We start from the raw sequence: 144,179 nt of genomic DNA on the forward strand, positions 1-144,179 counted from the left end.
CAATAAAAAGGGGGAAAGGGATAATATTAAAAGGAAGCTTCACATTTCAATCTTGCTTGTTCTCATTCCAAGTGCTTAATATTATTGCAATTACTGAAAGACCTGGTTTTTTTTTTGTATGTCTGTGTGCTTTTACTATGGTGATCTTTAAGGAAAAGCATCTCTTTGAGCCCCAGGTTGATTGTTTTAGTCGTTTGGACAGTGAGAGATACAGAGTTGGGGTTTATGAGATCACAGTGACCTCTTTATGGCAGCATCCTGGCTCATGAAATGATTCACAGCTGTTTTTTTTCCTGCTGTATTTGCAATTCACATAGAAGTGCTGCATGTCCTTAATGTGAACCAGCTGTAGCTACTACACAGAGTCCTGCTATGGGTCATGGGAAAACAATGTTCTTATTATGTAACCCAGTGAGTCTACACTGTGTACTGAGAACAGAGCAGATACAACAAGGTAGAAAACGAACATGTTGCATTTCCACACGCTTTCTCTGCTGTGTAGAGCAAGGATAGGAACTTGATGGCATCTAGATCCTGTATAATTGTTCTTGGTTGTTTTTAGTGTCATTCTCCCAATACTGAAGTGATTTTACCTTTTTTATGATGCAGCGTTCTTGAAGTTGCTCACGTTTACCTTTTTATATTTTCTGTGTTTGTTTTGACCAGTCTGCCAGTGACACATGCAAGCCAGGACAGATACACCACTCACAGTGTCTTTATAGGAAGAGCCAATGCTGTCTCATAGTGCACATGTATTCAGGATCAGGGTTCTTGTTATTGTAATAGACACACAGTTCCTTTATAGGAAGAGCCAGTGCTGTCTCATAGTGCACATGTATTCAGGATCAGCGTTCTTGTTATTGTAATAGACACACAGTTCCTTTATAGGAAGAGCCAGTGCTGTCTCATAGTGCACATGTATTCAGGATCAGGGTTCTTGTTATTGTAATACTCACACACAGTAGTGCACCTTTATAGGAAGAGCCAGTGCTGTCTCATAGTGCACATGTATTCAGGATCAGGGTTCTTGTTATTGTAATAGACACACAGTTCCTTTATAGGAAGAGCCAGTGCTGTCTCATAGTGCACATGTATTCAGGATCAGGGTTCTTGTTATTGTAATAGACACACAGTTCCTTTATAGGACGAGCCAGTGCTGTCTCATAGTGCACATGTATTCAGGATCAGGGTTCTTGTTATTGTAATAGATAGCTGTGCAGTAGACAGCCGATTCCTACTTCTTCAAAGATGCTTTGGCAGATCCAGGCAGGATATATTCCCCCTGAGCATATGGCAAAGTCCTACACTATGTGCAGCAAAGGAAGTTTAATCTTTCACTTGGGTTCTTAATACCTGTCGCACAGGAACGGAATATAAAGTGAGGTGGCAGGTTAAATTAACTTCACAGTCAAAATGAAAGTACAATGTGGATAAGCAATTTACCGACAAACAATAAAGAAGGGCTAGAAATTCACACCAGCCCCGCTGCATCCTGTTCTGGGTTTCAGAACCCCAGTCAGTGAAGTCTGTTTGTATTCAAATGATCAGGAGCCAGGAGTCTGAACAGGGTTACAAATTCAAACTAGCCCTGCTGCAACCTGTCCTGGGTTTCAGAACCATCCTCAATAAAATCTGTTATTATTGAAATGATCAGGGGCCAGGAGTTTGAGCAGGTTCTTGTTATTGTAATAACTCACACTAGCCAGTGCTGCTGCATGTATTCAGGATCAAGTCTTGTTATTGTAATAGACTCACAGTGTCCTTTCAGAAGAGCCAGTGCTGTCTCCTCACATGTATTCAGGATCAGGGTTCTTGTTATTGTAATAGACACACAGTGTATTGAAATGATCAGGAGCCAGGAGTTTGAGCAGGGTTCTTGTTATTGAAATTCACACTAGTTCCTTGCTAGGCAGCCCTGTCCATGGGTTTCAGGAACAATCTTCAATAAAATCTGTTCCTTTATTGAGAATGATCAGGAGCCAGGAGTTTGATTGTAATAGATAGCTGTGCAGTAGACAGCCGATTCCTACTTCTTCAAAGATGCTTTGGCAGATCCAGGCAGGATATATTCCCCCTGAGCATATGGCAAAGTCCTACACTATGTGCAGCAAAGGAAGTTTAATCTTTCACTTGGGTTCTTAATACCTGTCGCACAGGAACGGAATATAGTTAGGTGAAATGATCAGGAGCCAGGAGTTTGAGCAGGGTTAGAAATTCACACTAGCCCTGCTGCACCCAGTCCTGGGTTTCAGAACCATCCTCAGTGAAGTCTGTTATTATTGAAATGATCAGGAGCCAGGAGTTTGAGCAGGGTTACAAATTCACACTAGCCCTGCTGCACCCAGTCCTGGGTTTCAGAACCATCCTCAATAAAATCTGTTATTATTGAAATGATCAGGAACCAGGAGTTTGAGCAGGGTTAGAAACACACACTAGCCCTGCTGCTGCTGCACCCAGTCCTGGGTTTCGGAACAATCTTCAATAAACAATAAAAAATGATCAGCCAGGAGTTTTGAGCAGAGTTAGAAATTTCACACTAGCCTTGCTGTGCACCCAGTTCCTGGGTTTCCGGAACATCTTCAGTAATCCTGTTATTATTGAAATGATCAGGAGCCTGGAGTTTGAGCAGGGTTAGAAATTCACACTAGCCTTGCTGCACCCAGTCCTGGGTTTCGGAACAATCTTCAATAAAATCTGTTATTACTGAAATGATCAGGAGCCAGGAGTTTGAGCAGGGTTAGAAATTCACACTAGCCTTGCTGCACCCAGTCCTGGGTTTCGGAACAATCTTCAATAAAATCTGTTATTACTGAAATGATCAGGAGCCAGGAGTTTGAGCAGGGTTAGAAAGCCTCAGAACTGCAGCCTCAGAACCATCCTCAATAAAGTATCAGGAGGCTGCAGTTTGTGCAATCAGACCCCTGTTCAATAAAGTATATATTTTCAGTGATCAGGAGGCTGCAGTTTGTGCAATCAAACCCCTGTTCAATAAAGTATATATTTTCAGTGATCAGAAGGCTGCAGTTTGTGCAATCAGACCCCTGTTCAATAAAGTATATATTTTCAGTGATCAGAAGGCTTCAGTTTGTGCAATCAGACCCCTGTTCAATAAAGTATATATTTTCAGTGATCAGTAGGCTGCAGTTTGTGCAATCAGACCCCTGTTCAATAAAGTATATATTTTCAGTGATCAGTAGGCTGCAGTTTGTGCAATCAGACCCCTGTTCAATAAAGTATATATTTTCAGTGATCAGGAGGCTGCAGTAGATTTAGCAGGGGCTTGATTGCTAGCACCTATTCATTTCAATAATATACTTAAACAAGGGAATTCTGCTGGACTCGAGTGAGCTTCTAATCCTTCAATAAAGGACTTGCAAAAAAGCTGTTTGAAGCTTCAAGCCTGGGTTATTACTCCCAAAATGACATCCCACCTTTCACTGGTTAATTGAAAAAAAACTCAAACAAGTAAAACAAAATGTGATTCATTCATATTTATATAACACTTGTCAAACAGTTGTAATTGTCAGTCGTAATTACGTGCTCTATCACTAAACTTCAAGCAGAAAAACAAAGTAAAGCAATTCCCAGCTTGCTGGAAAGTATCTCTAACATTAACAGCCTGTAAAATGTTTGGGCACAGCAATATAGCTTCTGATATTAATAGAATCACTTTCTCAGGCCTGCTCTGTGCATGTGGTAAGATGTAGAAATATTCAGCAGTGCACAAGTAGAATATTATTTGCTGCAGCATAACAAAAACCAGACGCACTGCAAGGTACTCAATCATATAACATTCTCAGTGTTGCGTTACAGATTACAACAGTTATACAAGTAATTTCCATACTGCTCACGACTCTCAGATAGGTATAATGGCAGTTTGTTTTGTGCAATGCCGTACCCTTTTGCTGTTTCCCCTCTTACACTTCCTTTGTTTGCTGACTGCATGGTAGATTTGGGTGCAGATGGTTAGGAGGCATTTGATTCCTGTTCGATGATTATATGTATACTAAAAAGAAGCTTAGTAAAACGAAGGTACTCATTGAAAAATGATTTATCTTTAGTACTACTATATATGCAAAGTAATGAGTGATAAGTATATGAGAAGAATGCACATTACATACAAATGGGAACTGGTAAACGTCAGATTCCAAAATACAAGATACAGTACATCAGACACATATATAGAACACAAATATTAAGCACAAGAATTGCTTCAGATCCTAGACAATAAATACTGTTGTTTAATGGTAAGAGCATATCTCGTGATATAGGGCCCTATTCACTAAACCTTTGTTCCAGCTTTATTGAAAGGCATTTTATTAATGAAAGAATCATAAAACTATTCCCCAGTTTCTAAAGCGTGTTCTTTCAAAGTACTCTCTAAACTCTGAGGATGTTTAAAAGCCTCTTTTAATCACTGCCCGCTTCATTCACACAGCCTTAACTCAGGAGCTATTTGAAGATTTAGGACTTGATTCTCAAAGCTCTTTACTCCAAATCAGCATTCGCTTGCTTTATTCAGAAAGACAAAAAAAACACCTAACAAAGTCACCAAACCAGAAATAAACACCTCAGTCATTTAAATGATGGGTTTGTTAACAGGTTCGGGGGTGTTTTCTTTCAGAAAAAAATAAGCTACTAATGATTTGGAATAAAATACAGTTTCCATTTTGAAAAAAAAAAAGCTGTGCTAATGATGATTTGAAGTACATAGCTTTGGAACCCAGCCTCTTGAGTTAAAGCTTTGTGAAGAGGATCTGACTGTTCAATTGAGTGGGAGCTGAAGATCTGTGAAGAGGGCCCACAGCATGAAAACATCCAACATGCTGGCAAAGACACAGAAATCCTCGAAGTACCGGAACCATTAAGAAGATTGAAGTTCTGAGGTATCCCAAAGTCACGACACATGCCAGCAAACAGGATGTCACAATGTATCATGTTTCGGGCACGTTCTGGCTGCCGTTGGGGGTTAAGAACTGCACCTTGGGCACCATCAAAGAGGAGTTGTTCCTCCTCATGGAGTTGTTCTGTCTCATGGAGTTGTTCCGTCTCATGGAGTTGTTCCTTTTCCTCAACGAGTTCTGGTGGGAGAGCTCGCTCTTCTGCAGGGCCTGGATGAGAATGGATGGCTTCTCGTCCAGCTCTCTGGCACTGCAGCGGGGCGCCGCCACTTTGGCGGTGTTCCCAAATTTGGAGTAGTCCACGGAGTAGACGCCATCCTCCTCGGTGACGATGGGCACGAAGCGATGGCCCCACTGGATCTCTTCGGGCATGTAGGAGGTCCTGGCCTGGGTTGTGATGCCCGTGGTCTCCACCACTCCTTCGAGGATGACGATGATCTCCAGATCGTTGTCCAGCAGGTCATTGAAGGATAGGTCATAGAGGGGGCTGGTCTTGTCGATGGTGTGGGAGATGATCAGCGGAGCCACTAAGAAGATGTTGCTGCACTCGATGGGGTTCTCGGTGTGGACGTCAATTTGGTGGATGGGGATGACCTCCCCCTCCGGCGTGGTGGTCTTCTTCACCACCTGCATGCGCACGGCTGCCCCGATGATCATGCTCTTGCGTAGGTCGCCCACGCGGAACATGAAGCACAGCTTGTTGTTCCTCACGGCGATGACGGCGTGCCGGCTGAAGATCAGGGTCTCGGCCCTCCTATGCGCCTGGGCCGTCTTCATGAAGATGCAGCCCAGCATGACGGCATTGATGATGAGCCCCGCGATGTTCTGCACGATCAGGACTGTGATTGCCGTGGGGCACTGCTCTGTCATCATCCGGCCCCCGAAGCCGATAGTCACCTGCACCTCAATGGAGAAGAGGAAAGCTGATGTGAAGGACCTGTGGAGCATTACAGAGATGAGAGAGCAGGTTAGCGGTCTACACCATTCGGATGACATTTTCCATTATCAATCATCACTTAAAAACGCTTTCACTGCCATTAATTATGATTCTCACAGATAGTGATTTTTTCACACATTCTTCTTGTCAACATGTTACTTATCAAGTATTTATACAGTAGCTTCAATTAGAAAGAAACACCTAAATAATATAACCTTTTCATATCAAATTATGGAGAGTCTCAAACAGGCTGGGAAGTGCAATCATTTTTGCATCAACTGTACATATATACTGCTGTGCGAAAGTCTCAGACATGTTGCATTTATCTACTCTCATGCATTATGAGCATCAAATATTTACTCAAAGCCTCCACCAGTGTTTTCTACTATTATAACAACCTTGACTTGCATAAAAAGAAACGTTCTATTATCACGTAAGGAGACACATTTTGTAGTACTGGCTTTTATCTCATTCACGAGGTACATCCCCTTATAAAAATAAAGTCTGGAGAAACTTCACTTGGAAATACATATCAAACTGCACCTACTTGACATTGGTTACGCATGGTTCAATCCCCACCCGATTGGGGTTCAGATCTCCGTGCCCAAAAGCGACCAGCCACCAGACCATTGCGAAGAGGAGCCAGCTGCAGAGGAAGGACATGGTGAAGACGACCAGCGTGTACCGCCACTTCAAGTCCACCAGCGTGGTGAACACGTCCTGGAGGAACCTGCCCTGCTCGCGGATGTTTTTGTGCGCCAGGTTGCAGGCTCCGCTCTTGGTGAGGAAGCGAGCTTTCTGCGGCCGGTCTCTGAAGCGGGGTTTGCGGAACAACCCCGGGGTGATCACCGGCAGCACAAACTCCTCCGGAATGATACTCTTTCTAGGAAGCATTCTTCAAGCATAGTACAAAACAAAACAAAATCCGCCGCGAGTCTGCTGGTTATATAACAATTTTGAAAACTATTTAATTCAACATAATATTTTGCCCACACATTTGGAAAATAAATTTATTTTTAAAATAGACATATCTGTGTCTCCAACACGTTTCATAACGTGATCTCACATGAAAAAGATCTGAAGGAGCATGATTTCAATAGTTCGAGCAGGCGCGCACTGTCTTTCTTCTAGATACACAAATGGAAACCCTGACTGAAGCCTCCAAATCCAATAACAAGACTCACTTGTCATACACTAGTATAAGACGTCTATTCTCTCCCCAAACGCAACTTTTAAAATTAGCAAACTTCCCCAAACAAGAAGCGCCGCTGTCTAAGCAGGACCCGAGCCTCTGTGTCACGCGTATTTACAAAACAAATAAAAACGAGCACACCCTTTGCTTGGAGGGTGCAAGTCCAAATCAACCCTATAGCAAACTCTCCGAGTAAAAGCTGCGTCTTGCTGAATTTACAGGGCATTCCCCAGTGCAGTCCAGCGTTCCTGATGTAATTAGAGGAGGAAGAGAAGGAGGATCTTGCTTTCAAGCACGACTATTGTGGAGCTGTTCAGCTGTAGTCCCACACAGCAGTGAACATTACAATATACAGATGAACTAGAGAATAAATAATAATACATCACAATTACCCAGTAAGAAGCCATCAGGGAAATTATCACCTTCAAAATAGGCACACAATGCACTTCGATCTCAAATGAAGGCTTCATGTGTAGATTTCAGAAAGCTGGCGAAAACATTAGCAATTATATAGTTGTGTCAACACACTATCTGCGTGTTAATAGAATGCCAACCCTTTCTATTAATGAACACAATACCATTATTAGATGGTGCCCTTATGGCTATATGCCAGCAATTGATTGCCCCCAAAACATTAGGTATGTCTGCAATATGGTAGAATCCCTGCTTTATAGAACTGTGTCCCCTTGCATTAACTGGGAAGGAGATATAAGTAGATATTCTAGATAGTAATACATTGGTAACTTGTTTTACGATCCTACTCATTGTGGACTGACTGAATCCAAATGCATCACTGTTGTTTCTTTGGAATGATCCTGAACTGTAAACATTAACGCAGCTAGCAATCTATTAATCGGAGCAATGGATAGACTCCTTGTTTTACAATGAAGAACAATGGATTGACTCCTTGTTTTCAGTGAAGAGCAATGGATAAACTCCCTGTTTTACAGTGAAGAGCAATGGATTGACTCCTTGTTTTACAGTGAAGAGCAATGGACTGACTCCTTGTTTTACAGTGAAGAGCAATGGATTGACTCCTTGTTTTACAGTGAAGAGCAATGGATTGACTCCTTGTTTTACAGTGAAGAACAATGGATTGACTCCTTGTTTTACAATGAAGAGCAATGCATTGACTCCTTGTTTTACAGTGAAGAGCAATGGCTTCCTCCTTGTTTTACAATGAAGAGCAATGGATTCCTCCTTATTTTACAGTGAAAAGCAATGGATTGACTCATCCTTGTTTTACAGTGAGGAGCAATGGATTGAGTCCTTGTTTTAGAGTGAAGAGCAATGAATTGACTCATCCTTGTTTTACAGTAAAGAGCAATGGATTGAGTCCTTGTTTTACAGTGAAGAGCAATGGATTGAGTCCTTGTTTTACAGTGAAGAGCAATGGATTGACTCCTTGTTTTACAGTGAAGAGCAATGGATTGACTCCTTGTTTTACAGTGAAGAGCAATGGATTGACTCCTTGTTTTACAGTGAAGAGCAATGGATTGACTCCTTGTTTTACAGTGAAGAGCAATGGATTGGACTGGGGAAGAGAGCGTTGGGGGGGGTCCGGCTTAACAGCGCGCTGGGGTACCTGACACTCCTTGTTTTACAGTGACCAGTCATAATAGTGGCGATGTACTGTCCCTATGAAACAAATTGACACTCGGAAAAAGATGTGTAGTGGCAAATATGTGGTGGACTTCATAGAAGTTATTTATCGGTCATGTGACAGTAGTTAATTAGCGCAAGTTTAATTAATGAATCGCTCAGCAGCTGTCGGCAGTGGGCATGTCAATTAATTATAACAGGTACATGTTAAGAATGCGTGGATGAGTTTGCGATAATTAAGGAGCCATGTTGGTACACTAGCAGGTTCGAAATTAGCCAACAATTAATCATTTTCAGTTGTTAATTTTCTAATGCATATTGTGACGCTAGCGTTATCTGTGAAAATGTAATAATGAATAGGGCCCAACATCTGGAGAAGAAGAGCAGCCTACTGGACAAAGGGCACATGATTTCATTCTGTGAGAATCTTAAGATATGGCTGGTTAATGACGTTGCATTTGAAGCTAATAATACTGTGCAGCGTGTTGGAAATTACAGCTGTGATCAGTACTGGTTTTACCTGGTCGGTACTGGTGATTGTGATGGTTTTCAACTAGTTATATTGGTTCACAAGGCTGTAATGCTGGTTGAAGAGTAGGATATGTCAATATGATTTTATTTATTTAGAGTTGACCAAGGAATTCAGGCCATATGGCTAGCCAGTAAGGAAACCTACATATAGATTAAACACAAGAAAAATGTCAATTTCAGTTCCATTAACGTTAAACCACCGTATTCAAAACACAGAACAAACAGGCATGTTTAAATTAGGTACAAACTGTATAAGGCTTGTTAAACTTAGGGGAGTACATCCAAATCATTTGTTTGACATTTCATTACACTGAGAAAAAACAGATGCTAAAAGTTTATAAAACAGACTGGAACACTCTGTCTCTCTCAAACACACACACACACATACAAACACACACACAAACATACATATATATACACACACACATACACACACACACTACACATGCACACACATACACACACACACTACACATGCACACACTACACACACACACACACATGCACACACACACACACACACACACACACACACACACACACACACACACACACACAGTGAATTCCTAATTGCAATGTGTAGTGCTTTATTTCTTGTTATTTTAATAGCTGGTATATTTTTAATTGAGCTTTATTGGAAAAGTTAATTCTTCATGTGCAGTACAATCAGTTAAGTTGTTGCACGGAGCATCACAGCTGCACAGCTTATTTTAGCTGGCTAAGGCTCAACTTTAAAACAAACTGCACAAAAAAAAAAAGATAAATTGCTGTCCTGACTATCAGTATTCAAGTGCAGTGTGTCTTGCAGCCTGAGCTGGTGGTTTTTTTATTATTATTATTTTTTATTCTTGTAAATGTTCCAGGAACACCCAGGAGATTTCTTAATGGACCAGGAAGTTACCAAGAATTCAAACAACCAGCCCCCCTGCATCACACCACGACCAGTACCGTATTCACATCTACTAAATAATACACAATAACATTGAAACCATGAGCGAGGTGAATGGGGGTGAGCATTGATCACACATTCATGAGGCAGTGTGGATCACGTCTCTTAGCTGAGTCAATAAGTTTACTATTACTATCTTCTTGCAGGGATAGTGGAGAACACATTTCAGAACGTTAGCTAATTACACTGGCTACTTTCCCAGAGACACACCAGATTTTTGACACAGTGTAATTTGTCTTTGTTAACCCTGATGTTACCATTCATCCTACATGACACAGTGGAGTGATTATTTCTTTTTCTCTGACTATTCACAGAAGCATGGTTCTTGGTTCACTCATACCCATATCTGATAGTGTGTGCTGCATGCTGTCTTAAGAGTTGGACCGTAGTTTTTTTAAACATTAAAAAAAAAAAAAACAGGACCCAAACTGAAATTGTTTATTTCTGGTTTGGTCATTTTGCTGGCCGTTTTTCCTTTTTGATGAAACTGTGCTCACAGTGATTAGCAATAAATAGCTTTGGGATTCCAGTCCATTGACGGTAAGGTAGTGCTCACCTGATATCAGATCATATATTGAACCATTTTTTCTTCATATAAAACGTTACATTTTCATACAGAAAACATAATTACATTGAATTAAGAATGGCAGTAAATCTGTTCAAACAGCCACAATAAATAAAATCGCACACTAAACTTCACGCAAAACACATGACATTTTCTTTATTGTTCAAGTGTAAAAAAGTAGGCACGTGGTTTTTTCTAAATGTCTTTAAAACCGAACATGTCAAAAACAGTAACTACATATGTACATTTAAGACACAATAAGTATTTTAAAAGTATCAGAAAATTGGCAAAATGACAAGTCTATAGCTGTCATTACAGCTAAACCACTCCCTTGGTAACATTGTAACAACTTTGATTTGGTTCTGAAGTGCCTCTTTGCATAGTGGTGTGCTGATACTCACTGATACATGCACATCTTTACATTGTCATCGTAGTCCTTGGTACGGCACTGAAAACGCCAGCCCCCGAATGAGAGTGCAGCGTGCTTCCAATCGACATTTACAACACTCAATATCTGAGCTGATTGCCATTGACAGGTACTCGACTGTAAAGGTGAGGGAAGGACAGCTTTTCTTATTCTGAAATCAACACATTAATGAATGTGTTTATTTAATACCTGCTGATTTAAATACTTCTTAATACTTGCACAGCTGCAGCCACTAAACCACTGTCAACATTAAGCACTCTGTTTTCAACAGCATTGAATGTCATGTAGTCTAGTAAAATAACAACACACTGTGTGGCACTATTGTTGCTTCCACTCATGGTGTTATGGCACAGTTGCTGTGTCCATAATTCTGACAACAATGTGGTGTCTGTATATTGTGTCTGTGTCTGACGATGTTGAAGATATCAATACAATAGGCATTTCAATTTCTATTGTCTAAACGTGTTAGAGGTCTAAAAACTGAGAACAAAATTCCCTGATTCATTTTTATGGAAACTAAAGAAGTGACTGTGGACCAATATTTGTTTTTATTCAGATCCATCACTGCCCCAGATATCCAGGCCATACAGTAATCTCGAGCCGATGGTCACGTTCCTTGGCTATTGCAGGTCAGGATGACCCGATGCAATGCAATATACAGTGAGCAGACAAGACATTTCTATAAAATTACATGTCAGCACACAACAAAAATGCCAGATTAACCCATGTAAAAAAAAGCCATACTAACGCTGACAAAAATGTCAGACTTGTATCAACCTTTTTGTTAGTCAGATAAACAGAATATACAAAATGTGCTTGTGGGACAGCATTTGATATTTCAGTTATATGTACATGTACAGATTATTACATGAGTATCGTCAATACAAAGAAAAACACATTTGTAATTATAACTGGCAAACGTGTTGTTATATTTATTACTTGTGAATTATAAAACTATACACTGTATTAAATGTATTAGTTTTTGTATTATAAAAAAAACAAATAAAAAAAAAAAAACAAAGCTATCTAAAGATTTTGGACTGGATTCTTAAAGTGACTTACTCCAAAGCATCATTTCTTTCTGAAAAGAAAACGGGACCAAATAAAATGACTAAACCAAAAATAAACAACTTTAATGTCTTTCTTATTCACTTTGGGTTTTTTTTTCAGGACACACATATAACTTTTTTTTCTTTCAGGAAAAAAACAAAACGGCATGCCTGACGATTTGCAGTAAATACAGTAGCTTTTGAGAATCTGCCCCTTTGTGTGGTAACTGTCACCCAGAACAGCCATGCTCTTTAAAAGGCGAGGCTCGCTTCATGCACTGTGTGGGAGGCCAGTGAAGAGTTACATATCAGCCCTGACAAAAGAGGCGAAGACGCTGTCCTCGTGTGCCAGGAGAGTCTGGGGCTTATCGTACTCCAGGATATTGCCTCGCTTCATCACAATGACCTGGTCTGCCGTCAGGATAGTGTGCACGCGGTGCTGTGAAACACAGAAGAGGAAATGGATTGTCATTTTCATTCAAGGATTGATTTCCTCCCTTTAGAGAGCCCAGTTATTATAGCCCCTGATTTTCATTCCAATTTAGAATGTCCAATTCTGTAATCGCATTGCTGCAAATAACACACACACACACACACACGCACACACACACACACACACACACGCACGCACGCACACACAGACACACACACACATACACACACACACGCACACACACACACACACACACACACACACACACACACACACACACACGCACGCACGCACGCACGCACACACACACACACACACACGCACGCACGCACACACACACACACACACACACACACACACACACACACACACACACACACACACACACACACACACACACACACACACACACACACACACACACACACACACACACACACACACACACACACACACACACACACACACGCACGCACGCACGCACGCACACACACACGCACACACACACACACACACACACACACACACACACACACACACACACACACACATACCTACAGCTAGTTAGATAAACAAATAGCATTAAAAAGCTTAACACAACACATCTAACCCTTCTGAGGTCTACGGGGGCTGTTTTGAAACAAAATCTCACCGAAAACACCCACTGTGCTAAATACACCATTCAAGTGGGAGGTGTGGTATATACAATTATTAAATATGCTTTCAGGTTATATTTTGGACTGGATCGCTTAGGTTGAAATTGATTGATTGAAATTTATGTAGTTGTTTTAAAGAGAGTTTCAAAATTCTAAAGTCACACTTCAGTTGAAGGGCATCTGATTGGTAGAGACAATTCCACGATCCATAAGGGTTTTAATTCCAATACACACACTCTTTCCATGTCCCCAGAGCTGTTTGGATAAAACTAATCACATAACTGTATGAATTCTAAAGAGGACACTTCACACCGAGAGTGGTGAGGGTATGGAACGAGTTACCTAGCTTTGTTATTGATACTGAATTAATGCGATCCTTCAATCTCCGACTTGAAAACATTTTCAGATCAAATTCTGTAGCTTCCAGACACGGGCATACATTGATGGGCTGAATAAACTCCATGTCATTCTTACAATTTCTTATGTTCTCGTCACACACAGCACACCTGTAGTCCTCAAAGGGCCAAACACACCACAGCTTTCATAAGTGCTGCACTGAACAGGTAGTACACAACAAAGCAGAGATCTAACAAGCCTGCAACGCATTCAGAGCTGTTAGATTGGACAAGGGGGGTGGGGCCACCAAGTCTACCAACCAGAGAGCAGGAAGTGCTCCGGGAGGCACAGGGGCTCATCTACTTGTGCGTCTTCACCAGAAGGGTGAAGAGGCTATCGTCCTGGGACAGCAGGCCGGAAGCTGAGTCACACTCCACTAAAATACCCTCGCAAAACACTAAAACCTGCTCAGCTTCCAGGATGGAGGACACCCGGTGCTGGAAGGAAGAGAGAATGACAAGAGCAGAGAAGAGGGGGGGGGGGGGGGGGGGGTGGGGGGGGGGTTCGATAATTGGGTTTACATTTTACTGTAAATAATCTTTATAGACTTGGTCTACATGTACAGGTACATGCTCATTTAAAATTCTAATGCTCGGGACAGAAACTACAAATTAAATTTAGGGTCTAGTTTAAGCAAACATTTATAAAACATCTAAATATGTGTTATTATGCCCTTCTTGTGCTCTAACACTGATAGCCTGTTTTTATTATTAACACTTGTTTACAACATCTGTTGTAACACATTTATACAAGCCTTATTAGGCATATGCAAGATCTGGTTTGCAGATTTCATTATTTTGTACAATCTGTAGATCAACAGATCAGTTCAAGGCCTGGCACAAGATTTTTTATTAAAACGCCAATGATCTAACCCAGTATATAAAAAACAAAGAAGCATAATTCTTAAGTTCAGAAAATTCACAGAAGGAAGAAAAGAAAGAGCATTATATTTGACTTCCTCACATCCTATCTGACAGAGTTCATAGCAATGAAATAGTCCAGGCTGATCTAGAGAGATAAACTACAGCGAGGGACAGTAACACTTTAATTCAGGGATCTTTCAAAATCTGATTTTACAACAAGCTGACCCTGCTCTCCTGCTGCTTTCTATGGAGGTCAGCCATTCTGTTATCACTCAATAACAGAACGGCAAATAAAGCAAGGCTCACATATGACACTAATTACTGCCACCTGTTCTAAAACCACTGCTTAACGAAACACTTCACAGGGACGCTCAAGCGCTGCTCTCAAAGGGTTAACTCTTTCGGTGGACTACTCATTCATTATTACCTTGTAAAACACCACGACAATGCCACCATCCCTTCTTACTTCTATACAATCCATAAACATGTTACTAATTATATTAACAGTACTATATTTTAATTAGAAATAATACAGAACTCCAATGCATTATGTATGACTACAGGAGTTCTATATATTATTGATAAGCTTTTATAACAGTTCCCTGCACTAAAGGGTTGAAACTCACATCTGAGGATGGTTTCAAGAATGATTCAGAAAGCAGAAAGCTAGCTGATAAAACAAGCATAGAGACAGCTGGACAGTGTCTTCCCTGATACAGCAATGGTAAGTGCTCAGAGAGACAGCTGGACAGTGTCTTCCCTGATACAGCAATGGTAAGTGCTCAGAGAGACAGATGGACAGTGTCTTCCTTGATACAGCAATGGTAAGTACTCAGAGAGACAGGTGGACAGTGTCTTCCTTGATACAGCAATGGTAAGTGCTCAGAGAGACAGATGGACAGTGTCTTCCTTGATACAGCAATGGTAAGTGCTCAGAGAGACAGATGGACAGTGTCTTCCTTGATACAGCAATGGTAAGTACTCAGAGAGACAGGTGGACAGTGTCTTCCTTGATACAGCAATGGTAAGTGCTCAGAGAGACAGATGGACAGTGTCTTCCTTGATACAGCAATGGTAAATGCTCAGAGAGACAGCTGGACAGTGTCTTCCCTGATACAGCAATGGTAAGTGCTCAGAGAGACAGGTGGGCAGTGTCTTCCTTGATACAGCAATGGTAAATGCTCAGAGAGACAGCTGGACAGTGTCTTCCCTGATACAGCAATGGTAAATGCTCAGAGAGACAGCTGGACAGTGTCTTACTTGATACAGCAATGGTAAATGCTCAGAGAGACAGGTGGGCAGTGTCTTCCTTGATACAGCAATGGTAAATGCTCAGAGAGACAGTTGGACAGTGTCTTCCTTGATACAGCAATGGTAAATGCTCAGAGAGACAGCTGGACAGTGTCTTCCTTGATACAGCAATGGTAAATGCTCAGAGAGACAGCTGGACAGTGTCTTCCTTGATACAGCAATGGTAAATGCTCAGAGAGACAGCTGGACAATACTTACAACAATGGTAAGTGCTCAGAGAGACAGCTGGACAGTGCCTTCCTTGATACTTACAGCAATGGTAACAACTGTGCGATCTGCAAAGGCTGTCATCACTACCTTCTGCAAAATGTTCTCCTGTAAAAAACAAACAGACACATGCATTCAGATTTTTTGTGTAAAAATCAGCCTAGCATAAAATGAATGCAACGTTTTTTCAAGAAATAGGATTTATTAAAGTTATTATTATTTTTTTATTGAAAGTGCATTCCAAAAAGATGTGACAGTTAAGCAAAATATGCTTAATGGACAGCACTGCTTTAATGATGCTAGAATATATTATTATATTATATTAATTTGATTGAAGAAAAATAACTCAGAGAAGATAAAGAACTCACAAAGAATGCAGGGTGTGGGTGCAGAGAGACTCACCGTGGCCATGTCTATGGAAGCCGTGGCCTCATCCATGATGAGGATGCTGCTCTTGCGCACGAAGGCCCTGGCCAGACAGAAGAGTTGCCTCTGCCCCACGCTGAAGTTCTCCCCTCCCTCCGTCACCACCGCGTCTACCAAGGAGGAAACACAAGGTGTATCGGAAAAATCAACAGCAGCATTCAAACTACTACCAACTGTCTTTCCATGAAATCAACAGCAGCATTTAAACTACTACCAACTGCACCAGCTTCATTACATCTCCTGTTCCTTTCTTCTTTCTCTGTGTTATTGCATCATAATTGGAACCGTCGGTTCTTTAAATGTGTCTTTGTTCACTGTCGAAAATGTATTAAAAAAAATCGAAGTAAATCAATACAGAACCATAATATGTACAGTTCCCTCTAAACACAGCAGAGCTGTAGGTGATGCACTGTACTGCAGTCATTGTAAATGAATGAGCTATGACATGCCAGTAATACCTAGCCCGCCCGGCAGTGACTTGACCATGTTCTTCAGCTGGGCAATCTCCAGGGCCTCCCAGAGTCTGTCATCCGTGCATGTGCGCTCCGGGTCCAAGTTAAACCTGCAGGAGGAAGAGGAATATCCATGAGGACTCACAGAATCTCTCCTCAGCTCGGCTGTGCTGAGTACTCAGGACTTGTTGCTTTCAGCATGGTGAAGAAAAGAAGCCTTTACATATTCTAGTTATCTGTTTTACCACCAGAACTCATATCAGGACTAATACTGTTACGAGGCTGCTTGCTGTCAGCCTCATTCGTATGATTGTTGAACTCTCAGCACTATTTAAACGGTTCCTCTCCAGTCCCATGAACTGTGCTGTGCAATGTACATGGTAACTTTAACATTATGACGGTTTCATTTTCATTCATTGTATAATCAGAATAATATTCCCAAATGAGCTTGATATGGGAGAAAAGCTAACTCAGAATGGCACAGCATATAGTAAGCTTCTCCTTGGTTTTGCGATCATCTTAAATCAGCTATTTGTCCACATCAAACTTCTCTATTTATTCTTTATTTAGATGCATACTGTACCCATTAAACTGGACTGTTTAACATAGATATCACTAAAAAGCAATTCAGTTCTACATGGCAGATCTGATCAATTAGGGTCAGGGCTGGAGTTCTAGTTGGGCTAAAAGTTTAGGATTCAGTTGCTATTTATTTAAAGGCTGTCCCTCTTACCTCCAGAAGCAGAGCAGTTAAATGGCCTTATTAGGCAACAGCTCTCGTTCTGGAATGTAGCCACTGAGCTTCAGTGCGAAAGGCAGTGGGGGTTTGATCTGCCCAAAATATCTCATGTTTTGTAATCCCTTATCTTTCCACTGGGAAAAGTCACCAAATTATTATGACTATTATAATTATTATTGTACTTTCTTATCTGACCTTTAGACTGAGGTTCAACCCCAGTCACGATCTCCCACTCACTGTGGCGCCCAGCGAATAAGGTACTAGGGCTGTGCAGATAGTCATGCTCGTAATTGCTTTCAGAAGTACTTATCAGCAGGTATTAAATAAATCCATTTATTGATGTATTCATTTCAAAACAACACAATGAGTATCCAATCAATGGTAATTAACTCTTCTGCACGCATTTAAAAGCTGGTTGGAAGCTAATTTTCCTCTCATCCAAGGAGCTGACATTTTCATTGTCTGTTAACAGCCTCAGTACGACAGTACCCCAGATATGAGGACAGTCTGCTTCAAATCTAGCTCAGCTCCCTTGAGCTTTACTCTGGTAGTAATTAATGTAGATTCAAAACTACCCCAGGATGTTGCACTCAGAGATGCATTCAGGTAAGTGTGAATGCAGCAGGTGCGAGTCTTGCTTCACTGCGCGCTCCACATCGCTCTAACGTTTACCGAATAGAGCCGCTGAACAGCACAGGGTCCTGCAGGATAATGGACAGTCTGGACCGCAGGGTGGGCAGAGGCAGTTTGCTGATGTCTATTCCATCGATGATAATCTTCCCTAAGGACAGAATACATTGCTTTTAATTGATTGAGAGAGAAGGAGGATTTGAAAAGTCAGCCAACATTTTCCAAGTAATTTGTTTGGTTTTACAATAATGTTAGCACATGTAAAACATATTGCTCTTGATGATGTATTCCCCTGAGTAACCGGGAGACACATTCCGCTGCTCTCTCGCGCAGTGCAGCATGTCTTTTTCTAAGCACAATAACACATCTGAAGGCTTCATGCCTCCTAACGTGTCTTGTCTTCTCCTGTGTTACTGCTTACCTACAGTACGCCGCACGTGCTTTTACACATTTTTTGGAGAATTTCTGCATGCTTTATAAGGGCCGCGTGTTACACTGGTCGTGTAAACCACAACTGGTCTGGAAAATGATTAGGTGAGCTAATGAGAAGCAGGGAAGGTAGTGAACATAGAAAAGGAAAAGCTTGCGACTGTGACTAGCATTTCAGCAGCAGGAAGTCATTATCAGTCATGTGTCATACACAGTTGAAATGCCTCACAATTAATCATTGTTCTCCCTAACAAATGTTTCTGTCTCAACTGTTTACACTATAAAGAAACAATACGCAAGAGATGACCTTTTGCTAAATGTGAGTTTACATACAGTGCATGCCGAGTAAATGTAGATATGATCAAAGCTCACATTTTGCACTTTTACATTGGATGCCCTGTTTTGCTGGAGGAAATGTAAGATTTCCCTGCCCTGAAAGCAGCTAACAAAGGCTGATAAAAACCCTCTGCCTTGCATGCAGCGGCCAAGCTGGCGTAATGGTTTATGTCGAGAAGCAGCTCTGCACAGGATAGCCATTAATATGAACCGTCAACATTTTTTTGTGCTAATATTGAATCAGGTAAGAATGTTATAAACCTGCCAATGCCTGCATGCTGTCAGTGCGTGCTCAGCCATTGTTGCTCAAGTTTCTTGTTAAAGTGCCTTGATTCGTGGAAACTAACCTTCAAACATGTCCACCATCCTAAAAAAGGCCAGGGAGAGAGAGGATTTTCCACTGCCTGTGCGGCCACAGATCCCAACCTGTCAGAGAGAGGACTGAGTTACTGACTGCTGCTGAAATCCTGCACTGGAAGAAGCTACCTCTGCCACAATGCAGAGGGAGCCCTGCACTGGAAGAAGTTACACTTATACATGAGCTTTAAGCAGGACTATTTTAACGACAACCAAATCAAAACACAAACACAAAGTTTAATGGGGTATTTATCAATGTTACTGTCCTAACCTACCATGCTGCTGCATAGTAACGCAGATCTGTAAACATCTCATCCCCATTTTCACTGGCAATAGTATATAACCAAGTAAGAGCCCATATCATTGTGAAAACAATAAACATGTTTAAAAACATTAAGCAACGGTACTGTAAAATAATGCATAACATCTGCTGTACAGAACACTGACACCTCTCTCTCTCTCTCTCTCTCTCTCTCTCTCTCTCTCTCTCTCTCTCTCTCTCTCTCTATATCTCGATATATATATATATATATATATATATATATATATATATATATATATAGTTTAGCTAATTGTAGTGAGTCCAGTTGAAATGGAAACAGGGCAGCAGAGCTTTGTAAACTATTTATACTGTGCACATTTAATACAGCTTGTAAATTGGCCCTGGACACAAATCAGTGAGATGATAAAGAGAAACTTGCTGTATATGCTCTCCCTGTCAGCTAGGTTTGCCAGATCTCTGAATCAGTGTACAGAGGGCTTGTCACTGCTGCCTCTCTTTGTGGTATCTTGTTCCTGCGGGTAAAGAGTGGAGGTTTCTATAGGGGTATGCTGTACAGACTCAGTCCCTGGGAGGCAATTACATGTTTCTGAGGTTTGCAATTATCCTGATTGTTTCTAATTGAAATGACTCAGATACTGTTTGTGTTAGGGTGCTTCTCCTAGATTTAGTAGCTCCAGGTTCCTGCCATAGATACACGTAACACAGGCTAGACTAGCCAGTGTCTTGGAAGTAAGAGTCAGCGCCATCTAGTGATCTGCCACTTTGGAAACAAGTTTCCTTCTGTTTTGCTGTCAATACACTGCAGTGCACAAGGTGGCACCAGTGCTTACTCATATACAAACTCTTTGGCTGATCAAGCCTATATTACATCTATAACTGAAGAGTAGATACTGAACTCACACTTAAAACACAAACTGATCAAAATATTTTAGTTCAATCATTGCAACAGAACCACTAAGAATAATTGCAAACATGACAAAAAGGTAAGGGGTGAAATAAGAAAATGTAACTGGAAACAAATGACTAGGAACTGAAGAAAGAGGTGACAGAGCCCAGAGCATCCAAACAGGTTAGATAAAGCTGAGAACAGGAAAATAAAATGATGTGTGTGTGTGTGTGTGTGTGTGTGTGTGCGCATGTGTGTATGTGTGTGCATGTATGTGTGTGCGTGCGTGTGTGTGTGTGTGTGTGTGTGTGTGTGTGCGTGTATGTGTGTGTGTGTGTGTATGTGTGCATGTGTGCGCATGTGCGTGTGTGTGTGAGTGCGTGCATGTGTGTGAGTGTGTGTGCGTGCGTGCATTTATGTGTGTGTGAGTGCGTGCGTGCGTGTGTGCGTATGTGTGTGTGCGTGTGTGCGTGTGTGCGTGTGTGCGTGTGCGTGTACTGTACCTTTTGTCCAGGGTTGATGTATGCGTTTACATGCTTCAGCACTGGTTTCAGAACGGAGTCGTATCGCACAGACAGGTCCTGGATCTTGATCTCCCCTTGCTGAGGCCAATCCTCTGGAACTTGAGAGAGATCTGAAGAAAAACAAAACATCCTGCTTGAAGTGAACTTCCTGCTAGAGATGTCTTATACTGCGTAACATCATTCCCAGTCCCTGTGTGGGCCCACTGACACTTTGGTTCCTTCGGGCAATTTGTTTCAAAGTGAAAGCTGTTTGGTTTGTTTGAAAGGGTTTGTGTGAAGCAAAACGAACTGGGTTTAGTGCATGTTATCTGGCACTGAAATGTGATGTGATCTTAAAAGCAACAGAGGTTGTTTTGAGGTTGATTTTGTTGTTGGGGTTTCTATACTAATCAAAATGCTCAATCTGAACTGTAGAAGAAATTCACTCAAGTAAGCAAACGCTTTGGCTAGTGGCTTCTCAGGGTACACAGTAAGTTTCATAGCACGGAGTAGTAGTCTTTTTTTAGTAGATGCCTTATGCATTCTATATTGAAGTAACACACAAGCAATTGAGTATGACTTTTGAAATGATAATCCCAACATCGATTAAGCAGGAACTGAGCAGGATCTAAGGAAGTCTATAAAACATTTTTTGTTGATACTGAATCAAATGGCTCCCAGTCCGCTGGCTCGGTGTCAATAAGGTGACGTTTTGTTTTCTGTCTTTGTGAAAATAAAGTGCACTCCAGTTGTATGTTTACTTACAATTAGCTTTTTTTTTTTTTTTTTGGTAGTTCAGCCTATATACTCTATGAACGTGCTTGGTGTCTCCTCTACTATATACCGTACTGATAGAGCCCTCGTAGTTCAGCCTATATACTCTATGAACGTGCATGGTGTCTCCTCTACTATATACTGTACTGATAGAGCCCTCGTAGTTCAGCCTATATACTCTATGAACGTGCTTGGTGTCTCCTCTACTATATACCGTACTAGAGCCCTCGTAGTCAGCCTATATACTCTATGAACGTGCATGGTGTCTCCTCTACTATATACTGTACTGATAGAGCCCTCGTAGTTCAGCCTATATACTCTATGAACGTATGGTGTCTCCTCTACTATATACCGTACTGACAGAGCCCTCGTAGTTCAGACTATATACTCTATGAACGTGCATGGTGGCTCCTCTACTATATACCGTACTGACAGAGCCCTCGTAGTTCAGCCTATATACTCTATGAACGTACATGGTGGCTCCTCTACTATATACCGTACTGATAGAGCCCTCGTAGTTCAGCCTATATACTCTATGAACGTGCATGGTGTCTACTCTACTATATACCGTACTGATAGAGCCCTCGTAGTTCAGCCTATATACTCTATGAACGTGCATGGTGGCTCCTCTACTATATACTGTACTGACAGAGCCCTCGTAGTTCAGCCTATATACTCTATGAACGTGCTTGGTGTCTCCTCTACTATATACCGTACTGATAGAGCCCTCGTAGTTCAGCCTATACACTCTATGAACGTGCATGGTGTCTCCTCTACTATATACCGTACTGATAGAGCCCTCGTAGTTCAGCCTATATACTCTATGAACGTGCATGGTGTCTCCTCTACTATATACCGTACTGATAGAGCCCTCACAGTTCAGCCTATACACTCTATGAACGTGCATGGTGGCTCCTCTACTATATACCGTACTGATAGAGCCCTCGTAATTCAGCCTATATACTCTATGAACGTGCATGGTGGCTCTTCTACTATATGCCGTACCGATAGAGCCCGCATAGCTCAGCCTATATACTCTACGAACGTGCTTGGTGTCTCCTCTACTATATACCGTACCGCCCTCGTAGTTCTCTGATTCTGTGCTCAGGAAGCCATTGACTTTCTTCACTGCTCCCATCTGCACCTCCAGATCTGCCAGGCTCCTCACTACCCAGTTCAGGTAGTTAGTCAACTGAGTCAAAGAAAGATGAAAGTAACTGAGTACTGCTGAAATTCATATTTGAAAGAAAGAAATGTATTTGACAAAAGCAGTAATTTGTTTGTCGCACAGATTTAAGGAGCTCAAAAAGATTTATAAATGACATTCACAACATCCATTTAAATATAACGGGCAGCATGTGTATATATGTAAGAGCTCAAGGCAGGTGACAGAGCTTAGTGATTATAGTGTACTCCAGAACATATGTCCTTAAATAGACCAAGAAAAATAATATGTGCTTCACACTGCATGTGTAAGGTGATGCATGGTGACTTGTGAGATTAGCTCTCCTTAAACAGTTTCCAGTGCTTACATTAAGAGAACCTGCAGGTCACAAGAGGCACACAGTGACCTGGGGTTCAAACTTTTTCTTTCTAATTTAAATGGCTCTTTTACCAAACACAACGTTCTCAGAATATTCTCAAACCCTTTCCAATGATGTCTAATCTGTTATAATCAGTCATAGATCTTCCGTTTGAAAGCACTGAGACAGCCGAATTCCTCCTGGCAGACGTCTTGGTAAGTAAGTACAGCAGGCCTGGATTCAATTCTCAGTTAGCTCATATTTCATGTGGAGCTTATTAGATCATTACTTTTAGGTAAGAAGATAATTATGGACCACTATGGTCTTGTGTAGACTTTTTTCTAAAAACATATAGATATATGTTTTTAGACATATATCTTTTTTAAAAAAAATATATATTATATATATATATATATATATATATATATATATATATATATATATATATATATATATATATATATAGACCTGTCTAATTATTTTAGCCCTTATTTAACTCCCAGTGTAGAATGTCCAATCATCTTCACCAAAGCAATCCCCATGACAACTCAGAAGAACAGGAGGTCAGTGTGCATCTCAAGACCAAGCTAATTGCCCCTTTACACCCTGGAGCTCTACACCGACAAGCTACCAACCTCTGGAGGACAAAGTCCAGCTCTGCAGGTGTCCACTTTGAGCACCTGGCCAGTAGGTGCTGTTGTAGCATGATGAGAAGAAACTGGCAAGTTTGACTCCCAAAACCACAGGAATGCCAGTCAACGTGATACCCCTTGTGGAATGTCCCACAACAACATACAGCCAGCACACGAACCTGGCTCCCCTGACTGTACAATTCACCCAGCACAACAGTCATGCCTTTACCAGGTGAGCACACTTGGGGTTCTAGGGATCTCATTTTAAAGGCAGATGTTTTGCTATTATCATCATGCAGGTTTCATGTTTTTTTTTGTTAAGCATGGCCTTGAATGATTGCTATAGTGTGAATGTAGGCATAATTCATGAGCCGTGGTGTAAGAGAAAACACAGATAAAAAAAGGAATTACACATCTAAATGATGAAATACTTACTGTAAGAGCGTAGGTGAGTCCCAGTCCCACCAGTCCTGATTGAAGTCCGTTCTCAGAAGTACATATTGACGTGACAGCAGCCGTGAGTACAATCACAGCACCAAGATAATCCTGCAACCAACACACAGCAGTGAGCCTCGGGCACGGCATTGTCCCTTCCTCAGTATGTTGAGAAGCAGGAAGAGGCACTGTCCTTGCTAAACGCTGAGCTCCCCCCACAAACTCCACACATCGCACTTCCTCACAGCTATCACCCACCAATCCCTCTGTCAAGAACCATCCTCTTGTCAACTATGCACTGGATATTTAGACTACAGGAGTGGATATTTAGACTACAGGAGCTGATATTTAGACTACAGGAGTGGATATTTAGACTACAGGAGTGGATATTTAGACTACAGGAGCTGATATTTAGACTACAGGAGCTGATATTTAGACTACAGGAGCTGATATTTAGACTACAGGAGCTGATATTTAGACTACAGGAGTGGATATTTAGACTACAGGAGCTGATATTTAGACTACAGGAGCTGATATTTAGACTACAGGAGCTGATATTTAGACTACAGGAGCTGATATTTAGACTACAGGAGCTGATATTTAGACTACAGGAGCTGATATTTAGACTACAGGAGCTGATATTTAGACTACAGGAGCTGATATTTAGACTACAGGAGTGGATATTTAGACTACAGGAGTGGATATTTAGACTACAGGAGCTGATATTTAGACTACAGGAGTGGATATTTAGACTACAGGAGCTGATATTTAGACTACAGGAGTGGATCCTTTAAGGCCCAGCTAGACAAAGTTCTGAGATCAATCAGCTAGTAGGAATGTGCTTAGATGGGCTGAATGGTCTCCTCTCGTTCGTACACTTTCTTATGTTGTTAAATAACTTTCTGTGATTGATGCATTATTATTAATGTTAATATATGCATTCATGACCTCTTAATTGTCACCTGGGGATTCATTCCATGCATGAATGCATGCCTTATATATTGTGATACGCATCACTTGTTACAAAGGGACATGGAATGAATACGGATAATTAAATCCACATGAGTTAACAGGGCTGGATTCAAAATGAATGACTTTAGAACTCAGAGGAAGTGTAGTAGATATTCATGTGTTATTTCTGTGGTATTCAGCTGAAATTCATTAAACATTTGTGGCCATTATTTTTAAGGGGTCGTGGTTAGTGCCAGCATATTTATGTGTACAAGTTGAACACATGAATATACAGTATCCACAGTGCTGACAGTATCGGTTGTTTAAGCTGATAGCTGAATATACAGTATCCACAGTGCTGACAGTATCGGTTGTCAGTTTAAGCAGATAGCTGAATATACAGTATCCACATTGCTGACAGTATCGGTTGTTTAAGCAGATAGCCTCCACACGCACCGTTCTGACCTCCAGCCACCGGTTGGCAGCAGAGAGAAACAAGTAGGCGACGTTGTTTGTGTCAATCAGCTCCAGCATGCGCTGCTTGAAACGGGTCTCATGTCTGCAACATAGAAACCAAGTGCACCGCATTACTCACACTGCTTTACACAGCTAGCAGGGTGCATACCAAGTGCACTGCGTACTCACACAGCTTTACACAGCTAGCAGGGTGCATACCAAGTGCACTGCGTCACTCACACAGCTTTACACAGCTAGCAGGGTGCATACCAAGTGCACTGCGTCACTCACACATCTTTACACAGCTAGCAGGGTGCATACCAAGTGCACTGCGTACTCACACAGCTTTACACAGCTAGCAGGGTGCATACCAAGTGCACTGCGTCACTCACACAGCTTTACACAGCTAGCAGGGTGCATACCAAGTGCACTGCATACTCACACAGCTTTACACAGCTAGCAGGGTGCATATGCAATGTGGCATCAGTCAATGCTAGTGTATTTCTAAGTTAAATCTCTATAATAATAAAAACAACCATATGTTAGTTAACGATCACGTTAGTTAATGGTTTAACATAATTAGTCTCAATTGTATAGTACATAAATAGCCGCACTCAAGAGACCAGGGCGCCATGCACCAAATGATACAAAGTTAACCAAATAAAGTCATGTCACATGTGCGCATATATTATTGACAAGTGTGGGAATATAACTGAAATGGAAAACTCAGAGCCCGCCTAGCTTCCTTACTATTAATGTGCCGTGCTCTAACAATATCGCATAATCAAATCTGCAGTACCTTGTGCAGTTACGTTTCAATTCTTTCCATGACTGCATACTCTCAATGGTTCTCTTCTGCCTCACTACTAGCCACAGGACAATAACTTAAGAGTCAGCTATGCCAAGCAGCAAGCTCAACGCATTTCCTCTGTGTACAGAGCTGGAGCAGTTACACCACGTGGGTTCTTTGTTCTGAGTGCATAAGTATCTAGAGTATGGATGAATGACTGCACTACCATAACCAGCTTCACTGGGAATAGCATATATATATATATATATACAGATACACAGAGAACTCTCTCTCTCTCTCTCTCTCTCTCTCTCTCTCTCTCTCTCTCTCTCTCTCTCTCTCTCTCTCTCTCTCTCTCTCTCTCTCTCTCTCTCTCTTATCTCTCCTCTCTTATATATATATATATCTTATATAATATATATAATATATATATATTCTCTATATATTATATATGCTGAATAAAACAGCAACGAAGCAGAATTCATTATACTCCAGCAGGTCTCAGCAGCCAGTCCAGTGTTTCGTGTGCAGTAACTATCACGGGATAGCTTGTAAAGCATAGACATGGAATCTCTACAGAGGAAGCCTGTTTACTGCATCACAAGTCTTCAGCCACAAAGCAAAGCCCTTAAACAATAATACAAGACAAAATTAATACAAGTTAGGTGTCATCATTTTGTTTTTGACCTGGCAAATATATTACTGTACTTTGGTCGCTTCATTTATAATACATTTTGATGCAAACATGCTTCAATGGATTGTATATCAACTGCAGCTAATATTTAAAACAACACGAGCAAGACAGCGCTGTCATGAAACCCACATGAGTCTATAGCTGTTGGTAAATGTTTCGTTTTCACAGGCGTATTGAGGTTGTTTGAATTTAACTGATCTTTTGGATTAATTCTTGAGCACAAAGAATGTAGGGCAGCATGTGACCTATTGACTGGAGCAGCTTCCAAGCACCCGGCAGAATTTATGGAGGAAACGAAAGCTGGAAGGAAGTCATAAATTAGATAATATATTCATCCCATGCAGGCTGATGCAACCCATTGTCCAACACAATGGAAGACAGTTACAGGGGTAATGTATAGGTCTTTATGTGAAAGTCCTATAAGAGCTGGCAACTTGCAGCCAGAACTTTGACTTGGTTTCCGATTTGGTTCCCGGATTTTTTTTTTAAATGGTTTATTCAGGAAAGCCATATGAGCAACACTTAGCTCTTTTACAATTGGTTTCTGAGTCTAACATGGCTCCATAAGAGAAGATAGCATTAAGATTTATACCTCTTGCCCGCAAGAAGATTGTGTACCCTACAATAAACGAACGTCCAAGAAAGCTCCATGTTGAAAAGAGATGTCTGAGAGTCAGTTTATCTACGCGTCAATAAGAACCATTCCCGGATTTGACTAGCTTCTGTCTCAGCTATAAAACACAGCACCTTGAGAAATGTTGTCTGCCTATGGGAGAAGCAATCAAAGATAAAATAAACACAGAGCAGTGTGCTGAAACCCCAACTTGGGTTTGAAGATAAAGGAACGAAGTAAAAACTGAACTACAACGTCAAGGAATCATTGAGTATAAAATTCATTGCCTTTCCCTTGTGGAACTAGAGTAATTAATTGTATTTTTATTTGTGTTTTTAATATGCGCATGAAAAGCCTCAGAGTTTGAACCTTGTTGAAAAGTAACTAAGCTGCTTAACACATATTGTCATATGAAGTGCTTGTTTGAAAGTATACTTGTGTAATTGCTATTAAACAATTGTAGTCCAGCATTAGCAGAGATAAATTATTAGAGGAACTGCCAGGGCCAGGGTTTGTGTTCATGTACAGTACCAGTCAAAAGTTTGAGTACACTTGCTGGAAACTAGGTTTTTTTCATAATTGACAATGTTTTACTTTGTATACGTTTCTGTAAATACTTGAAAATGAAAACACATGTTACAATATACAAAACAAAACACAATGAGTATCAAAGTAATGTTCAAGAATATTGAAAATTGTCTCTAAATCTTGGATTCCTCAAAATAGCCACCCTTTGCCTTAATAACAGCCTCACAAACAGGAGGCATTCGGTTAACAAGTTTCAGCAGGAAATCACCCGACATGTCTTCCCAGCTCTTCTGCAGCAATTCCCAGAGATGTAGGGCACCTGTGGGTAGCTTTGCTTTGACTCTTCTGTCCAGTTCGTCCCATACAAGTTCTACGGGATTGAGGTCTGGAGACTGGGTAGGCCAGGTCATTAGATTGAGTTGTCCTTTACTTTCCTTCTTCGCCAGACAGTTCTTGCACAACTTTGGGTGTGTTTCGGGTCATTATCTTGCTGAAGAATGAAGGACTGCCCAACTAGCTGTAATCCTGATGGAATGGAATGCCTCTGAAGTATGCTATGATAGCCATGCTGGTTGAGCTTGCCATGGACTTGGTAAAGATCACCAACTCTGTCACCAGCAAAGCAACCCAAGACCATGACACTGCCTCCTCCATGCTTGACAGTGGGAACCACACATGCAGAACTCATGCACTCACCCTCTCTGCGTCTTACAAATACTTGGCGGTTGGACCCAAATAATTCAAATTTTGACTCATCGGGCCATGTGACTGACTTCCACTCCTCAAACGTCCAGTTTCTGTGTTTTTTGGCCCAAGCAAGTCTCTTCCTCTTATTCTGCATTCTTAACAATGGTTTCTTTGCAGCAATTCTTCCAGTTAGACCAGCTTCACACAATCTCCTCTGAACAGTTGATGTTGAAACATCTGTACTTCTAGTAGCATTTAGCTGAGCTTGTATTTCAGGGGCAGTTAATCGCCGGTTTCGCAGATTTGTGACTCGAATGAACTTGTTTTCTGATTCTGTGGTCACCCTTGGCCTGCCTGAACTTGTTCGGTCCTCATGAGTGCCAGTTTCTTCAAATCGTCTGATGGTCTTAGCCACAGCAGTTACAGACACTTGCAAAGTTCTTGTGATTTGTCTTAAAGATTGACCTTCATTTCTTAAAGTAATTACAGACTGTCTTTTTTCTTTGCTTAACTGAGCGTATTTTGTCATTTCCTGCTCCCTTACATTCAGGAATGACAAACTTGTGCCTATGCTACCTATATTTATAGTAATCATGGACCCTCACCTGTTAACAATAATTGGAGACAAAAGGTTAATTAGGTAACATGCTAGTTAACTCAGAGAACATCTAACAAAGACACTTTTGTATTTAGGCCAGTGTTCTAACACCGTGTTATACACATTTCAGACTTTTAACTGACTTGGGCTTCAGACTGAAATCCCCTTGCTTTGGGTGACCATTTCATTGAAATTGATAAGATTTACATTTTCATTTAAAAATTAAATTTTTGAATGCAATTCACTTATGATTATCAGCTTATATAAGTACACATATCATATAATGAAATATTAAGTGTTTATAGACAAGTTTATACAGTTAAAAGCATAGTCATGAAAAACCTGGTTTCAAGCAGGTGTACTCAAATTCTTTGACTGGTACTGTAAGTGGTAATTGTGTTTAAGGTTATATAGCCTATAAGCGGTAGATGCAGGGTCACTGTCTGTGTAGTCGAGCTGAGGGAACTCTCAGCAGAGTGACAACATCACCTGTAGCAGATCCAGGTTGCCCTTATGTAGTCAGTGACCTAATATGGTAATAGTCATATAGCATTCAATCAGGTTGATTAACGCATGGGAATGTAAACTATTTTAATTATTCAAATTAATTGTTTAAATGTTTTAAACAAACTAACATAATTAGCCCCACAGCGTCCTTGGGTTAGGAGACACTTCTTTTACAGAGCAAGTGGTGAAGGTACTGGAATGGGTTACCTAGTTGTTGATGCTCAGTCACTGGGATCCTGATGGGCTGAATGACCTCCGCTCGCTCATTAATTCTCTTCTACAACACTACAGATACTCTGTAACTCTTAGTAGGGCTAATATACTAGCACTACTGGAGTACACCTACCCCTAGGGGCCCCCCGAGCTGGTGTGAAGAAAACCAGCCAGGACTTCACGCACCTTTTAAGGCCTGCCTGTACCGCAGGGTAGCAGTAGGGAGCTTCTTGGCTCTGATTCCATTTTTAATGGGAAGTGTGACAAATGGAAAAGCTTGCAGAATTTGCAATGTTAAGACAAGCTGAAAAGACCTTTACTCCCTCAACTCTTCCATTAAACAACGCTGTGCCACTCCTGACAGGCTACACTACAGAGGGCTGAGGTCTTTACTGGGAATCCAGTCCGCTTCACCAATATCTGCACTGTGCTCTGCTTACACTTTGAACCCTGTCGGCGCAGCTTTCTGGTTTGACATTTCTGGATTTTGTTGATAATGCATTTCGTTATCAGTTGTTTTGATGTTAAAAAAACTAGATTTATTACTTATAATGTTATCAACAGTTCTAAAACTCACTGATCATATTCAGGTACCAAGTAACACAGTCATTATTCTTAGGGAGATGTCCTCTTGAAATACCCTTTAATCAGCCTCATTTCCAATCAGCTGAAGCGATCCAAGCCAAACTATAACACAGTAACACATTTAAAAAGTGTCTTTATACATACAAATGTTTGTTCAAATTAAAATAGTTTTCTTTGATGATGAATGACAGCTATCAGTATCATGAAAAGCAGATCGCTATGATTTCTGTAAGACACCTCCTCATATTCCTAGATTCGAATACTTTCAGAATCTTATTATGAGTTCTAAAAAGCAAAAAGGGAAGATATTTTATATCATGAACAATTCACCTTGCAATGTGTTCTTATTCACGTCTGCTTCTTAGACTAAGAAACTCCAATTTTGGAGCTGTGTGTGTTCCTAGGAGCTCCAAGGGCAATCAGAACTGCAATGCACTGAAACTATACCGTATCTGTGAAGTCTTACTCTCACTGAGAGCAGAGCTGTCTTCTTAGGAGCACTGGGGAGTCAGTGGGACGCATTTTCATACTCAGCGTTTAATACACTCATACTCATTAATTTCCATCTGCCAATTCCAAAATTTAAAGAATGGCATAATTACAGTAAGGTATGGTCTCAGCTAAGCTTAGCCCCCCACTTGAAGAATGTACAGTACTTCACATTATAATAGTTTAAAGTCTTGTCTTAAAAATGTCCCTTAAACAACTGTATGGTTACAACTACACTAACACACTTATACAGAGAAGGTGGACTTTGTGCAGGACATTGATGCTGAAGATGCATAATTCTTTGACCTGAATGCGCGGATGGTGGTGAGGCCCTCAGCGGTTTCGGAGAAGTGGCAGAGCAGTGGCAGCTGGGTGGAGTCGTCCAGGTCCTGCAGGTCCCTGTGAGGGGCGAAGACAGGCCAGGGGGTTAGAGATACTGTGAGAGAGCTTGGGGGGAGTTAGAAACACTATCCTGGGTCCTGGGGGGGGTACAGGGGTTAGAAACACTGTCCGGGGGGTGGGAAGAGGGGTTAGAGACACTGTCCTGGTCGAGGAGAGGGGGTAGAAACATCACACTCATCTCCTCCCAAAGAGAACAGGAAAGATCTAAAGGCCCTGGAGAGGCCTATAAATCCCATTCCAATGGTCAGGCCAGGCGACACATGCATCTGTGGCTCAGCTAGAGGTGTGTCATCCCTCCTCCTCTAGTCCTGCTATGTATTCTCCTCACTAGAACAACACAATAACAGCAAAACATTCACTCTTTTTCTGGGGTGTTGTATGTCTGTGATCAATACCACATAGAATTGGACTGAAATGGACATCAGGGAAAAACAGGCTGCACACAGAATTGTTCTCCCTGCAAGACCCTGGTGTTGTTATGCCTTATTGTGTGGGTGTCAGGAAGTAAAATGTGACCACGGTAATATAGCAGTTTTCCCATGCTTTTCCAATGGCTATACTATGCACTGACATTAGTTCATTTTACGTTCTGTATATGTTTTACCATACCCCACCTTGGCTTCATATTGGCTACCTATGCTTTCAGTATGCTTATTTACACTTTGCTTAGAACGCTAGCCCTAACTCTAACCCTAATCCTATCCCTGATGCTGCCCTAACCCTAATCCTAAACCTAACCCTAATCCTAAACCTAAACTTAACTCTATCCTTGACCCTGCCCTAACCCTAATCCTAACCCTAACCCTAACCCTAACTCTATCCCTGACCCTGCCCTAATCCTAATCCTAATCCTAAACCTAACCCTAACCCTGACCCTAACCCTAACCCTAACCCTAACCCTAACCCTAACCCTAACCCTAACCCTAACCCTAACCCGAACCATAATGTTAACTTTTATAAGGGCCTACATTTAGCCTCTTTTGTAGCCAGACTTGTCCCTGATCTTAGCAAGAACCACCTTGGGGTAAAACCCCTGAACTCCAGAGAGTATCAGCATCCAGACATAAACACCGCAGTCAGCCTGGCCAGGCCCAGATTGTACTCACTTGGACGCAACCCTGAAGTACTTCTGTATGAAGTAGAAGGCGATCCCCAGGGGCAGCATGGCGATGAGGAAGAAAGGCGTGACGAAGGCGATGACTCCAATAGCTGACAGACAGAGCAGGGTGGAGCGGGTCAGGGACTCCAGAGTCGGAGGGATGTGCTGTTTAGGAAAAACGCACACGTGCCCACACACGCACATGCACACAGTGATACACACACACAAACAGACAGACACACACACACAAACAGACAGACACACACACACAGACACACACATACACAGACACATACACACACGTTTACCACAGTATACTCGCACTTTTACCATAGCATATGTTTTGATAATCTTTACCACACCTCTCTGTGCTTTACAATGCTTACTATGCTTTGCCATGCTTTCACTGTGCTTCACTACACTTTGCTACATTTTTACAATGGTGAGTTTTTACAGGGGAAGTGGCTTTCTCTGCCACAGTACAAAATTAGAGCTACCAGCAACATGAAAAAGTAACCCACCAGGACCTATACTATATCTAACTGCAAACATACATGAACTATGGCAAAATGTCTCCATACATAGCCTTCTTATGGTACTCTCAACTTCTCTAGGTAGAAAGAAACTTTAAAATGTCTACCAGGTTTCATCACAATTGTAGATTGTTCTCTGTTGTGACCATAACCCTGGTGCAAGGTGTTAAAATAAAAAAAAATCAAAAATTCAAAATTAAAAAGAGTCCTGGACTTCACAGAATGATTTGTTTCATGTCCTTTCAAGATAATAAAACACTTCATACAAAAGCAAGTGATGCAATGCAGAGTACATTTGTAATAAATTCCACGCCATTAAGTTGAAATATATATTCTTTCCCACTAAGAACAATTATTCAAAGCTGTTCAAACACAGTAACAGTGTTGCTGTCTTGCTAATATATACTCTTAGCAGTAATAACACTGTGTTCTACACAGTAACAGTGTTGCTGACTTGCTATTATATACTCTGAGCAGTAATAACACTGTGTTCTACACAGTAACAGTGTCGCTGTCTCGCTATTGTGTACTCTTAGCAGTAATAACACTGTGTTCTACACAGTAACAGTGTCGCTGTCTCGCTATTGTGTACTCTTAGCAGTAATAACACTGTGTTCTACACAGTAACAGTGTTGCTGTCTTGCTATTATATACTCTTAGCAGTAATAACACTGTGTTCTACACAGTAACAGTGTTGCTGTCTTGCTATTATATACTCTGAGCAGTAATAACACTGTGTTCTACACAGTAACAGTGTTGCTGTCTTGCTATTATATACTCTTAGCAGTAATAACACTGTGTTCTACACAGTAACAGTGTTGCTGTCTCGCTATTGTGTACTCTTAGCAGTAATAACACTGTGTTCTACACAGTAACAGTGTTGCTGTCTTGCTATTATATACTCTTAGCAGTAATAACGCTGTGTTCTACACAGTAACAGTGTTGCTGACTTGCTAATATATACTCTGAGCAAAAATAACACTGTGTTCTACACAGTAACAGTGTTGCTGTCTTGCTATTATATACTCTGAGCAGTAATAACACTGTGTTCTACACAGTAACAGTGTTGTTGTCTTGCTATTATATACTCTGAGCAGTAATAACACTGTGTTCTACACAGTAACAGTGTTGCTGTCTTGCTAATATATACTCTGAACAGTAATAACACTGTGTTCTACACAGTAACAGTGTTGCTGTCTTGCTATTATATACTCTTAGCAGTAATAACACTGTGTTCTACACAGTAACAGTGTTGCTGTCTTGCTAATATATACTCTGAGCAGTAATAACACTGAGTTCTACACAGTAACAGTGTTGCTGTCTTGTTATTATATACTCTTAGCAGTAATAAAATGAAGGAGTGCCAGTGTAGTTGCTTCCTCACTTGATCAATAATGTTGGTGTCAGCCGAAAAGCGGTTCAGTATTTGGCCCAGGGGTGTGATGTCAAAAAATCTGAAAATAAAACAAACAAAAAGTATTATTCCACAAAGCCTTTAGAGTAAAGCTTCTTTCCATTGATATACCATTACAGTTTTTTTTCTATCCTCTCAGAAAATGTACGCTGCAAAACAGGGACCATAGCATTGCAAGCAATGTCAAAATTTGAAGTTAAATTTATTTGAACATTCCATCTGGTAAGACACATACATCTATATCTCATTCCACATGCAGTTATTAGTGCAGTAACTATGCAGAATGAATTCATGCCATGTAAAAGACATGTCAATCATGTGGCTCCCCCATGGAGCTCGCACTACCTGATTGGTGCTAGAATGATTTTGTTGAGAAGATTGTGATGGAGGTTTCTGGCTGCGGACAGACCCATCCATTCCACAGTCAACGAAGCGATGAGGCAGAGTACAATCCCAGAGCTGCAAAGAATACTGAAGCCAATGGTGTAGTAGGAGAGATCAAAAGGAGCCTAGAGGCAAAAACCACACAGGTTACTTTACAATACCAATTAATTAAAAAAAAAGGTTCTAACATGAAACCATTCCATGCTGAGTTACAATAACAGCACGTCTCATAAGAGTCCTTTTCACAGTCACCATCGCTAATCTCCAAATGAAGTTTCATTTAGCTGGTGTGCATCCACATATTTCTGAAATGGTTTGGCTTTCACATGGCACTGAAACAAATGTTGATTTCGGCTTCATTTTCTCAAGTGTGGTTCCCTTGCAATTGAGCTAAAGCATCTTAATTCACGCCAAACTAACTAGAAATGAAAAGGCTTTAAGATGCTATTTCAAGATGTAACTCCTCTGGTTGCACTGCAGGCTTCCCTGCACCTCAGATTTTTACATTTTCAATCAACCCGATATGTCACTATAAAGAAAGATTTGGCTTGACTTGAGCAATCAAAACAAAAAGTGATATGCACCACAACCAGGACAAAAAAAAACATTCACGTCCAGTAGGAAGTTAAACAGCCAGATGTCAAGGAGCTTTGAGCTCCCCCTGCCCTCCCTGCCCACCTCTAGCTCTGTGGCCCCCTCTCCTCACCGTGTCTGTGAGCGTGCTGTTGACACTGCTGTTTGCGCTCATGGAACTGTTCTGTGCGCTGGAGGTCCACGTGGCCAGCCAGTAGTCTATGGCAACGATGACGGAGTGCTTGAGCAGCTTGGAGAAGATCATCATGAAGAGCAGCACAAAGCCTCCCGAGGTCAGGTACTTCCAGCACACCCTCCAGGGGATCTTTGAGCGCCGACTGGTCATCATCGACATGGTGTCCTCATCATCCTCCTCCTCCTCCTCCTCTGTGTGTCACGACAAGCATGCAGTCAAGAACGTGTAGGCTGTGCCCACAGCACAGTGACTATGTACCGGCACAACACTTTATTAATATGCCTTTTACGGTGTAGGAGTGCCTCTCGTGAGCCTTCTGGGTGTGTAAGAGGACAACAAAGTGAAGCTGCCTGGTTCTGCCACCCAAAGTGGGAAACAAGAAGACGGTATGCCAGGGGTTCACTTGTAAATATAAAGGTGCCAGATCTTACAACTAATTAAGGAAAACGGATTGCGTTTTTGCTTCTAGATGTAATGTACTGATCTTGATTTACAGTAGCTTCCAGATATTCCTCAAGTTCTCATCTGCTCGTGGGTTTTGTGCCTCATTGCTTGTGTGTGTAACTGCATGTTACTAGCCATGTTTTAACATCATCTTCAGTTTTAAACAATAACAGTGGCGGGCCGACTACTCTGAGGTGCAGGAGCGCCAACACTGTTGATGGTAAGAGTGCTGTTTTTTGGGGGCATCATTTTTATTGTATATGGCCTGTATACAGAGTTCTTTTTGTAACAAAAATAGTTTTTTTTTTTTTTTTTTTTCATGTTCATCATTTGTAGATTGTATTTCTTGACTGTCAGATAAAAAAAAAAAAGTACCGTATCTGGGATCTCGTGCAATCCGGCACAAATGAACTCTTGCGCTATATCATAAAAAATTGTAACAATAACAAACAACCGTACATATTAACTTATTATATATGGTGTTTTCAAAACACAAGAACATAATACAGTAAATGACATTATCCACATCTTTAGAATTGTTGTTCTTTGGTTGTCTACTGTGCATGGGGCGACACTTTATAGCATGATAAGATTTACTGGAATGTTGTCTGTGATTGGTTGAGAGCGGCTTCATGATCAACCCTTCACTAATTCAATATCCTCAGTATTTAACTTAACCTTCATGCTAACATTTGTTCAGCTTGAATAAACACGTTTTAAAATATCACCAATATGAGTAAGTGTAGAATACAATTGATGCTGTCTGTGTAACATGAAAGTGAACCATATAAATCAATACAGCCCACGGCAGGGCCAAGACAAAGGGGAGCCGTTTACCTTCATCTTCATCGTCAATCTGCGACTTGGCCTCTCTTGAGTACAAGGCTCTCCTGAGGTTCTTCCTCTCCAGAGCTGTCTGGCTGTCAGCAACATCAGTGTCCTTCACAAACACAGTGACATTTACATGGGGAAAAACAAAAAAGAGCAAGACAAATAAAATACATCAAAAACACTCTGTGTCACAAAGACATTGAGAAGGCTGCTCAATCTTTTTATTAATTTTATATAAACAGGGTTCACCACTGCTCTAAGTGTAAATGAGTCTCCAGTATTCTTTTGTCTGAAAGAAAAAACAACCTTTATGGCACTTACCCAATGCAATGATTTGAACAGTTTAGGTACACTATTTACATCTTACATCACTATTTTTTAAAAATCCATTTGTTTTTTGGAGCTGCTATGCAAGAATAGAATAACCCACAGGCACAATTCATACCAAATCATTAAGAAGAAAAGGGTCTATAAGAGAAACATAGGGGTGGAAATCCCAGCAGATTTTCTGTGGTTACCCCGGGACAAAGACAGGTGGTTGATGCAATCCAGGGGATTCCCCTGTGCTGTAAAATGCTCTAGCAAAACCCAGCTCTGGTTTGTCCCAGAAGGGTACTGGTTGATCAGATGAAGCCCTCAGTTTCTAGACTTTATTTTCACTTTAGTTGGAGAATGTCTATTTATCATCAAAGGCACTTTCCTGTTTCAGATGGGAACCTATTACTGCACCCGCTGTCAATCCACAATGCAGTGGCAGGTTAAACGCAAGTCAGATGCAAGAATGTTTTTTTTAAAGTCCTGGTTATTGCCCGTTTAAATGTTAAATGCAGTTTAAAAACACAGACCTTCTCTAATTCTTGATCCTGTCGGTTCATGAGCGTCTTCCAGTGTTTATAGAGCTCAATGTCATTGTTCTGGATATCCTTCAGCGTTCCTTCTCTGAGCAAAGTACCATCCTTCATAGCAATGATCTGAAAACAGGGCATGGGTTACAGTACATCTACTTCAAGCACACCTTGCAGCCCCAATCCTACAGCAACTGGACACAAAACTAGACAATTCAAATTAGAAACCACCTAGTCTGAATAAGTATGTGATCCCATTGTCCTATGACAGCAGTGTGAGAACTGTGTGCAACTATTCAGCAACAATCATGGGAAAGCAGAAATCTCTCTGTGACTTCTCAAGGGGTATGTCAGTGGTTGCACAGAATAACTTGTCCACCAAGCTGTATCCAGAATGGTAACATTTAGTGAAAGCCACCACCTGGAAAGCAATTGTGGTTGTGTCATGATGGATTCTGATGTGTGCAACACACTATTACAAGAAACAGATACGCTACAGTGCCCCAAGATATACCTGCTTCCACTCAATCAGTGCTCCAGGAGCTACACATTGTGGGCTCCAGTAGCAGCACTCTGATTGTGTGGCTAGTCAGTGTATATACTGTATCCAATAACATGTATCCAATCTTCACTTGTGAAGAGGCTGGCAGCCAAGTCTTGTCTTTTATATCAGCCAGATTTGTTTCTTCTTTGCTGAGTGTTTTTTAATGAATTAATCCATAACTTTAAAAACTCAATCAGAAAAACAGCTAAAGAAATGTCTTAGTCTGCTACACATACATGGGCTTTCAACATTAATCTCAATAACAGCTTTAACAAGGCAGGGCTGCCAACACTCACACACTGAGCGTGACACTCGCACACTGAGCGTGACACTCGCACATTGAGCGTGACACTCACACATTTGGGCCTGTTCTCACGCTCACACGCATTAGTAAAACAATCTCACGCAATTTTTGAAATCCTGGGTAGGTTTTGATCAGTTTCTAATCAATGTATTGTTTAGAATCAGCAGCTATCTAAAACGCATTGTGAATGGTTGAGCGGCTGGATTCAACTAATTTCCAGCCAATCACAGTGCGCCTCCTTTTTTGGCGCTCCAAGCAGCTGCTGTCAGGCCAACCCAAACTACAGGCTTCGTGCAGCATTTGAAGCAGCTGATTCATCTGTGGTGGGGCGAGTTGGATTGCAGTAACTGTGGTAAGTTTTCTGAATTATCATTATAAAATGTGCATTATTTTGAATAAATCAAAACAACCAAGCAGGTGGGCATGATTTGGGGGAATTGGCTAGAGAAGCTTTTATCAGATTCTGCTGAGTCAACGACAGTGGGTTTTTTTTGTTACTTGTACTTTTTCAAAAGTCTCACTCAAACTGATTTCTAGAAGTTGGCAGCCCTGACGAAGGTTGTTCTGAAATCCAGGACTGAGTACGGAGACCAGTGTGAGTTTCTCACTTACCCAGTCAGCATGGATCAGGTACTGCAGCTTGTGTGTCACCAGCACCACTGTCCTCTTGTCATCTTGCAGGAACTTGAGGATCCCCTCCTGCATGAGGTGGTCACTCAGGTGGATATCCAGCGCAGAGAAGGGGTCATCCTGAAATCAAGGAAATCCACGGTCACTCGCAAAATTCACAACATGGATTAAATGGAAAAATCAATTGCAAAAAACTCTGTACACTGACTTTTAAAACAAGGTCAAGCAAGGAGCAAAGCTTCTCCTTCAATTATCTATGGCATTGAGTTATTAACATTAAAATGTGCTAGGAATATGGTCTTTTTATGCATCTTCTAGGGGATGTGAACATTATTTGTCCAGCTGAGTCTAGCTTGATCAAACTAAACCAGGGGCAAGCCTCCCATAATAAAAGACACCTGATTAATTGGAAACAAACCAGGTGAGGGATCATCTCCGCTAACAATCAACTGCAAACAAACCGAACGTTACACTGTTTCTAAAAAACATGCTAGTGTTCCTGGCACAGGCACAGAGGTTCAAGACCTGCTCCACAAAGCAGAGACATGTTGCTAATGTCTATGATTTCTGCCCAACACAATATTCAGGTGGAGGCTTGCATCATCATGAGAACAGAATGAATGACTGGCTTTCGTGTTTGTCTGACTTTGTATATCAGCAGAGTTATTAATTAGTTTCATACTGGAGGGACTTGTTTCCGTCTTATTATTCAAGAATATTAAAGCAGTACCAAGCTGAGGCACTCGATCTGTCCTCACCAGGAACACGATGTTTGTGTTCTGATACAGGGCCCGTGCTACACAGATCCTCTGTCTCTGACCTCCGCTCAGGTTGATTCCCTGTGGAAAAGGAAGGATTGAAAATAACGTGATTCCAGTAGTAAACAAAGGCTTTCACACATGAACATACAAAGCAGTCCAACACACTCTTTGCACGAATTGTTCCTATTAAAAACACCTGTCAGCCATGAATAACACAATAGGTTTCGCCATCAACAGATGGTAATCGTTTACATTCAACTGAACCCAAGCTACATGTTGGTTGTATTTTATATAGCTCAACAGTTTATTTTAGTAAGCATTGTTTTCCAGAATTTTTATTTTTTTTTATTTTTAATTTTTTTATGTACAGTGGAAAATACATCAGAAATTGGACTTTGCAAAAAGCCAGCATCCTAGCATTCATTCCCACTGTCTCTCAGATATCAGTTATGACCACTGAGCCACAGTGCCTCATATACTGTACCCTAGAATAAACTGATTCATTATCACACTCCTACCCTTAATGCAGCCTTTAAAAGTACCAAATAACAAAGCACACAATTACTGTGATTCACATATCCCAACTACTGTGATCCAGATAGCCCAATTACTGTGATCCACATAGCCCAATTACTGTGATCGACAGAGTCCAATTACTGTGATCCACATAGCCCAATTACTGTGATCCACATAGCCCAAGTCCAATTACTGTGATCCACATAGCCCAATTACTGTGATCCACATAGCCCAATTACTGTGATCCACATAGCCCAATTACTGTGATCCACATAGCCCAATTACTGTGATCCACATAGCCCAATTACTGTGATCCAATTACTGTGATCCACATAGCCCAATTACTGTGATCCAATTACTGTGATCCACATAGCCCAATTACTGTGATCCACATAGCCCAATTACTGTGATCCACATAGCCCAATTACTGTGATCCACATAGACCAATTACTGTGATCTACATAGCCCAATTATTGTGCTCTACATAGCCCAATTACTGTGATCCACATAGCCCAATTACTGTGATCCACATAGCCCAATTACTGTGATCCACATAGCCCAATTACTGCCCAATTACTGTGATCCACATGATACTGTGATCCACATAGCCCAATAACCCAATTACTGTGATCTACATAGCCCAATTACTGTGATCTACATAGCCCAATTACTGTGATCTACATAGCCCAATTACTGTGATCTACATAGCCCAATTACTGTGATCCACATTGCCATTTTTACAGCATGTTATTATTTGTTACTTTTTAAAATCCGCTATAAGGATAGCTGCAAGATAATTCTAATGCAATCATAGTGACTGTCTGTTTTAAAACAAGAAGGTCCCCCCCAACCCCACAATACAGCTGCCTCCTACCCTTTCTCCTATCTCCGTCTGGTCTCCGAAGGGCAACAGGTCGATGTCAGGTTGCAGAGAGCAAGTGTCTATAACAGCTTTGTACCTGAAACAACAAGTGCTCTCAGAGTCAGGAGGGCTACAGTAACTGGATTTCTTTATTTGTTTTCTCTGCTAGAAATACCCAGATATGTATGCAGTTATTAGTAAATCAAATATAGAAATAAACTACAGTTAGTACGTAACTAACCCAGGTGAACTGTCCCAATTCATTAAGAAACTGCAAACTTATCAGTCATGTATACTGGTGTTTTTACAGTATTATAACTAAGATGGTCAAAAACACATTTATTTTTCTTTGATCATTATGCGTGTGAATTCTCAACGAATCAATACCATTTCCGTGAATAACGCTGTAAAAGCTGATGACTTGCTGCTGTGTGTATTTTGTGATGACTGAGTACAGCAGTCCTGGTCTATCACCATGCACCATGCTATCTGAATGCTCCTGCCTCGCAGGGTGTGGTCTGGCTGCTCGACTGGCCTCACCTCTGCTTGTTAAAAGGGTTCCCGAAAGTGATGTTCTCTTCCACTGTGGCGTTCAGCAGCCAAGACTTCTGAGCAGCATACGCCACAGAGTTCCTGTTTTTACTATTTTTGAAAAAAAATTGCATAGAAATATTACAACAAAACAAAAAGAGATAACATTAGTTTGAAATACTAAAACAACAAACCAAGACTAGCCATATCAGATACAATGTACAAAGTAGAAAGCTGGCAAAACAAACATGGATGAAGTAATGGAGTAATGATAAGTTATGGAACAGATGTAATACAGGGGGCTGCATGTCAGCATGTACAGAAGAACAGAGCCACGCTGGGATCCAGTGGTGGTGTTACTGTGCTTATCCGATGTGCATACTCATTCAGAAATATCAATTTGGATTCTATCTAGCGTTCAAATGTAAAGACAGAAAGAGGGGGCGAATCGCACTGCGCCGCTAAGCAGAACTTATTCTCTGAATGTAATAACCCACTTTCAATACCTTGTGCTTGCAACAAACACAGAACACTCAAACATTGCTTTCTCATGAAAATGGCTGTAGGCAATGCACAACCCTGGCCATCCTCATTGGTGGAATAAAGACAGCACTGCATGAACAATCACGTTGTATTGTCTATTCTATTTATTTTACCTATTTTAATAGCCAGCGCTTGATGTGCCAAACACTAGCCAGCCGAACAGTTTCACAATCTGAAAAGCATTTTAGTGTTGGCATTTTAAATAATGACGGCTGCTGTTTAACGACAAAATGCTACGTTCACAAGGAAAGCCTTCATTTTTTCATTATGCAATTGGAGCCATCGCATATCCTTCATATCCCAAAAGGCTGACCAATGGAATGATATGAAAAGAGCAATTACTAGTTCAATTGAATCCAACTTCGATGTAAATACCGACTCCCAGCATGTCTGTTTGATCTGTTCACATGTAGAATTACTGAAACACCACTAGCCTCTACAACAAGCATGGAAGGAGGATAAGTATTGGTGATGAGCTTCTGGGAAAAAACGATGCATTACTGCTGAAAATAAAGACTGGAATGTACCTCTGCATAGCTTCAAACGAGGGTTCAGGTGCATGACAGCTGCAAGTTACCGTAAATGGCATTAGGTAAAGGCTGTTTGGACCAGGTATTTTTAGACATACATTTATAATGTATATAAATGTATATAAACCACCCCGTTATATGTACAGTATTAATTAATGTATTTATTTTTAAAAGGAAAAACTCAACACAGATATGCCACCAACAGCGGTCACAAAGCAGAACACAAAATACATGTTGTGAAATACAATAACTGTCAAAATAATAAATTATACCTATGCAAAAACAAAGGAACCAAGGAAAATGTAGATTACAGGAGAAATCTTATTTGAATTCCAACAGTATGTATTCAAATGTGTGGCGCATTTAAAAATGATATGCCATACAGTACAATCTTAACAGCTTATGTACATTATACAGGATGTTGTAAACTGCATTATACTGTGTGACAAGTGGAATCCTTCTGGTATTGACTTTCATTCAAGGTTGTAAATCCGTTTGCACCCTGTGATAAACAAGACCGTTTCACAGAGCCACACAACCCGACAAGGCAAAGTCAAACTCTTTAAAAGGGAGCCACATAACCTTTTATTCAAAACCAACCTTAAAACAAGGAATCACCAAATTGCTGGTTATTTAATAGCTGCAATACATGTATAGCTAGGGGATGCATGTAGCGCAGGCTGTATCCACTCCGGAGTCTGTTATAGTCTTGCACGTTCAATGTGCTCCGTTATTATCGCTTATGTGACCACAGCTGACAAAGGCTGTAGAAATATGGGCTAAACAATCATTTGGAGGGGGCACCAGATTTACAGTGGGGTTCAACGTGGTTCAACAGCGGAGTATTTTGACCCTAAAACCCTGAATTTAAATGTTTTTCCTTTATTGTAAAGTGTTACCAGGGATGGTATAACACACATTCCCATGTGTATTTCAGGGAGACTGAAAGCGGATGGGAGACCTGTACTCTAGAACAAGTCGTACCACAAAACCAGAGTAGCAACCAGGCATAACTGTATTCTCCCTGGCGAGTAACTTTGAAGCCATATTATTTTATTACTCAAATGTCCTTTCTTCTAGTCCCTCTTTGAACTACTGTAAATAAGAAAAAAAAAAAAAATAGGAGTAAACACAGAACGGAAATCTCATGAGTAAATACCTTGAGTTCCCCTCGTGGATCAGCTCACATTCAGGCAGTCTGAGTTTACAGCAGACAGAGACAGGAAACAGAACACAGGCACAGTTTATTGTTAGTAAAATAAGCAGAAGGTGGAAACAGTAGCATCTTTCTGACAGGGGGAGGCATGTATGCAGACATACTGTACATAGACATCAGTGGCTTAACATTAAACAGCATCTTTCTGTGTTGAAATATCCCAGTAACCGACACATTCTTGTTGTTAATCAAGTGGTATCCTTTTCTATTTCAGTCAGCACATCCTGACAACTTATTTAAACAAGTGGAGCTCTCGGAATCCTGCCTAACCCCCAAGTACATCTGGGACACCAGAGTGTAGCTGTTAACCCGTCCCCCTGCAATACTCTGCCCCCAGTAGAAATCCATTAGTATGAACTACGACATAGAACAAAAGGGGTGTTGCAGGGGGGACAGGTTTAATGGCTTTACCAGATGTATCTAGAAGTCAGACTAGATGCTGTCATGCATCTGTGGAAATTTCCAGTGCAATGTTAACAGATAAGCAGCACATGAATTGCAGCTAAAAGTTAGGCAAAAGCAAACAGCTGAAAAATACATCCTCCATGGTACTCTGTGTAAAAAAAGAAAGCAAAAGCCTGGCTTAGCCTGCATGCTTTTAAACATTGCATTACCATAGACACTTAAATCTTAAAAAAGCATTTACTGCGACTATGTTTTCAATGATTATACAGTAATAATGATGAGGTATTAACGGGCTGTCCTCTTCACAAGACAAGCTTAGAAGCCAAAGAAATTAGAACACCTGAGGATTAAAGATGCTGAAAGAGGTTTACAGGATACCTGTTAATAAATGGCCCTTTTTGCAGCTCAGTTTCATTAAAAAGGTTATTCTGTTGAGCAGAAGAAGACTCCCAGGTAGTGGGCAGAGCCTTGCAGCTACAGTAAGACTGATCCAGAGTCCTAGCAGAGAATCTGGTTATCAGCTTCATTAAGTACAAGGCTGCCACATTTACACGCATGTTTAGTTTAGCCCTTCCCTAACCCTACCCCCAACCCTAACCCTAACTCTTTTAACTAAATGTTAAAGCTGTCTGTCATTAAATGCATTCAGGAAGTTACTTCATTTGTTATAGTATGCATGGTAATTTAGGCAGACGGTATCACTGTACTGTTTTAGTGATACTGTGCATTGCTTGATCACACAGCTGCTGAATGTTTTTTTTTCCCCTTTGCCTTGATTGCATACTTTATTTGTGACTTCATCACAATCAATGCATGTCTATGCTTTGAAGGGTCCAGTAGTTTAATGCAGTTATTCTGTAAAAGCATGATAAAATATTAACTGAGAAACAAACGCATGGGTTTGAGAGGGGCACAGTTCTCGTTGCACAGAACACACTCTGGTACCTGGTTTGAAATGGAAGAAGGGACTAAATGCTCAAGCTATGTTGGTGGTCACTAGTCCACACCATAATTCACCATCACACACTGCACGATAAAAAGGACATTTACAGCAGTACTTTGTGTGTGTTCGGTTGATGGCACACACCATTTCTGCAGCATTCATTTTATATTAGGGGCACCGAGCCGTTGGCCTGGGTCTTCTTGCAAACACGTCTTTTGCCAGCCCATTACTGCATAAACTGGAACGCTTTGTAAATCATTTGCATTCCTCATATATTACAGGCAATGGAAAAATAAAAATACATTAAAGTGTCAAAATTAATCATAGGCTTTACATTTCAAATAATTAGGATTAAACATGAACAAACAGTGTGTCTGAAAAGAGCTATTGTCCCACATCTCTCATCTACTGCCAGGTTCATAAATCCCTTCAATTCCCAAAAGAGCAATGGCTTGATATACCAGTTATCTTAACCAGTGCATTATTCTGTCAGGTTAAAATAACTTTGCATTTCATTGTCTGTTCCTGTCATCACATCCTGGAGCAACAATTAACCAGTCCCCTGTAACACTGTGCTCCCAGTGGAGTAAAAACTACACCAGTAAGAAACAAAACGTAGAACAAATGTGTTGTTTCTTACATCCACTGGGGGCAGCATGTCGCAGGGTAAGTAATTCATTGGTACACTCTGGTGTACCAGTTGTGCTTAAAGAAAACACATGTATTAGAACTCTTTTGAGGACAAAGACTTTAAATGCTTAAAAATGTTTGAGTTTTAAAAAGTTACCACGATGTGGCAACTAAAATATAAAACGATATACAAAGCGATACTAAACAGGAATGACATGAGTTACTGTTTTAAACCTGCACCAAATTGCTCTTTAATTCTTTACTTTACAAATGAATACTAGAAAGTCAAGTCAGAACACAGTAAATGAGAATACTGTGTGGACATCACAGTGCTTGTCTTGTGGTTGCTAATCATATTGTACACTGTGATAAAAAAAAAAGAATGAACCACAAAAGTAATTTGTCAAACTACTTGAAGCTGGAGGATTCTGCACTGCAGCTTGTAATGGCCCACTCTTGCAGTGTGTTTGAGCTGGAGGATTCTGCCCTGCAGATTGTAATGGCCCGCTCTGGCAGTGTGTTTGAGCTGGAGGATTCTGCACTGCAGCTTGTAATGGCCCGCTCTGGCAGTGTGTTTGAGCTGGAGGATTCTGCACTGCAGCTTGTAATGGCCCACTCTTGCAGTGTGTTTGAGCTGGAGGATTCTGCCCTGCAGATTGTAATGGCCCGCTCTCGCAGTGCATTTGAGCTGGAGGATTCTGCACTGCAGATTGTAATGGCCCGCTCTGGCAGTGTGTTTGAGCTGGAGGATTCTGCACTGCAGATTGTAATGGCCCACTCTCGCAGTGTGTTTGAGCTGGAGGATTCTGCCCTGCAGATTGTAATGGCCCGCTCTCGCAGTGCATTTGAGCTGGAGGATTCTGCACTGCAGATTGTAATGGCCCACTCTCGCAGTGTGTTTGAGCTGGAGGATTCTGCACTGCAGATTGTAATGGCCCGCTCTGGCAGTGTGTTTGAGCTGGAGGATTCTGCACTGCAGCTTGTAATGGCCCACTCTTGCAGTGTGTTTGAGCTGGAGGATTCTGCCCTGCAGATTGTAATGGCCTGCTCTCGCAGTGCATTTGAGCTGGAGGATTCTGCACTGCAGATTGTAATGGCCCGCTCTGGCAGTGTGTTTGAGCTGGAGGATTCTGCACTGCAGATTGTAATGGCCCACTCTCGCAGTGTGTTTGAGCTGGAGGATTCTGCACTGCAGATTGTAATGGCCCGCTCTGGCAGTGTGTTTGAGCTGGAGGATTCTGCACTGCAGATTGTAATGGCCCACTCTCGCAGTGTGTTTGAGCTGGAGGATTCTGCCCTGCAGATTGCAATGGCCCGCTCTCGCAGTGCATTTGAGCTAGAGGATTCTGCACTGCAGATTGTAATGGCCCGCTCTGGCAGTGTGTTTGAGCTGGAGGATTCTGCACTGCAGTATGCAATGGCCCGCTGTCGCAGTGCGTTTGAACTTACTTGCTCCAGTGTACTTTCCCACCAATCGTCTGCATCTCCCCAAGCATTGCCAGGAGAAGAGAGGACTTTCCACAGCCCACCTGACCCACGATCATAGTCAACTGCCCTAAGGGAAGAACAACCGACACACAAGCTGGCATCAGTCCATTGCAAAGCAGGACAGTACATCATCATGTGCAGATTTACATATACACTGTGTGTTGTTGTGTTAATATGTGGGTGATTTTAAATGATAAATTGTCAGTAATAGCTCCGGAGAGATTAGACTTCTAGAAGACACCATGCATGTTAAAGCATCCAAGTATCATACCATTACAAGATAAGAACATAAGAACATAAGAAAGTTTACAAATGAGAGGACCCCATTCGGCACATCTTGCTCGTTTGGTTGTTAGTAGCTTATTGATCCCAGAATCTCATTGAAGGATCCCAGGGTGTCAGCTTCAACAATATTACTGGGAGTTGGTTCCAGACCCTCACAATTGTCTGTGTAAAAAAGTGCCTCCTATTTTCTGTTCTGAATGCCCCTTTATCTAATATCCATTTGTGACCCCTGGTCCTTGTTTCTTTTTTAAGGTAAAAAAGTCCCCTGGGTCAACATTGTTACCAAAGAGGGTGGGACTTAAGAGGGAAATGAAGGTTGTGGTGCATGGATGGGGGTTTTAAGGGAGGTGTTGTGAGTCACCTCCAGTAGTGCCTGGGGGACCTGAATGAGAATGTTCCAGTTTGGGCGGCCACTCAACTCTGGGTGGCACTTGTCTGTTGTCTGTCATGTCCAATAAAAAAGGCTGTGGGCCAATTAACGAGGCTGCTGTGCCCTGTGCCCTGACATGCTACAGCATTATTATTTCAAATAATACTGCTTGCTTTGTAATTACTATTTACAACACAAGAAGCGATAATTAATTGCTCATGATAATTAAGCTAATTAGTTGATTAGTGGAAGCGAGCTTGCTGATGCTCACTCATTCCCTCCCTCAGTGCACAGAATACCAGCCTGCCTGCCCTCTCTCAGTGCACAGAATACCAGCCTGCCCTCCCTCAGTGCACAGAATATGAGCCTGCCTGCCCTCCGTCAGTGCACAGAATACCAGCCTGCCCTCCCTCAGTGCACAGAATACCAGCCTGCCTGCCCTCTCTCAGTGCACAAAATACCAGCCTGCCCTCCGTCAGTGCACAGAATACCAGCCTGCCCTCCCTCAGTGCACAGAATACCAGCCTGCCTGCCCTCTCTCAGTGCACAAAATACCAGCCTGCCCTCCGTCAGTGCACAGAATACCAGCCTGCCCTCCCTCAGTGCACAGAATACCAGCCTGCCCTCCCTCAGTGCACAGAATACCAGCCTGCCCTCCCTCAGTGCACAGAATACCAGCCTGCCCTCCCTCAGTGCACAGAATACCAGCCTGCCCTCCCTCAGTGCACAGAATACCAGCCTGCCCTGCCTCAGTGCACAGAATACCAGCCTGCCCTCCCTCAGTGCATAGAATACCAGCCTGCCTGCCTGCCCTCCCTCAGTGCACAGAATACCAGCCTGCCTGCCCTCCCTCAGTGCACAGAATACCAGCCTGCCTGCCCTCCCTCAGTGCACAGAATACCAGCCAGCCTGCCCTCCCTCAGTGCACAGAATACCAGCCTGCCTGCCCTCAGTGCACAGAAAACCAGCCTGGCTGCCCTCCCATAGTGCACAGAATACCAGCCTGCCTGCCCTCCCTCAGTGCACAGAATACCAGCCTGCCTGCCCTCCCTCAGTGCACAGAATATGAGCCTGCCTGCCCTCCCTCAGTGCACAGAATATGAGCCTGGCTGCCCTCCCTCAGTGCACAGAATACCAGCCTGGCTGCCCTCCCTCAGTGCACAGAATACCAGCCTGCCTGCCCTCCCTCAGTGCACAGAATACCAGCCTGCCTGCCCTCCCTCAGTGCACAGAATACCAGCCTGCCTGCCCTCCCTCAGTGCACAGAATACCAGCCTGCCTGCCCTCCCTCAGTGCATAGAATACCAGCCTGCCTGCCCTCCCTCAGTGCACAGAATACCAGCCTGCCCTCCGTCAGTGCACAGAATACCAGCCTGCCTGCCTGCCCTCCCTCAGTGCACAGAATACCAGCCTGCCTGCCCTCCCTTAGTGCAAAGAATACCATCCTGCCTGCCCTCCCTCAGTGCACAGAATACCAGCCTGGCTGCCCTCCCCAGTGCACAGAATACCAGCCTGGCTGCCCTCCCTCAGTGCACAGGCCAGCAGTACCTGTAGGGATGTGCATGTTTATGTCCGATAATGTTGCCATGTTGCTTCCCCACGAGAAGAATCCGTTATTCACCTGACAAAGAGGAATACCATTGATCAATGTGCATTTCTACTGTATTTAGCGCTTGGCGTTTTCGATGTTTCTTAAAAATTGTTCAAACAAAAAGTGCCAAATTTACTAAAATAATTAGTTACAGAATTAAATTACAAAGGGGCATCACAGCATTTTACAAACCTGGACAACAACACAATTTTCAATTTTTGATTATTGGTAAAAAATATCATGATGATCATAAATCCTGTTTTTCTAGAGAGGAATGACATATCTCTGAAGCAGTAGCTTTAGCCGTGTGGTTCTCAGTGTTCGCTGAGAGTGGATTTCTTGCGCACTCTTTGCTGTGTCAGTCATACAACGAATGCTCTAGAAAATACTCTTTAAACTTGATTAGAGGAAGACACGAACACTTCTAAACATATTATATCTAAATAAAACACAGACGAAACCCTGATGTGAATGTACTTAATCTATTTCTATAGAAACTGCTGTGGTTTAAACATTTACAATGCATTGTCACTGGGTGCTAGATCTACTGTGCAGTGCAATTACTGCTAATAGGATTCAATGGTGTGTCTGTGTGTGTGTGTGTGTGTGTGTGTGTGTGGAGCTCACTCACGAACATTGAATCACAACACCATTATATGTGTTGTTACGCGCAAATGAGATCGAGAGATCTCGATCCCTGATATGTGTGTGTGTGTGTGTGTGTGTGTGTGTGTGTGTGTGTGTGTGTGTGATTGTGTGTGTGTGTGTGTGTGTGTGTGTGTGTGTGTGTGTGTGTGTGTGTGTGTGTGTGTGTGTGTGTGTGTGTGTGTGTGTGTGTGTGTGTGATTGTAATTGTGTGTGTGTGTGTGTGTGTGTGTGTGTGTGTGTGTGTGTGTGTGTGTGTGTGTGTGTGTGTGTGTGTGTGTGTGTGTGTGTGTGTGTGTGTGTGTGTGTGTGTGTGTGTGTGTGTGTGTGTGTGTGTGTGTGTGTGTGTGTGTGTGTGTGTGTGTGTGTGTGTGTGTGTGTGTGTGTGTGTGTGTGTGTGTGTGTGTAATTGTGTAATGTGTGTGTGATTGTGTGTGTGATTGTAATTGTGTGTGTGTGTGTGTGTGTGTGTATGTGTGTGTGTGTGTGTGTGATTGTGTGTGTGTGATTGTAATTGTGTGTGTGTGTGTGTGTGTGTGTGTGTGTGTGTGTGTGTGTGTGTGTGTGTGTGTGTGTGTGTGTGTGTATTCCACCTTGGTGAGGGGTCGTTTTAGGTGAGGTTTGTTCAGGGAGCCTGAGAAGCACAGCTGTACAGCCTGTATTTATTAGAAGCCTCTGACCTTGACCGCGATGTCTTCAGTCTCTGTGGGACGTGGCTGCCTTCGGGACGGCTGCTCGAAGCTATCCAGCTGATACCTCAGGGGCTGCTTCCTGTTTATGGCTTTGGTGTGCTAAACGTCAGAGTGGAAAGACCATGTGAGTGTTAGGGTTTCCCTCAGCCTTTTGACCCCGGTACTTATGAAAGAAGAGCTTGAGAACAGATCCCAGAAGTGACACATTGACTTTATTGATTAATCCGCTCCAGGATATCAACAATGCTTGTCCTCATCAGAGTACAACGGAAGTAGAAAATAAATACAAAGAAATATGAGTGTGCAGTCCCCCTGTGGCAATAATGAGTAAACTCCATGACACTGGTTCCCAGCCCTGGCAGTAAACAGCTCAAGTATTTGTTTCAACCATTCACTTAATGTATCCGTTTCTTCCCACGGCCCGTAAAGACAGCACTCCCAGACTCTGTTACTTTAGATTGCTGTTAGGTTTGATTGAGACAAAAACAAGGACTGTTTATGCTGTCTAGGAACTTGGGATTAATAAAGATGTTCATTTTGCAAGTGGCATATCACTGGCAATGTTTGCATTACCCAGTTATCCAGACCCTGCCCTGCTCTAATGCTGTGTCACAGCAGCCTGCAGGCTCAGCCTAACTAGCAAGGGAAGATGTATCCTTAAGTGATATACTTAAAAGTAACGCTTACGAATGAGACGTAAAATTGAGGTCCTTTTGTAAGTGACTCTGCAGCAGCATAGTTCACCCCTTAGTCTCTGTAAGTCTCTTTGGATAAAAGCTTCTACTAAATGATACATTAAATTATGAATTAATTAATCAATCCAGGCGTTTTATGCAACCAACGCCTGGACTGGATGGCTCTTGAGGGCCAGAGTTGTGCACCACTGATCTGAAGCCATAGGATTAAAGCTGAGGTGAACTTGGTTTCAGAAGAATGGGTTTCAGGCCACTGCACGGCACACCAGGGGAGACTTGGGGGTTTCAAGCCACAGTTCTTGACAAAGTGGCTTTGTGCTCCCTGAGCACTGATCAGCACTGCCATGCGTCTCATAACCAAGACGTGCGGTTATTTAACAATAATCCACACCTTGCTTTAGCTGGTTGCCTAATTATTGCACTGCTGATAGCAATGCTGAATGCTTCCTTTTAGTAAAGCGCTACAGTGCCTCAGTAACTGTAGGTGAAACATCCTGCATGAGTTCGGGAGGCACGGCAGCAAGGAGGCTCAGTTCAAGTAACACACACCCCTACAACTGAAACAGATGCAGCTGCTGACAGCATGTGATTTTATTTAATTTCCAATTAAACGCATTCCTGAGGAAAAGTTATTTTGTTTAATATGGAAAAGCCTGGGCTGATTTGGCAGAAAACCCACTCTATCTAATACTTCAATAGCTGGATCTACCTTCCCTGTGTAAAATAATTCAATATATAGATTTTTTTCAGCTGTTAGATTTTTAATAAAACTTACTGGCTGCAACTCAGAGGGATGACATGTTTTCAAAGGACACTGGATATCTTTACCTAATACAAATTACTGTTCCTATCCAATGCAAAATACCGACATTTCAGCAATGACCAGCAATAAGCGGCTGTAATGGTGCCTGCTGGTCAGAGCTGGTGGCTTTCTGGTTTTAAGCTGGTCGTGTTGATTCAGGAGACTTGGTGTTGGTTGTGGAACTGGCTACGTTGGTCCAAGGAAAATGAGATCCTATGTAATTACACATTGGTCTACTCTCCTAAATGAATATTCTGAAAACCTCACTGCTCTCAGTAAATACATATTTGCTCCAATTTCCAACTTTTAGTTGGTCAATAGTTTCTGTCGAATAAAATGTGCTGTAGGCTGTTCTGTATTGCACATGTGATGAATGCAGAGACACTGAAAACATGTGACTCATGTGAGAAGAAATACTCCAACTCCCAGAATGCTTTGGCTCTACATGCAAGTCAAGAACTCTGAAGACGATTCTTTCTACTTACAGCTCCGGGGTGTTTCTTACAGGACTCTAAAGACACAGAGGTCTCTCCATTCCTCCAGCTGTCATCGCCTATCTCGTCACTCAACAGAAACTCTCCCAGCTTCTGGACGCTAGGAAGAGGCGGGGCAAGATCATTATGTACTGGTGAAGATTACTGAAACTGAGCCAAATCAATATACAGGATCTATCTACACAGACGCAGACACATTAAATAAATAATGGATGACAACTTTGTATTGACTATGTAGACACAACATCTAAACCAGTGCTAACGGACACAGTGCACTAACAAATCCAGCAAAAAGGCTGCTTTCAAGTGTGAGAGAGAGGCAAGGGGAGTAATACATAATGCAGAAGGCTAAACAATGAACTGTTTAATAACTATAACCTATAAAGCTATGAATATTCAAACTCAGGGTAGCTTTCGGTACCACTTTAGATTGTAGGGCATGCCCCCGTCATGTAATTACAGTGTAATAAATGTGTAATTACCAATGATTCCTGCTTGGCACACTAACTGCTTTGTAATTACATGGAAGTGGCCTTGTGAACATGATGTAATAACACGTGGTAACACTATGGTACAAACATGTAATTACACAACTGTCCTACCAGCTAACAGCAGGACAGCAGGAAATCCTGCTAGTTACACAGTTATTACCTTATTATTAAATGGCTGTACATGCACTGTGCTCTGCTGTAACATTTGTGTTTGGTGCCACTGTATATGAACTAAACTAAAACTTTCTAGCGAATGCCTACCAAGTAATGAACACACGATAATGTATTTTAAAAAAAAACTCAATGAGACTAAAATCATTATTTAAAACTTCTATCAAATTCTTGTAATCATGTCAGCCTCAGTAATGCTATCCAGATCATGTTCTGAAAATATTTTCTTCAGATCTCAGACATGCCTGTCTCTGATTTCCTCCTGGAGAAGCACGAAAGGTGGTGCTGAGTCAAAGCATTGGGTTTACATGGGCTGCGACTCAGATCTTTACTTCATTGTACAGTAACTTTGACAACCATCCTCAAACCAACTGCATTTGGCCTTGTGCTCATAAATCGAGCTTTAGGGACTTCCAGTGTCTATAAATAATCATTTTTCAGGGTAGACCTGCCTGTTTTTGTGTTTAAAAAAAAAACTGAAAGACCGAACAATGAAAGGCTACAACTTGCTTGTGGCAACACTGAATACATCTATACTGAGATAGACTGCAGACAACATAAACCAAACAGCATCAAAAACCATGTGTGTCTTAATGTCACCAGCTCCCATTTGCCCCATAATGTCAGTTCACCAGTCATTAACATTATAAGACAGAACATACCTACAGTAGCACAGTTTCCCAACTACAGCATTATGCAGGGGGAGCCCAATAAAAGTAAATAAACTCCAGTGAAATGGGAATGGTGGCACCTAGCCTCCTGACACAAAGCAGGTTTAACTGGAGACAGTTCATGCGTGACTGACCCTTTGCTCCTCGTAGGTGTCCTTCAGGCGTATGTAGTTAGTCAAAGCCCTCATGGCAATGGGCAGTTTTGTGTCAATACGATATGAAAACCTTGTAGACCTATTGGGGGTCTGTAACCTTTCTTACCTGACGATGGCTTTGACTGCAAACCTGACCACAGTGGACAGCAGGAAGAGTGGCGTGACCAGGATGTGGAACAGGGCTAGGGATGCGAAGGCCACAGCTGGGCTCAGCTCTGTAGTACTGGTGTAGGCGTGGGTCACGAAAGTCTGTAAAATAAGGGAAGGGCCTACATAAACATTGCATGAACACTCAGGTTCCTATTAAACAGAGGGCCCAAAATGAAGCATGTCCAGGGACTAGAACAGTTCTCCCAGGACAACAGACTAAATTAACTACTACAGAACTAGCATGATGCTATTGTAGCTTGTTTGTTTTTATACTGATACAATAGCTTTTGCACTTGTTTAAAAAAAAGGCCCATTAGTTTGAAAATCATCTTGTTTTCATTTATTTTTTGGTTTTTGTTTGTTTGTTTATTCTGGCGCAGGGGTGGACAGCCGCATGGTCTTCTGGTTTTCGTTCCACCCGAGTTCTCAATTACTTCACTGAACCAATTATTTTCTTAATTGATCAACACCGATATATTTCCAGGTCTTTAGCCATTGATGATTTAAAGAAACCCAGAAAGCCTGCAGGATTGTGGCTCTCCAGGACCAGGGCTCTCCAGGCCTGTTCTAGCAAATCCAATAACTTACCGCTAACACAGCTGCTATAGGGATGGCAGCATTCATGAAAACTGTGGAAGGAAATGAAAGAAAAGAAATATAGAATAACGTGCAATGTAAAACGGAATATATAAATGCTGTTTCTTTTGAGAGTGGCATCCTGTAGCTATCATGCATTTGCAAAAACAAGTTCAATACTGAGATATATGAATACACTTAATCAATCCCATGAACATACTAGTACCTTCAATTTAAAGGTATACATCTATTGTGACAAAAAATGAAATACATAGCACAAAATGCTGTACGAATCAGTAAAGTATGTCAATGTATTATAAACTAAATTAAAAACTATTCAGGAATATATTATCCAGTATAAGAACAGCATCAGTTCTCAATATTTTTTTCCAAATATTCCTCTCTATGTAATATTCTGAGATTAATAATAATAATAATAATAATAATAATAATAATAATATAATAATAATAATAATAATAATAATAATGACATTGAGTGACATTGGAGACATTCTGATGAAACGTTTGTCACTGAATTGAAGTTTCTTTTTGAGTGTTTATTGCTATGGATGATAGTGTACATATACAAATATATATTGTGGATGAGTGCAACATACTAGGCTACATTCTCACCATGTACTCTATATAGTCATTAGCTTACATTTAAGAGAAACGAGTAAGAGATACCTGCAGACTATCACAAGCATTCTGTATCTGTGCTAGTGGTGATTCGCAGTGAGGAGCTTTGAGAATCCAGCCCATTGTGTACCAACACTACATTAGAAGCAGGTTAATACAGTCTACTGAACGATCTGGACCCCCTAGCCTATGTGTGCAGGTTCACTGACTCCCTGAAGATCCTCTTACTGGACAGCGAGGTGTAGAGCGCAAACGTTTTGAGGCTGGTGAGCTCCTTCACTCTGGTCTCCTCCACACTGCTGCAGAAGATGTTCTCCCAGGCATACAGCTTCAGCAGCTTGATGCCCTTCAGAATCTCATTGGTCTTCTTCAGCCTGTCTGTGGAGTAGTCCTGGGAAAAGGCAAATGACAAGGTGAGCTCTCCAGGAAAATGTAGTGTAGACAAGGAAATATATTTTTGTATTACACTTTAATATAGTCCATGAAGTAACAGGCACAATTCAAATTGAAAAAATATAGTAATCTACTGATGAGTTCTAAAAGGTGTGTTAAGGTAGCAGAGCTATGAAAAAACACAAATATTACACTGTAATCAATCACATGAAAATCCGTAACAGATTAAAGCAAGAACTGTGAAAGGATGGTGTCTGGATAAGGAAGGGTTCCATGCATACATCGTGCTAAACTTGATGTTGTTTTTTCTAAATTAAAATCTTGCAAATTCCTTGCACCATCCAAGCATAACCCTTTTATCGTATGCAATGCAATCCCTCCTTATCGTTGTATCACCCTTGCTTAGGTCCCTCTTCAAATGTGCATTCCTAGCCTTTGCTTTGAACGGTATGGACAGTACTCACCAGGGTGCTCTTCTGTGCATCAGCCAGCTTGGTTGCTATGAAGTACTGAATTGGAGCTAGGAGCACTATCACACACGCACCAATCAGAGCACTGAAACCCAGCAAGTAATGCAAGAGGACAACTCCCATGATGATCTGTGGAAGACAAATCAAAACAGGATTTGCATTAGCTTACATCAAGGCACTTTTTTTAAGACTCAAATATAGGGTTTATCTACAGTATATTTTATAATGATTACAAATTATGGGCATATATGTATTAAACTTTATAGTGGCTTTATAGTGCAAAACAGGCAATCTGCTTGGCAACTGTAGGTATGGAATTAAACAATAGTTTGATATACTGTGCATGACATATCCTTGTAATTGACCACCACAGTGGGGCTGGCTCAAGGAAGCATCCATTCTTCTAGAATCTTACTTCTACACTCTACCTGCACGGGCATAGCCCACAAATTTGGGCACAGGAACAGGAACCACATGAGCTGGTTTGTTTCTATGGCGACCAGGTTGTTGATCTGCCCCAGGGTCATGTCTCCCATGGACATGTTGGAAGTGGAGAGGCGGAGCATCTTGTTGTATATCATAGCCTGCATGGGGGAAGAGAGCAGCTTTGGAGGTAGATGGGGTGGTGGGTCAGGCAGGCTGGCAGTGCTTGGTTAACAGCCTTATTCAGATTATGCATGCCATAGATGATTTATTAAAACATAGACTAGACAACACTATCACATTACCCATATTGTACACTACAGTTTTTTGCCTTTGGTATTCTTGCCCATAAATTAGCTTGCAGAGAAGTGGAGAGGCTGACCATAGGGAAGCCATGGGCAGGGGTGCAGGATAGCTGCCCTCCCCTTTAGACGAAGCCAAAAAGCAGGCGGAGGCTGGAAAGGAGGAGGAGAACTCTGACACACAGAGGGGACGTAATGGATTGAGGTAAGATATAAATCCTTGAACGTACTGTTTACAGAGGACGAATAAGATACTAGTTATTCGATTGATGATTTGACCTGCTATTGGAAGTGCCTAAAATACGCTTGATGTTTACATGATTGGATCTCTGCCTGAACCACCACTTTACTTCATTTCCATCATGTGGGTATCATTGTTTTATAGGGTTATAGAACCTCCTGCAATGTTTGTAATAAAAGCATCACTTCAGCCATGCTGTATCCAGTGGTGGGACTAGTATACACTTTTAGATTTCTATTCAGAAATAAAGGGCTGTATCGTAAGTCAACATTGAAAACACTCCTCAGCTTTTTGAGATTAACATCTTTTTACCCTCTTTAAAGGGGAAGTCTCATTTGGAACACTCAACACAAGACTTCCCCTTTAAATTCTACTACGAATACATCAAACAAGACAGATTGTGGAGATCAATGAGCTGCACAGAGCTCAAGCTTCATCATTCCGGCTCTAAAACATCACAGACCAAATTAGTGCATGACCTTTGTGAGGGTCCTATTTCAATGGTGATTTTTAATGATGATTATAATAAAGTCAATTAACCTTGCAGAAAACGAACAAAAAACGTCCATAGCTTACCAGCAAGGCCCCACGAAGGTTGATTCCTGTTTCAATGGTCACGTAATAAGAGGCCTGTAAAAATGTCCTCTGCAGAATTAGAGCCAAGAAGAGGAGGACTGCCAGAACGGAAGTGTTTTCCAGCAGCTCATGAGACGACACGAAATATAATATCTGAAAACAAATAAATAAACACTGCAGTTGATTGCAGAAGCCAACTAAATGATTTCTTTGACCCTGAACCACACATCAGACAATAAGAGATACCCGGGAGATGTTCTGAGCTGTATTAGTTTGATGCATTGTGTTCAGTTGAGTGTTATATTGAGGATGTTCTGAGCTGTATTAGTTTGATGCATTGTGTTCAGTTGAGTGTTATATTGAGGATGTTCTGAGCTGTATTAGTTTGATGCATTGTGTTCAGTTGAGTGTTATATTGAGGATGTTCTGAGCTGTATTAGTTTGATGCATTGTGTTCAGTTGAGTGTTATATTGAGGATGTTCTGAGGTGTATTAGTTTGAGGTACGACTTTCCAACTCTCTCTGGATCCTTTGAAGGAAAATCCCAGAGACATGCATATTTAAGATGCTAATGTATTTGCAACGTTTCTGAGAAATACTGTGCATGTTAAACAAAATATAACATTTTAAGAGTTTTTACATTAGATCAGAAATGTGGACAAAACAAGCAGATCCATTCTCTAAAACATATTTCAGCATGTGCTGTAGAGTATGCAGTAAGTGTGGGGAGAGTTATCTGTGCAGTACTGTGTTTGCATTATGTTTTAATCTGTTGCTTTTCCCAAGCAACCAATGCAAAGGGGAATGGGCTGCAGTTCATCTCAACTGAGCACTCAAAAGAGCTACAGAGTTCATATGAGCGCACTGCATGGACAAAATCGTGGAAAACCTTTAGTCTTCACAGACGAAAAAAACACATTTCTCCCAAACTTAAGAAGACTGTTTATTCAAGGGAGGTAAGATTTGCCCTGAGCATTGAGGCTTAGATGCACTTTCAAAAAAAAAAAAAAAAAAAAAAAAATTCCAGACTTGCGATATTTTTTCTTTTTGTTTCCTAAATAACATAAATGAGAGGATTTAATTTTGCAATTCACCCAAATGGGGTACTTGCAGTACAATTACATTTTTACATGATTCTTGAGAACAAAATAAGTAATTCTACATACAACTCTGACCAAAAGTTTTGCATCACCTAGAATTTTACGATTAGGGCATTTTTTTACCGAGTCTCCTTAAACACAGTGCAGAGAGTGAGAGTGTGAGTGTGAGGGGAGGCAAGAATTTTACCGACTCTCCTTAAACACAGTGCAGAGAGTGAGAGTGTGAGTGTGAGGGGAGGCAGGAATTTTACCGAGTCTCCTTAAACACAGTGCAGAGAGTGAGAGTGTGAGTGTGAGGGGAGGCAGGAATTTTACCGACTCTCCTTAAACACAGTGCAGAGAGTGAGAGTGTGAGTGTGAGGGGAGGCAGGAATTTTACTGAGTCTCCTTAAACACAGTGCAGAGAGTGAGAGTGTGAGTGTGAGGGGAGGCAGGAATTTTACCGAGTCTCCTTAAACACAGTGCAGAGAGTGAGAGTGTGAGTGTGAGGGGAGGCAGGAATTTTACCGAGTCTCCTTAAACACAGTGCAGAGAGTGAGAGTGTGAGTGTGAGGGGAGGCAGGAATTTTACCGACTCTCCTTAAACACAGTGCAGAGAGTGAGAGTGTGAGTGTGAGGGGAGGCAGGAATTTTACTGAGTCTCCTTAAACACAGTGCAGAGAGTGAGAGTGTGAGTGTGAGGGGAGGCAGGAATTTTACCGAGTCTCCTTAAACACAGTGCAGAGAGTGAGAGTGTGAGTGTGAGGGGAGGCAGGAATTTTACCGAGTCTCCTTAAACACAGTGCAGAGAGTGAGAGTGTGAGAGTGTGTGGTGAGGCAGGAATTTTATTAAGTGTTCTTAAAAACAGTGTAGAAAGTGTGAGTGTGAAGAGAGGGTGGAATTGTCCACATTACAAATATGCAGAGCCTCTGCAGCCAGGCTTCGCTGTCCGTAGAACTATTGTTTTCCTTATGACAGTTTACTATGGTATTTTTGCACTGTATTTTGCACTAGCCACAAAACGAATAATATTGATAATAACAATAATAATAATAACTGAATTCAAAAACCTTAAAGTACCATTAAATCTGTCTCTGTAGTGCTCTGTCATTGGAATGAGAGGATCAAAGAATGGATTATGTCCAAAAAAAACTTCAACATTGAGATATCAAGATACAGCACGTGGCGTCACAGTATCTCACTCTCCTGTGAGGAATATGTACAGTGCCCTGTGTGTGGAGCGCAGCGCACCTCGCTCTCCTGTGAGGAATAGGTACTGTGCCCTGTGTGTGGAGTGCACAGCACCTCGCTCTCCTGTGAGGAATAGGTACTGTGCCCTGTGTGTGGAGCGCACAGCACCTCTCTCTCCTGTGAGGAATACGTACAGTGCCTTGTGAGTGGAGTGCACAGCACCTCGCTCTCCTGTGAGGAATACGTACAGTGCCCTGTGTGTGGAGTGCACAGCACCTCGGTCTCCTGTCAGGAATAGGTACTGTGCCCTGTGTGTGGAGTGCACAGCACCTCGCTCTCCTGTGAGGAATACGCACAGTGCCCTGTGTGTGGAGTGCACAGCACCTCGCTCTCCTGTGAGGAATAGGTACTGTGCCCTGTGTGTGGAGTGCACAGCACCTCGCTCTCCTGTGAGGAATACGTACAGTGCCCTGTGTGTGGAGTGCACAGCACCTCGCTCTCTTGTGAGGAATACGTACAGTGCCCTGTGTGTGGAGTGCACAGCACCTGGCTCTCCTGTGAGGAATACGTACAGTGCCCTGTGTGTGGAGTGCACAGCACCTCGCTGTCCTGTGAGGAATAGGTACTGTGCCCTGTGTGTGGAGTGCACAGCACCTCGCTCTCCTGTGAGGAATACGTACAGTGACGTTCTTCTGCTCGCTTATCTGGGGGCTTTTCCGGTCGTCGAGCCGCAGGAGGATGCAGTAGATGCAGAGAGGTCCAGCGAAGCCCAGCAGGTCGGCCAGGTAGCGGAAGGTGCTGCTAAGAAGGATGGGCCTCCCAAACGCTCGGTACATGGACCTCCAGATAGACGGACTCTTGTCAGTCTGGTCTGCCACCATCTTCTAACAACAGACAGCAGACAGGACAGTAAGAGAACACACTCACCAACCTTGAGAACTCACAAGCCTGTGCATCAATCTGCCACAAGCGCAGATTCAAGCAACAGACAGCAGACAGGACAGTAAGAGAACACACTCATCAACCTTGATAACTCACAAGCCTGTGCATCAATCTGCCACAAGCGCAGATTCAGCAAAAGACAGCAGACAGGACAGTAAGAGAACACACTCATCAGCCTTGATAACTCACAAGCCTGTGCATCAATCTGCCACAAGCGCAGATTCAAGCAACAGACAGCAGACAGGACAGTAAGAGAACACACTCATCAAACTTGAGAACTCACAAGCCTGTGCATCAATCTACCACGAGCATATTTTCAAGCTGCACTGCTGTACATTCTGAGATGAGTGATTCATGAAATCCATTTTGTTTAGCACTCATTTATGAATAAACAAAAACAGCCTTTTAATGTTTTTCATTTTTGTACACTGCATTTATACCTCCTTTCAAACCTGTATATATAGAAGCTAATTATTAAAACAGTAAGTTTTCAGTTTATCAATGATTTTTCTTCTTCATTAAGTATTTCTAGTGATTGGTGAATATCCTACTAGACCTTGACTTCCCTTGGATATTGAGCTGTTTGCTGTTTTTGAATTCTTTCACACACAGCCGGTGGGATGGTCATCATGACTCCCATTTGCCCCATAATGTCAGTTCACCAGTCATTATCATTATGACAGAACATACCTACATTAGCAGTTTCCCAACTACAGCGTTATGCAGGGTGAGCCCAATAAAAGTAAATAAACTCCAGTGAAATGGGAATGATGGCACCTAGCCTCCTGACACCAAGCAGGTTTAACTGAAGACAGTTCATGCGTGACTGACCCTTTGCTCCTCGTAGGCGTCCTTCAGGCGTATGTAGTTAGTCAAAGCCCTCATGGCAATGGGCAGTTTCCCGATCTTCTTCAGGTCGATCGGCCTCTTGTGAGCACCGATGATCAGTGGGTTCATCCACCAGTATGTGGCCTTGGACAGTAAATTTACAAATGGCTGCAAGAATCTGACACCCAAATCTTGCAGGTCCTCTGGGGGCTTTACTTTCTGAGGGTTTGCAAAAAAGACATACCTCTGGAAAAAAGAAAGGTACAACTGAAGCGTTAGTAACTGCCTCAACTCTGTTCAACATTTCACAGGCGCGGAACTGTTTGTTAACATTGACAGTAAAGGGTGGTCAGGCCATCCTGGCATTCAATTAAAATGACAGTGCCGCTATCCTTACAGGACAAAATAACAAAAACTATGAGAACTGTATGAAGTGCACTGAATACCAACACTGCAAAAAATGGCAACAAAACTGCATTGAATACCAACATTGCAAAACATAGCAACAAAACTGCATTCAATACCAACATTGCAAACCATGGCAACAAAACTGCAGTTACCTTTAACACAGCTGTTGTTTGATTTATCATTTTGTACTTTTTTAGATAAGTTGCCATAAAGATGTCGGCGCCGAAATTCAAATTGAATTCTCAGGGAATTGAAAGCCAAAGCTCTTAACTACAAAGTGTTGTCAGCACAACACAGCCAATAAAGTTATACAACTGTTAACCTTCATGCATTTCCAGTTAAACTGCACTATGTAAGTTCTGCTGTGATTGTAAATAGCAAGGACTCAGTGGAGCTAGAAAGCCTTCACGGACAGACAGACTGAGAAAGAAAACTCTTTAGCTTGTGATAAGCAATGTTTTAAGCACTTTTTTATACCTCGATCCCGTCTATCACGACAGTCTTCAGTTTTGACAGCTTGTGCTCGCACAATATGTGTGCATGAAACAATCTGCATCGGACTTACCCTGACCCTGATCACATTGATCTCCACTGCCATCAGCAGTCCATACAGAATGACCAGCATGGCTGTGATGCAGAACCTCAGGTGCTGGACGCCCACGTTGTGCTCGTAGTACTTCACCAGCTTGATGGTCTTCGTGATAAACGCCAGCACCCAGTAGATAAACAGGGCTGTGGAGCACCAAGGATAGCCATCATTCCCAGAGAAACGACTGCAAATTCAACTGGGCGGCATTAACAGAAAACAGCAAGCAAGTACCCGGATGATTCGATGGATCAGGGTGGGGATGGCGGGGGCGCTAATGATGATATTAAAGCTAATGCTGATTGACTGAGACACCTCGTCACTAAGATCAGATGTTACTCTATAGCAACACTATAAAGAAAAACACAATGTGGTTCTAGAGTAGTGGTTCTTCCAGTCCATTCCAGTTCTTCGGGTCTTTTGAAACTGTGTTGAGTTTATAGAATAGGTTACCTAGCCCACTGGGATTCTTTAAGACATGAACTGCCAGGAACTGGATGGGTATTGATGGCCTCCTCTTGGCCACGTTGTTATGTTCTAAAAAAACTTTTATATTTTTTTGGGATCGCAGTTGTTTTATGATTAATTATCAATTAGAATCGAAAATAAAAACCCAACTGTAAGACTGTGTATTATAATCAGAATTAACTAACACATGGAATAAAATACAGCCTGTCTAAAGCTACACTTTGTTTCACATAATTGGAATCCATTACAGTCTTTTCATTAGCACAATGTCAAGCAGGCATCCTCTCAAAAAAAAAAAAATCACGCAAACACAAAGCATTCTGGTGTGCGGCAAAGAATTAAGAGAAAACAACACTGACTGATGACTGACCGACAAAGTAATCACAACATAACAGGAATTAATTGGATTTGAAATACGTGCACCTGCTCCTGTGCATGCTGATCATGTATCTGGACACAGTTCTCAGGGTTCACAAGCCTGACACACCACACTCTGCTGTGCTCAGCACACACACTCACTGAAGAGCCCAGCACGCCATTCACTTACCCAGGAGCAGCTTGGGGAAGTTGGAGGTTTCGATGTTGTGGTAGTAGACTACAGACGTAGTGGCAGCTATGAACCCCATGAATGCAGGCAGGAAAAGGTGCAGGTGGCGGGATTTCATATACCTGAAAGGAAAGAAGGAATAACGAGAATTCAGCAGTAGTTCAAAAGCATAGGATCTCATTGCTAGGTGGTCCTTGATACGACTTAGGTTACCTACTTCCAAATCAATACCAATGCCATAAATAGTGAAGCTTCTGAATATTTAAAATAACTTCATATTTAATTGATTGACAAAGGGATTTTATCCAGATAATTCAGAATGCAATGGAGTAACCCCATCTAAAGTGTTTTGCACTATACTCTTCCATGCCTATAGCAGGTATTTACTGCACTTAGTACCATGATTCATCATACTTCTATGTGATTGTTAGCCTCGCTAGCCTATGCCTATCTATGTTTTAACTCTGCCTCTATAAACTTTGCTAGGTGTGCAACATGGTACTGCATAAATGGGGTTCCCCCCCAGGAAGCAAAGCAAATGGAACACAGATTCTGTGTGGTCCAGTGGTTAAACAAAAAGGCTTGTAACCCGGTTCAAATCCCGGCTCACTCACTGACTCATTGTGTGACCCTAAGCGAGGCACTTAGTCTCCTTGTGCTCTGTCTGTCGGGTGAAAGCTGTGCAGCTGATGCATAGCTCTCTGCAAGTTGTCTTGGATAAAGGCGTCTGCTAAATAAACAAAGAATAATAACTCCATGACTCACCCATCAGAAACGATCCCTTCAGCTGTCTCACACACATGGACGAACAGAAGTGTAAATGTTAGGATCCACCTCATGTTGTGTCCTGGGAAATGTAACCAGGTGTTGTGATGGATCTGAACCTTAGAGCTCTGACTCCCCCAGCCTGGGCCAAGAAAACAAAACAACATCAGTGTTTTCAAAGCACCACTCAGACGTGACTGGCTTATCTAGCGTCAGTGTGTTTTCAAAGCACCACTCAGACGTGTCTGGCTTATCTAGCGTCAGTGTGTTTTCAAAGCACCACTCAGACGTGTCTGGCTTATCTAGCGTCAGTGTGTTTTCAAAGCACCACTCAGATGTGTCTGGTTTATCTAACGCCAGTGTGTTTTCAAAGCACCACTCAGACGTGTCTGGCTTATCTACAACGCCAGTGTGTTTTCAAAGCACCACTCAGACGTGTCTGGTTTATCTAACGCCAGTGTGTTTTCAAAGCACTGCTCAGACGTGTCTGGCTTATCTGTGAAATAAAGTTTTAAAATCAATTGTCTCACCCTTTATTAGCAATACTATCACCTTATCTGAGCAGGAATGGGTAACACTTTTTCAGAAAGGGTGTATTATTAGATACTGGTACTGATGGCTTTATCTGTAACATGCTATTGTTGCACATGGAAGCACTGCACTGATTCAGTCCATGAATAGTAATATTAAGTGCTCACTATACTATCTTACCTGAAGATCTCAATTATCATTGTACCCTAAAGACCAAAAGGTTAATACAGTGTAGTTTGATAAAGAAACAAAAGACTTTTCACAATAGTGTGCACAAAATACAATGCAACGAAGACTGTGTGAATGTCATATTTTACAGGAAAGTGACTTTAATAAGGGCCGATATGCCTGGACAAAAAACAGAGCACAACTTTAGGAGTCTGCAAGTAAATATAAAATACAGAAGTCAAAAATGTATTTTATCCCTTTCTTTCTTCCTGGTCTCGTGGGCATGTCAGAAGACACTTCCGTCTGGGCTGAATACTCAAGACGTTCCTATAATGTGATCTGCACCAGTAGGCTTAGGCTGCGTTTGGAACTGTTACTTTGTCCTAATTATGGAGCAATTACCTAACATTCTTTAATAAGGGACGGGGTTGGTTTTGGAGCATTATCTGAACAATGCTTTCAAGAGCGAAAGGAAGTTAATTTACATACCGATGAACAATATGGGGAAAGTGATGAACAGCAGGAAGACATGGGGGACCAGGTTGAGAGCATCAACAAAACAGCCATTGTCCAAGACCCCATCGTCCACACTGTAGGCTGAAGCATTATCATTACCACAGAACGAGAGGGGCATGGTTCCTGTTCAGCTCTGGAGGGCCTGGCATGGGGGGGAACAAGAGTACAATTAGAGGGAAGAGAACAACAGCTGCTTGGGGGCTCAACCACAGTATAAAACACGCAGGACTGAGCCTGGGTAGCAATGAGCACTAACAGGGCAACGGAACCCATATCCTCAGAGTTACAAACGAAGCCCACTCTTGCAAACTGACTGATCAACCAACCATATCCCAAACCTCCTCAGAGTTACAAACGAACCCCACACTTACATGGTATCATGACATTAGAGTATCATAACACCCCCGCTTCTAATACAGTACCATATAGCTATACCAGAAATATTATTTGGCAACACTATTACTGGATTTTTCTTCTAACAACACGTTTGTCTTTACTGTTTTCTTTCAGAAAGGAGACCATCAGATCATCAATTTATTTTTGATAAAGGGGTCTGTTGGTTTAACTATAGCCAGATGCTTATGAATAAAGACTAACAAATCAAATGGTCTTAGCAGAGTGCTGGTGAGTGCATGCGTCTTCGTGGTGTGTTCAGTTTGAGTAAGGTGTCATTGCAGAGGAATCTTGTGTGGTGACTGCTGCACAGCAATCGGGGGTGGTGACTCAGGTTTGAGGGAACACAGCACAGCTTTGATTTCAGTGAAACTGCAGCCAATGGAAGGCGTTTGCTCTTGATATTAATTAGCTAGCGTGTACAACAGTGATATGATTATACAACACCACAGTGAAATATTCCATAGTCAGCACCTCACAGTGTGAGAACTGGACTTCTTAAAACACATACGAAAATCAAGTAATAAGAAATACTATACAGATTAGCGGATCTTTTATAACTATATTTTACAAGTAGGTGCATAAAACATTGTACACGCATATCCATTTCAAACTGCTGCATATCTGGTGCCGCTTGTTTCCGTTTTACATACATAACAAGCTCTGTTGTGAAACAAAGCGCGCTTTCTCACCAGCTTATTAAATGGCATTACTAAAATTCTAAAATAAACACTTACAAAAACCTAATGTTGAGCCACGAATAACTTACAACACGGTGAAGTCCACCCTATTCAGTAACCACAGAGGAATTAACGACTTCATTTAAAACTGTAAGCAAGATCATCATGACAATGGCAATGCAAGATATATATAAAACATTTTAAAAAACCATGCAGCTAGCTCAGTAATGTAACATTTCTGAAAGCATATCCAGCTTCAAGGTTTTTAAAAATAGCCTCACGGTTAAACCCACCCCAGGCTTTGTGCATTACTTCGACTTTATGAAGCGTGCAGGCTGTAATCCTAACTGTAAGTTAATAAAACATATATTTAAAATTAAAAGGGCTCTTTGTGTTGTTGACACCCTACAGGAAATAAAATACAGCCTTACCTCGATAACAATGTGTTATATGTATGTATATATCCCGTTGGTTATTTGTTCACATTGATTCCTATTCGCTGATTTTCGTGCAAAGGAGAGAGAAGCAGTCTGAGTGTACGCTGCTTATTTTTAGACGCGCCGGATCAGCTGCCTGCTTGGCTCCCTCCTATCGAGTTTCCAAACACTCTTCTGGTACTCGCTTTCTTCTGTGAAAGGACCTGTCATAACAGTGCTGGAGAGAAATTGTAAAAAAACGAATACTTTGTCATGGACGTATTGTATACGATGCTGTAGAATAACATCCCTAGAAACAACGTTAAATACGACTACTACTACTACTAATAATAATAATAATAATAATAATAATAATAATAATAATAATAATAATAATAACACAGCGCACATTCTGTAGTCGGTTTTTCTTAATGTTTAGTTTTCGATTTATGTGCGGACAATTGATAATAACCATGTATGTTTATTGATTTTCAAAACCTTAAACCTTCACAAATTGACATGGCAGTACATTTTGCTACTCAGTCGTCTATAAGTTCTGCCGTTTTAAATGCACATAAAATAAAGCCATCTGTATGAATTCATAATGAAAGAAACAATGTAGGATCATTATATTCCGTAACATAGAAATGCCGCATTTTGGTACAACCTTATCAGCATTATTCGTTCAGACAATGCCATTCTATTTCTGCAAAGCACAGAACGTTTGCATTATTGCCCGTTTCAAATCAGCATAGTAATCCGGTCGAAAATGCGGTTCCTACCTATTCATTCCGAAGCATCATTATATCATTTGGGTTGTAAGTGTGTCCTGCTGTCTCTGCATACACAGGCAACACGCACACACACACACACACACACACACACACACACACACACACACACACACACACACACACAAACATTTAATTTAAACCCATGTAAATATGTATGTTTGTTTAGACTCACCGGTGAAATGTGAATTGATCTTTCGTTTCTGATGTCTTGTGTTTGATAATTTCAAGGAGACCGCATGTGCATTGATTAAAGGCAGAGGAACCATCAGCTGGCAATGATTCAATACAATACAGCTGACACAGCTCTGCCTGGAACTATGGTGCAGTGAGCCCGATGCATATAAAGCATTCATTAAATATGAGCCTGCTGGTCTCCAAATAGGCACACACACCCATTCATAAAACTGACATGCACAGCATATGCTTACATTTCAGAGGCAATGTGATTTACACATAACAGACAAGAAGAAGAAGAAGAAGAAGAAGAAGAAGAAGAAGAAGAAGAAGAAAAGGATTTCTGCACTGATGTCTTGGGAGGGTTCAGTGATTAGTTGCTGCTGGAGATCAGTGAGTGTGTCAATAGCAGAATGACTCGAGGAAGATGCGTACTCAGAGGATAGGGTTCCTTTCTTGCACCACGCAGAGCGCAGTGACACAACAGTCTTCCTGACTCCGGGCTTGTCTTCTTGCAGCATTTCATTGGCTGTATTCTGTGAGGATTCATTGCTTGTATTCTGTCCAGTCTAATGGGTCATATTCCTAAGAGGCAAGAAAAAGCATAATACAACCACAGTAAGAAAAGCTCTCTGTTTTGGAAAATGGGTAATATTGAAAAATATTAAATATTATCCATTTACAGCACAGATTCCATTAATTCTACCCTCCTTCTCGCCCCTTTAGGACTCAGATCTGTCCTCCCTGCTCCAGAGCCATAAACCCACCACGTGTGTCATGGACCCCCTCCCCACTCGTCTCTTCCAGGCTGCTGCCCCTGCTCTACACTCTTTTATTTCCTCTCCACAACACCTGTACGCTCTCTGTCTGCTTCCCCTCTGCCTTCAAACATGGCTTGCACTACCCCCATCCTAAAAGAACCCTCCCTGGATCCCTCAACCCTCCAGAACTATCGTCCTGTCTCTCTCCTCTTGTTCCTCGCTAAACCCTCGAGCGAGTGGTACACTGCCAGCTCTCTGCTTTCCTGTCAACACATCCTCTGCTTAACCCCCTCCAATCTGGTTTTTGCCCTGCACACTCCACGGAAACTGCTCCTGTTTGTCACAAACTCTACTCTCTGCTCATGGCGCCTCCCTCTCTGTCCTAATTCATCAGCAACATACTCAGAATAGTGAGTTTCCTAGTTCAAGCCCTTGTACTGTCCCGCCTTGACTACTGCACTCCTATCTGCCCAGCATTTCTGCCTCTGCTACCCGCTCCAGCTCATCCAAAACTGCTGCTCGCCTTGTCGTTTCCCATCCTCATTTCTCCTACGCTACTCTGCTACCCCCTCTCGCCCCATCAGCTCCTCCACCTCCAGCAGACTAGCTGTGCCCGCTCCCCCACTTCCAGAGCCCGCTCCTTCTCCACTCTCGCCCCTCAGTGGTGGAACGACCTACCCACAGATATCAGGACTGCTCAGTCCCTGACCACCTTCAGGTGCCTCCTCAAGACACACCTGTTCAGGGAGCATCTGAAAATCAACCAATCAATCAATCTTTATTTTATATAGCGCATTTCATAGTGGACCAACATCACAAAGTGTTTTACAAGATGCAGTAACAACAAGAAAATACATAATACAGAGAAATACATAATACATGATATACAGTAAAAGAAATAACAATGTATAATACATTAAATACAGTGGAAAGTGCAGAATACATGACAGTAGCATAATACATGAAATAGTAGCAGTAACACAGCACAACTCTTGACCATACTGGACTATATGGCTGTCACAAAGACAGTTGCAGTGGGTGATGTCAGACCAGAAACAGGAAATAAACAACAGAGAGGTGGAGTTTGGTGGAGCTGAGCGAATGGCTTTGCTCAGCATTTAATGAGTGAACAGAACAGACAGAAAATAAATGGTTGTAACAAACAAAAAACACAGGACGCGACACATTCGCCAAAACAAAAAAGACAAACAAACGGACTATCACTAAACAAAACACAATGAGCTTCTATTTTTCTTATCTTTTACAATTACCTTCATCTCCAATCCCGTTCTCCACTCATCAAACACACAACCCCGAGTGAGTGCAAACATGCAGCTTTTATGCAGCTGTACCGAGACTCGATTGCTAATCAATCATTCAATTGGAGTCGTGGTACAACTGCACGTGAATTAATAAAGTGCAATTCCCCGTGCTCACGTGTTATTACATTTTACTTGCATGTGAAGTGCTGTGCAATCCTAAATACAAATATGCATTTTAAACACTCATGTTACACAGACCAGTTTATATCCCATGTACCAATGACTATACACAAACATTAACACACAACACAAAATACACACAGGGGCGGGCACTTTGCCACAATAGCACTCAGTTGTTCCAGTACTTGCATCAGCTTGTACTTGTACTGAACTGCTCCATACCTTGCCGCATTCAACTACTGCTCCTAACTGTCACTACTTACTGTATTTTGTATTTGATTTCACCCGTATAGGTAACCATACTCACGTTTTTTATAATTGCTCTTATTTGAAATCGTTCTCATCCATCTATCACACTTACTACATGTTCTTACTGGACTTTACTCATATAAGCAGATATTTACTATAAGTTTCAGTTGCTTAGTTGAACCTGCTCTTATAATTTATTGTATTCTTTATGACCTTACTTGAATTTGATCTTGTTGTACTTTCTTATCTGTATTATAATATTCTATAATGTTAATATTTTATAACGCGATGCTTTGTACTGTGATATTTTGATATATTTTAATCTTCTAATGCTAAAACAACTAAAATCAACAAATTATCCTCATCATTTTTGTCTGTTTTGTTACACTTTAAACTAAAGCTGCTATAAGGAATGAGACGCCATAATTAAAATGAAATCCTGCCACACTTAATTGTTCTTTGGCGGTAGCAAATCAATCTTCAAAAACAGCAAAACCAGATCACACAGTTACACACAGCTTATGTATGAACATTCGATTACAAATACATGTACAGATTACATGTGACCATTGATCAGGTATTGTAAAAGTCCCTGGCACAATACCTTTGTGTAGACCACTGGCCACTTGCAGTGATAGGGTAGAAGCAGCCACGTTCCATCTGTAGTACAAGCAAAGATCCTAAAGCCTGTGAGCAGAATAGAGGGAGGATGTGACTGTAGTGCTGGGGCTAACGAGAGTTAAGCAAATGGGTGTCTAACCCTTGGTTAGCATTCCTCTAATGACACCTCGCTTGTGCATTCTCAAAGCATGTTAGAAAAGATAAGAGTGCACCAAAATACCCTTCGTGATTATCTCTCTCAGCTCAATGCAGCTCCTTTTCCACCTGCTGTAGCCAGAGGATATTTCAGTGAATGGTGAATGGGTCACACAGCCGCTAAGCTGCATGATTAAATGTAAAAGCACATCCTTCTCTATGGCACGGCTTCTCAAACTCTGTCCTGGGGACCCCCTGTGGCTGCTGGTTTTCAGTCCAACCGAGCTCTCAATTACTTAACTAAACCCTTAATTGAACTGATCATTTGCTTAGTTAGATCTATTACTTGTTTTCAGCTCTTAAACAGTTGCATTTCAAGTTACTTATAAAAATGTTACAGCTAACTTGAAATATGCAACTGTTCAAGAGCTGAAAAAGCTAAAAAGGTCTAATTAAGCAAATGATCAGTTCAATTAAGGGTAGTTAAGTAATTAAGAGCTCGGTTGGAATGAAAACCAGCAGCCAAAAGGGTTCCCCAGGATAGAGTTTGAGAAGCCCTTCTCTATGGGAACAATTGAATGACCACTAGATGCCATTGGTTGTCCTGGGTGACCATCATTACAGGAGACACTCTGCCTGCTTTTATTCAGAGAATTTGCCAGTCCTATCCCTAACTCATTAAACAGACAGATAGAGTACTGTAGATAGAATGGAATGCTGAGATGAATTAAGGTTAATAAATAAACAATATTTTGTTTTTTTTACTGAACAGTGTAAATACACACAGTGAGCACAAACATGACCTCACTTTGAGCTTCACCTATAAACATGTTGTATTGGTTTATACTTTAAAATCTTCTACCTGAAAAAAAAAAAAAAATATATATATATATATATATATATATATATATATTATATGGACATTGCAACACTGATGCGATGAAGTTAGGAAATGAGAACTGTTCAACTTTGTTTAAAAAATCCTTACCAGGGTCTGACGGGGTGCCCGCCCCCCTATATATCTGTATTATGATTTATTGTTATTATTGTTTGTATTTTGTATATTCTGCTATTTGAAAACTGGCTATGTATTAATTAGAATGCAGTTGTATTAGTGTTTGGCTAGGATGGGATTAATTCGCATCCAGGGATGATTGATCAGGTGCAGGTAGTTAGGAGATTATTAATTGTCAATTGTGCAATTAGCTCCTAACCACCTGCTATATAAGCCCAGCTTCAGGCTCATTAAGGTTGGTTGGAGTTTGGAGGAGCTGTACAGTGTTGTTAGGGAATTATGGTGGCCTTTGTTTTATTGAGGTATTTGTACTTTTTATTTTCTGTATTGTAGTTTTGTTTGGCCGTTGTGCCCTTTTATTGTGTTTTGAAAAGTCTTTTTTGTTTAATGGGAAACTGCGCAGCCACGTCGTTTTTTGTTCTGCTTTCCTGGAACTTGACGTCACATTTATCATCACATCAGCCATCCTGCCACACAGGGTATAAACAAAATGGAATTGAAACAAACTCATATCTCCTGGGAAGAGTTGAGTGAGCTGGTATATGTCATATAATGTAAATATTGTGAAATACCCACGTTTGAAATGAATCTATACAAAGGATATGCAAGGTACCTCATGAGAAGTCTCTTAGTAACATTAACACCTGTCTGTTTATGACTGATGCTGTTTAATGTGTGATATGGTCATTCTCTACACTCTGATTGGAATGTGTGCTTTTCTCATTGGCGTCCTTTTGAAACTCAGGAAAGTCTGTTAAACAGAGAATTAAGTATATACAGTGTTGGTGATAGTCAAGAATTATGATGTATTAGGGATTTACTGTAGCTGAATAAAATAAAACTTGTGCACAGGTTTTAAAAAAAGATTATCTGAGAAAAGAGGGTATTCAAAATAACAATGTTTAAAATTTTCCAAGGGTATTCAATAGATAAAGGAGGGTAAAATGGCTTCTATCTAAAGAGCATTAATTCCAGAGATTCATCTTTATTATTCTGACAGCACAGGGTGCAATGTTGCTTGTGAGCTTATCCCTACGTCAGTCAGAGGTAGAATACACATGCTCTAATAAATGTCTTGGGCTTAATGTAGGTCGTTAAGCAAACATGCATCATAAATACTACAAATGTGAATGCGTAGTACTCAAGAGTCTTTCAGTGCCAGAATTCCAAGAAGAAATACGTCACCTGAAGTATGTACTATACAGTTCTGTATATCAATGCACTGAAGCACTTTTAACTAACAATGCTGACACGCACACTCATACACTCTCGCACATGGTATTCATGGGAAAAAATAGGTCAGGGCACTTGTTAGAAATGATAGCAACCCCTTTGTTTTATTCTAATATAGTATAATTTACACTGATAATGCTCTGCTGGTTTGAGTAATGGTCGTGTCTGCGTTTGTGGTGGTGTCGTGGTCGTTTTCATGTCACATCATTGTTTTATATTACCCGGACCCCACCCACCATTTTGTGAGTGTTCCCATTTTCCAGTCCAGCCATGGATGAGCTTAGTCTCACACATAGCAGACCCTGTGTTCACGTTTGTGTAATCAGTTTGTTTTTGTAGCTTGCGTTACTGATTTGCTTTGAGTTGAGTTGGAGCACTCCTCATGTTTCAAGATGCCATTTAATACAGTAATAAAATAAACAGTTCAAACCATGTTTACATTTCTTTTAATTCTTGTTGGTTACATCCTGGCTAGAATACAGTGGAACTGTATTTAAGTCACTTTTGCTTAATTGAAAATAGAGATTTCCTTGGCTGTTTCAGAGTTAGTTTAAACTATGTATACTCTCAGACACATTAATAATAAATCCTTGCTCTCCACCAAAATCAGGTTGAGAACAAGCCTGCAGTTTACAACTTGCTTCTTATGTGCAAGATAGTATGTGTGTGCATAGCAAATCCATTCCTGGTTTTACTATGAGTCTAAGGAGACACACCTGAGCTTTTAGCCTATACACTAGGAGGATAATAATAATAATAATAAATTAAAACCATAATCAAGCACACTTAAAAACCTGGAATGGGTGAAACTGCTATGCAAAACGTAGTCTTATTCCCATCCCTGCACAGTTGAGCAAAGCTAACGCTATGCTCATGTGTTCTCTCAATTTCGTGTGGGGGGAAGAACAGCAGTATGTTCAGAAGAAGATGATGACAGGGATCCAGGGCCAAGAGGAATCTTGTGTTAAATAGTTCATTGAAGGAGTTGTCACAGCCACTGTAAACAAACACAGTCATGACTTTATATCAATGACTAACCTCAAAGCTGCCAGACTGCCACCAAAAAACCCATTAGAACAGCCCAGTGACATATATTTAAAGTGCTGCTATTAACGGTGGCTGCTTAGTCTTTATACTTTTTCAAACATTTACAGATGTGGAAATAAAGCAACGTGAAACAGCAACAGTATTTTAAAAAGCACATTCCCTCCTAATGAGGTGTCTGCCAGAATCAAGTGTTACACTATACTTGCTGTAACGAATGCACATTTCATATAAATCAATAGGCTCGGTATTATTTTCTTTTCCTTTCCAGCTATCAAGGCACCATCAATGTTCCCATTAACTTCAGTTTATTAGAGGCAGCCCCACACACTCTCAGATCCAGCCCCAAACCCTCACCCCCCTGGCCTTCTCTAATTCTCATATTAAGGTGACCTACCTTGATTCAGTCATCACTATTATTGTTGTCTTCTGTTGATTTCCTCTGGTCAAACACATTTACTCTGTAACACTTTACATTAAGTGTCTAGTTACTGTGCACTTACATAGCAGTTACATAGGAAATACATGTGTGCTTACACACAATTACAATGTTGTTATGCATAGTTACAATGTACTTAATGTATACACCTTTTTGGATGATATATGTAAGTACACAATTCAGAAAAGGGTTAGGCTTAGTTAGGGATCAGGTTAGGATTATGGTTAGAGTTAGGTTTAGGTTTAGTGTTAGGTTTAGTAAGGGATCAGGTTAGGGTTAGGTTTAGTGTTAGGTTTAGTTAGGGATCGGTTAAGGTTAGGTTTAGGGTTAGAATTAGGGTTCAGGTTAGGGTTAGGGATCAGGTTATGGTTAGGTTTAGAGTTAGGGTTGAGGTTAGGGTCAGAGGTAGGGTTAGTTAGGGATCAGGTTAGCGTTAGGTTTTGATTTAGGGATCAGGTTAGCTATTATGACTGGGGTTATATCATGCAAAAAATACGCATAATAACATCGTAATTATGTGTACTTACACGTGTTCACTAAGTAACTACTATGCAAATACACAGTAATTACAGACACTTCATGTAAAGTGTTACCGTTTACTCTTTCACAAAGACCATTTGGGAACAACGGTTAGTGTTAGAATCTTGGAGTACACCCGAGAGTTTATGTTTTAGGTCATTCGTGAAATGCGTTTTTATTTTCAGCACCTCAGAGTAATAACAAGGAACACACTGTTTTATACTGCATCAAGTGACACACTGAGCCAGGCTATACGAGACTGTTTTACACAATACACCTGCCGCTCCATATACACAACATTACTTTTTGTCTGGCAGACTGTAAGTGAACTTTTCCTGCCGTTCTCTCTGTCTGCTGGCTCCACAAATGAATTTGGGCTCAGACGGTGTTGGCCTGTGAACCTGCACATGGGTTCAACTACCTTCATCTGTTCTGTGCTGTATTTCTAAAAGACTGCATTTCTATAAAAGCAGTTTCTCCAAGGAAAGCATTCAAATGAAACCCTACTGTTCCATTCATTGTTTGCTCTGGATTATCTCCTAACAACACGACTTCCTCGTTGCACTCTCAAGCCGTACGTGCAGCTTGCAGCGGCGCAGTGCAGTCTGGTCGTCTACACACACAAACATCTGCCCGCAGCCACCAACCCTCCAAACACGATGTTAAACATCCAAGACTGGGAGAACAGGGAACTTTCATGAACTGCTCCAATGTGACGTAGCAGGCATGCTGGGGACAGTGTGTCCCTGTGCTGAGACACTGGACAGAGCAGAAGCCAGCTGGGATTCACATCACCCTTCCTCCCCCAGCGAGGGAGCTGGCTGGTTCCTGCAGTGACTGTGCAGGGTTGTCCCTGAGAGTCGCATCAAAGGAAGGAGCATGGAACCAGGCTTCTCGAGGGAATCTGGAAGAAGATGGAATCGCCCCATGGAGAAATGTTCCCATCACATAGCGGAAGCATCTTTGGAATTACTTTTGCACAGATTTATAGTACTGCAGATAGACATTTAAACCAAGTAATGCATTTCCAAAGAGACTTGACTTGCATTGTCCTTCCTTGCTTAAACATTTGTGATGATAAGAGTAACTGGCAGGCCAGGTATGCACGCAGGGATCACATTTTTACAACGCATGTGTTTAAACACTTATACAAAGCTTTATTGTTTGCCAATGCAAATGTTAATGTTAAGAGGAAAACATTTAGTATAGAGACACTTGCCAAACACTTCAAATTTTACCATAAGTTATTAGAACGACTTATTTATCAGTAATTATTTCTTCTCAAGTTTATAGTGTGCTTTTTGTTGCATCCTGAGAGGGTTTCATTTTTAACACTGAATTTAAAACAATTTTGTATTCACAGCAATCAGCAATCTACCTGAATAGCAACGGTGAGCATTGACTCACTCCAACTTTCAGCACGCCTTCCTTGTTACCAAGCAGAATACATGCAAACCTCTGTGCACCCAGTAAAACCATTCTGAATGCAATCTTACAGGCATAGCTGCAGTTTTTTTTTTAAATTAAAACTTAGGATTCATTTCACTGAGCATCAGATTACACTAGTATCATGATATGCGATCTTCCTATCTTCATGTGAAGCTGCTCCACATGTTGCGTATGTCTGTCAGTATGCACTCCTTATTCCTCAACAGGTGTTGAACCAGCTTGCGAATCCTCCCACCCCATTCCTAAGGAAACTTATTGGCCTATCATAATCCAACAGAAATCAATCAGCACCCCAGCATTCTGCTACTCTAGGTAATAGAACCCTTGCCTTCTATGACAGCACACTTCAGATATGTGATAACAGTGTCTCCCCTGCCAATATAAGCTGGCAGGGCAAGCACCGTGAGAGGACTCTGTTTGTTCCTGTGACCTAGGTACACCAGAGGAATGGCATACATGTACCAGGGCTGGGACTCACTCTAATAGATGTGCTAGGATGCACACCTCCTCGAGCCAGGAAAGTGTGCCCTGCCCTCAGATTCCTCAACATGATAACACTTCAACGTCACGATGACAGGGAGAAGCAGACTGCAAATACTATGAAGACATCATTACAAGTATTCCATTGTTAAACACCAGCATATTACACTTTTGCTTATATTTTCAAGCAAGTGAAAAAGCTACTTTTCTGAGAGGAAACTGTAACCAAATTAAACAAGACACAGCTCACAAGAAGGAGTAGTTACTTTGTTCTTCTGCTTTATTTTATACTGAATCCTCTCTGAAAATGTGCCTTTGTACTTGGGTGAAAAAGTTTAATGAATGTTTTAAGGCCCCCATGGGAACTCTCCCTAGTCTGACCCACAGACCATCTGAAACAGTTACAATTCATACTTACTAAATGGTTATTTTTTTAGATCAATTTTACCCCCCCCTCCCCACCCACCCACCTCCCCTCTTTTCTTACAAAACTGAAATGGTAAACCAGGGATGGAAATAATACCCCTATTGTACTATTGCATAGGAGTTTGATCCATTCCTGGTTTTACTATGAGTTTAATAAGACACACCTGAGCTTGTTACCTGTACACTGGGGCTAATCAAGCTCATAGTGAAAACATGGAATGGATGAAACTGCTGTGCAGTAGGAGTTTAAACAGCACTATTGCTTGCCCTGATACAATACTGCCTCACAGGGCAGCTGTGCTTTTACTAGGTGATCCACAGGGGGAGCTGATACAATACTGCCTCACAGGGCAGCTGTGCTTTTACTAGGTGATCCACAGGGGGAGCTGATACAATACTGCCTCACAGGGCAGCTGTGTTTTTACTAGGTGATCCACAGAGGGAGCCGATACAATACTGCCTCACAGGCAGAGGCTGGCAAGGCTGACTGGGGAGGGGCTGTGCTATTATATTGCACTGCAGCATTATTTCTGTCAATTTGTCACACACACAAAATAAAACTAGCAATACCGTGGTAATGTGTTCCCTGGTGAAGCTCGTCCAGCAGCATTATCTGTGCTAAAGTTTGCTCTCATCCTCTGGCTCGCAGCGTGAGAAAGCATTGTGCAATCCCAAAGAGGGAAACAAGCCCCCAGCTCCCATCTGCGTGTGTTTAGATCCCCTGTGGATTATCAGTGAAAACTAGAACTACTACTTTAATTGAATCCCACAACTCCAGCTCGACAGCTGGCTTCCCTCCAAATATACAGTTTAAACAAACCCAACAGTTATCACAGCACAAGCAGGAATTCAAGGGGAAAAAACCCAACGCCTGGATGATTAAGACCCCACAGTTCACGTATTATAGGATGAAAATGCCACTGGTCCCAGCCAATCTTGGACTCCCACAACTGATTGCAATAGAAAGGGATTCATTGGGAAATGACAGATCAAAAAGTTTCCATTCATTAAACTAAGTTGTACAAAAATATAGTTTTTTTTTTCCATGATGTGCGTTATTTTTCTTTCATACCCCTAAGAGGGCCCTTGAAATGAAACTTGCTTTATTGTTGTTTACTGTTTTTTAATAAAGCTGACAGGAAATCTAATTTTATTGCCCCTGCTTTCTGAAATTTCACAACATCCACCCAAACACACCACTGAAACTATAGAAGCAGACTGACAGACTGAATTTATTAAATGAATCAGTTCTAATTCCCTTTAATCAATCCCAACACATCATTGATCAAAATTGCAATTAGCAGTACAATATTTAAATGAACTTCTCACAGTGGCAACAAATGAAATTGAAGTCACTGTTAGTCAATTAAGCTGGCTTCAAATGAAAGCAGCTGAGCAATCACAATGATCATGTCTCTAAAAGATCAATTGTAATTCCTTCATAAGGAATTGGAATTGATTCTATAAAGGAATTGGAATTGAAAAACAGGAATGGACCCCAAACCTGCACAGAACATCACACCTCAGCCAGCTAATGCATGACTCTGGCATCTTTAACAAACCAGCAGTGACACGTGGCAGATCACCTTATCCCTGTCCCAGCTAGCAATTAGCAGGGCTGTTCCAGTTACTTCCGGCTGAATCCCCTGCATTCTGCAACATTGTGGGATTGATGGAAACTCTTGGGTTCCTCTCCCCGGTCACTTGTGTTACAGCTAATAGGGCCCTTCCTCTCCTACGAGCTACATGACAGTAAGGGACAGGATCCAGACTGAAGTGAAAGACTGAGCTGGAATCCCTTGACTTAATCCCCTGCAAGAGACAACTGAGACTATTTGATTTCCTGATGGGCCACCCTTAGGAAAGACATAACTAGTTAAGCATTGTCATGGGGCTTCTTCTGTGAACCTGCAGGAAGTATACAAACTGTAGGTATAGCAGCACCAATTCAAATGAAAACTCTCTCGCTGGATGTTTCCAGAACTACACCTCTGAAAGCGAAGACTATTATCAACCGTTTTATTATCAACCTCTTGTTTCCCCATTTCCTTACATCATCAGATTGACTAACATGCATTTCAGCAAGATGATTAAAGATGCATTTCAACATTGCTGAACTTGCTATCTGCTGCCCATGTCTCATGACAGTGGGACGTTTATTGGTGTAGGTAAGGAGGATCATTTCCAGTAAGAACACTGTTTTTATTTCAGCACCACTGGTCATTGGTGCAATGATGATGATGATGACATCTGTACTTTTAATAAAAGTATGCAAACAGCTCCCGCTGTTAGCTGGAGTGTTGGTTTCTTTTAATGGGATACTTTATACACTATCATTGTGTATAGTTTCTTAATATTTAATTCCTTATGTGTTAAACCGCTCTGTTACATTAATCATTAATGACTGTTGTTTCTGCTCAGAGTAGTATTTAACAATCTTATTAGTTACAGTAAGCTCTCTTTCAACCACCTCTAAAAGGACTCACAAAACTAAACTACTGAAGTGGTGCGCGCAGCTATATTTTCTGTTGATTTTCCAAACACTAACTCACCGTTGCAGTGGTTAATGTTTTTGTGTGGCACATATTCAGAGCCTTTCTTTCTTTCTTGATTAAAAAAATAACATGTATTTGATCTGGTTTTGTTTGAAGAGATATAGAAGCTATACAACACACACACACACACACACACACACAAGTAAGAAACAATCATTCACCACCTTTTTCATTGACACTGGGAGGGAATTCCCACGAATTCACTGCCCCAAAAACCATTCAGGGTGCCCTTTGACAGTGAAACACACTCTGCACAACCATCCACCACACAGCTGTGACATGATGCTATAAGGAAATACAGAGTACACTATCTGTGGTGTTATAGCTCCCCCGGTGTAAAGATGGTGAAGCCATTTCACTACTCTAAGGATTTGCTAGTAAATATTTTGGTCCTACAGCATATGAATATTAGATAATCGCAGATGATGTCAGAAAAAATCGTAAACTTGCATCTGATTAAAAAAATAAAAACAAAAAAAACAAGCAATCTTCCAGGCCTGTTTAAACGGCATGGTGTGCTCGCTGTTCGCTTCTATTTTAGGCATGTGTGGTGATCAGCCCCGCAGTGACCTCACTGCTGTATGCTGCTTTTCAGCTGCTCAAGTTGAATATGTTCCAGAAACAATCAGGTGCTCTAAAAATCTATTCACTGAAAAGTACTACACTGTTTGTTGTCTACGCTTTACTTTGATATGCCTGCTGGGTACACAGCAAAAGGTCTGCAGATACAGCTCTGGAAAAAATTAAGAGACCACTGCAAAATTATCAGTTTCTCTGGTTTTACTATTTATAGGTATGTGTTTGGGTAAAATGAACATTTTTGTTTTATTCTATAAACTGCTGACAACATTTCTCCCAAATTCCAAATAAAAATATTGTCATTTAGAGCATTTATTTGCAGAAAATGACAATTGGTCAAAATAACAAAAAAGATGCAGTGTTGTCAGACCTCGAATAATGCAAAGAAAATAAGTTCAGATTCATTTTTAAACAACACAATACTAATGCTTTAACTTAGGAAGAGTTCAGAAATCAATATTTGGTGGAATAACCCTGATTTTCAAGCACAGCTTTCATGCGTCTTGGCATCCTCTCCACCAGTCTTTCACATTGATGTTGGGTGTCTCGCACCCACTGTGAAATGTGGTGGAGGATCGGTGATGATCTGGGGGTGCTTCAGCAAGGCTGGAATCGGGCAGCTTTGGCATGAATCAAGCCAAGTACAAGGTTGTCCTGGAAGAAAACTTGCTTCCTTCTGCTCTGACAATGTTCCCCAACTCTGAGGATTAGTTTTTCCAGCAGGACAATGCTCCATGCCACACAGCCAGGTCAATCAATGTGTGGATGGAGGACCACCAGATCAAGACCCTGTTATGGCCACCCCAATCTCCAGACCTGAACCCCATTGAATACCTCTGGAATGTGATCAAGAGGAAGATGGATGGTCACAAGCCATTAAACAAAGCCGAGCTGTTTGAATTTTTGCGCCACGAGTGGCATAAAGTCACCCAACATCAGTGTGAAAGACTAGTGGAGAGCATGCCAAGACGCATGAAAGCTGTGCTTGAAAATCAGGGTTATTCCACCAAATATTGATTTCTGAACTCTTCCTAAGTTAAAACATTAGTATTGTGTTGTTTAAAAATGAATCTGAACTTATTTTCTTTGCATTATTCGAGGTCTGACAACACTGCATCTTTTTTTGTTATTTTGACCAGTTGTCATTTTCTGCAAATAAATGCTCTAAATGACAATATTTTTATTTGGAATTTGGGAGAAATGTTGTCAGTAGTTTATAGAATAAAACAAAAATGTTCATTTTACCCAAACACATACCTATAAATAGTAAAACCAGAGAAACTGATAATTTTGCAGTGGTCTCTTAATTTTTTCCAGAGCTGTATTCGTTGCAATCCGCAGCTCGCAGCCGGTCCCCCAGCTCACCAGCAGTCGCTGGAATTCCCAGCAGAGACTGTTTTTTATGAGAGTTCTGCAGAGTCCATAATGCAGCTCAGAGTAGACATGTGCACACTGTAGCCTGCTGCAAGAGACTGAGATGCAGCAAACTGTTAGTCCTTATGCAGAATCATCCTAAAAATGTAGAGAAACATATTGAAACCCTTTGCTTATTTGTGGTAATTGTATATATTATTACTAGTATGTAACTATTATTATTTGTATATTTAGCATTATTATTATTATTATTATTATTATTATTATTATTATTATTATTATTATTATTATTATTATTCACTATCGGTAAGCAAAAGGTTAATAAATATTATTGTCTCAATCCAAGGGCAGAGTCGTATCCTAGTACAGGACACCCTCCAGTTTAACGAGTTAATCACACTTATGTACGGAGGTGCTGTGTTTTACATTATGGTCTCTATCCCCGGACCCGCCTATCCAATTATAAAACTGGCATCTTTGTCCTAGATGTGACAATATTCACAAAGCAGAGCCACGCATACAAATAATAAATATGCATCGTACACACCTGTCGCATTATCACCATAATCTAAAGGCTAATGAAAATAAATCTCAGTATTTCCAGCCTGTAGCCCACTACTGGTACTATAAATTCCCGGGGCGGTTACCACATTGTTACCAAACCGATTCACTGCATCAAAAGACTGCAGAATTAACCAACTGCATTAAAGCAAACGTTTACGAGACTGACGACACACTCAGCGGACAGCGTCTTCCCGAAGTGCTTTGATTTGCGACTGCGGAACCGTTTACGTTATCTTGGGGACGTGTCAGCTGCGTCATCACTAGACCGCATTGTCAGGACCAATCCTAGGATCCCAGTGCAGAGCACGTAACACGTCAGGCATGCTAGCGCTGCTACCGTGAACAGTACGGCACAGGAGAGGCGTGTCTTGCGGTAGGACGTCTGTGTAATATTTTTTAAAAATGCATAAAACAACAGTATCGGAGTCTGGAGATCACAGTGGAAAGGGAAAGATGAACACTACTGCTTCGGGTTCCAGTGAGAACGCCAGCGCCTCGGAGAGGAAACGGAAAATGACCGGTTCTGATAAGGAGCCGGGCAAAAAGCCGCACCTGTCAGCATTGATCCTGGCGAGGGGCGGCAGCAAAGGCATCCCCTTGAAAAACATCAAGGTGCTGGCGGGGGTGCCGCTGATCGGATGGGTGATCAGGGCTGCGTTTGATTCCGGGGTATTCGACAGGTACGTGCAGAAGCGAACGAGCGCCCAGCTGCGTGTGCTGTGTGAAGATGCAAGCACGACGATATGGTAGACTAGGCTGCCCTGTCTACTCATTCACAGTGTTCAGGGTGTGATTGCTGGTAATGTCGATCGCAAACTGTTCTCTGTGTTTCTCTCTAGTAGTAATGTTGTTGCTGTATAGACACGTTATAAAGCGTTAGTTTTAAGCAATTCAAACATACTACGTTATAGAGGAATACTAAGTTGAACACTTCTACATGTTTGCTTGTTGTCTGTTTCCGTATGTAGAAAAAATGTATAATTTTAAAACACTTTGGACCAAGAACATTTATAAACCAGAATATTTTCTCCATATGCCCACACAGTATATGAAAAAAGAGTGAGTAGAACAGTTTTTTTTTTAGGTGAGATATAAATGTTTGATTGAATTTATGTTAAGAACAATTCCCAAAATACAGACCTCAAGCCAGCAATTATCCAGGGGCCATTAAGACTTGTTTTTGAGAAGCTGAAGAATGTACAGTAAATTCCATGGTTAAAAGGCAGTGTTTTAATTTGTCCCATGGCATCCAGAACCTAATTTGAGAACCACTCCCTAAAGTATAACTGGCTCCATCACAGCTGAGAGGTATGTGGTTGTTGCTGCTCTCCACAGAACTGTAAGCTTTTTAGAGTCTTTGTGGAGAGAAGCAATCGGCACAAATTGAAGCAGCTGTTTCTTCCAGTGTTTCCAGTGCAGTTGTACAGTGAATAAGCCCAGTCCTGCTTGCTGTGGGGGAGCTCAGTCTGAGTCATGGGCTTGTGCAGCTCTGAGCGGCCAGTCAGTCAGGGGTCATTGAGCTAAAGCTTTCTAATCTCGCGTCCCATGTTAAATCAATGTTCTTGACACATCAAGCGCTGCCTTCTTGTTTTAAACAGCGTGTGGGTCTCAACAGACCATGCTAAGATTGCAGAGGTGGCTGAGGAGTTCGGTGCTCAAGTCCATCGCAGGAGCCCGAAAGTTTCAACGGACTCCTCGTCTTCCTTAGATGCCATCCAGGAGTTTCTGAGGCTGCACAATGGTACCGAGCACAGCGATAGTCAAGGCTGTGGTGTGACGGGCCCCACATGCTTCTTGGTGTAGAAAGACCTTGGCTGAGACTTGCTGCTGAAATGCTAAGTCAGACTGAGTTTGTTCTCATACTACACTTCCCATGCAGGAGCCAGTTAAGAAAGAGCTGTCTGTTCACACATGGTCTGTGGTTCTGTAGACTTGTAACCTGCTGCTTTACACCACTTTTGATTTCAGAACCGAAACAGTACTGCACACGACACATTTGCATATCCAGATATACACAAAACCATTCTTTACAGTTCCATTCATACCTGAAGAGGTATTGAAAGCTAGTGTTTTTATATACAGTGAATCTAATCTATGAGTGCTCTTAACTAAATTAGATGCTGGTTGTTTTTTTTTTTTTTTGCACATACCTGTAATTACACACACACAACAAGGAAAAAAATAAATCAGTTATCATGCATACTGTATTTAGCAATCTGAAAATTCACCTCTGTATTTACATCATCAAACATGCCACCCAGGGCAGGTCCAGATTTAGAATATGCTGCTGAATGTCCATCGCTGCTTTGGAGTGGATGTGCTTGCCTGTCGATGCTCCCCTGTGGATGTGTAACTGCTTGTTTTTTTCCCAGAGGTTGATATCATTGGAAACATTCAAGCCACCTCCCCGTGCCTCCACCCCAACCACCTGCAGGATGCGACGAGGAAGATCTGGGAGGATGGCTGCGACTCTGTCTTCTCTGTCGTGAGGCGCCACCATTTCCGGTGGCAGGAGGTCAAGACAGGAGGTAGCTATTCAAAAATAAAATCAAAATGAACAGGCTGGGCTGTGTGCCGTAGATCAAATCAGAATGAACAGGCTGGGCTGTATGCCGTAGATCAAATCAAAATGAACAGGCTGGGCTGTATGCGTCAATCGAAACAGCGGCAGATCTAAAAACCACTGCAGTTCAACTAACTGAAATATCTTTCTTTTTTACAGACAGAAATAAACTAAAAACTAGCTTGCACTGTTAAGATGTTTGATTTTTCAATACCTTAGACCCTTTTTTATTTATTGTATAATTCATTAACATTCATTAGGACATTTCACTCAGGGATGGAAATGATGTCTTGGAATTGGTGAAACTGCTGTGCAATAGGAGTCTTGTTTCCCCTCTGTTCGCTGGTGAGGATGGCAGTGGGTTATTCTGCTATGCTAACTCATGGAATAACTACAGTACTCCATGAACGTTCAGGATGTCTCCTCTGTTTATCCGTACATTTCCCCCATATCTTAGTGTTTGTCTTCATTTGTGTGAGTGCAGGTGTGGATACCAAACCCCTAAACCTGGACCCTGCCAACAGACCTCGCAGACAAGACTGGGATGGGGAGCTCTGTGAGAATGGCTCCTTCTACTTTGCAACAAGAGAGTTGATAGAGAAAGGATATTTACAGGTAACACATACCTGCCATACAACTGTCAATGTAGTGTAGGGGGAAGTGACATCGGAACTGATATGTGATTTTTCCTCAGAGATTACTACCCCTAATTCCTTTAAGGGGAAGGTCTGCCGTGAACTCTCCTGACTTGCACAGACACTTCCCTGAATTGCACAGAGACTTCCCTGAATTACACAGACTTCTCTGACTTGCACAGAGACATCCCTGAATTACACAGACTTCCCTGACTTGCACAGAGACATCCCTGAATTGCATTCAGTCATTGTGAGTCTGTCTCTAGTGAAACCAAATAGGATAAGAGAGCATCTGCAACCATTCTGTTTGCATGTGTAACAAGCAGTGTTGTGTGATGCACTGCCGTTGCGGATTTTGTCCTATCCCATTAGTGTGATGAGATGAGGTTAAAAGCTCTAAAACCACAAACGTGGGACCTGGTGTTTTGGACTGTGTTTAAGACGGTCACTTGCGATGTGCGGTGTCGCCATGTCGTGCCCAGCCTCAGCCCTGTTAAACATACTGAATTATCCATGTATTGGAGTGACAGCCCAGTTACACAAGCACATGTGCTGCAGATCACAGGCATGTTGAATGTGGTGCCAGTCCAAGTGCAGAGTGATAACATTGTGTTGTTAATTATTATCAAAACAGGATATCATATGGCTGTAGCTAATATAGGCACAAGGTATTAAAGTAAGAAAGAGAGGGCACCACTGACAGGGTGAATTGCATTACTGTTTTCACTTGTGCTTTTCCAGGGTGGTAAAATGGCCTACTACGAGATGCTTCCTGAATTCAGTGTCGATATTGATATAGACATCGACTGGCCAGTAGCGGAGCAGAGAGTCCTCAGGTAAAGGAATAAGCACAGTACTTGAATGTTTAAAGTAATAAGAAGCACTCAGAATGATTTCAGGGGTGGTTATCCCTCAGGGAGGAGCAGAGCGGGTCAAGAGCAGGTGTTTGATTGCTGTTCTAGGTTTGGATACTTTGGGAAGGACCAGCTGGAGCAGGTGAAGCTGCTTGTGTGCAATATTGACGGGTGCCTGACCGATGGGCAAATGTATCTGTCTGCTGGGGGAGAGGAGCTGGTGTCCTGGAACATCAGAGACACCGCGGGGATCTCCATGGTTCAGGAGCAGGGAGTGGAGGTACTGCACGCCATTCACCGACAGACACCAGGGGAATCTCCATGGTGCGCTGCCTGAGGAAAATATAAAAAAACCCACAAGGCCACGATCACGTTGTACTCTGTAATATACTGCTGTGTACTAGGACAGCAGCAAATAGCTATATATTGTACAAGGACAAGCTCTGTTTCAAAACTAATATAAAGCTTGCAAGAAACTGCACATGCAAGTACATAGAGTGCCTTCATCAGCTCCCAGCTGTTCTCACAGACCTCTAGCCTCATGTTGATTTTTTTAGCCTCTCGGTTAATGTGGTAGAAAGTGTGTATTTGTGTGTGCCTTGAATAAGGTGACTGTCCGTGTTGCTTTTGCAGGTCTGTCTCATCTCATCCAGAGACTGCCACATACACAAACTTCTAGCCAAGAAGACAGACTGCCAATTAGAACAGAATGCAGAAAACAAAGTGGAAGTTCTAGAGCTTTGGAAAAACAAAAGGAAACTGTCATGGGAGCAGGTGGCTTATATGGGTAAGTGTTATTTATTCAGGGTTGGTAGTTTTGAAGTATTATTTATTTTTATTATTTGTTTATTTAGCAGACGCCTTTATTTCCAGAAAGACTGAACTATGCATGAGCTGCAGAGTCACTTACAACAACTCACAGGAAATACATAGCACAAGGAGGTTAAGTGACTTGCTCAGTCAATGCCTGAGTTGAACCAGAGCTCTTTTCTTTAAGAACTGGACCACATAATCTTTATTAGGATTTACTATAAATGAATAGATTGCAAAATGAAATCCATAACCGATTCATAGCTGATTGAATATTATAAGTTGAAAGCGCAGCCATAATACTCTTGTTGTGCAGAAAAAAACCCATCCATCTAAAGGTAGATCGTTTAGGTCAAGTATAAATAGTTGAAACAAACTTTCAGTAATCTTTTATTGATTTTATTGATTAGTATTAATTGTTGTATAAATAGGCACCTAAGCTTGGCTTGGCACCATGAAGTTTAATGTGTAGGCTGGCATCCAGTGCCCTGGTAAAGCAGTGGTGTTTCTAGCAGTCCCTGCCAGTAGAATATATTGAAGCCCTGTCCTTGTTTTTCTGCAGGTAATGATGAAAGTGACGTGGAGTGCCTGAAGAAGGCTGGGGTGAGTGGGGTCCCCCACGATGCCTCCTCGGATGCTGTGAAAGCCGCGGGGTACACCTGCAGGAACAGCGCTGGACGTGGAGCGGTGCGTGAGTTCACTGACCACATCCTGCTGCTCAGTGAACAGGCCAGGGCTAAGAGCCAGCAGAAAAAAAACACTGAAGAGTGTGTGTAGCTAACACCTGAACAATCATACAAATCTTACCTCTTGCACACTACCAGTTTTGAATGAAACAGACGTCTTAGCGAGCATCTATTTTCATTTTAAAACTTTCCATTTTAACCTGGTTGAGGAAATCAGTTTTGCATGTCCTTCAAATCTCCCCCACCCCTTCAATCGCTCCTTTCTTGTCATTAACCGAACAGCTGCTTCCCCTGTTTCACGGACATGCTTTCCAGTCAGCTTTGACCCAGAAGGCACAGCTGTGTTTAAATGACCTAGGAAGTGAATCCATAACAGATTTACTTGAAAGTCCAGCACATAAACTGTGAACTTGGTTTAACAGCTAGACTGCATGTTTGAGACCCTGTTTAAGAACTGGAAGTACCTAATAGGTAAGATTTATGAAATAATTTGGTTAACTACAACCTCTTTGAGGCGTGAACAGACCAGCAGACCTCGTTTTAGCAGTGTCCGCCTTGTTTGGTTCTGGACATGTGCTGCAGATTCCTCCTAATGTAGTGGATTATTTGCTTCTACTGAAAACCAAACTGCTGATGCAAACTGACTGCCTGACTGACAGGCTTTCTGATTTACATTTTAAATTAAACAACAACATTGCTTTTTATTGTATTTTTTAATTTGTGTACATGTATCTAGAGAGTCCCGTATGTAAGTGTGCTGGAACTTGGTTATCAAGTATCAGGTTAGATCTGTGGGAATCTGCTTTTTAATGATTCCGATGGCTCTAGTTTTCCATGCCCCTTGCATGTGTGTTTGTGTTGCAATAGCAAACCTGCTTACATTTCTGGTAGGTTGATTAACTAGTGCCCAGTGTGATACAGTAATAATTACTTGTCAAAATATTGATAATAATAATTGAGCTCTTGATTTTGAGAATCTAGTTAAATGATTTAGTTTGAATAGTGGATGATTTTCTACAATAAGGTGAGAGGTGTTGCATGGGGTTTATGCACTTTTTTTTTAAGGACAATGAAGAATTCCTTGCCATGTATTAAATAAAGGTTTAATATAATGATTCTGATAGTGAAGGGTTGTTTAATAAATGAATCAATGGCTTTTGCTGGCGTCTTCATTTACTGTAGTTCAATATCCACTCTTATTATTCATGTCGAGATGCAGGGCCTCATGGTTGTATGTAATTATGTAGTAAAACAATGACAACGACAACCAGGTCCTCTCAAAGCGCTGAACACATGTTAGCACAGCAAATACTGTTAAAAACTGATAGTTTAAAATGAGTAAGAAATGTTTTAGTTGTTGGGCAGCTATTTAAAATCAATTCACAACCTAAGGCAATATACCAAGAGATTTAAATTACAGGAACAGACTGCTTGTCTGACCAAAGATGGTAATTAATTCTAAAGGCTAGGGCTGAAGTAAGGGACAGGAGTCCAGGTGTCCAGGTGTCACTGTTAACACTGCTGTGCCACACCTTCATCAGGAAACAGACCTCGTTGGTTTGTCTGCTTTGCCTAAAGGCAGTTTCAGTTGCTGGCAAACTTGTTTCCTCATCATTCAAGCCCTCTTGCCACTGGTATCCCTGCTCTTGCAGTGCCTGCGTAGTCATGAATGGTACCTGCAGGATCAGAGAAGGAAAAACTAAAACTGAAAGGGATTTTTAAATATAATAAACGACCATCTCCTTACTCCCTACCAATAGAACCCTGACCCATACTTTGCTACTATAACCATGTCTTTAAGGACAGCACAGAAACCAGGACCAGGAGACAGCTGGGAATAACATGGATATAGACCTAGGACAGAGGGTAGGAGACACTTCTTCGCACAGAGCGTGGTGAGGGTACGGAATGGGCTGCATAATGTTGTTGATGCCGAATCAATGGTCCTTTAAGTGTGAGATCAATCAGCTGCTGGGAACTGGTGAAGAGTGATGGACTTGGTGGCCTCCTTGGGGTCGTTCATTTTCACGTTATTCTGTTCTTCCAAACCCTGCTTCAAGCGGCGTTGAGGGTCCTCAAGTAACTCACCCAGTAAAGGTATGACGGGTGAGCCCTAGTCAGGAGAGTGCAGGTTCACATGTGTACTTTCAATGCCTTTTCCTAGTCCCCTGAATACATGAAAGGGAGTTCTTGTCTGCAGCGATTCATGGGTCACATTCACAGGAAATCAACCCAAATGGATGGTGTGCAACACACATGCATGGTAGATGATAGCCAGTTCAGCTATTGATTATTCACCTTTCCCACGTTCATAAGCTGTATTATGAATAGTTAAAGGAAGCTACTAACCCTGTTACATCAAACATAGTTACATCCCAGAGTTATTTAACAAGTTAATAGATCAACCAGGCTTTGTTAAACCTGCTGTGAACTGGTTAACTAAACCATTCCTTCCACAATAGCTACATCTTAACAGTAACCCACAGTTTACCAGTTAATCATAAGATTATGAAAAAAAAAACAATGTGGAAACTATGTGGAAGCACTGGAGTGTGACAATGATTGTAAAACTAACCAGTAGAGACCACTGTTCTCTAATCCTGAGGAGGATTTCTCATACCAACCTGGGAAGAACTGTGTTAACACTGATCACCAGTAGATGGCAATAATGTTACATGAGCACGATGGGCCAGATTTTATTTATCTATCTATCTATGTCTATCTATCTATGTATCTATATATATATATATATATATATATATATAGATATAGATAGAGAGAGAGAGAGAGAGAGAGAGAGAGAGAGAGAGAGAGAGAGAGAGATACAGTGCCTATAGAAAGTCTACACTCCCTTGAACTTTTTTCACATTTTGTTGTGTCAGTGCCTCAGAGTTTCATGCATTTAAATGAGGATTTTTTTCCCACTCTACACACCATACTCCATACCGTTAAGGGGAAAAAAGTTTTATATTAAAAATACAAAACTGTAATTGGATAAGTCTCCACCCCCCTGAGTTAATACTTGGTGGAAGCACCTTTGGCAGCAATTACAGCTGTTAGTCTGTTGGGATAGGTCTCTACCAACTTTGCACACCTAGATTTGGTAATATTTGACCATTCTTTACAAAACTGTTCAAGGTCTGTCAAGTTCCTTGGGGAGCGTTGATGGACAGCAATGTTCATGTCATGCCACAAATTTTTGATTGGATTTAGGTCGGGGCTCTGACTGGGCCACTCAAGGACATTTACCTTTTTGTTCCTTAGCCACTCCAGTGTAGCTTTGTCTGTGTGCTTTAGGTCGTTGTCATGCTGAAAGGTGAACTACCATCCCAGTTTCAGCTATGTTGCAGAGGGCAGCAGGTTTTCCTCAAGGACTTCTCTGTACTTTGCTCCATTCATTTTCCCTCCTATCCTGACAAGTGCCCCAGTCCCAAAACATCCTGATAACATGATGCTGCCGCCACCATGCTTTACAGTAGGGATGGTGTTCTTTGGGTGATGTGCTGTGTTGGGTTTGCGCCAAACATAACGCTTTGCATTTTGTCTAAAAAGTTAAATTTTAGTTTCGTCAGACTACAACTCTTTTTGCCACATGGCTACAGAATCTCCTGAGTGTTTTTTTTTGCATACTTCAAATGGAATTCAAGGTGGGCTTTCTTGAGTAATGACTTCCTTCTTGTGATCCTACTATACAGGCAAGATTTGTGGAGTGTTTGGGATATTGTTGTCACATGCACACTTTGAGCAGTCTTGGCCATAAAAGCCTGTAGCTCTTGCAAAGTTGCCATTGGCCTCTTGGGAGCCTCTCTGATCAGTCTCCTTCTTGCTCATTCATCCAGTTTGAAAGGACAGACTGATCTAGGCAGGGTCTTGGTGGTGCCATACACCTTCCACTTCTTAATAATTGTCTTGACCGTGCTCCAAGGGATATTCAAGGACTTTGATATTTTTTTTTATACCCAACCCCTGATCTGTGCCTTTCAACAAATTTGTCCTGGAGTTCTTTTGAAAGCACCTTGGTCCTTATGGTTTTTGCTTTGAAATGCACTACCCAGCAGAGGGAACCTACAGGAACTGTTGAATTTATCCTGAAATCATGTGAATCACTACAATTTAACACAGGTGGAGGCCACTTGGTGTGTGATTTTGAAGACAATTGGGTACACCTGAGCTAATTTAGGATTGCTATTACAAGGGGGGTGGACACTTATCCAACCAATCTATTTCAGTTTTTATTTTTAAATAAATTTCTACAAATTTCTAGAATATTTTTTTCACTTGGAAGTTGTCCTGGTCCGATTTGCCAACATGTTACGTGGTCACATCTAAAAGGTACCAGAAATGTAAAGCATCAATTAAAATGACAATTGAAGGTACTTCCTCTTTAATAAATCTTTTATTTTACTATACATATAAAAACATACTTGGAAGCCTTCCCAGTGCTGTGATACACGATGGCTCATTTAAAGACATCTGGAAGAAGGCAGTAAAACATGTTGTATTACATTATGATTTAAGGATCCCTTATTAAAATCTGACAGCTTATTACCAACGCATTTGTATTGCTCCTTGGTAAATATATTCTAGGACTCTATTTGCACTTGTTGTCACAAGGTGTAGGAGGCGAGGCTGGGATTGCTCAGTTTACACAGTGGAGAGAGGATGCAGTGGCTTTATTGCAGTGAAGGGAGGATGAGAAGCTTTGTTGCGGTGGAGGGAAGATGCAGAGGCTCTGTTGCAGTGGAGGGAGGATGAGAAGCTTTGTTGCAGTGGAGGGAGGATGAGAAGCTTTGTTGCAGTGGAGGGAGGATGAGAAGCTTTGTTGCAGTGGAGGGAGGATTGAGAGGCTTTGTTGCAGTGGAGGGAGGATGGAGAGGCTTTGTTGCAGTGGAGGGAGGATGAGAGGCTTTGTTGCAGTGGAGGGAGGATTCAGAGGCTTTGTTGCAGTGGAGGGAGGATGAGAAGCTTTGTTGCAGTGGAGGGAGGATGAGAGGCTTTGTTGCAGTGGAGGGAGGATTCAGAGGCTTTGTTACAGTGGAGGGAGGATTCAGAGGCTTTGTTGCAGTGGAGGGAGGATTCAGAGGCTTTGTTGCAGTGGAGGGAGGATGAGAGGCTTTGTTGCAGTGGAGGGAGGATGAGAGGCTTTGTTGCAGTGGAGGGAGGATGAGAGGCTTTGTTGCAGTGGAGGGAGGATGAGAGGCTTTGTTGCAGTGGAGGGAGGATGAGAGGCTTTGTTGCAGTGGAGGGAGGATGAGAGGCTTTGTTGCAGTGGAGGGAGGATGAGAGGCTTTGTTGCAGTGGAGGGAGGATGAGAGGCTTTGTTGCAGTGGAGGGAGGATGAGAGGCTTTGTTGCAGTGGAGGGAGGATGAGAGGCTTTGTTGCAGTGGAGGGAGGATGAGAAGCTTTGTTGCAGTGGAGGGAGGATGAGAGGCTTTGTTGCAGTGGAGGGAGGATGAGAGGCTTTGTTGCAGTGGAGGGAGGATTCAGAGGCTTTGTTGCAGTGGAGGGAGGATGAGAAGCTTTGTTGCAGTGGAGGGAGGATGAGAGGCTTTGTTGCAGTGGAGGGAGGATTCAGAGGCTTTGTTACAGTGGAGGGAGGATGAGAAGCTTTGTTGCAGTGGAGGGAGGATGAGAGGCTTTGTTGCAATGGAGGGAGGATGAGAAGCTTTGTTGCAGTGGAGGGAGGATGAGAAGCTTTGTTGCAGTGGAGGGAGGATGAGGGGCTTTGTTGCAGTGGAGGGAGGATGAGAGGCTTTGTTGCAGTGGAGGGAGGATGAGAGGCTTTGTTGCAGTGGAGGGAGGATGAGAGGCTTTGTTGCAGTGGAGGGAGGATCAGAGGCTTTGTTGCAGTGGAGGGAGGATTCAGAGGCTTTGTTGCAGTGGAGGGAGGATTCAGAGGCTTTGTTGCAGTGGAGGGAGGATGAGAGGCTTTGTTACAGTGGAGGGAGGATGAGAAGCTTTGTTGCAGTGGAGGGAGGATGAGAAGCTTTGTTGCAGTGGAGGGAGGATGAGAAGCTTTGTTGCAGTGGAGGGAGGATGAGAGGCTTTGTTGCAGTGGAGGGAGGATGAGAGGCTTTGTTGCAGTGGAGGGAGGATGAGAGGCTTTGTTGCAGTGGAGGGAGGATGAGAGGCTTTGTTGCAGTGGAGGGAGGATGAGAAGCTTTGTTGCAGTGGAGGGAGGATGAGAAGCTTTGTTGCAGTGGAGGGAGGATGAGAAGCTTTGTTGCAGTGGAGGGAGGATGAGGGGCTTTGTTGCAGTGGAGGGAGGATGAGGGGCTTTGTTGCAGTGGAGGGAGGATGAGGGGCTTTGTTGCAGTGGAGGGAGGATTCGGAGGCTTTGTTGCAGTGGAGGGAGGATGAGAGGCTTTGTTGCAGTGGAGGGAGGAGTGGAGGGAGGATGAGAGGCTTTGTTGCAGTGGAGGGAGGATTCAGAGGCTTTGTTGCAGTGGAGGGAGGATTCAGAGGCTTTGTTGCAGTGGAGGGAGGATGAGAGGCTTTGTTGCAGTGGAGGGAGGATGAGAAGCTTTGTTGCAGTGGAGGGAGGATGAGAAGCTTTGTTGCAGTGGAGGGAGGATGAGAGGCTTTGTTGCAGTGGAGGGAGGATGAGAGGCTTTGTTGCAGTGGAGGGAGGATGAGAAGCTTTGTTGCAGTGGAGGGAGGATGAGAGGCTTTGTTGCAGTGGAGGGAGGATGAGAGGCTTTGTTGCAGTGGAGGGAGGATGAGAAGCTTTGTTGCAGTGGAGGGAGGATGAGAAGCTTTGTTGCAGTGGAGGGAGGATGAGAGGCTTTGTTGCAGTGGAGGGAGGATGAGAAGCTTTGTTGCAGTGGAGGGAGGATGAGAAGCTTTGTTGCTACCTCCAAGGAGGTAACAGAGACAACAAGTGGAAGGAGGAAGGATGGCAGTAGGAAGCTGGGTTGAGTGGTGCAGGCAATGGGTTGTGACTTGTGTTAATTTATTTAAAGGGCATATTAATTTATTAATAATAATTTTTTAACTCTTTATTATTATGTACAATTCCAAGTTCTCTTGCTGGAAAATGTGATTTTGATCTCTTTCCACCACAGTCCTGTCTAAACAGCTTCCAACAGGATTCCATCTTGCTAGTGCTCCTGTGTGGTTCTGCCACTGGCAGTACCTAGACACTGGTAGAATCAGCCGTCCTGAATGTGTCGATCACAACTGGTGGCCAGGGTGATATGGATGGAGCCGTTGTGATAGATATGTAGGTCCAATATCCCGAAGCACTTTAAAGGTCAACAACAGAAATGAAATTCAAGAAGATTTATGAGTGGAGTGGCAAACTATAGACAGTAAGGTGGGTGTCACAACTCAGGAGAGTCTGCCTTCAAGAACTGAAGAGCATTGGCTGCTATCTAAAGCCCCCTGTGGAATTTACAGCCTGTGTATTGAAGTATTCAAAAAGCCACACGGCTTATCTGTTAGGAACCTCTGTACAAAGATGCACAACGGAGTTCTCTGAAGCTGGAGGTCTGGGATCAATCCTCACTCAGTCACGGCTTGGTTCCTTTTATTATTATAGTCCCTGAAGACTTTTCCTCCCATTTTTTTCAGAGCTAGAAGCTATTATGGGGTTTAGAGCCTAATGGCAGGATGCTTTGAAGCCACATGTACACGTTGATTGAAATGATATGCCGGTCAGGGGGTATGCTTTTGCAATCAGTATCACAATTAGGATGATGGAGATGGAGCAGAGAGAGCAGAGGCTGCCTCTGAGTCCATTGATGCGGTTCCTTGGTTGCAGGTTGTAATTGCAGCACCTCGCAGTGCAAGACATCTGCAACATGTGTAACAGGATTATCATTCAGCGCTGTTATTATGCAAATAGGGGCTGATTAACAATGGGAAGTCTGCGTTGATGAGTGAAAGGTGCCAGTACTTTATGATGTACTTGTAACACATTACATTTGCAGGGTGTTCAGATTTCTTTTGTGATGAATGTCCTTCACTGGAAATTGTGTTTGGAAAAACATAGGCGAGCATTATCATTGTAGACAATAAGAAAACCAAAGCTTAAAAAGATCATAAAAAACAATGTAATTATATCAGAAATGTAGATAACACTTTACATGGTGTCTCTAATTACTAATTACATAGTAGTTACTGTACATAGTAAATACATGTGTACTTGCACAGCATTACAATGTTATTATATTTGGTTACAATGTACTTAATGTGTACCACCATATATGTAAGTACACAATTGTATCAGAAAATGATTAGGGTAAGGGGGTTATGGTTATATCATACAAAAAATGTATACATTAAGTACATTGTAACTGCATAGTAACATTGCAATTATGTGTAAGTGCATATGTATTTACTAAGTAGCTACTATGTAAATACGCAATAGTTAGAGACACAATGTAAAATGTTGCCATTCAATGGGTGTTTGTCTGGTTTTAGAATGAAATGGTGCTAATGACACTAATTGGCTTTGTTTCTAAAGAGCAAAATCTAAACCAAAATCTTCAGTGTAGACTTTAAAATGACTAAGGAAAATTTTCAGTTGTGACAGATACGATAAGACATCTTTACTTATATTGCATAAAATAATGCCAGGACATAATCTTCAGCGACTTGCAGGAGACCTTGTCAGTAAAATCTAAAAAAGCAATATCATAAAAAAAAACAAAGACAAAACCAGTGGTAAGAGAGAATGCATGAAGTACAACCTCCTCACCAAACCACTGTGCTGAGGCTTATCACTTAAATATACTGACAGCACTGTGAGTGGTCAGGATCTGGTGTGATTGTCAGTATTATTTAACCCAAGGCAAATCACATTTTAGCTCTGTGTAGGCATCACTATTTTAAAAGCATCCACCTTTTGTACACATCGGAACCTTATTTGCCCTGAAAACGTGTAATTTAAGTGAGCTTCATAACTATATTGGGTAACATCAATGATTATAAAAAACTGAATGGGGTTTATGTATCATTATAGTGAAAATGTTTCTCATTGAACTTTATAAGCTTGTTACAATATATTAACGCTGTAATTGTTGCAGATTGCTGTAGTGTGCTGGTTGCTGAATTGTTGCAGATTGTTGTAGTGTGCTGGTTGCTGAATTGTTGCAGATTGTTGTACTGTGCTGGTTGCTGAATTGTTGCAGATTGTTGTAGTGTGCTGGTTGCTGAATTGTTGCAGATTGTTGTAGTTGTGTGTGCTGGTTGCTGAATTGTTGCAGATTGTTGTAGTGTGCTGGTTGCTGAATTGTTGCAGATTGTTGTAGTGTGCTGGTTGCTGAATTGTTGCAGATTGTTGTAGTGTGCTGGTTGCTGAATTGTTGCAGATTGTTGTAGTGTGCTGGTTGCTGAATTGTTGCAGATTGTTGTAGTGTGCTGGTTGCTGAATTGTTGCAGATTGTTGTAGTGTGCTGGTTGCTGAATTGTTGCAGATTGTTGTAGTGTGCTGGTTGCTGAATTGTTGCAGATTGTTGTAGTGTGCTGGTTGCTGAATTGTTGCAGATTGTTGTAGTGTGCTGGTTGCTGAATTGTTGCAGATTGTTGTAGTGTGCTGGTTGCTGAATTGTTGCAGATTGTTGTAGTGTGCTGGTTGCTGAATTGTTGCAGATTGTTGTAGTGTGCTGGTTGCTGAATTGTTGCAGATTGTTGTAGTGTGCTGGTTGCTGAATTGTTGCAGATTGTTGTAGTGTGCTGGTTGCTGAATTGTTGCAGATTGTTGTAGTGTGCTGGTTGCTGAATTGTTGCAGATTGTTGTAGTGTGCTGGTTGCTGAATTGTTGCAGATTGTTGTAGTGTGCTGGTTGCTGAATTGTTGCAGATTGTTGTAGTGTGCTGGTTGCTGAATTGTTGCAGATTGTTGTAGTGTGCTGGTTGCTGAATTGTTGCAGATTGTTGTAGTGTGCTGGTTGCTGAATTGTTGCAGATTGTTGTAGTGTGCTGGTTGCTGAATTGTTGCAGATTGTTGTAGTGTGCTGGTTGCTGAATTGTTGCAGATTGTTGTAGTGTGCTGGTTGCTGAATTGTTGCAGATTGTTGTAGTGTGCTGGTTGCTGAATTGTTGCAGATTGTTGTAGTGTGCTGGTTGCTGAATTGTTGCAGATTGTTGTAGTGTGCTGGTTGCTGAATTGTTGCAGATTGTTGTAGTGTGCTGGTTGCTGAATTGTTGCAGATTGTTGTAGTGTGCTGGTTGCTGAATTGTTGCAGATTGTTGTAGTGTGCTGGTTGCTGAATTGTTGCAGATTGTTGTAGTGTGCTGGTTGCTGAATTGTTGCAGATTGTTGTAGTGTGCTGGTTGCTGAATTGTTGCAGATTGTTGTAGTGTGCTGGTTGCTGAATTGTTGCAGATTGTTGTAGTGTGCTGGTTGCTGAATTGTTGCAGATTGTTGTAGTGTGCTGGTTGCTGAATTGTTGCAGATTGTTGTAGTGTGCTGGTTGCTGAATTGTTGCAGATTGTTGTAGTGTGCTGGTTGCTGAATTGTTGCAGATTGTTGTAGTGTGCTGGTTGCTGAATTGTTGCAGATTGTTGTAGTGTGCTGGTTGCTGAATTGTTGCAGATTGTTGTAGTGTGTTTGCTGGTTGCTGAATTGTTGCAGATTGTTGTAGTGTGCTGGTTGCTGAATTGTTGCAGATTGTTGTAGTGTGCTGGTTGCTGAATTGTTGCAGATTGTTGTAGTGTGCTGGTTGCTGAATTGTTGCAGATTGTTGTAGTGTGCTGGTTGCTGAATTGTTGCAGATTGTTGTAGTGTGCTGGTTGCTGAATTGTTGCAGATTGTTGTAGTGTGCTGGTTGCTGAATTGTTGCAGATTGTTGTAGTGTGCTGGTTGCTGAATTGTTGCAGATTGTTGTAGTGTGCTGGTTGCTGAATTGTTGCAGATTGTTGTAGTGTGCTGGTTGCTGAATTGTTGCAGATTGTTGTAGTGTGCTGGTTGCTGAATTGTTGCAGATTGTTGTAGTGTGCTGGTTGCTGAATTGTTGCAGATTGTTGTAGTGTGCTGGTTGCTGAATTGTTGCAGATTGTTGTAGTGTGCTGGTTGCTGAATTGTTGCAGATTGTTGTAGTGTGCTGGTTGCTGAATTGTTGCAGATTGTTGTAGTGTGCTGGTTGCTGAATTGTTGCAGATTGTTGTAGTGTGCTGGTTGCTGAATTGTTGCAGATTGTTGTAGTGTGCTGGTTGCTGAATTGTTGCAGATTGTTGTAGTGTGCTGGTTGCTGAATTGTTGCAGATTGTTGTAGTGTGCTGGTTGCTGAATTGTTGCAGATTGTTGTAGTGTGCTGGTTGCTGAATTGTTGCAGATTGTTGTAGTGTGCTGGTTGCTGAATTGTTGCAGATTGTTGTAGTGTGCTGGTTGCTGAATTGTTGCAGATTGTTGTAGTGTGCTGGTTGCTGAATTGTTGCAGATTGTTGTAGTGTGCTGGTTGCTGAATTGTTGCAGATTGTTGTAGTGTGCTGGTTGCTGAATTGTTGCAGATTGTTGTAGTGTGCTGGTTGCTGAATTGTTGCAGATTGTTGTAGTGTGCTGGTTGCTGAATTGTTGCAGATTGTTTGTTGTGTGCTGGTTGCTGAATTGTTGCAGATTGTTGTAGTGTGCTGGTTGCTGAATTGTTGCAGATTGTTGTAGTGTGCTGGTTGCTGAATTGTTGCAGATTGTTGTAGTGTGCTGGTTGCTGAATTGTTGCAGATTGTTGTAGTGTGCTGGTTGCTGAATTGTTGCAGATTGTTGTAGTGTGCTGGTTGCTGAATTGTTGCAGATTGTTGTAGTGTGCTGGTTGCTGAATTGTTGCAGATTGTTGTAGTGTGCTGGTTGCTGAATTGTTGCAGATTGTTGTAGTGTGCTGGTTGCTGAATTGTTGCAGATTGTTGTAGTGTGCTGGTTGCTGAATTGTTGCAGATTGTTGTAGTGTGCTGGTTGCTGAATTGTTGCAGATTGTTGTAGTGTGCTGGTTGCTGAATTGTTGCAGATTGTTGTAGTGTGCTGGTTGCTGAATTGTTGCAGATTGTTGTAGTGTGCTGGTTGCTGAATTGTTGCAGATTGTTGTAGTGTGCTGGTTGCTGAATTGTTGCAGATTGTTGTAGTGTGCTGGTTGCTGAATTGTTGCAGATTGTTGTAGTGTGCTGGTTGCTGAATTGTTGCAGATTGTTGTAGTGTGCTGGTTGCTGAATTGTTGCAGATTGTTGTAGTGTGCTGGTTGCTGAATTGTTGCAGATTGTTGTAGTGTGCTGGTTGCTGAATTGTTGCAGATTGTTGTAGTGTGCTGGTTGCTGAATTGTTGCAGATTGTTGTAGTGTGCTGGTTGCTGAATTGTTGCAGATTGTTGTAGTGTGCTGGTTGCTGAATTGTTGCAGATTGTTGTAGTGTGCTGGTTGCTGAATTGTTGCAGATTGTTGTAGTGTGCTGGTTGCTGAATTGTTGCAGATTGTTGTAGTGTGCTGGTTGCTGAATTGTTGCAGATTGTTGTAGTGTGCTGGTTGCTGAATTGTTGCAGATTGTTGTAGTGTGCTGGTTGCTGAATTGTTGCAGATTGTTGTAGTGTGCTGGTTGCTGAATTGTTGCAGATTGTTGTAGTGTGCTGGTTGCTGAATTGTTGCAGATTGTTGTACTGTACTCGTTGCTCAGAAGCTGAATTGCTGCAAATTGTTGTTCAGGGTTTCAGAGGCCTTGTGATTGATTCGCAGGAGCCACCTGAGAACTGCTTCTCAGTCTTGTCTCACTAAGAACAAATCAAGCAGAATAAGTGGTGAGCCTTAAGTGAAGCCAGGGGCAAAAACCATCTGGGACACAAAGCAAAGCAAAGCACCCACATTTGAGGCCATAAATACAAACTCGCTCTGACTTACAAAAGACGGTTCTCTGATACTATTTGTGTGTCATGTGACACAAAAGCTTACGTTTCTTATCTAACACACTCATTGTGTTCACTGCACATCCACTTGGTTTAATGGATTCAAAGGTCAAACTATAAAGGTTATTATGTGTTATTTTCAAATAGCAACCACAAAGCAATTAGAAGAACGAGCCTGCTGTGATTACAGATGATGGTTAATGGTGATATGATTCTCAGTTTAAGCCCTTTGTGTGTATACATTTTCTGCTAGATAGTCTGAATCAGTTTCTTCCAAGTCCGAATAACCCACGTGTTTTGCTTTCCATTCTGTTGTCTGTAGGTAATGCTGTGTGGTGAATTATCTTGTATCCAACGGGGGCCTTCTTCGGCATTTATCTGAGGTATTTCCTCTCAAAAGACCACCGCCTGAGACCGGTTTCTATAATGGTGGAAAAAAAAATTGCCAGAAAGCCAAACAAATAAAATAATAATAAAGCCTGTGGCTACAACAATATAGATGGAAGGGTGCCTCTGAGCGCTCGAGAAGACGACAATGTAATGATGCAGTGTTGAAGACTTCATCCAAACGTCAAGTCACTATGGACTGCAACTCTGACTGTGTCTCTCTGGGGAGGGATAGCTAATCACTTTGCTTTTCAGAATCTGTCTGCTATTAAAAAAAAAAGAAAACATGTTCAGCTTAGTAAGAACCTGGCAATAAACTGACCTTTGAAATTCTAACCAGTCTGATTTTTAATTAGCTGTTTGTTTGTTTGTTTTTTTCTTGTCATGAAAATGTTACTTTTTCATATAACAAAACTACCATTGGGATGTGATGCTTCTGACTCAGAGGCTGTGGTTTGAAGGACAGCAGCAGCTGCAGATGCAGTCCAAGTGCAAGGCACTCAGACACCTGGCTCAATTTATTAAATTGCTTCCACAGGAAGTGTTCCGGTCTGTGTGTCACCTTCCCCAAACAGTGTTCTGCCCAAAGAATCACCTGTCTGATGTCATGAGAGATGAACAAGTCCTCCACACTGCTGCTTGGCTGCTAATTTGAGAAGGAGTTTGACTGTCTTGAGAAGTCTGGTAGAAAACTTTGAAAACACTGTGTTTCTGACAGGTAATGCATATCATATAAAACGAACAGGCTGCCTCGCTCCCCAGCTTTCGTTGTTACTGTACATCTCAGTCTGTTTAAAAAGAAAGTTGGGCTCTCCCTCTACATCCACTGTACCTTTTCTATTTGTCAACAAATGCAAGAAAAGTGGTCTAGCTAGCTGGAAGCAGTTTTGTTCCTAGGTAACTGTGGGCTCTAATGAACAATTGCTATGGTAACCCAGTTCCTGCTTTCTGTCCTTTGTAGGTAAAACTGAGATAAGAAAGAAGCACTTTACATGAAGCTCTGTTTTTATAACTGTTTGATGTGCCAGTATTCCTGGCATGTGCCTACACACAGTACACACATGCCACCCAATACATGTACCAAGATCATGCATAACATGCACAGGCTTATGTACTGTACATGTACTGTATAATGCCTTTTCAATGCTTTCCAATCATGTAACTGCATCGGCCTGGTAATGCCTCCTGCCCTGAGTGGTACAGCAGCAGCTTTGCATACCTCTATGTAGATACAGACAGTGGATAGACAGACAGAACGCAACATTGCGATACCATAGAGTTGAGCGCAAGTTTTAATGACTGAATATGAATTGGTTGTCAGTAGTAATCCAGGATGTCCCATGAATCAGGCGTCTTAGACTTACTTGTTAATATTGGTTGAGTCTCATTTTTTTCAATTGTGAAATGCATTCTGATGATAGGGTGGCCACCCAAATTTAACAGACAACAGCGAACATCCTAATAGTATTTCATATTGCCTCTGTCTGATTTACAGGAAACCGTGTATTACTCACTTTTAATTTATCATATGGCTGCAGGTCCATGCCACCAAATAAGTATCAATAATATGTATAGAATTAAGTTGACTAAAAACATTATACTGTATATTTCAAACCTTAAAAAAAAGTAGCTTTGAGTGGGACTTGGCTTTGGTGACCCTGCATCATGCATACAGTATAAACACCTGCAGAACTGTCTGTTGCGTTTGTGTTAATAGTTTGGCACAGTTTGTATTTGGCTGCCCCTTGTGGCTTTCCATTGGCTGGAGCTCCTTACTCTGGCTCACTTGGGCACGGTGTAAACAGGCTTAAAATATAAAAGTGACAGCAGACTAGGGGTGTTGGGAAGCTGCTTTTATCATCAGCCTTCTGGTTTATTTGGGGTAACGGTTATAATTTATTCTCTTCACTTCAGCACTCGAATTCAATTCTGTAGCAAGTTTCTATAGTCTACACCCCATGTGAACAAGTGAGGAAGCAGGATAAACACAACTTCCCCATGCAGCCATTATAATTCTGCTGGACCTCCGGGGCAACCTTTGTTCAAAAGGACGTGCCATGTTGTCCCTGGTCAGGGCTTGTTTTCTTTACGGCCTCTTCTGGGTCCCTCACCATTTTACGTGAGGTATTGGCGAATCTCCATGGAAACCATAGCTGTTTCTTTGATATTTTCTTTCCTTTTCCTTGCACAAGTGCCGGTTTATGTGTGTGTAGGCACTGAAAAGCTGGCACTGCAAGGTTAGTCAAGGCAACCCCAGGCATCTGATGAAGTTTGTGATTAATCAACTATGAAGTCTCTTAGGAATTTGAATTAGTAATTAGTATTCAGTATTCCTTGTCTTCTTGTGTTAGTGCCAGGTTTTAGAGGAAGCTCACAACACATTTTAACCCTTTTAACTGTACTTGTAAAGATGCTTTGTTTTTTACAAAGGAGGCCTGTGACAGAAATGCAATGATTCTTGGTTGTAAATCTCCGTCCCGACCTGTGAGGCGATACACAGCAAGAACAGAGTTCTTTCCCAGGGTTCAAGGGAAATCAGCCAGCCAGGAAGGGGGCGAGACTCTGTTGCAATAACGTATTGACCCGGAAGGGAAACGACGTGCCAGCCGCAAATTAGAGAGGCGGTTGCACTCGTTTACCAAGGGGTCATGTGTGACAGCATAAAAGGAGACAGAGAATCGTAATCTGTTCCTTTCGCATTGGTTTGTGTAAATAAACTAAGAAGGACTGTGAGAGACCCCGTTGCACGGAAAAAGTACTGTGAGTGTTTTGTTTGTTTGTCTTGTCTTTTGCATTACTAGACAGCTAACACAGATCAAGAGTTGTCGCCAAGGGCCAGCACTAAACCAGACAACACTGCACCTTTGTCACAAATATAAACTTGTATCACCCCCCAGGAGCACTGCTGCACGCACCCAGGACTGGTGACCATGTCTGTATTACTGTGGGGAGGATATTGTTTATTATTTGGGACTGTCTTTTCTCATGTTATTTACCCCTTGCTGTACACATTGGTGTGTATTGCCGGGGAATTATTGTGTGGCCACCAGACCTGAAAACTACAATAAAAACATTTCCAAACCAGATTACAATTATCTCTGTCAGCTTCTTTCTCGCACCACATCACTCCTGCACCTATTGCCACTCAGCCATTTTGTAACAAGGCTTTATTTTTTTAATTATTCTGTCTGATAAAGATTATTGTAGTACTTTATTTGTCGGCTCCAACCGGAAGCGAGTATCCAACTAAAATGGTTCTTTGAGCATAAAATATACTTCGCTGCTGTCTTTGCCCTTTTTGCATCTCCAAATATTAAAAGCCTTCTAGTGAGTTATTTGCCCTGAAGCATTAAGAAGTCTTAGGCCAAGAGATAAAAATAGAGGTTTGGTTCAAAAACCTATTAAAGTGGTAAATCCAGCTTTTGTGCTTTCCGCCAAGTCTATGATGAAAAACCTGGGACACAAGTAAAAGCCTGTTGTTACACTGCAGTGTGCATAGGTGGCAGTATTGCAGAGGACTCAGCCTGCCACAAGTCTTTATATGGGGATTCCACAGCCTTTTGATTTGGCTGTATCTGCTGAGCATCAGTTGTTAATAGCGTTACAAAGCTGCCTGGATCCCTGTTCAGTCAAGTCAATGGGATGTAATAGGCATGCTGTGGTGTTAGGGGATTTCAAGTCATAGTCATTTCTTTGCTTTGCAGCTTGTGAATCACAGTACCCATATACATAGTGGGACCTGCTTCATCAAATTAACTGTTAAATGCAAAGAAACCCCAATGAACTAAATCCATTAAATAGGTTTGAAAAGCCAACAGCATTGAATGTGTTGTGCTTAAAGGGCACACAATGATCTTTTTGTTTATGTAAGGTGTGTGTATTGTTTTTTGTTTTATACGTTTTGACTACTTTTTTAAACTTTTAAATTGCATTCTCTGCCTCAAGATGGCTTCCCATGTATCTGCGTGGACCTCTCAGAACTACATTTCCCATTACCCTCCTGCTCACTGGTAAATCCATCTCAGTTACATATGTGAGCAGGAAGATGATGGGAAATGTAGTTAAAATGATACATATACCTTATGTAAACAACACATGGGAACATGTACCACAATAAAATAAAAAGGTCTTTGTGTGCCCTTTAAAACCTTTGTATATACATTTTTATTGCATAGTCAAGTCAGTTATATGTTGTCTCAGGTCATATTATTTGTAAGTAAGAAGTAAGAAGCGGTTTTAAGGTGACACTTTATAAATACTGTATACTCGCATAGTACTTACACACAATTCCAATATTATGCACAGTTACAATGTACTTAATGTACTTGAAATCTTTTTGCATGATATATGTAAGTACACAGTCACTGTATATCAGAAAAGGGTTAGGGTTATAGCAACATTATAATTCTGTGTAAGTACACATGTATTTCTGAACTGCTATGTAAATACACAGTCATTCGAGACACTTCATGCAAAGTGTTGTCTCCTTTAAAACTCATTTGATTGCCTCTTATTACCACTAGCAAGATTTCTACTGTCATAGAGCATTTCATATTTGCAAAGCAGTACGTCCCACCAAACAGCGCAGTGTTTATGACACAGTACCAAGAAAGCTGGCACTACAATGCTGCTTATTTTGGCTAGGTTAATGGTGCTCTACAGAAAAGAAATAAAGCCTATTTGTTTAAGATGTTTAGAGTTTGAGTCAATGTAAAATACACCCATGCATATGTTTCTAATGAAAGTAGGATCCAGCATGCTAGGAACTACCCTATATAGTCTGCATTTACTCCTCAATACAGCAGTACTGTGCAGTAGTGCTGCACCATCCTGCAATGCAGAATGCCAGTCAATGCAATATTGCTCATGTGGAATCAACAAAGGCTGTGGGCAAAATGTATTGCAGTAGCTTCAATTAAATGGTTATTAATCAAATCTGGGTAACATTCATAGCTCAAATATAAACACTTCAGTGTGTTTCTGCTCTCCAGTTTTAATATGCTTCATTCCTTGTTTTTTTCTTATTCTTCATAAATTTGCATTCAAATCATCTCCTTGAAAAATGTAGCTAACAGTTAAAAGAAGCAGTGGCTGTAGCATGCAGTAATTACAGTGCATTGTACAGTTTTGAAAAGGCCTTGGGCACACCATTCAGTGCTATTCACACTCCCCTTCCTTAAGAATGCAGTGATGATGGTGAGCTGTTTATTTGAGCAAACCAGCCATCCCTATAAAAGCATGTTTTAAATACATCTTTGATGAACTGATTCAACACTGGTGAGCCATTATTAAATCACAATTCTCAGCTGTAGACAGCTGGTCAAACTAGGATAGAGCAAGAGGAAAATCCCAGGTATTAAAAAGTTAGCGCTGGTAAAACTGTGGGTTTCTAGTTTGCCATTTACATTCGATGCTCAACAGATTTTGTTAAGGCTGCATCAGCTTCATAAGCTGTCATCAATAATCTATATCATACTTATAGAGCATGACAGATTCAGCAGTACAGGCATTTTAAAAGTAGATTCAAGAATAACCTGAATACATGTGCTCAATAGACCAGCACAAATGACACCAAAAAAATGCAGTGCATTATCTTGGCATTGCTATAGAAACAGTGATGGGAAGTTAAGCTGCACAGTAGTTTGCTTTATAATTACACAGTGGCTAACAGACGCTCTTCAATGTTTACAAGAAATGCATTACTTTACCTGTGCTGTAACATTGTAATTAGAGACAGTTAATGTTACAAAAAAACATGTATCCTATTTATAACAGCTGTACCAAAAACTCAGCATTATACAGTGCCTATAGAAAGCCTACACCCCCTTGAACTTTTTTTCACATTTTGTTTTGTCAGTGCCTCAGAGTTTTACTCATCTACACACAATACTCCAAAAAAGGGGAAACAAGTTTTTAATGAGAAAATAATTATATATTAAAAATACAAAACTAAAACATCATAATTGGATAAGTTTCCACCCCTCTGAGTTAATGCCTGGTGGAACCACTTTTGGCAACAATTACAGCTGTGAGTCTGTTGGGATAGGTCTCTACCAACTTGGCACACCTAGATTTGGCAATATTTGACTATTCTTCTGTTCAAGCTCTGTCAAGTTCCTTGGGGAGCAATCTTCAAGTCATGCCATAAATTTTTGATTGGATTTAGGTCTGGGCTCCGACTGGGCCATTAAAGGATATTTACCTTTTTGATCCTTAGCCACTCCAGTGTAGCTTTGGCTGTGTGCTTTGGGTCGTTGTCATGCTGAAAGGTGAACTTCCGTCCCAGTTTCAGCTTTCTTGAAGAGGGCAGCAGGTTTTCCTCAAGGACTTATCTGTACTTTACTCCATTTATTTTTCCTTCTATCCTGACAAGTGCCCCAGTCCCTGCCGATGAGAAACACCCCCATAACATGATGCTGCCACCACCATGCTTCACAGTAGGGATGGTGTCCTTTGGGTGATGGGAGATGTGATGTGCTGGGTTTGTGCCAAACATAACGCTTTGCATTTAGGCCAAAAAGTTCAATTTTAGTTTTGTCAGATCACAAATCTTTTTGCCACATGGCTACAGAATCTCCTGAGTGTTTTTTCCATACTACAAATGGGATTCAAGGTGGGCTTTCTTGAGTAATGGCTTCCTTCTTGCCACCCTACCATACAGGCAAGATTTGTGGAGTGCTTGGAATATTGCTGTCACATGCACACTTTGAGCAGTCTTGGCCATAAAAGCCTGTAGCTCTTGCAAAGTTGCCATTGGCCTCTTGGTAGCCTCTCTGATCAGTCTCCTTCTTGCTCGGTCATCCAGTTTGGAGGGCCGGCCTGATCTAGGCAGGGTCTTGGTGGTGCCATACACCTTCCACTTCTTAATAATCATTTTGACCGTGCTGATTCAGGGTGCCTATCATCCGTATCATATTAGTTCTCATGATGATGATTTAGAGTGTTTATCCTCCTTATCATATTAGTTCTTATGATAGTTTTTTTCATATTATTCATTTTTTGTTATTTATATCTGTAAAGCACTTTGATCAAACATTGCAAAAGCTGCTAATAAGAAATAAAGATTGATTGGTTAATTGATTATCAATTGATTGATTAGCTTTGGGTGTATTTTAACATTAGTCATTTTAATCCATCCCAGCTTTTATAACAATAGCTATCAGTAATTACAGGTGTTATTCATTATGTTTGCAAACCATACCATGTATAGAGTGGCAATGATAATAGATCAGTTCTTAGCAAATTACCTTTCAAGCTTTAAAGGCCATCTGCACATTAAACCCATTTTTTAAATACCAGGATTTACAGAAATGAGGCAAGCTGGCATGATCGTGATGAGCACTGAGATCACTCTTCCAATATTCTTTGGTAGTTGCTGCACGATCGCTTAAATTATGCACTTTGCTTGAGTTTTTGGGACTTGAATTTCAATTGATGGCTCTTGAAAGCTAAGCACTCACATACTTCTCATCTCAAAATAATACATTTATTGCCATTGAAAACAATTACTTCTATGGAGTTAAATTAGGAGAATAGGGGAACTTGGTCAGTAGTAGAATACCCAGCAGAAGGTGCTAAAGGGCTTTGTAATGGTGGCCCACTATGAAAGGCACCATATAAATAAAGATTGATTGATTGATTGAAAAGTAAATGTAGGGTAGAGAGCAATAAGGGTAAACCAGGACATGTCTGAATCAGGAAAGCGGAGCGGGATTCATTAACACAATCACTAGGAAATGTTGTGCTTTCATGTTGCACAGGAGAAAAATAAAGGCATACAGACAAATGAGAGAAGAACAGTTTCAAATATGTAACATCACGGCGTGTTTACTTTAGTAACAACCCCCCCATCTGCTTCTTATTAAGTCATTTAATGATACATTATCAGAATTGATTTAAAAATATATGTTTTTGTAAGGGCAAAATGCACAAGTCATTATAACAATATAAAATGATAACCAGCATTTTGCAAGCCTTGATGATTTTGAACGTTATTTGAGCTGTGAAATGGTGGCAGTCCATGACCATTTTCAAATCGTTGCTATTAGCTCAATTAGGAGGAAAAAAGAGTCCTGTTAGATTCATAGTAAAAGACAGAAAGGGAAAAGAAAACCAAGAAAATAGGAATATGTAAAGAGTAACACTTTAAAGTAATTGTCTCTTATTACACTGTACGCTAGCACATCATTATAATGTTATTATGCACAGTTACAATGTACTTAACGTGTAAATATTTTTGCACAATATATGTACACTACCGGTCAAAAGTTTTAGAACACCTCAATTTTTCCAGTCTTTATTGAACTTTACGCAGTTTAATGTCTCAATGTATTCTGAAATTAAAGCATAGAACAAATAAACAATTGGAGATAAAAAAGAAATCATGGAATCGTTTTGTTTAACAAAATTTAATCTACATTTTTGACTCATCAAAGAAGCCACCTTCTGCAGATATAACAGCCGAACACACTCGTGGCATTCTTTCTACAATGGAAATCAAATATTGTTCGGAAAGTTCTTCTCAACACTGTTGCAGTTCATCCCAAACCAGCTCAATGGGGTTTAAGTCTGAAGACTGTGCTGGTCATTCCATGATTTGAAGCCTATCGTCTTGTTCTTTTCTTCTAAGGTAGTTCTGACATAGCCTGGAGGTATGTTTTGGGTCATTATCTTGCTGTAGGATGAACCCCTGACCAACTAAACGTATACCAGAGGGTATTTCATGGCGCTGCAAAATGCTGTGGTAGCCGTTTTGGTTCAGGGTGCCACTCACTCTGTGCAAGTAGCCGACTCTGGATCCAGCAAAAGAGCCCCAGACCATCACGCTTCCTCCTCCATGTTTGACAGTTGGTGTCACACAAGACCTTCTTCCAGTCTTCAGTAGTCCACTGGCGGTGCTTCATGGCCCAGGCAAGCCTCTTTTTCTTATTTTGCCATCTTAGCAACGGCTTTCTTACTGCCACTCGACCTGTCAAAACTGCAGCTCGAAGTCTTCTCTTCACAGTTGAAACTGAGACTTGCTTACTGTTAAGCTGTGCTTGAAGCTGTTGTCCTGTGAGCCGCCTATCACGCAAGCTGTTGACTCTCAGAAACTTGTCTTCTGATTCTGTTGTGGCTTTGGGTCTGCCAGACCTCTTCCTGTCAGTTTCCTCCAATTTCCAAGTACCTTTTGATGGTGTAGGAAACTGTACTCACTGACACCTTGGCTTTCTTTGCAATTTCTCTAAAGGAAAGACCTACACTTTTAAGGGTTATAATGGTATGTCTGTCTTCCTTTGTTAATTGCCTTTTTCTTGCCATTATGATACCAATATACTACTTCCTGCAGTACAATACTGTTCAAATAATGCTTAAGAGGGTGTAGTAACACAGTCTGTTCCAACACTGCTTTTATACAGACAGAGGGTTTGTAAGTAATCAACAAAAGTTGGGACACCTGTAGGAATTGTTAGCATCAACTTTCAAGGCTTAATTTACTTCCATTGCTGCAGAACAGCTGTAAGTTGTTAACCCATTACTTGTTCCCTGAAAAAAGCCTTTTTGTATAACTGAAATGTACATTATTGTTGGTGCTTGCTTGTATCAAATTGCTTGCTAATACCATGAAGAAAGATTGTTTGAGTCTTTTTAATCCAGTGTTGAAAAATCTGCATATCCTGTACAAAACAAAACAAGACAACAAACAAAAGATCTTCGACACAGTAAGTTTGAATTCTGCAAATGCTCATGAGAGTAAAAAGCCTGAATCAGCACTCCTTGTGTTGCATTCATTCCTGTGTTCTGAGGAAAGAAATGCTGCTTTGGGGATGATTAATGGTCACGGTTCAGCCTGCAAAGAGGTCAATCCATAGTGGTCTGCCTTAATTGTAATTGATTCAGTAATTGAGGGTTAACAGATGCCTGGCCCAATCTTTGCTTTGATTTCCAATGACAGGTGCATGAAATGTGGCTTTACTTTCCTATCAGCCTACCCCAGTGTGGTGTGTGTATGGTGCTGCTGTCTGTGCTCACAAGAAAAGGCTAATCCCAGCCCACCTCTGAATGCACATGTCAGCGCCTTTGACAGCATTTAATAAAGGGTTATCCTGCCTCTTGGACTTGAGGTGATCTGAAGCTATTTATCCTGTGCTTCCAAACTGCAGGGCCTTTCTGGGGCTCAGATGCTGCAGATTAGATCAGACCGCTCTGGCATCTCCAGCTTATCTGTGGGAGACAGCGTGAGGCAGATTGGCTGTCGCTGGGGTTCATTAGCTCTTGTCAGTTAGGAAAAATCCATGGGAATTATTTGCATGACAAAAAAAACAAACAAACTACTGTTTCTAACAGTACTGACATTGACTGGGTTTCATAAGGATGCATTTCAAATGAGTTTGCATCATGGTTTATTATCCCTTCCCAGTTCATTGTGTCTCAGTTTTATAATGCTTTTGTTTTTCTGCCAAGACTGAACAGGAATATGCAATATAAGAAACTATATCTAATAAATGGACATGGAAAGCAGTTGGTAGCCATGTGGCTGAGTCGTTCGTCTCTACTGGCCTGGGTACACAATTTGTGGGGCCTTTTGGAATACACGCATGTCTAAGAACTCAATTATAAGTACAAATAGCATTTAAACATGTATTCTTTATTATATTTCGAATAAATAGAACCTGACTTTTTTTCCTCCTATTGATGGACTATGGCGAATACAAAATCGATTTCTGAGGTCACGAAATAGTTCATATTTTTTTACGGGCATCACAAAAACAAAAACATGCTGTAATAATGGAAAGCAGTGAAGATGTAAACAGCATTCGTGCACCCAGGCTCAAGCCAGAACAAGGGCACAGCAGTGTGGTTTGACTGGAAATGGAGGATTAATAATATTCATCGCAAAACATCTAACAGTTGGTTTGCCTTCATCACAGGCAGAGACTGTTTTAATATTTTGCTGTCTATGCTGTTCAGTGTTCCATGGCACACAAATAAGTTCTGACAAAGAAACTTCCTGGTCTAATAAAAAGAGAATGGGCAACACTGATGAGAAGCACAGAGGTAAGAGCTTTGCATAATAACTACCAAAGAGAGTAAGTACGTGTGTTAGGTTAGGAGCCAGGGCAGTGTACCATTTTTATAGTAAATACAGATGGCATGGTTGAAGATTCTCCAAAGCCTGTCTACAGTCTATGCACTGTTTAGGTATGCATCTGGATAGTGTGTACTATAGGTTTGGCCAGTTGGCAATTATGGGGTTAAATTGAAAAGAGAACTCTTCACATCATTTGTTATTGCTTTCCAACATGTTACTGACGGCCAGGAATGGGGTTACTGCAGGAAAGCATTCCTAGGTACAGCCCAGTGACACTTTCATTACTCCGGAGTCAAATCAAATTGCAGATGAATGACAAGGACATATAGAAGCAGGGTGCAATTGTTTCATTATGATTTACGGAAAGAGAAGAAACAAGCATAATGAAAGGAAAAGGAATCTGCAGGAATTCATTTACAATTCTTTAGTATGGGAGCGAAAAAAAAACTGTTGTGTATGGCACTGTGGCATCTACTGGTACAGAACAAGACAGGGTTTGAGTAGTCTAGGCAATTGAGCACCTTCAAAACCAATTATTTACAGTTCCAAATGTGAATCATATAGAGTGATTTACTTCAAGGATGAAGATCTGCACTGATCTGCATTTCTGTTTATTCCTTGAAATTATATACTTGCTACTCATTTTAATAGAATTTCCCTTCATTTCCACAAGGCGTCACATGTTTTTCTGACATTTGATCAGCCAGCTACATTGTCAGACCATTTTACAGCAGAGGGGGAATCACTCTGGATTGTATGTAACACACATCCATGGGTATCCCAGAGTCCCCTCATCCATGTGGCAATGTGGCTGGACTGGTTAGTCAAGCAACTCACAAGGTGGTCAGGATAAACTGGTTGATTAATTTCCAATTTAGCCTGACTGCATGTCTGGAGGAGGAGCTGGAAGACAGCTCATCACCTCAGTTCATTTCAGCATACAGGAGCAGCAGATTGTGCTCTCTTTATTGTTAATAAAAGCGTGCTCCCCATTGCTATTCCCTCCGCCAGCCTGCCTTGGCTGTAATGCTACCCCTGCACTCCAGTTCTGACTGCTCAAATTACACATGCTTCTCAAGGAAAGTAATGGTCTCTTTCTTCCAGGTTTAACTCTGGTAAGCATTTTGCAGGACCATGTGGCAAATTATTCCTCATCAGACATTTGTTTAAACAACTTTCCATCTGCTTTCTAAGCAGATAGCCAGCGAACCACAGGGCATTAATTACTCCTTTTCATATCCTGGCTGTGAGATTGATGCACACACCATGCATATTAGTCAGTGGATCTCATAATCTAAAATAAAATATATTTTTTTTAAACATAGTGGCCTCAAAGATTTGCCATGTTCTCAGAACAATCTCCGGGGGGTATATTCTAATCAGTATTAATGAAGACCTGTGAGTAAGACCTTTTCTACTTGCTGTTGCTGCTTTCAGTGTAAATTTCAGTAACACTTTACAGTATGTGCAGTTAATGCAACAACACATATATAATGGCCTTGCAGTTACCATGCAACAACATGCGTACAGGCAAAAATAATGTTGACAGTTGAGACAGCATATTTCGTAATTGCACTGAAATTACATGTGTGGTTATATAATTAGTATGTAATAACCGAAGAATCTAATACACAGTGTTACACACATTTCTCCTTAAGCATGTTTTTAAAATATATATTTGTACCCACATTTTCAGGGTTATTAGTGAGTCAGGGATTGCTACCATTTCACTCCTGTTGTTAAGATGTACTGTGTATGTAAAAATGTCCCTTTTGCCATGTTTGCGCATGAGCCAGTGAAAAGCTCCATTCTGTTCTTCTCTACAATGGAAGACAATACACATCTTGCTTCTTAGGAGAACAGCAGCGATGGCCTTTCTGTAATAAAGCGAATGCAGGAGATTTGATACATGTTTCATTCTGCTGATCCGATGGCTTCTCGCCATCAAAAACTGTAAAAACCTTGGTGCATTAGCTGTGCGACTGTAATATTTCATGTCACATTCAGATGATAACTGACAGGAAAGCCAATGTGTGATTAATTTCCATTCAATTCAGTGTCAGCCTTTGTCTTACAAGTGACAGTACCTTTCAGCTTGCAACTGTTACTGTTTCAAGAGATTCATTAAACTGTGAGCATTAAATCCAGTGTTTTTAAAGCCACGTCTATAGGCTCTTTTCAATTGATCTGAACTCAGGTTAATTTATGTTACAATGTTATGAATGCCTGAGTGTCTTTAGTCAGATTTCGTTTTTAAAAGCATGTAAAAGGCCATTAAAAGGATTTCAATGTCTATCTTGAGCAATCACCGTTTAAGTCAAGTAAATCAACTCTAAAATTTACTGGAAGATTAAAGGTGGCCTTCCATTTATAAATGAAATTAGGTGGTTCTAATGAGAGACTGCAACCAACACAGAAACATAAAGTTGTATGTTCATCCATTACTTCAAAATCACTCAGTCAGCGCTCTGCATTCTACTTCAGTGATATACCACCTAGATATATAGTTATAAAGTTTACTCTGAGTTCTGTCTGCTCACTCATTCACTGAGTTAATGAATGTGGTACATGTACTAAGCTGGGCCAGTTGCAGCTCAAATATACTGAAATTTGCATTTTCGCAAAGTATACATTTTGTTGTATGTATTAAGAGAAAATATGTTAATGAAAAGAAACGCGATGTACTAATTGAAATATTTGTTGCGTCTTCTCAGAGAGATCTCTAGTATTGTGAGTATTGCACAACATTGTTCTAATAAACAGTGGGAGCTGAGCTGTGTTTTGTTGCAGCAGAGCGTGTTCGAAGGATAATGTCTATAGATGCAAGGGTACAAGAATCAAAATAACATTTTGTTAACTGTAAACTTCATCTGTACAGTGCATTCTGTTCTGTATTCATTTTACCTATTTTAATACTGTTGCAAGGGCGCTGGAACTAGGGGTGCTGGGGATGTGGCAGCCCCGCCTTGGCTTTGCATGGCTTCTGTCGTATACAGAGGTTACAGTTTTGATCATTGGCTTTCAGCACCCTGTCGTGGAAGTTTACACCTCAAACTCCTGTAAGACAGAGACTCACTAGAACAAACAAGATTGAGTAAACAAGTTTAATAGTTTGCAAACCCGAGAGCACACTCAACACACACAGGTGTTTAGGAATACCAAGCTATGCTCTGACTTCGCAGAGCCAGTAAGCATAATATATACCTTGTAACCTACAGTTATTGTGAGCCAATCACAGAAGCTTAACTCAATATTCACGAATAGCAACAACTTGGAAGATTAAGATAAGACCAATCATATGCAACAATAACAACTTATCTAAATTGCAAGCATCCGAAAATAATGCTAAGTTGGTGACATTTCTGAGAACTGTCACGGATGCAGCTTGAGGTTGCTGAATAAAGAGGACTTCCTCTTTCTAGCTAGTAGTCAGTATCTTTCCATCCCTTATAGGGGCCTCTTGCCCTCCTGCAAGAAAGAGGAAGTATGTTCAAAGACTACCAGTACATAATTCATTATTATTATATTATATCTAAATCTTATAACCCGTAATAGCATTTAAACCTGAGCATGGAAACCCTGAACAATCATAGCAGTAGCAACATTGTAATTTTCCCACCACAACCCCCACTTTAAAAATCGTTCCAGTGCTATTGTACTGTTATATATTTAAAAAATGGAAGGCATTTTAATCCCATCAGATTCTATAGTGGAGGCCACACCTTCACCCCCAAAAAGCTTTTCATAATCGTACAGTAGCCCCTCGATAAACTGGACATGTTTGTACAACATAATGCTGGGTTTAAAAACAATACAATAAAATTGTACATACATACATTTATAGTGCTCAATGCATTTTAAATGTAAATCATTGTGCTGAAATAACACGAATGTGTTTTGGGTACGCTGCACATTACTTCTTCTTCTTCTTCTTCTTCTTCTTCTTCTTCTTCTTCTTCTTCTTCTTCTTCTTCTTCTTCTTCTTCTTCTTCTTCACAGCCTTAGTCCCAGACTGTCCTGGGGTCAGCTGCTTTGGTTGCTCTTCTCCACTTGTCTCTGTCGAGCACATCTTCCTCACTCACTTCACATACCTCCATATCTTTTCTCACACAATCTATCCATCTCTTTCTAGGCCTGCCTCTTCCCCTGTTACCTTCCACCTCAAATTCCATTACCCTCTTTGTTACTTCCTCAACGTCCCTCCTCATGATATGTCCATACCACTATAACCTCGCCTCTCGCATCTTCTCAACCACATCCACCACCCTACATCATCTACAGATTTCTTCATTTCTGATCTTATCCTTCATTGAAATCTGCAGAATCCATGTCAACATCCTCATTTCAGTTCTTCTCATCAGGTTCTCTTTCCTCTTTCCAACTGCCCAGCATTCAGCTCCATATAGTAGTACAGGTCTAATCACAGTCTTGTACCTTTTGCGCTTTAACTTTCTAGGAATTTTCCTGTCACAGATTATTCCAGTTATTTCTCTCCACTTGTTCCATCCAGCTTTCACTCTTTGTTTTACTGCCTCCAGTGTTTCTCCTCCCTTTACCAGTTCTGATCCAAGGTATTTAAAGCCATCAACCTGTTTCAGTTTTCCTCCATTTGTCTCCTCAACATTGGTCATAGTATCTCCTCTTCCCTCCATTACCATTATTTCAGATTTTTCTGCATTCATTTTCAGTCCACCCTTTTCCAGACTCCTCTGCCATTTGAACACTTTCTCCTGTAGTTCTACTTCTGAATCTGCCATCAGTGCTACATCATCAGCAAAGATGAGTTCCCAAGGCACTTCTGTTCTTGCCTCCTCTGTCAGTGAGTCAATAATGTTTATAAAAAGGAAAGGACTTAGTGCTGATCCTTGGTGTACTCCAACTGTGATTTCAAACTCTTTTGTCTTTCCCCGTTGTGTGATCACCTTCGTAGTTGCATCTCTATAGGTTGCTTGAACTAACTTCACCATGCTTTCTGGTACTCCTTTCTTCCTCAAGCACCAATATACCACCTCTCTGGACACATGGTCATATGCCTTCTCCAAGTCCAGAAAGGTCACATACATCTTTTTCCCTTTCTCTAGTGTCTTCTCCTGTAACTGTCTCATCACAAAAATGGCATCTGTTGTGCTTTTCCCTGCTGAGAATCCAAATTGTGAGTTGTGGATCCTGACTATCTTCCTGAGTCTCTTGTCCAGAATTCTTTCCAGGATTTTCAATCCATGTTCCAGAAGTTTTATTCCTCTATAGTTTTTACACTCCACTGGGTCTCCTTTCTCCTTGTAGATGGTAACCATACTGCTTTTTGTCCATTCTTCTGGAATTCTCTCTTCCTTTGCAATATTGTTTAGCAATCTCGTCAGCCACTGAATCCCCTCTTCATCAAGGTTCTTAAAGTGTTCTGCTGCTATTCCTGATGGTCCAGTTGCTTTGCCCACTTTCATCTCTTTGATAGCTTCTGTCACTTCCTTTACTGAGATTTCTTGGATTGGTCCACACACTACTTCTGCCTCCATTAGGTTCTCCCTCTCATTTTCTACATTTAACAGGTTTTTGAAGTACTCCAGCCATCTTTGCTTGATCTGCTCTTCTTTAATCAAGACTCTGCCTTCTCCATCCTTGAGTACTGCCACCCGGATAATATCTTTTTTCTGTCTCGCTCTATGTTTAGCAATCTTGTAGATTTGGTCCTCTCCTTCCTTTGTTTCAAGTTTCTCATGCCATTCTTTCCAGGCTCTTTCCATTGCTCTTGCTACACTTCTTTTTGCTACCTTCTTTAGTCTCTTATATTCTTCTAGTTCTCCAGTGCCATCTTTCAGTGCTTTGTACGCTTTTTTCTTTTCCTTCAGTGTTTTCTGAACTTCCAAATCCCACCACCACTCTTCATTTTCCCTCGGTCTGCCTCCTCTTGTCTTTCCACAAACCCTGGTAGCAGCCTCTTCTAGGATGTGGTTCATCTCAGTCCATTCTTCTTCAACTGAAGGCTCCTCTGTTACCTCTGTGTTGCTTTTCATTTCTCTCACCAGCCTGTTGAAATCTACTTTGTTTTCTCTCAGTTTCCACACTTTTGTTCATGCTGGGCGTTTTCTCTGCTTTATTCTTCGCTCCTTCAATATTGTGATGTCCATCACTAGTAGCCTGTGTTGTCTGGTAACAGCCTCATAGGGCAGGACTTTAGCATCTTGGACTTTCGCTCTATCAGTAATTCTCACTAATATGTAGTCTATTTGGGTATCATGGCCTCCACTCCTGTATGTCACCTTTTGCTCATAATTCTTTGTGAACCCTGTGTTCACTGCAAACAATTCAAGAGCTTGGAGTGTTTGTAGTAGCCTTCCTCCTTCTTCATTTCTCTCTCCTAGCACTCTCTGACCATGTTCATCTGGATAATCTGGGCATTTCTCTCCTAAATGTGCATTGAAGTCTCCTCTAATTACCACCATTTCATTTCCTGGGATTCTGCTAACCACTTCTTCGAGATCTTCCAAGAAGCTATCCTTTTCCTCCTGTGGTCTTCCTACCTGTGGTGCATATACAGAGATGATATTCCACAACCCGCTCTCAAAGGCCACCTGTACATTGATAATCCTGTCTGAGTGTCTAACCACCCTCACTATCTTGTCTGCTAGATCTTTGCACACTATCACACCCACTCCATTCATTTTTTGTACTCTTTCCAGCGTATAGAATCTTGTATCCCTCTCCTAGGTGTCTTGAGCTGTTTCCTTTCCACTTGGTTTCTTGCACACAGAAGATCTCCACTTTTCTCCTTGCCATAGTTTCAACAAATTCTCTCCCTCTCCCTGTCATGTCATGTACCAACATTCCAACTCCCCACTCTCATTGACTTAACATTCCTTTCAGGCCCCTTCACCTTGTTTCTTTTCTGTAGACCCCACTCTACAGTTTTCCCCACAGTAGCATAAATTCCATTAGTACCCTGTTGGGACACAGCACTAGGCAGCCGTTGTTAACCCGGGCCCCGACTGATCTGGTATGTGATTTGTGTTCTTTGCAACCATGGTTTTGAGAAGATGGTTTTACTTGGGATGCCATTCCTGACAAAACCCTTTTAGTCGCCTCTTACGACAGGCAGGGATACCCAGGAGGTATTCTGATCCCCCTCCCGAGGGACACGCTGCGCATTACATTATGTAAAAATATAAATCTGTACAGTAGGCCTATACAGTACAGTACAGTAGGCCTATACAGTATACAGTGCAGCAGTAAAATCAACTGAATACCTGTAGTGAAGATTACTGTAGTGAAGCACACTGTAGTGAAGATTACTGTAGTGAAGCACATTGTAGTGAAGCACACTGTAGTAAAGATTATTGTAGTGAAGAACACTGTAGTGAAGCATACTGTAGTGAAGCTCACTGTAGTGAAGATTACTGTAGTGAAGCACACTATAGTGAAGATTACTGTAGTGCAGCACACTGTAGTGAAGATTACTGTAGTGAAGATTACTGTAGTGAAGCACACTGCAGTGAAGATTACTGTAGTGAAGATTACTGTAGTGAAGCACACTGTAGTGAAGATCACTGTAGTGAAGCACATTGTAGTGAAGCACACTGTAGTAAAGATTACTGTAGTGAAGCACACTGTAGTGAAGATTACTGTAGTGAAGAATACTGTAGTGAAGCACACTGTAGTGAAGATTACTGTAGTGAAGATTATTGTAGTGAAGAACACTGTAGTAAAGCATACTGTAGTGAAGCACACTGTAGTGAAGATTGCTGTAGTGAAGCACACTGTAGTGAAGATTACTGTAGTGAAGATTATTGTAGTGAAGAACACTGTAGTGAAGCACACTGTAGTAAAGATTACTGTAGTGAAGCACACTGTAGTGAAGCACACTGTGGTGAAGCACACTGTAGTGAAGATTACTGTAGTGAAGCACACTGTAGTGAAGATTACTGTAGTGAAGGAAAGTGTAGTGAAGATTACTGTAGTGAAGCACACTGTAGTGAAGCACACTGTAGTGAAGATTACTGTAGTGAAGCACACTGTAGTGAAGAACACTGTAGTGAAGCACACTGTAGTGAAGCACACTGTAGTGAAGAACACTGTAGTGAAGCACACTGTGGTGAAGCACACTGTAGTGAAGATTACTGTAGTGAAGTACACTGTAGTGAAGATTACTGTAGTGAAGGACAGTGTAGTGAAGATTACTGTAGTGAAGTACACTGTAGTGAAGAACACTGTAGTGAAGATTACTTTAGTGAAGCACACTGTGGTGAAGCACACTGTAGTGAAGATTACTGTAGTGAAGATTACTTTAGTGAAGCACACTGTAGTGAAGCACACTGTAGTGAAGATTACTGTAGTGAAGCACACTGTAGTGAAGCACACTGTAGTGAAGCACACTGTAGTGAAGCACACTGTAGTGAAGATTACTGTAGTGAAGCACACTGTAGTGAAGATTACTGTAGTGAAGAATAATGTGAAGCACACTGTAGTGAAGCACACTGTAGTGAAGATTACTGTAGTGAAGCACACTGTAGTGAAGATTATTGTAGTGAAGCACACTGTAGTTGAGCTCACTGTAGTGAAGATTACTGTAGTGAAGTACACTGTAGTGAAGCACACTGTAGTGAAGAACACTGTAGTGAAGCACATTGTAGTGAATCACACTGTAGTGAAGATTATTGTAGTGAAGCACACTGTAATGAAGCACACTGTAGTGAAGATTACTGTAGTGAAGCAACACTGTAGTGAAGATTACTGTAGTGAAGATTAGTGAAGATTAGTGAAGATTACTGTGGTATGGATAACTGTAGTGAAGCACAATGTAGTGAAGATTACTGTAGTGAAGCACACTGTAGTGAAGCACACTGTAGTGAAGATTACTGTAGTGAAGTACACTGTAGTGAACATTACTGTAGTGAAGGACAGTGTAGTGAAGATTACTGTAGTGAAGCACACTGTAGTGAAGATTACTGTAGTGAAGCACACTGTAGTGAAGGTTACTGTAGTGAAGCACACTGTAGTGAAGCACACTGTGGTGAAGCACACTGTAGTGACAATTACTGTAGTGAAGGACATTGTAGTGCAGCACACTGTAGTGAAGATTACTGTAGTGAAGGACAGTGTAGTGAAGATTACTGTAGTGAAGCACTCTGTAGTGAAGAACACTGTAGTGAAGCACACTGTGGTGAAGCACACTGTAGTGAAGATTACTGTAGTGAAGAACACTGTAGTGAAGATTACTGTAATGAAGGACAGTGTAGTGAAGATTACTGTAGTGAAGCACTCTGTAGTGAAGCACACTGTGGTGAAGCACACTGTAGTGACAATTACTGTAGTGAAGGACACTGTAGTGCAGCACACTGTAGTGAAGATTATTGTAGTGAAGCACACTGTAGTGAAGATTACTGTAGTGAAGGACAGTGTAGTGAAGATCACTGTAGCGAAGCACACTGTAGTGAAGCACACTGTAGTGAAGATTACTGTAGTGAAGGAAAGTGTAGTGAAGATTACTGTAGTGAAGCACTATGTAGTGAAGAACACTGTAGTGAAGCACACTGTAGTGAAGATTACTGTATTGAAGCACACTGTAGTAAAGCACGTTGTAGTGAAGATTACTGTAGTGAAGATTACTTTAGTGAAGCACACTGTAGTGAAGCACATTGTGGTGAAGCACACTGTAGTGAAGATTATTGTAGTGAAGCACACTGTAGTGAAGCACACTGTAGTGTAGTGAAGATTATTGTAGTGAAGCACACTGTAGTGAAGCACACTGTAGTGAAGCATACTGTAGTGAAGATTACTGTTGTGAAGCACACTGTAGTGAAGCACACTGTGTTGAAGCACACTGTAGTGAAGATTACTGTAGTGAAGGACAGTGTAGTGAAGATTGCTGTAGTGAAGTACTCTACAATGAAGAACACTGTAGTGAAGTACACTGTAGTGAAGTTTACTGTAGTGAAGAACAGTATAGTGAAGAACACTGTAGTGAAGCACACTGTAGTGAAGATTACTGTAGTGAAGCACATTGTGGTGAAGCACACTGTAGTGAAGATTATTGTAGTGAAGCACACTGTAGTGAAGCACACTGTAGTGAAGCACAGTGTAGTGAAGATTACTGTAGGGAAGCACACTGTAGTGAAGATTACTGTAGAGGAGCACACTGTAGTGAAGATTACTGTAGTGAAGATTACTGTAGTGAAGCACACTGTAGTGAAGCACACTGTAGTGAAGATTACTGTAGTGAAGCACACTGTAGTGAAGAACACTAGTGAAGCACATTGTAGTTAAGATTACTGTAGTGAAGCACACTGTAGTGAAGCTTACTGTAGGGAAGCACACTGTAGTGAAGCACACTGTAGTGAAGATTACTGTAGAGGAGCACACTGTAGTGAAGCACACTGTAGTGAAGCACACTGTAGTGAAGAACACTAGTGAAGCACATTGTAGTTAAGATTACTGTAGTGAAGCACACTGTAGTGAAGAACACTAGTGAAGCACACTGTAGTAAAGCTTACTGTAGGGAAGCACACTGTAGTGAAGCACACTGTAGTGAAGATTACTGTAGAGGAGCACACTGTAGTGACGCACATGCAAGCTTGGTGAATCATATATGGTAAAGCATGGTAAAATGCACATTTCACCTTTCACATTTACCATGGTAAACTCTCATAAAGGCATGCAGGCTCCAGTGTAATACAAACAGAACACTCCTGGAGGGGACTGTTCTGTTTCTCTTGTGTTGCCGTTCATCTTGGAAACAGATCCTATTATTTCTTGTGTGTGCAGGTGTATGAATGCTGTCTACTGCAAAGAACTAGCCAGAGCTAGCATGTCAGAAGGACTTACCTTCTTTAAAGAGCCATGTCTGTAAGGGCTTAGCGTGCAGACAGATCTTCCTCCACCTGTTAAATGAATGTGACTTTTAACTGGAAAACTCACTTTGATAACCTGTCTTATTAATAGAGGTAACCAGCGACCAAACCTGGAACAAAGACAGACCCATCAGCTTCCAGTTAGAGTATGGCTAAATTCTTCTTTCTGCTTATTATGAATATGGGCAAAATACACGCTTGTCTTATTAAGTTAGACAGTCAGAGAGTGGAAATGAGTGCCAGAGACCCAATTCAATGCAGGTCTGGTCACTTTCGCTAACTTCTACTTCCTGATTGATTATTGTAGCACCTTGGCACAGCCGCTGTCAGCATATAACTGCCTGACAGAGAAAAAAATATCTGAGCAAAATAGAGAGTAGAAAACAAAAGGGGTTTTGATCTTCTAAACTGCAGCCATTCTGCTCTGCCATCTGTTACACTCTTATTACCTTCTTCATGCATTCAGTCAGTCATTCGGGGCTCTACAATTTTGTTTCATTCTGCATAGGTCTCTGAGGCAGCGTGTTTCAAGTGAAAGTGACAGGTATGCAATAAACATAACACAGTGTCCAGTGGAGCTTCATAGTCTTCATATACTTTTGTAACATACTCTACATGTCCTGTATTTCATGTGTGAAAATGTTTCAGGAGCTGAGTATTATCATGCATGTTCAGTATACATGAATTTCAACAACCCATGGATACATCTTTGATGGCAATTGATCCCGTGTGAACTTCTGATGCGTTTTTTTTGGTTGAAAGATATTAGACACAACTGCATTCCCATTCTTGTTTTCATTTATATTGATTATCCAAGACATTTGTCTATGTGAAGCTTCCTACCGAAGAAGGAGGACATTTTGAATGAGAGGAGCCCATTTGGCCTTTCAATGCTCACCCGATTCTAACCTTGACCTAACCTAAAAGTTGCCATTGTCTTCTACCCCCGGGACTAAAGATACTTTGCTTCTATCTTCTATCATCTGTTTTTACCTCCAAATCACTTTGTTTGCATCATCAACAGATTTTAAATTCAGTTTCAATCCAATTATATGAATCTGTTCAAAGTGGCAAGGACTCTTTTTCCTTCTATTTGTCTAAAGTTCTCCATACAGTGCGTGGTTATTCGTTCCTCTTGCTAAACTCAATAAAAGTATTGAAACATTATTTCTCTCATTATATTGTTTTTTTTAAACATTGCAAATGCAGAACACACAAGCTCGGTATGATTGGCTCCTCATGTCACTACTGATGTTTTCTCATGAAGATTTGAATAGAGTTTTTTAAAAGTGTCACTTTCATGACATTCTTCAGGGAGCATGATACATTCTACATAACATGTAACACTTTTCCTGACCTTTCTGCTACTTAATTTCATTTCAAATTATAGCAGAGGAGTGTGAAATGACATTGCTTGAACCTGTAATTAAATTCAGTGCTGTCCTGTATTGATCTTTTAATCAGGATAATGAAAATAAATAAATAAGTCTTAGCGTTCCAACACTAACAGAAGTAGTATATTATCAATAGTATCTATTGTTAGGATGCTGCTCTCTATAAATCTTATTTCCTGGGCTATTGTAAGGATGTAAAGATAGCAAAGGGCTCTTTTTCTAGCTCCAGAACCATGATTGGCTGAAATCGACATTGAACATGTTCTCCCATTTTTTTGTTATTAAATAAAATTAAAAAAGAAAGAACACTAAGCATTTCAATTCAAAGATAAAATGAGAGAGAAACAAAATCCTCAATATTCTTTTTCATGGTGTGTGTTGGGAATGCCCATTGCATATACAGTAGAAGCACTTGAGAGTGCTCTGAGCCACATAATTCAAATCATCCTGCACCACTCCCACGGGCTCAGCTTTCTAAACGGAGAGGCTGCACTTATTTCCCTTGCATTTTCAGACAGTCTGTGTCGGTCTCTGTCATTAACAGACTGTAATGCAAGGATAGACAGTGTGGGTTTGAAATAAATAAAGTATAATGGAAATGTGTTTTGACATTTGCACAAGCAAAAAGAAAAGTGATCTTAACTTTCCTACAAACTTAGTAAAGGACTATACTGTTTTGTTAAAGTGCTGAAATATTTATTTTCTGTTGCACCGAATGTATTGACAATGTTAGTCATTTGATACAGCTGGTAGTGGTATTTTACTTTGAGGTTACCATATCGATTCAAATATAGAAAATTGCTGTGTACAAAAAACAAAGTTGTAGGAGATGTATTTCATATTTATTTTTGTAATCTTTTTTTTAATTCACTGGTAACTTTACAGATCAATTAGTGTGCACTTTTCTAGACAGCTAAGCATCAAATTAATCTACAAGTCGCTTAATCAGACCACCCAAGTGACTACGCATTTCGCTGGCCAGACCTCAAACTGACATTAAAACCAGCAGACCCCGCGACAGTCATTGTACAACCCATAAAATACAACTTCTGTGTAAGATTGGATTTAAGGTCGGTCTTGGCTGGTTCCCGGCCTCAGTGCACAGCACGAGACTGGAGTCCGAGTAATGATTGCATGTGCACTCTGTTGATTGATTAGTTCTTAACTTAAATGGCAAATTATATACTTTTAAATTAACTGGTGTTGATGAAACTTGGGACCCATGCTTACTATACTGAGATCTGGAGATTGGGAGCTTTGCACTTCTCTTCAGCCCTTGACCCTACTGGTTTAATGTGATAGAAAGACATGAAGCATGACAGGTTTCTGCTTGGATATTCAGGACTGGCTGCCATATAACAATGTCCTACCCATTCCAGTTAGGGTCTTAGTGGATTAGTGGCTTCTTCTTCCCCCACCCATTTTGAGCAGCTGTCAATGAAAAGCATTGGGAAAGCAACAGAGAGTGGTGAGAGTATTGAATGGGTTACCTAGCCATGTTACTGATGCTGAATCATACTGACTCTTCAAGGCCCGACTTGACAAACCTTTTAGACCAGCCAGCTGGTCGAGCAAGGATGAACCCAACAGCCTCCTCTTGTTTGTTGTATTGTTCTTATCAGACGATGGACAGAACCACTGCTTATTAGTGTCACTATCAAAATGATCTGAAATAGAGAGACATCCAATACAATCATGCCTGTGATGCCTGATGTACAGAATGGAACCCAATGTATGTTGTATCAGCCGTATGAGGTGTTCCAGCGGCATGTATACCTGCTGGAACTGGCTAGAAGACTTGGGAATGCCGTGTGAGAAGCACTGGATCAAGCTACTGAAAAGCTGTTGAGAGGTTATTTGCTCTTTATTCCATGTGATTGATGGAGGAACAGGGCATACAAGATCAGCAAACAAACAATTCAATGCTGTTGTCTGAATAGGATAATTAAACAGAGTGACTAACCACCCCAACTGCTTCTGGGAGTCAGGGTAGACTGGGTATGCTACCTTTTCACTCGAATAGGGAAAGTCGAGGCATTTAACACAACATTTAACACCAATCTGTGGATGAGAATCAAAGTTGTACTCAAACTAATTGAAATTAGATATGCATGTTACATATTAAAATATGCATGAAGAACACACTGCTAATGAATTATGTAATTAAATAGTGCTTGAGTTAATGTTTAATCATCAAATAAATTATACTGAGAGGAAATCTGTTTTTTTTTTTTTTTTTTTTTTTTTAAATCATAAGTATTATTCCCCTTCAGCGAGATGCATAATACAATCCAAACCACTGGGCTGAGGAGGTTAAGTATTCCCCTTCAGTGAGATGCATAATACAATCCAAACCACTGGGCTGAGGAAGTTAAGTATTCCCCTTCAGTGAGATGCATAATACAATCCAAACCACTGGGCTGAGGAGGTTAAGTATTCCCCTTCAGTGAGATGCATAATACAATCCAAACCACTGGGCTGAGGAGGTTAAGTATTCCCCTTCAGTGAGATGCATAATACAATCCAAACCACTGGGCAGAGGAGGTTAAGTATTCCCCTTCAGTGATCCTTTCAAACCCATCTTTCAGCAGGACCCTAAACGATCCTTTCAAACCCATCTTTCAGCAGGACCCTAAACGATCCTTTCAAACCCATCTTTCAGCAGGACCCTAAACGATCCTTTCAAACTCATCTTTCAGCAGGACTCTAAACGATCCTTTCAAACCCATCTTTCAGCAGGACTCTAAACGATCCTTTCAAACCATCTTTCAGGGACAGAGTTAATAAATCGGACTGGTTATTTACAACACTGGTATGTCAAGTCCTAGCGCAGCTCCAAGCCTGTACTGGCCTGTACATATTGACGTGCCCAGAGGGGTTCCCTTAAATGGGTTTTAAGGAGGCAATGCTCCCCTTTTATAACGCTGTAATCAAAATATCAACAGAATATTTAGAAAGCTTTTATATCATTCTTAAAAGAGGCCAGTGAGGTCAAGGAATACTGTTCAGTGATTGTTTAGTTTAAATAGTTTTCCTTTGGGAGGAGAATACAGGAATACAAAACAATGTTTAAGCCAGCTCTAATTGTGAAAGTAATTTGCTATTTGCCTTGTCAGCTCTGCTTTAAATCCTGCAAGCCTTCAAAAGGAGCATTTTATTTTTGGGTAAGGTTGCTCTGATCTCTAGCTGCAGCAACACATTGCACAGTACAGTATTAGCTATAGCTTAGTCCTGTGCTAGGAATCATTAGCAGGACATATATTGCAGGAATAATTTAGGTCAGCACCACCTTCCTGTTGTTTGTGACTAATGATAAATAAATTGGTAGCGTGCACTGATTTTTTTTTTTTTCAGAAACAGATCCTGCACACTTTATATGAACAGAAAGTGAAGTCTCCCAGGAGCTAATTAAATAGTTTTCTCTATTGAAACAGCAGCTTCGCTCCAATGAACCGATGATAACCAAGCTGTGTGATTAAAAAAGCAATACCTTCTATTCAAATTCATATTCCTGCCTTATTCTTTTTTGATCAGAAATGCAACTCCCTATATTTAATTTGAAGTAAAATGTGTTATATTTACTAACATCTTTATTAGCTAGGCAAAAAAAATCGAGAGTCAGTTCATAATCATTGTATTGAGTAATATACAAATATACAAATCTTGAAATAATGAGCCACCATGTCAAATGAAAGCTAAGTCATTTTTTTTTCACAGAAGTGTCAATTTCCTTCTAGTGCAGGGAACAATATGAAACAGATATGAAATGAAACCGGCAGCATTTCATCCTGGCAGTTGTTTGTGTGTTGTTTGCATGTTTGGTACGTTGTTGCACAATGAATTAGCTTACACTGGAACTCCATGCTTAGGGAGTTGCCGGTTAACATTGTGCTCTATGACCTCTGGCAGTGGTATATGAAAGACTGCTATCTACAGTGCCATTGATTCCCTTGATATTTGTGATCTTAGATGGCTTAGGTGAGTGCTTTTTATTATCTCCACTTTATATTATCTTCATTAACACAGCTGGAAGCTTTTCTTGGAATTTAACACTCTGGAGATGCAGCAGTATGTCATGCATGCCTGATCCACTGTCTGTCAATGTTGCACCAGCAGCAAGGATATCTGGATGTGTCTGGCAGGTGTGCTGATTGATGTAGTGTTTGGCACAACTCAGATACTAATATGGCCAGCATTTTATGGACACAGCACCCCACAAGTCTTACCCAAGTTCAAAATAAGAAACTTAAGAAAATACTTGGTGGATTGCATGAGTTGCCTTGTTGCCATGTCATGCTGTTTGTTGTAGTTGGAAAATTCATGACTCAAGTGGGCCAAACCTCCAAACATGTAACTTAAGTGCACTGGATCCTAAAGAGAGATGAGGGGGGACACAGGATTCTGTTGGTGCTGGTGCTGGTGCCTCTTGGTAGCTTGTACACTGTACTCTCTTTGCAATATTCTGCATAAATCTAGCATTACCAAACATGAAGTAATGCATAATGCAGTACTACTGCTTAATGCACATTGCATTGTATTATATATCTTATATACAGGACTCACTTGGTTACTTCATGAAAAATGCACAAATGCACTTATCCACTATTAATTACTGTTTATCTATTCCCCTGAAGATCTGTCAATTTAATAACAATTTTAAAAAATCAGTGTTATTTTATGGTTGTTAAAGCAAACATGAATGTTGTAGTATTTCAGAATGTATATAGCCTGTTCACCATAACCTAATGCTGAGCTATTTAAGCCAAACAGCTAATAATCTTTTTTAATTAGTAATTCTGGCATTTCAGTTGTACATTGCATGGCTGTGAACAACAGTGGTACACTTAATAGACAGATCACATAAATAATTACTTTTCAATTCACGCCGTATCTGTTTCTGTAATTTTATTTAAAAACAAACAGTGCAGGATTATAAGGACCTGATTTGCATACCACAATAACACTGATTTCAGCTAAGAATTAATTAAACCTCCCTCTATAAAAAGATAGAGAGCAGATTTCAGTCCAAATGAAAGCTGATGGCTATCTTTTCATATGTTACTCCAGATAAGGGGCTTATTGCAGCAGATGTAGTGTAAAAATCCATTCAAACAGATTTGATTGGAAAAAAAAGATTATTATTTTTTTCATCAAAGAAAACTGACGAAATGAAAATGAATTGCCCTGTGCTGTTATTTGCCCTTCAGCGAGTATTAATGGTACAATAATAAAAATACTTCATGACATATGCTAATTGCAACAGTGCACAGAAATGAAGACAGGCAAAATAAATTTAAGCTAGAAAGCAGTCTACCACCCCTCCCATATTAGAATTGTTTATTTAGTAGAAACCTTTATCCAAGGCAACTTACAGAGACTAGGGTGTGTGAACTATGCATCAGCTGCAGAGTCACTTACAACAACATCTCACCCGAAAGCACAAGGAGGTTTAGTGACTTGCTCAGGGTCACACAGCGAGTCAGCTAGTGAACCAGGGACCTCCTGGTTACAAGCCCTTTTCATTAACCACTGGACCACACAGCAGCCTCATAAAAGTTTAATATAACTTTAGTGCTAACTCTTCCAGTATTACGGGATTTGAAAACTGAGGTCAGAGTAACTTAGTGGTTCTTTTGAACACAAATCAACTCTCCCTACTTGATTAATTACCCTGCTTACCCCCCGGAGTAGAATGCATCAGTTAAAGAGGGCCTGGAGCTGCAGTGCAGCGTGGCACTGCCTGGAGTGCATTATTCTATAACATGAAAGAAAGAAAAGAAAGAAAGAAAGAAAGAATGCAAGCCACTCCATTTACCACAGGGACTTCCGTTTTGTTCCATTCCGCTGCATCCACATGGTTCCCTCATACCGAGATGCTTATTTGTGTCAATATACAAAGACTAGCTACCTGGGGCTGACATTTAGTCAATGCAGCTGCAGCACACACTGTACTGTAAAAAACAACAGCAAAAACAAAAAAAAGTGAAATAGGCAATTAGGAAGGTGACTGAAGCCTGTGGGTCTTTATTCTTTATAAATGTGCTTAGAATGTTTCAGCGATCCTGCTGTGGAAGACCTCTTTGAAACTGAGATTGCAAAGGCTAAGACGACTGTGTTCAGACTTCTACCTGGGTGTGCAGTGGGGGGGTAACAATCAATGCGTACTGCAAGATACCAGTTCTATTAACAAAAAGAACCTAGAGTCTGTACACATAGGCAGCAGAATGTATTGACTTTGGTGCTTTGGATTTTAAACTTAAAAATACAGTACATTTGGTCTCACAGTGCTGAGATCATGATTTTCAATTCATACACGGGAGTGGACTTCCAAATCTGTGTGTGTTTGCAGTAAGGCTCTCTCGTTCTGGGAGGTGTAAAAATGAAGGAGCGAGCTCGCTTGCACCAGGCTGATATTCTCACTTTCACAGGTATTTTAGCATCAGACACCCACTAAACATGCTACATGTAACATTAGAGGATGGCACCTACAGCAATGCAGCCTTCCGACTCATCAGCAGGGGCAGTCGCTGTTGAGCATGCTCTGGTTATCCCACTCAGGGTGGGAACTTTTTTGCAAGGACAAAAGTGAATTATTTATGCTATGAGCAGCACAGCTCTTTATTTTTTTTAACAATGTTTGTAAAATTAAAAAATTAAAATAATGAAACTATTCAAAACCCCAGATTACAGATCTTTCCAGTGTATCTTATTTTGCCATAAGTGTGCACGGCAGACTACCATCTGATAACAATGCAAGACATGAGTAATGGCATTAACTATGTTTTATCTTTTTTATTGAAATATCCTTACTATTATACAGGGTCAGCCTAAAAGCATGGTAAATAACACATAAGCATGATAAAGTCTTGGAAAAATCACGATGAACCAGAGTGTAGAGAAAAATGTACAAACAATGGTAAACTGCACAATGACAATTTACAAAGACGAACAGAGGCAGAAGCATCCATCTGCCTGACCTCTCTCACCATCATGCAACAAGCGCTAGCTGACACTTCCATACTCCTTTGTGTCTTCATCCTGTGAGTCCACTTTAACTGTGGCATTAGCGAGACATTTCCATTCTTTACACCCTCAGTAAGGCTCCCCGAGCTCACAGTGCCAAGTGTGTGAGTAAGAGACTGAATCTGTCCTCAGGGAAGGGACTACAAGGCTGGGGAAGTGGAATGCCAGCAAAATGTTCTTGGCTCACCTAATTTAACCCACCGCATTCATGCTGCTGCAAAAGAGCTGTGTACAGGCACAGACCATGAGAGCAGAGAAATGTCACAAGTCATCTCTGAACGCTGCTTCACAGAACTGAAAGAATTTCAGAAACAAAGCACTTGATCTGCAACTGTCAAAATTCAACTTTCTGAAAAAATGTGTTCCATTGCACTTAACATGGAAAAGCGGTGCTGTAGAGAGACGCATTCTGTCTGTTTAGAATAGCTGAGCTCCACTGTCAAGGGAAAGCATACGCCAAGAGACTCACAGACTGCAAAAAGATAAATCACGTTAATTCCTTTTTTTCTTTTTTTTTCTTTCAAAATGTAGTAGTCTGTAATTCATTTTACCCTGTTTTTCTCCCAATTTGCAATATACAATTATATTCAGCTCACTGCTACCACCACCTCGCTGACTCAGGAGCGGCAAAGATGAATACACGCTGTGCTGTCAGCCGACCGCATCTTTTCACACTGCAGACTCTCCATGCAGCCAACCCAGAGCTATAGCGTCAGAGGACAATGCAGCCCTGGTCAGCTTACAGGCAAACATGAAGGCAACCAGCTAGACTACAGGGGTCACTGGTGCGTGGTGAGCTGAGGACAGCCTGGCCGAGCTAAGCCCCCCTCCCCCGGGTGGTGCTTGGCCAATTGTGCGCCAATTGGAGCTCCCGTCCACAGTCAGCACTTTTTGTGGTTCTTTCACAAGGGCACTCAAGAAAAAAAACACAATTGGCAGTCCAATCTATAAATCTATATGTATTTCATTATTTGGTTACTGAATCTGCTTTTACTTCCTACATGCATATTTGACACATTTATTTTAATTAAAGAAGATAATCAAACAGATGACCAATATGACTGGTGTGTCTTTACTATTAGCGGAGAGACATCTCTGTCGCAGCGCCCGGCCTGTGGGAATCAGCCAGTATCTCATTCTGTTTAGTGCTCATATAATGCTAATTCTGTTGAGTGACAGAACTAGCATTGAGAGCTGTGAGGCTGCCGCTCCAAGGACAGTGGCAGTGTGACCAGCTTGTTGAAATGTTTGTCATTGAATTATTAGGTTAAACAGGGCTAACAAAAAGGTTGTTAAACGGTATATTGTATTGCATTCTTACAAAAACTGATGGCAGTTTATTTCAGCCCTGTGGACAGGGAGTAAAGCCTCCAGTACAGCCTGGAATGCATTATTCTATACATAAAAGAAAGAAATAAAGAAAAGAAAGAAAGAAAGAAAGAAAGAAAGAAAGAAAGAAAGAAAGAAAGAAAGAATGCAAGCCACTCCATTTACCAGAGGGACTTCTGTTTTGTTCCATTCCAGTGCATTCACGCCAGTCATGTGAAAATGATTCCCGAGATGCTTATTTGTGTCAATATACAAAGACTAGCTACCTGGGGCTGACATTTAGTCAATGCAGCTGCAGCACACACTGTACTGAGAAAACCAACAGCACAAAAAAATAATAATAAAAAAGTGAAATAGGCAATTAGGAAGGTGACTGAAGCCTGTGGGTCTTTATTCTTTATAAATGTGCTTAGAATGTTTCAGCGATCCTGCTGTGGAAGACCTCTTTGAAACTGAGATTGCAAAGGCTAAGACGACTGTGTTCAAACTTCTACCTGGGTGTGCAGTGGGGGGGTAACGATCAATGCCTACTGCAAGATACCAGTTCTATTAACAAAAAGAACCTAGAATCTGTACACAAGCAGCAGAATGTATTGACTTTGGTGATGATGTTTTGTTTGAAAGCTTGATCTTTGCATTATTTAGGTTTCCTTTGCAAAAGCTCCAAGAAATACAACCTCAGTCATGTGTTCCCACTTACAACCAGCCATACAGAGCTGCTAGATCACCTGAAAACAGCATGGTATGTGTCACTCGCTAATACACACCGAACCGACTGGTCGAGAACAACCAGGTGACAACAAGTAAAAAAACCAAACTGCTTGGCTCTTCACTTTATCTCTCTCTCTCTCTCTCTCTCCCTCCCCACAGGTACTTTTATACTGCTGCTCACCCAGACCCCCAGAGGATAACCCAGACAGCTGCTGAAAAATGACATGGAACCCTCTATTGGTCGAATACTGCTTTGAGGCCGGTATAATGCATGTAAACCAAATGGCTAATTATATAATATACTTGGTAAAACTTTATACTAAGGTGCTGCTTATTAACCCTTAGTAGTCCATTTATTCAGCGCCTGTCAGGTGCGTTGGGTCCAATTTATTTTGACATGCACTGTTTATTTTACATGCGCTGTTTAAAGGTAATTTTATTCAAAGTAAACCAGGTTTAAAAGGCACTGCATATCAACAGGACACTCAGTACTGCATCTCCACCCCTGTCCCACCCCTTGTTCACTGTATTTATCACATATACCTCTTCATAGTCATGCATACTGATAAATCATCTACTGATCATTCATTTTATCACCACCCTCCTCAATAATGCAATTATTTTATTACTATAACATCTCAAAAAGCTTGGCAAATGTCTGTGATATTATTTGAGCGCTGGATGTGAAAGCAGCTATCTTGTTTGTATCTTGTCCGTGTTATGACTGTGGTGCAGGGACTATGTGTATTGCTCAGATCTGCCCCTTTTTTAAAATGTATTTTTTCTCGGCTCCTATCAGTCACACTCTGCCATTGAAATGTTTAATAGGCTTTTTGTGGAGAAAAAATGGCTAGAGACCTGTGCTTGGCGTCTTTTTGATGATGTCGCACAGGGTTCGACAATGGACCAGAAAGGGAAAATTGTAATGTCGGACCTGGTCATAGGACCGCTAAGGGTTAATGTTTTATAAATGTATAATACATGCATGATGTAGCACAGCAATCACTCATGTAATAGTATACCTAATATATGTAAACAACAACAAACAACTAATTAGCAGCACAGTAATAAATCATATAATACATGTAAACAAATGACTGGTCAGCAACACAATAATCCTTGGGCTCAAAAGGCAGGACAGCCACAAATGTGCACTCACACTCCTCCATGAAACCCAAAGACAGTCTTGCAGATTATCCAGGTTCGAATCAGACCCGCCTCTCATCAGCCGCTAATGCCCCAAGACTCGTCGGCACCTGTTAGAACCGAGGGGCTGGTGTACCGCGTATTGAATTTGTCCCCTTAAGCACAGTACAATCTTCTCAAAGTGCTTTTGGATACCCCACAAAACCTTCGGCCCGGGTACCTGTGGAAACAATATCCCAAAACAGCAAAAGAATCAGATGTTACTATGCAATCCTGAACCTGCAGTCTCAGCACATAAACAAAAGTATACCAGAGGAATCCCACTGTTCCTGGATCGCCGTACAGTTCCTGGATCACTGCACCAGTTCCTTGATCGCTGCACCAGTTCCTAGATCACTACACCTGTTCCTGGATCAACACCAGTTCCTGGATCACTGCACCAGTTCCTGTGCCACTGGACCAGGTCCTGGATCGTCTCGCAGTTCCTGGATCACTGCACCAGTTCCTGGAGCATTGCACCAGTTCCTGTGTCACTGGACCAGTTCCTGGATCGCCGCAACGTTCCTGGATCTCTGCACAGTTCCTGGATCACCGCACAGTTCCTGGATCATTGCACCAGTTCCTGTGTCACCGGACCAGTTCCTGGATCACCGCACAGTTCCTGAATTGCCGCACAGTTCCTGGATCTCTGCACAGTTCCTGGATCACCGCACAGTTCTTGGATCATTGAACCAGTTCCTGTGTCACCGGACCAGTTCCTGGATCACCGCACAGTTCCTGAATTGCCGCACAGTTCCTGGATCTCTGCACAGTTCCTGGATCTCTGCACAGTTCCTGGATCACTGCACCAGTTCCTGGATCACTGCACCAGTTCCTGGATTGCCACACAGTTCCTGGAGCTCTGCACAGTTCTGGATCACTGCACCAGTTCCTGTGTCACTGGACCAGTTCCTGGATCTCTGCACAGTTCCTGGATCACCGGACAGTTCCTGGATCTCTGCACAATTCCTGGATCGACGCACAGTTCCTGGATCGCTGCACCAGTTCCTGTGTCATCGGACCAGTTCCTGGCTATACACACAGTTCCTGGATCGCTGCACCAGTTCCTGTGTCACCGGACCAGTTCCTGGCTATACACACAGTTCCTGTGTCACTGCACCAGTTCCTGGATCATTGCACCAGTTCCTGTGTCACTGAACCAGTTCCTGGAACACCGCACAGTTCCTGGATCGCCACACAGTTCCTCGATCACCCCCACTCCTTCCTGTGACTTCCCCTGTTTCTCTCTCTCGAGTGCACCAAAGTAGCAGTTTATATAGGATAGGTAAGCTGTTAATGGCTGAATGGTTTCAGCTGCCCGTCTGTGGCCAATTAATCTATTTAAGTGTCTGTGCTGTAATACAAACAAGACGAATAAACCGTCACTCCAAACAGTGGGCTGCTTCTCCCTCATAAATCAAAAAAGGGTAAAAATAATCACAACAAAAAATCAATCAAAACACAATATAACAGTGAAACAAATAATAAGTGCAATAAACCAAAAGTGACAATAATGAAAAAAATGTGTTTCTCCCATAAACCAATTTTGGTCACTTGTGACATATGCATACGTGAATCACTATGCGATCCAATTTAAAAAACACTTCAATCAAAAAACTTCAACAATGTCAGTCTGAGGCGCTGGAGAGTTCAATAAAGGGGTGCAATGTGATTCCATGCTATGGGAAGAGCTTCATCTACACAGACCCAGCTGAGATCCAGCTTCTCCACGACTGGCACTGCTGCACTGCAGCCTTCCTCTCCCAGTTTAAAAGAAGATCTTCATTTACACAGACCCAGCTGAGACCCAGCTTCTCCACGACTGGCACTGCTGCACTGCAGCCTTCCTCTCCCAGTGTAAAAGAAGAGCTTCATTTACACAGACCCAGCTGAGACCCAGCTTCTCCACGACTGGCACTGCTGCACTGCAGCCTTCCTCTCCCAGTTTAAAAGTGAATTGTGTCTTAATTCTGTTTAAGAACAGCTTGCAGAAGAGACATGTGTATTCCCTAAAATGCAAAAAATGCAAACACATAAAACATTTTCCTATTCATTGTATCTTACTATCCAAACTATTGAGCAACCTGCCTCCTTATCAGTTTCTCAAAGTTGTCCAATAGCTAATTAATTCAGAATTTTAAAACTCTAATTGTACACTAAAAAGGATGTCTTCATTTATGTTTAAAACAATGTAAGACTATAAGTATGGGGTGCCATGTGTAAAAAAACGTTAATATTTTAACATCTTGTTAAGAGATTTAAGATTTAGCTAAATGTTAAATCTTGTTAAGAGATTTAAGATTTAGTTAAATATTTATCTAAATGTTAAATCTTGTAACTAGATTTATAAATTATATCTGAATGTACACATTAAAAAAAAATATTATTTATTTTCACAAAATTTATAAATCTGGGGAAAAAATACAAGATTTAAGTTAAATCTGGAAAAAATATGAACGCTTTTTTTAACACATAGCACCCCATATACCATTCGGCCCATCTTGCTTGTTTGGTTGTTAGTATTGATCCCAGAATCTCTTCAAGCAGCCTCTTGAAGGATCCCAGGGTGTCGGCTTCAACATTACTGGGGAGTTGATTCCAGACCCTCACGATTCTCTATGTAAAAAAGTGCCTCCTATTTTCTGTTCTGAATGACCCTTTTTCTAATTTCCACTTGCAACCCCTAGTATTTTTTTTTTTTGGGTCAAAAAAGCCCCTTGTGTCGACATTGTCAATACCTTTTAGAATTTTGAATGCTTGAATCAGATCACAGTGTCGTCTTCTTTGTTCAAAACTGAATAGATTCAGTAATTTTAGCCTGCCTGCATATGACATGCCTTTTAAACCTGGAATAATTCTGTTCAAACAGATTTGAACGTCACAAGCTACATTATATAAAAATAACCAAGAACACTGCATGATGAAAAATAGGCAAATGCATGATGAAAAATACTGCAGAAATCTGTGCGGCTTTTAGATTTATCCTCAATTGCAGAGCCTCCTGTGCAGCTTCTCTTGTGTTTTGTTGGTTGCCTCGCTTTCTGTCAGCTTGTTTCATAACAGTGGAGAGTCTTGCATTTAATTCAGTTTTCAAAAGCATGAAAGATAATGATAAAGTTCTACAAGATGAATCAGATATACTTAACAGGTCACATGAAGTAGCTGTGGTTATAACAGAAGAATTGTACACGATCAGCATCTCTTACAACCCCACAATTAGACACAATGATACACAGATAATAGGGTCCAATTTAAAGCAATTTCACCACGTTTAGATTTTTCAGTGCCATTTACCAGAATCACCTCATTCAAGCTTGTTTCAAAACAATTGAGTATGAACAAAAGTACGACCACATTTACTCATGTAGTCGACACCCATTGAAATTCAGTATTCTGACCCTGGATTCATGTTAGAAAGAGACTGTGTATATAATTAAGAGAGAACTGCTTGCTTCAAATGGAGATTAACAGTCTTCAGAGTGAATAAAATCTGAGCTAGTCAAGGGTTATATACCAGTGATGCAGATGGTATACATTCATAGAATTAAAAAGGTGCATTTGCTATTTGTACTTAAAGAGTAATTGGCTTCATGTTGTTTCATTTGTATTGATGCATGTACTTAATGTGCTTCTAATTGCAGTTACTCAGAGAGTGTTAAGTTAGATTAGTTTCTTTTTGTATTGAGGTACTTTACCCAAAGTCACAGAGCTGCTCATCAGCTCTAGTTGTCATCCTATTCCTATCCAGTTTTAAATAATTTTAGCATAACCGAGACAAAAGTGTTAATAGAACTAGGAGCTCTTAAAATAAAAAAATAAATAAAAGGCATGTCATACGCAGACAGGCTAAAAGAATTTAATCTGTTCAGTCTTGAACAAAGAAGATTACGTGGCGACCTGATTCAAGCATTCAAAATTCTAAAAGGTATTGACAATGTCGACCCAAGGGACTTTCTCAACCTGATAAAAGAAACAAGGACCAGAGGTCACAGATGGAGATTAGACAAAGGGGCATTCAGAACAGAAAACAGGAGGCACTTTTTTACACAGAGAATCGTGAGGGTCTGGAATCAACTTCCCAGTAATGTTGTTGAAGCTGACACCCTGGGGTCCTTCATGAAGCTGCATGATGAGAATTTGGGATCGATAAGATACTAACAACCAAACGAGCAAGATGGGCCAATGGCCTCCTTTCATTTGTAAACTTTCTTATGTTCTTATTCCATAGACATTAGTAACTTGGGCTAGATGAGCCATCAGGTCTTTACAGACGCAAGAGCCAGTGCCATCTAATTTCCTTTAGTTTTGCTGGCAATACACTGCTGTTGCACCAGATGACGCTGGCGCATACACTACAAATATAGTGACAATCTGGATGATCTAGTCTACTTTACAGACGTCTATGGCAGGTAACTAGACTTGAAAATCAACTCCATCACCTTAACGAGAACTTATTTAAAAAAAACACTCAAAATAATTACAAACCCCATAGAAAGATAAAGGTGATAGTAAGAAAATATAATCTGAATCAATGACTAGATAGATAGATAGATAGATAGATAGATAGATATGTTTTCACTGATAGCTAAAATTCTTTGACTTTAAAAGTGCAGTAAACTTGCTTTTTCACACCTTATAAAATACAGGAAATCATTTAAGAAAACACCTTGATGTTAAGACTAGCCTTTGATTTTTTAGACATTTAGGATAAATCTGAAAAATGACCTCGCTCAAAGCAAACCAGTTCAGTCAGTGAGTAGACGAATGGAGCCCTCTGAAAGAATACTAATATCTTCTACCAAGACAGCGCAGCTTATTTCTCTGTCATCCGCCTGAGTAAGCAGCTGTTTCTTTGTATCATTAAATATATATTTTTCCAGCAGAAGGATTCTCAGAAAGAAAAGCAATTCAAATCTATTCACTTGGGCTAGAGGCAGTCTCAGCAATATAGGAACCGAGGCTATTACATTTGCAAACATTTTAAGGTGACGCGACAGAAGGGAGTGTAAATACATTTGGCCTCTCAAGAGCTATTTGAATTGACAATGCCCACCTCACAATAGGTAATTGATTCTTTCTTTCCAGGTGCTGTCAGTAGAAACCTCGTGCACATGTTTGCTACGTATGAATGCTGACATAGCAAGAGACCCAAGCAGTACACAGATATGCCAAGGTTAGGGTATCGTTAAGAATGATATACTTGCAGGGGGTGTACAGTATGTCAGTGCTGACTGTGCCCCCAATTTACTGACAGAGCCAATGCAAAGCTCCCTGTGAAATCCCAAGAAAGGATCTGACTAACTTTGCAAGCCAGGTTTCAAACCTGAACTCCCCTGACTGTATGACTCCCCTGCACACCACATGGATCTGGAGTTTTTCTATTTTCCACCATTCACCTAATCTGAAGCTAGCCCCATGACCCTTAGAGCAGCATGTCCAATTAAAATGCTCCACAGACAGCCTTTTCTTCTCCTCCTTTCTGATCTGTTCTGGGCTCCGTGGATAATTATAGATCTTGTCAATACAGGGAAAAGTGTTTCCAAGACTCAGAAATAGCAAGTCATGTCCTTGACAAGCACCTCTGAACTCAAACTACTGCTGGGGCACATTGCTTGCTTTTCAGATAAGTGCATTAATATCTCCTCGACGACAGAAAGAGTGGAAGGTGATAAAAGTAACCATGGCAACTGTGCTTCCATCACGAGACATTCCGAGACCCTCATTCCACCAGGCAGATGTGTGATTGGCATGGTGACCAAGAGGCTTTTATCAGATTCTTTCTTAATAATCCCATTGTGATGAAAAAAGAGCTCATTTAATCTACTGTAAATGTAATAACACTGCAGGATGCAAGTGTGACAAGAGCCTCTTGTGATGATTGAAACGACTCGCCTGTGAACAAATACATTGAATATGTATATATCTATATTTGCAATACATTCAAGTGTTTTATTTTTTAAGTTATATAGTTACAGTATCTCCAGGGCATTCTAATAAAACACTCACCTTTTTTTTTTAAACTTTTTTTTTTTTAAACTACTATTTTCCTGTTTACAAAACTGATGCTTTTGTTTAAGTCAGCCTTCATTTGTGCAAAACTTACATGTAAACAAACAAACCTCTACTGTACTTTTTTTTTTTTTTTAACATTTACTGTGGTTTACAAACGTCACTTATTTTAGACTGCGTCAATCCTTTTTCAGGTTAAACAAATCGACCAGTTCCATCAAGATAAGCCATTTGTTTTTATCCATTCGAATGTCTCCAACTGTCCTTCGATTAACAGTATGTGCCTCACTTAGGCGAGAAAACATTTGCGATGTCTTGCTGACTTGTTTTATTTTCAGATGCATGCATGCAGATTTCTTTCTTTTGCTCTGGTGTTAAATGCAGGGTCGACTCATCATTTTGTACTTTCTGTTTTGCTTTGGGAGGGGGAGTGTTGATCACATTGGTATGAACTTTCAGTTAACAATGAATTAGGAAAGCGAGTCAAGGCTTAACTGCATAACTTTGTTGTTTGAATTGGCCATGGTTATTTTGCTGGTGCTACAATGAGGGAAAGTGAAACTTATATTTCCATTTGCTTGGCTTGGGAAGCGGGAGGGTGGCGGACAGCAGGATGGAGGTAAAACCGGTAAAAAGTAGTACTGTTTTTATAATGGTGACATTTCTTCAGAGAGAATAGCTGGCGGTATGAGAGGGTGGCATTATATTATTAGCATTGTATTATTAGATACATTTTGAAGAGATGCCATTGTGCAGCGCATGCCCAGCTTAATAAACTGCTCTGCTGTAAAGACTCGTCAAGGAAACACAACAGAAAGTAGCATGAATGAGTCTTTGGTCCAGTCCTCTCAACAAAACAAAAGAAAACGCCTCAGGCTGTGGGGAAACAGTGAACTCCACTTGATGAACGAGCCGGTGGTTCAGTGAGCCAGGCAAGCTCCAGGGATACTTCTCCTGTGCTCTTTGACAGGCGACCATTGTGTCTGAAACATATAACTACACAAACAACAGGAACAGGCAGTGGGGCAATGAGGTGAAATAATTCAAGCTCTCATTGCTTCTGTTGACTTTCAGATTTAACCTTAAATTAAACGAAAAAGCATCCTGTACTTTAAAGTATGTTATGTGAACAGTCTGCTATTGTTGGAATAAACATTTACTAATAAAGACAAATCTTCTTCTTCTTATTATTATTATTAACAATAATAGCAGCAGAAGACACTGAAAGAAACTTATCCTGTGAAACTTTGTTATTGAATTTAAGTTTTCTTTTATTATCTTGAAATTCAGCACTATTGAGTGTTATATAGTTATGATGATAGCAATAGCACCAATAATATGATTTTTTTTGTTTATTTCAGCAGATTTCATCACGAGGGGAAAACCCCCAGGTATAGTCACTTGTACCCACAATCCATGTGTGCATGCTGTATACTGCCTTGTGTTCTGGATTTACAATATACAGTGGCTTGCGAAAGTATTGACCCCCCT

At 41.2% G+C, this 144,179-nt stretch overlaps 3 protein-coding genes across 12 annotated transcripts; 1 reads left to right on the forward strand and 2 right to left on the reverse strand.

Annotated features, from left to right (window-relative positions):
• Positions 1–3,476: 3,476 nt before the first annotated feature.
• LOC121318007 (ATP-sensitive inward rectifier potassium channel 8-like) lies at positions 3,477–7,275 on the reverse strand. The gene is made up of 2 exons (XM_041254163.1): positions 6,386–7,275; positions 3,477–5,838 (listed from the first exon to the last, which is right to left on the reverse strand). The coding sequence occupies exons 1-2, from the start codon at positions 6,730–6,732 to the stop codon at positions 4,935–4,937; spliced, it is 1,251 nt and encodes a 416-aa protein (XP_041110097.1). The 5' UTR covers positions 6,733–7,275; the 3' UTR covers positions 3,477–4,934.
• A 3,540-nt stretch (positions 7,276–10,815) lies between these two features.
• On the reverse strand, positions 10,816–72,649 carry LOC121318008 (ATP-binding cassette sub-family C member 9-like). Of its 10 annotated transcripts, none has more exons than XM_041254166.1 (42): positions 72,535–72,649; positions 69,914–70,063; positions 68,526–68,748; positions 66,995–67,163; positions 65,807–65,948; positions 65,042–65,163; positions 64,006–64,172; positions 63,036–63,278; positions 61,943–62,146; positions 58,992–59,144; positions 57,878–58,033; positions 57,444–57,578; positions 56,815–56,977; positions 55,960–56,000; positions 55,328–55,470; positions 53,725–53,833; positions 51,731–51,841; positions 50,363–50,435; positions 48,121–48,226; positions 44,637–44,675; positions 43,475–43,513; positions 42,414–42,515; positions 41,886–41,970; positions 40,493–40,573; positions 39,717–39,854; positions 38,257–38,382; positions 37,418–37,520; positions 36,074–36,327; positions 35,329–35,492; positions 34,954–35,023; positions 33,044–33,201; positions 31,842–31,934; positions 25,832–25,934; positions 24,425–24,535; positions 22,912–23,026; positions 21,061–21,191; positions 19,379–19,457; positions 18,309–18,417; positions 16,904–17,007; positions 16,422–16,555; positions 16,065–16,127; positions 10,816–12,592 (listed from the first exon to the last, which is right to left on the reverse strand). In XM_041254166.1, exons 4-42 carry the CDS (start codon positions 67,137–67,139, stop codon positions 12,455–12,457), a joined length of 4,752 nt encoding a protein of 1,583 aa, XP_041110100.1. In that variant the 5' UTR covers positions 67,140–67,163; positions 68,526–68,748; positions 69,914–70,063; positions 72,535–72,649; the 3' UTR covers positions 10,816–12,454. The 10 variants fall into 10 exon arrangements, with proteins under 10 accessions (XP_041110100.1, XP_041110103.1, XP_041110099.1 ...); XM_041254173.1 differs by lacking the exons at positions 69,914–70,063; positions 72,535–72,649 and adding exons at positions 13,899–14,075; positions 69,733–69,765 and having other exon boundaries at positions 12,505–12,592; positions 61,943–62,143; XM_041254164.1 differs by lacking the exons at positions 69,914–70,063; positions 72,535–72,649 and adding exons at positions 13,899–14,075; positions 69,733–69,765 and having other exon boundaries at positions 12,505–12,592.
• Positions 72,650–84,665: 12,016 nt separating this feature from the next.
• On the forward strand, positions 84,666–91,064 carry LOC121318009 (N-acylneuraminate cytidylyltransferase-like). The gene is made up of 8 exons (XM_041254175.1): positions 84,666–85,043; positions 85,962–86,104; positions 86,736–86,891; positions 87,411–87,541; positions 88,303–88,397; positions 88,524–88,695; positions 89,049–89,202; positions 89,788–91,064. The coding sequence occupies exons 1-8, from the start codon at positions 84,766–84,768 to the stop codon at positions 90,000–90,002; spliced, it is 1,344 nt and encodes a 447-aa protein (XP_041110109.1). The 5' UTR covers positions 84,666–84,765; the 3' UTR covers positions 90,003–91,064.
• The last annotated feature ends 53,115 nt before the right edge of the window (positions 91,065–144,179 follow it).

This window comes from Polyodon spathula, chromosome 7, assembly GCF_017654505.1.
Source record: "Polyodon spathula isolate WHYD16114869_AA chromosome 7, ASM1765450v1, whole genome shotgun sequence".
Taxonomy (NCBI): domain Eukaryota; kingdom Metazoa; phylum Chordata; class Actinopteri; order Acipenseriformes; family Polyodontidae; genus Polyodon; species Polyodon spathula.

Excerpts from the sequence above, each read along its gene's own strand:
- LOC121318007 (XM_041254163.1), bottom strand. The coding sequence starts at position 6,732 with ATGCTTCCTAGAAAGAGTATCATTCCGGAGGAGTTTGTGCTGCCGGTG. Across the intron at positions 5,839-6,385 it reads CCATGCGTAACCAATGTCAA|GTCCTTCACATCAGCTTTCC; the intron begins GTAGGTGCAGTT and ends AATGCTCCACAG.
- LOC121318008 (XM_041254166.1), bottom strand. The coding sequence starts at position 67,139 with ATGCCCCTCTCGTTCTGTGGTAATGATAATGCTTCAGCCTACAGTGTG. Across the intron at positions 40,574-41,885 it reads AGACGGAGATAGGAGAAAGG|GGAATCAACCTGAGCGGAGG; the intron begins GTAGGAGGCAGC and ends CCTTTTCCACAG. Across the intron at positions 39,855-40,492 it reads ACACAAACATCGTGTTCCTG|GATGACCCCTTCTCTGCGCT; the intron begins GTGAGGACAGAT and ends CCTTGATTTCAG.
- LOC121318009 (XM_041254175.1), top strand. The coding sequence starts at position 84,766 with ATGCATAAAACAACAGTATCGGAGTCTGGAGATCACAGTGGAAAGGGA. Across the intron at positions 88,398-88,523 it reads GCGGAGCAGAGAGTCCTCAG|GTTTGGATACTTTGGGAAGG; the intron begins GTAAAGGAATAA and ends TTGCTGTTCTAG. Across the intron at positions 89,203-89,787 it reads GGAGCAGGTGGCTTATATGG|GTAATGATGAAAGTGACGTG; the intron begins GTAAGTGTTATT and ends GTTTTTCTGCAG.